The sequence below is a fragment of the Chrysemys picta genome, chromosome 8 (assembly GCF_011386835.1).
Source record: "Chrysemys picta bellii isolate R12L10 chromosome 8, ASM1138683v2, whole genome shotgun sequence".
Lineage (NCBI taxonomy): Eukaryota > Metazoa > Chordata > Testudines > Emydidae > Chrysemys > Chrysemys picta.
In genome coordinates, this window is record NC_088798.1 from 110,191,420 (window position 1) to 110,316,365 (window position 124,946).

Consider the following 124,946-nt stretch of genomic DNA (forward strand, 5'->3'; position numbering starts at 1 on the left):
ATGCACTGCCCATGTGTGTGGCACAGCTGTGATGCCAAGTCAGGCGAGGCTCCGGGGGGGGGGGGGGGGGTGTCGGGAGCTAGCACTGGGCTGCCCCCCACTAGTGAGATGCCTCTCTCAGCAGCTACTTGGCTGCCTGGGCAAGGCTGGCCAGGGCTGGTGGGGGGCATGGGGCAGAGCCTGCTGCCCCCCCCCCCCCCATGTGCTCGCTGCAGACTGCCAGCTGCCAATCCCGACTGCCGCGCTGCCCGTGGGGCCCATGGCAGGAACAATGCACCTGACAGCCACTCTGCGCTGCTGTCATGGTGACAGCGCTGGGGGAAACACACAAAGCTGCCACTTAATTGAATGTGTCGTTCTTCTCTGGCAGGGCCCCGGGAGTGAGCAGGGACAGGCCACAGAGCCAGCTCACGGTCATTTAAACAGACACTGGCCCACGTGGGACTCAAATTCCAGAGGCGTTACCCCAGGCAAGAGAGAAGGGCAGAGATGCTCTCACCCCCTCCCCCTCCAGGGCAAGGAGGCAGAGATGGCCCGGCCTGGATGGTGGTAGAGGGGGCTCGGGGAGTCAGGGGGCAGAGACGTGGGAAGGGGGCTCTCCCCAAAGAGCCAGCGAGGTCCCACTGCCCAGCCTGTGGCCACACAGGCACAGGGGCTGGCACGCACATGCAAACAGGCCAAGCGACTTGGGAATGCCTGACACATGCCCAGCACCTGTCAGCCTAAGCCTGCGTGCTGGGGCACTAGCACTGGCCCAGGGACTGAGTGGGGCCAGCTTGGTCTCCCGGTGCTGGGGCTGGTTAGAGCAGCCCCACCTTGTGCCCTTGCTGCCTGTGTGTGACCCTCTCGGTCCAGCCCCACTGGGGACCAGCTGTGGTGCAGGGCTGCCCTGCAGCAGGGGTATTCTCCAGGAGGCCTCACCTCTCTGCCAGCTGCCCCCAGTGCCCCTGCCTCACTGGTGTCAGACATGGAGACTGGCCCACAAGTCCCCCCTAAATCACAGTCAGCTGGCCAAGGCTCCCATCCCCAGGCTCCACCACTCCCTTGGACTCAGGCCAGAGCTTTTAAACACCCCAGTGGCAGAGCCCTCCTGCCCCAAGCCATTACAGCTGCCTGGCTGTTCCCTTCCAACGTCAGCCCCTTGCTCCCCTCATGTCGGCTGGCCTGTCAGTAAGCTCCCAAGCCCCTCTCCCTCCGCCAGGCCAGGGCGTCTGGCCCCAAGTCAGCCCAGGAGCTGTAGTGTAAGTTCCATGGTTGCTCAGGAAGTGCCAAGAACTGACCCCATCCTCCCAGGGTGACTGTCCGTCCCCTCCATCCTGTTCCCTCCAGGACCTTCTGCTCCAGATTGCACTGGCCTGGTCTGCTGCCGTGTGGCACTGCAGGTGCTTGTCTCACTTGCGGCCGCCCTCTCTGCTCGCAGGCCAGGGGGAGCTGCCTGGGGTCAGACCCCAGCAGTCACTGCGGTGTCTCTCCAGGCGGACTCTCGGGCTGGTTCTGTGACTTACAGGAACCATTCGAATATTTCTGAGGACGGGCACGGGACAGGTCGTGCAGGTCAAGAGGCTGGAGGCGCTTGGGACAACGGTGAGTGCCTGGCTGTCTCTTCTTCAGGCCAGAGGGGAGGTGCAGCTCCCATGGATGGGTATTGGTAGATGCATTATTGCAGGGGAGGGGGCAGGAAATCCCTTCCTCTGACTCAGCCCCTTTGTGAACCAGGCCTTGCCCCCTGGAACTGGGAATCAGGGCTGGGCAGTGGGAGAGCAGCACATTGGATTGGCACATGCTGGATTTCCCCTTCCCCCGAAGAGAGCCTGGCTCACGTCAGGGGGACACGGAGCCCATTGCCAGCAGCAGCTCCTGCTGCCTTTGTTCCTAGGCTCAGTCTGACTGCCTAGACAGCTCTCCCTGCAACAGCCCCTACACCGCTCTCAAACCCACCAGCCCAAGCAGGGCTCCATCAGCCTGCAGGCTGCCCTGGGCAGGGCCCTCCTCCCACCGCACTCGCCTGGCTCTCCCTCACTAGAATGGGGAATTTGGCTGCTGAGATGGAATCTCAGAGCGGTCTCCCATGCTGGAGCCCAGCCTGGCCCAGCGGCAAGGCTGCCAGCGAGCGCAGCTTTCCTGGAGCTGCGGCATGGCCCGGCCAGCAGTGATGCAAGGTGGGAGATGCTCACTGCCTCTGTTCCAGGCAGGGTTATTCACCTACTCCAAGGCCGCTCTGGGCTGGTGAGGAAGAGACCAGGGCTACAGCTGGCCAGACCCCTCCAGGCCCAGGCCAAGAACACGTCCATTATCGCAAGGCAGAGCAGCAGCACAGAATCCAACTCCCCCAAATAAGCCCAGAAAGTGGAGGGTGGAAAGAGTCAAAAAGCTGCTGCCAGCCACACAGTTGGTTGGGGGAGGAGCTGTTATCCTAGCAACAGCTGAGAGCGTCACTCATCCCTGAAAATTGCTTTGCCGTATTGCCTCCCTGGCTTATGGAAGGGAAAGGGGGGTGCAGGGGGTATGTGACGGCAGAACCACTCTGGGGGCCCAGGTCAGCCTTGGAGGAGTCACATGCTCACTGTTCTAGCTGAACTGGCCAGAGCCCCCCCCCACTGTTATCTCAGCCCAGGCTCTGGCCCCTGGAGGTGAGGAAAACCCTGCCCTCCCTCTGCTGCTGCAGCTTAGAGCCTGCGAGCGCGGATACGTGCCCCAAGCCAGCAGGCTCCTGGTTCTACAGGGGTGGCTGGCCTGGGATTCTGCAGCTGTAGGAGCCTGGGTTCCCCCAGCACCACCCCCCTGGGACTAGCTCATGTACAGGCCTGCAGTCCAATAGCCCAGGCTCCTGCCCGCTGCTCAGCCTAGCCATGAACACCCGGCTGCCCAAACCCAGCGGCCTGCGGGGGGCTGATACCGGGGCAGCCCTGCTCCCAGAGCGGACCCACTTGGCCTTGCCCAAGGAGCCAGAGAGAGTGGGTGCCCAGCCATGGCTGCCAGGCACAAGGGGGCACGTAGCCGCTGTGCTGCCGTGGGCACGCCGAGAACCCATTGGGGCTAGACAGCTGGCGGGGAAGGTGGCCACGAGGGGGCAGGGCCCGTCCTGCAGGCCTGGGGGATTTGGTTCTTCAGGCTGCAGCAGAGACCATTCCTGGGAGTTTAGCCGAAGATGCTCCTTTTCCTGGCGAGAAAGCACTCCCTTTGCCTGTTCCCATGGCAACGGTTCCCAAGCTTGCCGTTCTCAGGCATGTGCAGCTGTGAAGACAGGGACCGAGCCGGGCGGCCAGCGGCTCTGAAGGGACAGGACCCTGGAGAGCTGCCAGCACCAGCCCAGTTCAACTCCTAGCAGCCGGCAGAGGGTCCATCCCCTCCCCAGCCGGACCCAGCACCAGCTAAAGCAAGCAAGACCCATCAGGCTGCAAGCAGCACCATCTCCCTGAGCCTTCCCGTGGGTGGCCCGTTTCCCCCACACCCAGCCCAGGCCAAGGGAATGGGGCCAGCCCAGCGCAAGCGCTGCCAGGATACCTGCCAGGCAGGTGCTGCTCTTGCAAACTTTGGAAAGAGAAGAAATTCCAGCTTAGAACCCTGTGACGGAGCAGGGAGCAGGGCAGATTTGACCTGGGAATGTTGCAGGGGGGTTGCAGTGGGGATGTGGGACTTCCCTTGAAGGAAGCTACCTGAGCTGTAACCTGAGCCAGGAACGGGGGTGGGGAGAATTAACACCTTCTGCCCGGGAGACTGAACAAAGGAGAGGAGCAGCGGGAGGGGCTGGGAGTTTAGTTTTCGGTTGGGGCTGGGTGGTGCAACGCAGGGAACCCCAAGCTGGGGTCTAATCTCCCTGAACCTCCCAGAGGGACCTAATTGAGGGGGTCTGGTCGTACCTACACGCTCTGCTTGAGACTGTGTTCCTGTCCTTAAATAAACCTTCTGCTTTACTGGCTGGTTGAGAGTCGCAGTGAATCTCGGGAAGAGGGGTGCAGGGCCCTGACTCCCCCACAATCCGCAACAAACCCACATGCGCAAGGGTCAGAGCACATCTCCCCTGACCCCACAGCGCTGTAGCAAGATACAGCCACACCAGGCTGGGGGCTGCAGGCGTCTTTACGGGCAGAAGCAATGCCCCCTGCCGCAGAGACCCACGTCTCCCCTGCCACAGCAGGTCTGACTAAGGGAAGTGGTGTGAAGTATTACAGCCACGGTGCACGCCAAGGAGGTAGCGTGGGCTGCCCAGTTCTGAATACATTAAAGACAGCCTTGTTCCCAGAATGCATAAAGAAGAAATGGACTCCTAGGCTTTGCCAGCTGTCTAAAGCAGGGTCTCGCGCACCGGGGCATCCAGGTGCCAACAAGTGAGTAGTAGGTCTGGCTTTATAAGAGGGAAAGGGAGGCAATTGAGAGGTGTCCTCCTGGGGCTGCAAGAGTTTGACAGTAATGAGTTCCACAGTAAAATACAAAGGGAAGGGTCCATGTCAACCAGCATATTTCACAAAAGGGGCTTGGTTAAAAAAAGCCCCTCCCCAGTGGTTGAAAGCAAATCAGCCAGGGGTGGGTGGGGGGACACTCTAAGCAGATTTGGATGGGATTAGATTTCACTAGATACCGAAAAACCAAAAAAGTCTCAGCTGAAAAAGGGAAAAAAAATCTGGCTTATAGGGGAAGTGAAAGCAGCTATAAAAACAACCCCCAATCTCCAACAACAAGGAGAAAGGGGAAGTGGAGGGTAATGAATACAAATCAGAAGCTAGGAACTGCAGGAAGTTGAGAAGAGAATCAAAAGGACACAAGGCAAAAATCTAAGGCCAGCAGAGTTATGGTCAATAAGGTGTTTGTAAAGTATATTAGGAACAAAATGACGGAAATTCTAACACTGGGATTGGTCCATGGTGGAATTGTCAATAATGATGCAGTAAAGATGTGTTCAATACATACTGCTGGTCTATATTGGAGGGGGAAGCAGATGATATAGTCATCTAACTGAAAGGTCTCAACATGTAATTGTAAACCAGGAATCATCATCATTAAATGCACAACTGCCACCAATTGCGATGCAAAGGAAACATAGGGAGAATAGTAAGAGGCCAACATAGCACTCCCAGGAGCTCTTTGATGGCCTGAAAAGCAGAAAGAAATCCTACAAAAGGTGGAAACATGGGCAAATTGCTAAGGAGGAGTACCAAAGAATAGCAGAAGCATATAGGGAAAAAATCAGAAAGGCTGAGGTACAAAATGAATTACACCTAGCCAAGAACATCAAAGGCGATAAGAGGTTCTTTACATACATTAGGAGCAAGAGAAAGACAAAGCATAGGTCCTTTGCTTAGTGGGGAAGAACTATAACATAACTTTAGGAAGGCTGCAGCGTTTAATGCCTATTTTGATTCAGTCTTCACTAAAAAGGTTAATTGTCCCGAGTACCTGGTCACCATAAAAGATGACAAGGGGAGCATGCAAGCCAAAGGAGGGAAAGAACACCTTACAGACTAGCCAGGCCCAGACTCTAGGCTGGGATGAGGTGCTCAGCCCACATCTTGAGAGAAGATGAGGGAAGCATGGAAGATTGACTGCTGGACAAGGAGACAATCAAAACACGTCAGGATACAGGCTTCCCTCAGCCGTGCAGGGACTATCAGGCCAACCCTGGCTTTGTCTTGCCTGATCTTGTTCCTCACTTTTAGAATCAGAGCTATTGGGGGAATGTGTAATATAGGCCCTTCGTCCAAGGAAGGAGAAACGCATCTTCCAAAGACTGAAGGCCTAGGCCCCCCGGAACAGAACAGATGACACTTCCATTTGGGCTGAGTCAAACATATCCCCCTCTGGCCATTCCCACATTCAAATGAGTCGTCTAGGGTCGGGGGGGTGGGGTGGGGGGGTTCCAGCTCCCATTCTCTGTCCTGGGAGAAGTGTCTGCTGTGAACATGGGTGTGGTGGTGTGTGCTCCAGGAATGCACATTGCTGAAACGTGAATACAATGGTCTATGCACCCATTCCATAACTGTATTGCTTCAGCTCCCAGAGGGGGATCCCGTGCCACCCTGCCAGTTGATGTGAAACATACATGCCACGTTGGCAAGATCTTGCCGGACTTCCCTCTGGTGAGAGGGAGAAAGTGGAGACAGGCATTTCTGACTGCAGGTTGATGTGGAGACTGATCCCTTGAGGTGATGGATGTTATGGGTTTGGTTAAATGTGTTTAAAAGCAGGGGGTGTAACCAGCACCCTTCATTACAGATAGCTGAGACAGCAGGCGAATAGCATTTACTGGACTAGCTTCTGATGGTGGAGGGGACAAGCTTTCAAACTTCACGGCACTCTTCCTCAGGTCTGGAGAAAGGCCTGAGAAGAGCTCTGTGCGGCTCAAAAGCATGTCCCTTCCCCCCAAAGTTGGTCCAATTAAAGGTATTACCTCACCCACCTTCTCTCTCTCTCTCAGCCTGGGACTAACACTTTAAGATAGTTGTAAAAAGCATTAAACTCCTTTATGTAACCCAGGATCTGAACCAATGGGCAGAGGAAATTTCACAGGCTATTGTTTGGTGAAGGTCTGTGTCTCTGTGATAGAAGCAGCAAGAAAGCCCAGAGAAGGCAGAAAAGAAGCATGGCCATGTAAGAGCAAGAGCTTTCGGGCCAAGTGCTCGTTAAAAGAGGCTGTGAGCTGTGAGCAAAGAAACTAACACCCGACTGATTCCTCCTGTACTGGGGAAACAGGACATTGTAAACAAACACCTGGCGCCATCATCAATCGCTCCTGGTCATCGGAAACGACCTGCAGCGCAGAACGGGCTAACCACTTGGGTCGACCCAGGAGGAGGGAGCCTGCTGTCACCAGCGGGGAAGTGCTCGCTGGCAGGTAGGCACCACCACGGGGCGAGTCAGCCACTGGTCCCTCCGTGAAGCATTTCCAAGAGTTTTCAATGGTTTTAATTTTTTTGTTTTTAAATGTAACTGCAACTTGGAAGCCCAGGGCTTTTAGGGGTAACTAAGGACAAGGAGTTCTTGGGAAAGGGCAATTTGCAACAGTGTTTCAAAGTTTTTATTGGGGAATTTCCTTAAAAAAAAAAAACCCACACATTTGCCAAGAAAACCAGTGCTGCTCTCAGCAGATAGCAAGTCATTTCCTGTATGGAAAGGGGCTCCGCCTTCCCTCCCCTCCCCCCCCCCAGCAGGTCCCCATGTGCCCAGGCAGCTCTCCGAGCCACTTCATCACCGCCTGGAGTGGGGCTGGGACTCACCCACTGTGCCCATTTCTCAAAAGGAATAGAGGGTTTGATCTCCAGCAAACAGAGGGGAGAGATGCAGCTCCCACCAGCAGAGTGCCCTGTAGTGGGAGGGCAGCGGTTGCTGGGGCTTGTCAGCACATAGGAACAGTCCTTTTAGTCAGTGGTTCCAAGGAGGAGCCCGGTAACACCCTGAGAGTGCACATGCTGGAGCAGTGGCTAGCAGAATATGCTTGTGGCTCATTCTAGTAGGGTGACCAGACAGCAAATGTGAAAAATCGGGACGGGGCTGGGGGGTAATAGGAGCCTATATAAGAAAAAGACCCAAAAATCAGGACTGTCCCTATAAAATCAGGACATCTGGTCACCCTACATTCTAGGTGTCCGGACTCCAACTAGGAAAGGGACAAAAGCAGCCCACTCCAGCTGGCAGTGCAAAACTGATTTAACTTACCCCCCACACACCCGCTTAAACACACCCAACAAGCCCCAGCCCCCTGCTGTCCCACCAGCCTGCAGCCCCCAGCCCCCTGCTGTCCCACCAGCCTGCAGCATGTGCAGCCCAAACATGCCAGGGAGGAAAGCAACACTAGAACGGCTCCAGCTATTGCTAAAGTGCTGCAACAAACCCTGGCCTTCGTACACAACCCCCCGTCCCCCACAGGTCACAGCTTGGCAGAGCAGATGCCACGGCAGGCAAGTGGCTCCTGCTAGGAGCCATTAAAGGGGCACCAAGTACATGGCTGACAAGCCCCAAAGCCTGCACCAGCCCAACTGGAGTTAAACACCATTGTTCACAGCCTCAATGTTTCCTTGGTGTACCCGACAGCACTTTGGTCGAGCCGGGTCTGCACATCCCCCTGCACGTGGGGCTGCCACAGCAATGGGACATGGACAACCAGCTTCTAAATGTAGGAAAATGCAACGGTAAAACCACAGACTTCAACAGTTGTGGAGGGAGGGGATGCACTGAGGGCAGGAGGGATTAAAGAGCAAGTGAATGTGGGGAGTATAAAGGCTGGTGGGAGGCAGAGGGGGCCTTGCACAGAGCGCAGAATGAAGGCACCCTGCACAGGCCCTGGAATTGCTTTTCGAACTCCTTTGCTGATCCTGACTAGCAGGATCACTGCAGCTGATGGAGGCCTAGCCTGTGCAATCCCAGCTCCAGCACCTGGCAGCACATCGAGAGGGGCTGGAGCAAATCAGATAGCAGAGGGGGGTGTTACAGCTGAGCATCCACAAGGGCACTGATTCAGAGCAAACCCTGGTACGCAGCGTCCCTCCCAGCAGGAGGCTGCAGGGCACGGGGTAGATTCCCTTTTCTAGGGTCTCAGCAGGAGCGTGCCTGCGGTTTCCAGCATGGGGCGAGTTCCCCTTCAGCCAGGCAGTACTAGCACCCGGCCATCCCCATTGTCCAGATGGAGCCGGTCCAGCAGCTGGGGTTATTGGAGGGGGTTCCCAGGGAGAAACTTTCTCTGCCTGGGTGCCAGTGTGCAAGACTCTTCTCTGCCCCAGGGATAGGAGAGTATCTGCCCAGCCAGTCTCCCTGTGGTTTTGGGCTGGAGCAGGCCCCTGTGCTGAGGGTCAGCCAGCCGCTGTGTTCTCCCTCCACAACCCCAGGGAAGCCAGTCCCCCATACCCTCTGGCGATCAAGCCGCTACCCCTTTTCCGTAGAGTGGCCAATGCTCCCTGCTGGTTGGACGGGCTAAGCACCCAAGAGCCCCGCAGGCAGCTCAGACAAGCTGGCTGGGAGCACCCAAAACCAAGTTGCAGATGAGCTGCTAGAGACTGGCTCAGACGGAAGCAGCAGGGATCCTGCTGTTTGGGATGGGCCCCACCCAATGCCCAGAGCTTGGGCAGTGTGGGAGCCAGGCCCCACCCAGGAGTCCTGGGGAGCCCGGGTGCAGCAGGGAGACGAATGTGACTGGCAGATGGACGCCCAGGGGAGGGCTCTCACTGTTCACAGCAGACACCTGATCCAGGCCTGTGGAAGGGCAGAATTTAGAGGAGCCACCCTGGCCCAGGAGAGACGAGTACCTTTCACTCCTCTGCATGCCCATGGCTCAGCTGGCAGCCTAGAACCTAGTGGCTGGGCTGATCCTAGGCTCCTGGGTAGACATGGCAAACCCATGAAAAAAATGCAGCAGTTGGGCTTGGTTTTGGCTTAATTGGCTCATGATTTGCTTGTTGGCTAGTTTTTGTCTTGTAGCAGCTTGGTGCTTCTTTATGGTAATTGGCTCCTGGCAAGCATAAGAACATAAGAAAGGCTGTACCGGGTCAGACCAAAGGTCCATCCAGCCCAGTATCCTGTCTGCCAACAGTAGCCAATGCCAGGTGCCCCAGAGGGAGTGAACCTAACAGGCAATGATCAAGTGATCTCTCTCCTGCCTTATGCATCCGAAGAAGTGGGCTGTAGTCCACAAAACCTTATGCTCTAATAAATTTGTTAGTCTCTAAGGTGCCACAAGTCCTCCTGTTCTTCTCTCTCCTGCCATCCATCTCCACCCTCTGACAGACAGAGGCGAGGGACACCATTCCTTACCCCTCCTGGCTAATAGCCATTAATGGACTTAACCACCATGAATTTATCCAGTTCTCTTTTAAACTCTGTTATAGTCCTAACCTTCACAACCTCCTCAGGCAAGGAGTTCCACAGGTTGACTGTGCGCTGTGTGAAGAACTTCCTTTTATTTGTTTTAAACTTGCTGCCTATTAATTTCATTTGATGACCCCTAGTTCTTGTATTATGGGAATAAGTAAATAACTTTTCCTTATCCACTTTCTCCACATCACTCATGATTTTATATACCTCTATCATATCCCCCCTTAGTCTCCTCTTTTCCAAGCAGGGGAGAGTCGGGGTGCACAGCCCCAGACTGCACGCCGGGGGATCTAGTCACATACAGTGTTGGGGTTCTTAGGGACTGGCTTTTTTGGCCTTGTTTTGAAATGGGATTCGCTTGATTTTTGGCTTATTGTGGAAGTCGGGGTGTTTATTTACCGCGTGAAAGTTGGCACCTGTGCTCCTGGGCAGAGCAGCACAGGTCTCCCTGAGCAGGTTTGTGTCCCAGGCTGCGAGGCAGAGACGGCGGGAGAAGGAGGAGGCAGCGGGCAGTGTGTTGTGCTCACTGTATTCACCTCTGCACAGCAGCAACAGACATGACAGAACGTACATTAAACAAAAAGGTTAAAAATTCTTTAAATATTCCCACCATCAGTGCAATGCAAGCAAATGATACCACAGGTCTGAGCGGGGAGCAGCCAGCCCAGTGCACGGGGAAGAGTCCCGCTATCGCTAGGAACAAGTGTGCACTGTACAGGACGCGAGCAAATGGATGGACCCGAGCGCATGGCCGAGGGCTGAAGCAGCCACATAGGGCCATGCAAGGCTCCAGCTGGGACTGAGCCCCTCTCCTTTGATTCCCCTGAAGGCACAAGATTTCCAGATGCTGCCGGCTGCTGAATGGAAGAGATTCCCCTGGAGACAGTGTGAGGTGCACAGGGCCTTGGGGCTCAGCAGCCCAGCTGGGCCCAGCCTGGAGGTGGTGTGCCGGAGCGGGGCCGTTCCACTGAAAGCAGCTCAGTGCCTCCGAGCAGGGCAGAGCTGCAGCCCCACAGCTGGACACAGGCAGCAGGCTCGGCCCCACTGCCACATTCCTATGGAGGCTGCACAAAGCCAAAGCTCTGAGGGTAACAGACACGCTGGGCACCGCTGGCCTGCGGCAGCCAGCTGGACTCCTGCTGCAGCTCCTCCAGGGGACTCCCCAGGCTGTCCGCGATGGCTCTTAGCAGCAGCCAGGGCAGCTGGTCAGTTACTCCACACCACCTGCAGACTCCAGAAGCCAGCCTGGCTTGCAGCTCTATTTGGGAAAGGCCACATCCCGCCTCGCTGCAGAGAGCGGCGGATGCTGAACCGCAGCCCCAAACCGCCAGGGTGATCCTGGCTGCCAGCAGAGGGGCCAGAGGCAGTGAGTGCCAGGGTGGGCAAGGAGGAAAGGTGCCCAGCAGGGCAAAGGGGGTGAGGCGAAGCATTGACTGGTCCCACAGCTGGGCTTTATAGTGGTAAATGCTTTGGCATGGTGCTTTCCTGTGCCCAAAGGGCTGCGGAATGTGTGCACAATGGACCTCCCCTCTAGCCTGTGCTGCAAGAGACAGCAGCTGCACGCCCCAGGGTGACGAGCTGCCTGGGGAGCAGTCCCAGAGGTCCTAGGGAAGATGCTTTAGACACGTTAAGGCGCCAGAAGTGGCCAAGGGGCCCCTGACCAAGACTTCCAGGGCAGAGCAGGCACATGGGCTCCCCCACTGTGCCCAGAGTCCATGGGAGGGGGAGGAGTAATGCAGACGGACCCCCTCCCCCAAGAAATTACAAACCTATGCATGATATATACATACATACAGACCTATATAAATATAGCAAACCTGGGGCTTGCGAGACTGGCCAGCTACTGGAATGTGTCACTGGACCTGCTCTGCCAGCTCCCGCCCTGGCAGCCCCACCATGCGCTGGGGGATCCCTCCCTTCCCGGTGGAGGGGAGCAGCGGGGCTGAGAAGGGGAGCAGCAGCAGCAGAAGAGCAATCCCAAGCAGCAGATTCGGAAGCATCCAGGTCTTCCCAGCCATGTGCTTTCCCCAAGCACAGCGAGGCCCTGCTGCAGTGTTCCCTGGTGCGGGGCTTGCTGCTCACAGCCCAGAGCATCTTTCGGGGGCTGTACATCGAGTGTCTCAATATAGAAATGTGCAAAACTGTAAACAAATCCCATGTGGCAGGGCAGCTGCTACCTTGTCCATCAGGCTGGGTGCTGCACGGCTGGGTGCCTGGGAGAGGCAAGAGGGTCCAGGCCCGGAGAACAGGCTGGGCTCTACAGCCGGCTGGGCTCTTCCTCACTGTCGCTGCAGTTTCCACAACAGTCCTGAAGTCAGAAGGGCAACAAGAGGGAGGAGAGGGAGAGAGGAGCACAGCAAGCAGAGGGTGAGCATGGTACAAAACAACACCCCCCAGCTGCCCTGAGCAGGGCGGGAACCCCGCCTGTGAGAGAAGGGACTCGGAGCCAGGGGAAGAGAGCCAGCACCCTCGGGAGGGGAACAGACAGGGGAGTCCTTCCAGCAGGGCCTTCTCCCAGGGGACATGCCCTTGAGTGGAGGAACAATCCTATACTGGCCAGCTCAGCGGCTTGAGGTGGGACCTCACGGGCCTTGCCCAGACTGAAAACCATTGAGGTGCAGAAGACACACAGCAGCCAGCTCACGTCTGACCCAATGTCTGCACCCCACACAGCACAGGGCCCCGCCCCTGGATCACTGGGGCCCACAAGCAGCCGGCTCCCTCAGCAGGGAGAGGACAGGGATCTGGACAAGGTAGCTCTCGGAGCCCATCACAATCAATCCTCGTGCCCTCAGTACAGACAGACTTATACAAATATACCAAACCCTACAGGCGAGACTCAGAGCCCAGGATGGTGGTCAAGGGTCGGCAGGAGCCTTTGGCTTCCTGGAGCCCCTCTCTGGGAGCAGGGCCCACAGCAGTGTAATGCAGGGAAGCTCTGACTGAGCGGACAGCAGTGGCAAAGCCCCTCACACAGAGGTGAGGCAGCGAGAGTGCAGGGAAGCAGGGTTAGTGGTTCACGGGGCGATTCACACACACAAGCAGCATCTGCTCTGCTGGGGTGGGGAGAGTGGGGGTTAGGCACTGAAGGACAAGACTCCTCTTCCCCAGGTCTTGCCATGTCCGCAGGTGAGTCTAGGCCACCAGGTATTCCCTGAGCAGAGCAGCCGGGAGAGGGGCTGCTCACCTCTGGAAAGAGAAAAGATGTGGCATGAGAGGCCCGTGAGTCACAACTGGGCAGGGCCCCATGTTTGCTGCAGCTCCCGCCCCCCTGCCAGGGACAGGGAGCTGCAGGCACTGCCAGGCCCCAGAGCTGGCTCAGAGCACTCCTGTGCCAGGACAGTGGGGTAAGTGGCTCTGGCCGAAGGCTCTCGAGGAACAGCACCAAGAGGGACAGCCATGCTGAGAGCCGCCGAGGGGAAAGCAGGAACCAGCGGAGGAGGTGGCTCTGACGTGCACGTGTGTTCGGGTCACACAGCTGCTAGGCAGGGGCTCAGAGGCAGCAGCAGGGCTATGCCCGTCCCTGGATAAAAACCGAGGCTACTCCAGGCCCGAGAACACGCATAGAGGCATGAGTCTGCAGTGGTTCTGCCCCCACTGTCACCTGCGAGCTGTGCGCCAAGCAGCATCTCTTCCTGCTCCAGGCTGAGCCATGCTGGGAGCCCCATTAACGCTGGGGACTCGGCCTGGCAGGATGACACTCAGGAGTCTGCGCACTGAGTCCTTCTTCCTGGGATGGGGGCACACACCTCAGCTCCCCCCCCACCCCTCCCAAACTACACAGATCGATCTAACCCAGCCATTTCTTCCTCCCCCCCGGCTCCCAAAGCCAGCTGCTGCAGTCCCTGGGCACCTCCGTCAGTGACGCTCCCTTCGCAGCCCCTCCAACCCATTCAAGATCAGCTCCTTGACCTGGGGCTTTGACTGTGCCACACCCTGGCCCTGCACAACACCCACTTCAAGTTTCTTGTCCTCACCTGTCCAGACCCTGTCTACCTCCGCTCCTCCATGTCCATCTGGCCTTCTCTCGTGTCATCCCCCTTGTCAGGTTTGCTACCTTGCCCCCTTCTACTTACTCCTCTCCACCTTCTCCACTGCCCCCTTCTGCATGGGACACCCTCCCTGAGCTGGTCTGCAAGGCCCCCCCTCCTGCTGCAATGCCAGCACAGGCAGGAGAGGGGACTGGGCATTCCAGTGCAGTTAGAAACACCCACCGTCCCTAGGTCTGCAGGGTGCCATGCCCCAGCCCACCACCCCTCGGCGTGTGTTCCAGACCAGACTGAGCTCTTCAGGGCAGCATCCTTGTCTCCCTGGCAGCACCCAGCACAATGGGGCCATGCGCAGCCTTTGGGCACTACTGCCACATGCAGGGTAAGAGCTAACAAAGGGGGTGGTGGAGAGGGAGTTCGTCATCCTCCAGCACAGCACAGGTAGCATCCTGCAAACAGGCTGGAGCTGCACAGGGAGGGCATGTGCAGCTGCAGCAGGAGCCCGACAATCGCCCACCCTCTGGAGGGATGCAGGCGCTTGTTGATCTACTCGGAGCAGAGCTGCATGCAGGGGCCTGAGTCCTGCTGCTCCAGTTCCCCCCACCCTTTCAGATCAGAAGGGGTGTGTCCAAGAGCCTGGAGAGGCCCTGCAGGAAGCCCGAGAGGAGCCAGGCTTGGGGAAAAGCCTGTGTTTATTCAAGTTCCCAATAAAGACAAAGCCCAGGAAGTGGCAGTCAATGACTCGTGTAGACTCCCTAGAGAGCACGGGAGAGCCACAGGCTTTCACTAGCATCCAGGGCTGGGTTGGGCAAACTATTGCCCGGGGGCCACATCTGGCCTTGAGCTCCTGCTGGGGAGCGGGGTGCATGACTTTCCCCGCGCCCTGTGTGTGGTGGCTCCAGATGGCTCCCGGAAGCAGTGGCATGTCCCTCCTCCAGCTCCTATGGATAGGGGCAGCCAGGGGGCTTCGCACGCTGCCCCCGGCCCAAGCGCCACCCCCGCAGCTCCCTTTGGCTGGGAACCACGGCCAATGGGAGCTGCAGGGGCAGCGCCTGAGGACAGGGCAGCACACTGAGTCACCTGGCTGCGCCTCTGCATAGGCGCTGGAGGGGGGACATGCCGCTGCTTCCAGGAGCTGCTTGAGTAAACGCAGCCTAGAGCCTGTGCCCCTGCCCCCCACCCAACCCCCTGCCCCAGCTGTGATCCCTCTCCCGTCCTCCCAACTCCTTGGTCCAAGCCCAGAGCACATCCTGCATCCCCAACCCCTCATCCCTTGCCCCACCCAAGAGCCCTCATCCCCCCCTCCCCGCAACCCCAACCCCCTCCCGCACCCTGAACTCATTTCTGGCCACACCCCAGAGCCTGCACCCCCAGCTGGAGCCCTCACCCCAACCCCCAATTTCATGAGCATTCATGGCCCACCATACAATTTCCATACCCAGATGTGGCCCTCAGGCCAAAAAGTTTGCTCACCCCTGATCCAGGGGTTCGAGTGGTTGTGTCCGCGCGAGCAGATCTGAACTAGGGCTCACATGAGCTGAACTGCCCTAACCTAGGACCTAGGGCTTGGAGATTACTTGGCTGCAACTGGCATTCCCTTTTCAGCTGTCAGAGGGCTAGGTGCCCAGGATCGTGCGAGGACTGGAGGTACAGAGCCACCTCTTGCAGAGAGAAGCGACAAGTCTCTGCGATACAGACACATATTGTTCTCAGACCAAGGAGCGTGGATCAAGTGGGAAACATGGGAAGAATGGGGCTCAGGAGAAGAAATGGGGCTGGACCCCTGCCAGACCAGTTCACCATTTCCTGGGAGCTCCCCTAGCGAGATGCAAGCCCAATCAGCCCAGCAGGAGCTGACATGATCAGGAAGTCTGCAGGAGTACAATTCCCCCCCCCCCATCAGGCCATGTGCGCTACAGGGATGTCTGTGCAGGGCAGCAGCTTGCTTGGAGATGTCAGGGCTGGTAACTCCTGAGGAGGACAAAGCAGGCCTGAAAGTCCAGGGAAAGGAGTGGGCACTGCAGGCACCGGCAGACGACTCCAGCCCGTAGGGACCGGGGCAGGGAGGCCAGAGGCCCTGCCAGGCTCTGAATGCCCAGGAGAAGCTCTCGGCTGCCCTGGAAACCGGCCCACTCATGCTGGTGCCCACGTGTGAGACAGTGCTCCTCTGGTGCCCCCTAGTGTCTGGCTCCTGCCATTGATTCTGCTGGCGGGGGAGGGGGTGGGTGTGCTGGCAGTCGCAGTGCAGAGGGGAGGTGGGTGCCATCCCCGGAGGGCCCGCTCCCCACCAGGGGGTTTACCTGTCTGCTGAAGAGGCGCTGTAGCAAGCCCTTTTTGGGCTGTGGAGAAGGCTGTCCTTTCCAGTCCAGGTCAGGGGGCACTGCGCCATCCAGGCTAAAGACATTCAGCTCCTTGAAACACTCGCTCTCAATCATCTAGGAGAGAAAGGCGATGACTGCAGCCTGAGACACTCACCCACCTGCCCCAGCCGACAGGACCCTGGGCGCTGGACCCGGCTGACTGGAAAAGCCCAGAAAAGCCTCTATCCACCCCCCTCAAGGCTGATCACGCAGGGCACAAGACACTGCCAAGAACCCTTCACTCAGTCACTGCACGGAGGAGCAGGGCCACTGGGCTCCGGGGCCCCTTCTCCAAGGCCCAGACCTAGTCAAGTGCTATGCTATGAAAGGCAGCCCCCCCTGCAGTGCAGAGCCCCCCCCCTACCTCATTCTGCCACGGGATGGGTACACTCCCTGTAGCGAACTTCTGGTAGAAGTCATTGTCTGTGGGCTCCAGCTCCACTCCCTTCACCGTGGAGAACTGCTCAATGTCCAGCACGTCCTTGCAGTAGATGGCCTGGGGCTGGGAGAGAAGCGGAGGCAGCAGTCACAAAACAGCAGAGCCCAGTCCCATGGGCTCTGCCAGAACTCCCACCATTTGCCAGGCAGTTCCCTTCCCACCTATCCCACTCATTCCAACAGCTTCCCTCACGTTGGGGAGGCCGGGGCAGCTGCTCCAGAAACACCCCAACCACCGTGGGGAGCAGGGGGACCACCCCATTAGTAGGTAGCTACAGGGCCCCTGCTCACCTGGGATAAGATCCTCACAAATGGGATAGAGAGGTAATGGGGAGCAGAGCTCCACACAGGGCCACGGCCTCTGATCTGCCCAGGAATGACACTTACATCTGGTTTGAAGGGGGGGTCCAGCATGCCGGCTTCCAGCCTCTTGAAGTTCAGGTGTCTGAAGAGAGGATGCTCCTTCACTTCCTGGGCGCCAGCTCCTCGACACCCCAGCCGCTCCCCGGGGTCTTTGCACAGCAGCTGCAACACAGCGCAGCAGGGTGAGAACTGCAGGCAGGGGCCTGAGGAGGAAGACACCTGGAACAGCAGCACTTAGCGGGCTAGGCTGGGCTTTTGAATGACCTCCCGGAGGGCAGGCTCTCCAGCCAAGCAGGTGCTAGGGCGAGTCAGTGCACCCTGCAGCCACCCCACATGCCTTGTTTTTGGATGCCAGGGTGCAACTCCCCCGCCCCCCGCCAAGTTCAGGCAGCAGGCTGTGCCTGCAGCCTCATCCCCAGCCGACTCAGCTGGAACCAAAGGTACGTGAGAGTGTTAGCAGAGCCTGACACTGCGGCTCTGCCTTCTGCAGGGGCAAGGGGGGACTCCATTTTCCCCAGGGGTGCTCCACCCAAGACCCCGCTCCCACCCCCCCCACTCCACCTCTTCCTGCACCTGCTCTGCCCCCTCCTCAAGGCCCCTGCCCACTTGCTGCTCTTCGCCCTCCTCCAAAACCTTCTCCGAGCTGCCAAACTGCTGTGGCCAGTGGGTGCTCAGCACCCACTATTTTTTTCTGTGGGTGCTCCAGCCCTGGAAAACCCATGGAGTTGGCAGCTATGGACTCAGGCATTGGTACCATGGAGCAGAGGGAGCGAGCGCCAGGCGAGAACTTCTCCGAGTATTCCTCCTGTACATCCTTCACCAGCCGCTCCACCTCCTCCCGCTTGATCTTCTTCTTCCTTTGCTGGAAGGGAGATTGGCCCTCGATCATCTCATAGACAAGGCAGCCCAGAGCCCACCAGTCGGGACTGAACGTGTAGCGCTCGTTCTTCACTACTTCGGGAGCTGCAAGGGGGCGAGCAAACGAGTGGAACATGAGGCTGGAATGCAGCACAATGACCCACGAGGGCAGCGGGCGAGTCTAGGCTAGTCAGAGACAGGCTGGGAATGGCTCAGGCAGGAGAGCAGGGCAAGGTGCCTTTCAGGCTGTCAACTTCTAGCCTCCTCCACCTCTTAGCAATTCCCCAGCTCTTCTCCCTGGAAGTAGGGCTGCTGCACTCCTTGGCTTGAAGGGGTTTCCACCATATCCAGGGTTCAGTTTGGTTCAATGGCTCTCAGCGCCCCCACTATACAAATTGTTCCAACCCCCCTGGGTAAGTCCTGGGGCACAGCTAGGGAGCTGGCTGGCTGGCTCTGCAGCACTGGCAGAGTCTGAGAATGAGCGGCGTGGTCAGGGTATGTGGGCACAGCCCCAGCCCTGCCTGTGTCTGGGGGGAATCTTGGAAAAGATGAATAGCCACTATATGAAAAGCATGAGTTTGTGACCAGTCAAAAATGACAGGAGACCTGTCCGGCCCTGAGGCTATGCAACCACAAGTACCCGGGCATGGTTTTGCTAGGGGACACCGGTGATGGGGGGTGCTCGGCATACTGGGCTGCACGCATGGGCAGCAGGTAGAATAGGCCAGGGGAGGCTCTGCCTCTCCCAGCACTGCTACCGGACATTGGTGGCGGGGTTTGGCGACAAAGTTTTTGCTTTATTATGCCCCATGCAGGTTCTGGGGCGGCTGAGGAGGCACATACTGCCTGCTCAGCCACCCCGGAACCTGCATGGGGCAGATCAAAAGCATCTACTAACAGACACAGCGAGTTGGGTCCAGGAAGGGGAGGCACGGCACGGCTTCAGCCAGCGCGGGGCTCCTCCAGCCGAGGCGGGGGAGAGCTCAGGGCTTCTCCGGGTGGGGGAGGGGCTTGTGACTCTGGCCACTGGTGTTGGGGGGGAAGCAGGGGGTCTCGGGGCTCTGGCCATGGGGAGGGCGTGGGCTAGCCTCCCCAAAGGGGGGCTCCACCTGCCGGCCATGGCTGCGTGCCACTGCTCAACTGCTATGTTACAATCATCTTCAGTAGGTGGGACGCGGTATGGAATATTCTAACTGGGTTTGTTTAGTTTGGAAAAGAGAAGACTGAGAGGGGACATGATAGCAGTTTTCAGGTATCTAAAAGGGTGTCATAAGGAGGAGGGAGAAAACTTGTTCACCTTAGCCTCTAAGGATAGAACAAGAAGCAATGGGCTTAAACTGCAGCAAGGGAGGTTTAGGTTGGACAGTAGGAAAAAGTTCCTAACTGTCAGGGTGGTTAAACCCTGGAATAAACTGCCTAGGGAAGTTGTGGATGGTCTAAACAGTATTTGGTCCTGCCATGGGGATAGGGGACTGGACTTGATGACCTCTCGAGGTCCCTTCCAGTCCTAGAATCTATGAATCTATGAATATGGATGACCACTTATATTAGAAGATACCAATATAATAATATTGCAATGAATCTTGCCAGATAGCCATGGAAGGTCTCAGTGGAAAAGTTATGATTTGCTAAGTCTGATAATCGTGTTTGTATGTCTGTATCTTTGTATCATGAGTTATAAGTGTGTGTGACGTACATGCAACTCAAACCTGTGCTGTGTGTCTGGGGGACCCCCCTAGAGCACTTGGCATCAGCACTGTCCAGCCTGTTGGATGGGCCCTCAAGGCCAATCAGCTGTACATGACTCCACTGAGAGAAGCCAGGGGCTACACCTATGAGTCAGCAGGACATGTAGAGACAAGGACGTGCCTATGGACAGGGGACTCCCAGCGCTTTTCCAGGCCCATGTGCTGGGAGCTTGTGTCTGGGACAAAGAATGCACAAGCCACATGGCAAAGGATCTAAAAAGGCAGCTGCCTCTTCTCCATTTTGTCTTCAATCGTGCTTCTCACCACTGGACTCACTTCTCTACAAACTGAAGCTTTGAACAAAGGACTGACAGACCCATCCAAGCTTTGGGTGTGTTCCAGAGGGACTTTACAAGCCAGCAAACTCACTAAGAACCCGATATATGGACTCTGAAGTCATATGTATGTATGTGATCGCTTCAACCATTTAACAACTCTTCTCTTTCCTTTCTTTTATTAAAAACCTTTAGTTTTAGATACTAAGGGATTGGCTGGCAGCGTGGTATTTTGGGTCAGATCCAAACTAGTATTGATCTGGGAATGTGGCAGGACCTTTGGGGATCAGAAGAACATTTTGTATAGCAAATAGAGTTTTAAATAACTTCTCACTTTACTGGACCTATTTGCTGATTAAGAGACAGAGACTGGAATGCAATAAAGGGGGCTGTGTGATTTTTTTTTTTGGCTTCTTGATAACCAGTGTGGGGGATCAGGAGCAGAGTTTGTGACTGGTTGGTGAATCTAACTACGGTGTTAACTACTGGTTTGGGGAGAATCTGCTCTCCTTGCAGCCTGCGCTGACGTTGGCATTTTCAGCATGGGCTACCCTAGGCACCTCAGGTCACAGGCGGGATGTAGAACAAGTGCCTACAGTGTTCTGCTCTAAGGTCTCCAGTCTAATTTTCAGGAAGCACGCACACCATCCCCTCACTTGAACCCTGCTGAGGATACCAGAGCTGTTAAGATCTGTCAGAAGACTCCTAGTTTTGGGCACCCCTGCTTCCGTCTCCTGTTTTCATTGGGAGTGTAGGGGAGCTGTGTGCGTGAAGCACCATGTCCCTATGGTTACGCAATCCTCAAGGACTGCTAAGATTCTAAATCAGAGATTCCAAGGGTCTTCCAGGGCTCTGTCCATAGACACCTAGCTCAAAAGCACAGCCCCTAGTCCACCCCCAGACATGGAGCTCTGGCTAGAATGCAGCCCAGGGTGATGGAGAGTGGCATTGTATAGGCCAGTGGTTCTCAACCAGGGGTACATGTTCCCTGGGGGTACGCAGAGGTCTTCCAGGAGGTACACCAACTCATCTAGAGATTTGCCTAGTTTTACAACACGCTACATAAAAAGCAGTAGTGAAGTCAGTGCAAACTAACATTTCATACAATGACTTGTTTATACTGCTCTATACACAGAAATGTAAGTAGAATGTTTATATTCCAGTTGGTTTATTGTAGAATGATATGGTAATGAGAAAGTCAGACATTCTTCAGCACTAGTGTGGCTGTGACACTTCTGTATTTCTATGTCTGATTTTGTAAGCCAGTAGTTTTTAAGTGAGATGTAACTTGGGGGTGTGCAAGACAAATCAGCCTCCTGAAAGGGGACAGTAGTCTGGAAAGGTTGAGAGCCACTGGTCTAGGCAGTCACTCTAGCCATCTCTCCATGGCCACAGGCAGGTTGATGGAGGCCATACTCTAGGCAGGGTCTCTATGGTCAGGAAGGACATTGTGGGGGACAGGGCAAACTTTGGAAGAGGGAGGTATTATGCAAATTGAACACGTTTCAAATCAGGGACAAAGCTTCCAGATTTCCTGTCGCAGGAGATACTCACCCATGTAGCCAACGGTCCCCACCCGGCCTTTGATCGTCTGGCCCTCAGGCACGTGCACAGCCAGCCCCAGATCTGAGATACGAATGTGACCTGAATACGGGAATAACAGCATTAGGAGCTCAGGAGTCGACGGGCTAGGCCACGGCTGCTGGTGAGCACAACGTAGCCCCAATTCACACAAGGAAATGAGAGAGGCACCCACAGTCCAGGCACAGGGCCAGAGCACCGCCACACACTCCTGGCTCCTCTCCCACCTGCGGCCCTCGACTCACCATGGTCATCCAGCAAGATGTTCTCTGGCTTCAAGTCCCTAGAGTGGGAGAGAGCAGATTCCATTAGACATACCCTGGAGCAGCAAAACCCTCAGCTCAGCCTGGGACAGTCCTGCAGGCGACATCCCACCAGGGCCCTGCCTGTTACTTCAGTCTGACTGTCTGTATAAGCTGTGACGTTATTGACATAAACTGTAACTGTATAGATCATTGTTGCAACAACTGTTCTATATTTGTGGCAAATATTGTACAAAGGTTGTTATGTGAGGTGTTTATAAAAAGGTTATGATTTGCTGGTTATGATTATGCTAGCTAAATGCATGTATCATTTTGTATTTAAAGTTATAAGTATTGGCTCTATACTTTCTGTATTTCAAACTTCTGGGTGACACCCCAGACAAGTTGGTGTTAGCTCTGCCTAGCCTGCTTGATGGCCCATTAAGGACCATCAGCTATACAAGTGACCCATTGAGAGAAGGCAGATACACCTTCAATATTTACTCTCCTCAATATTTATTCCACTCTATAAGCATCCGAAGAAGTGGGCTGTAGTCCACGAAAGCTTATGCTCTAATAAATGTGTTAGTCTCTAAGGTGCCACAAGTACTCCTGTTCTTTTTGCGGATACAGATTAACATGGCTGCTACTCTGAAAACAGATACACCTTGTGACTCAGCGAGGTATGCAGGGACATGGCTATGGACAGAACTCTAAGGTCTTTCCATGCCATGTGCTGGGTAGCTTGTGCTTGGAACAAAAAAAGCACAAGCCACATGGCAAAAGGACTATAAAAGGCAGCAGCATCATCTCCATTTTGTCTTCAATCCTGCTTCTGACCTCTGGAGGAACTTTGCTACAAACTGAAGCTCTGAACAAAGGACTGAATGACCCATCCCAGCTGTGGATGTTCCAGAGACTTGATTTGAACCTGCAGTTTATTCCATCACTGCTACAAGCCTGAACCAAGAACTTCGCCGTTACTGTATGTAATTGATTCCATTTAACCAATTTTAACTCTTCTATATTTCTTTCTTTTATGAATAAACCTTTAGATTTTAGATTCTAAAGGATTGGCAATAGCGTGATTTGTGGATAAGATCTGACTTGTATATTGACCTGGGTCTGGGGCTTAGTCCTTTGGGATTGGGAGAACCTTTTTTCTTTTACTGGGGTATTGGTTTTCATAACCATTCGTCCCCATAACGAGTGGCACTGGTGGTGATACTGGGAAACTGGAGTGTCTAAAGGAATTGCTTGTGTGACTTATGGTTAGCCAGTGGGGTGAGACTGAAGTCCTCTCTCTTTGGCTGGTTCGGTGCCTTAATAGTAAGGGAACTCCAGTTTTGGGCTGTAACTGCCCTGAATTGATACTCTCACTTGTGTTCCACCAGAAGCCAGCATCGTTATACAAGCCCAGTGCAAAGGGCCGATATTGCATCTTATGAGCAGATAGGCTGCAGCTCCCACCCCACAGGCAAGGAGCGCAGCCTTCCTACGGTCACATCCCCATCCCCAGGCAAGCCCAGCACCGCTCCTGTTCACCCTGTGGCTGACAGCTCAGACTCCAAGCCTCATGAAAAGAGGGAAGTGAAAACCCACTGGGCTGCTTCCCTCTTCTCTTGTAGAGAAGTCATCCAAACCTATCCAGAGCAGGCTTACAGCAAGGCTTTCCTCTAAGGCCTTCCCCACTCCCACTCACCTGGGCTCCAGGGTGACCCTCATGGAGGATGGGGAGGGGACTAGCTGGGAGAGGCAGAGCTCCCCAGAGCTCTCTTGCCTTTGCAGCTAGTTAAAGAACCAGCCCCGCTAAAGGACATATTGTGTCTAAACGTGAGCCTCTACTCCCACCACCATCATGGGGTACAAATCCCGAGCCCTGCCAGTGTAAGGGAGGCCCATACCCCTGCCTGGGAGCACAGAGAACGGTCACTCACCTGTACGCTATCCTCTCCCGGTGCAGGTCCCCCAGGCCGCAGCAAATCTCAGCTGCATAGAACACCGCCCGAGGCTCCTCAAAGCCAGCCTCACCCATGTGGTAGATGTGAAACTTGAGATCCCCTCCATTCATGAGGGTCAGTATCAGGCAGAGGGCATCTTTAGTCTCGTATGCATAGGCTAAGCTCACCTGCAAGACAGGGCAGAAAAGCTGTTAGAAGACAACAGAGCTGCTGCAGATAGAGGCCCGGACAGGCACCATGCCCACCCAGGCAGCCAGCCTTGGACACCGCTGCCTGGATGGCAAGGTTAGAGCTGTTTCATATCCCCATCTCCTATCAGACACATTGGGGATTATCTCTTGGGAGGGGGCTTTTGCACCCCACCTATTTTTCTGGCTTCACCTGCCTTCCAGCTGTGAAGCCCTCAGCCAGCCAGGGCAGACACTGCAGAGAGGAAAACCATTTAAATACAAGTCTCCCCTGGGGCAGTAGCTAGTGGGCCCAGCCAGGCAGATCCCCAGCTCACAGGAGACTCCCTCTTCACTGCACACTGAAAGGGAACTGGCTGCATTGTCTGTGCAAGGAGCTGGGACGCCTCCAGGGAAGAACCAAAGCTGCTACCCAGCTGGGACAACAAGACAGCTGGACAGGAAGCAGCTGGGTGGAAGCATTTCATGCAGGGCCCTCACCCCAAAGCTCAACCTGATGGGAACTGTCACGCTGCTCAGTGCCACAGGGCCAACACCTCCCTACAACTGGAAGCAGCAGCCCCCCACACCACGCATTGCCCACTCCACTGAGCACAGGAACGTGTACCACAATTGCTCAGTAGATCTCTGCCGCACACCCCCACCGAGCTGCAGCAGTCCAGAGGTGGGGCTGGCTGCAGCTTGCCTCCTGCATAGGCCAAGCTTTCCCTGATAGCTAAGAACACTTTAGCCCTTTGGGTTATGAAGAAAGCCTTAAAAAGAAGTGAGCGGAGTGTAACCAGACTGATGCTGTGACACCATCCAGCCTGTGGGGGAAGCTCCATCGCTGTGCCTTGGTCAGCAAACAGCAAGGGCAGCCCTGCTGAATCCTGTTATCCTGCCCCACAGCAGGGGAGTGAAGATCAGCAGGTTCTGGGTTCTCTCAGGTTGCCAAGTTCCTAACCCAGCCCTCGCCCCTCCCCCTGTCCCGCCCCTTCTCTGAGCCCCCTCCTCCCGCCCCTCCATAACTCTCTCTCCCCCACCCTCACTCACTTTCACCGGGCTGGGGCAGGGGGTTGGGGTACAGGAGGGGTGAGGGCTCTGGCTGGGGGTGCAGGGGCTGGGCTGGGGCAGAGGATGAGGGTTTTGGGGTGCAGGAGGGGGCTCTGGGCAGGAGCCGAGGGGTTCGGAGTGCGGGAGTGGGCTCCGGCTGGGGGTGGGGCCGGGAATGGGGGGTTGTGACGAACTGGGAATGTTCTTAATGTGTTCTTTGAATACATCCGAAGAAGTGGGCTATAGTCCACGAAAGCTTATGCTCTAATAAATTTGTTAGTCTCTAAGGTGCCACAAGTCCTCCTGTTCTTCTTTTTTTGAATACTATGTGCTTGCCTGTGATGCAGCAGGGAGAGGGGAGTGTTGCTGGGACTGTCTCCATTGGGGATGGAGACTTTCCTTGAGGGAGGAGACCTGAGCATGTGACATGAGAACCCAGGAGGGGGGCTGGAAGCCAGGTGACATCTCTGCCCAGGGAAATGGACAAAGGCTGGGGGAGGAGCCAAGGGGAGGCTGAATGAACAGCTGGAGGGAGTTTCAGTTTGGAGCTGGCTGGGAAATGGAGGGGAGCCCAGACACGGCTCTGGCCTCCCTGCCCGCCCCCCCCCCCCCCCCCCCAAGATGGACCTGACTGAGGGGGTCCTGTTGTCTGTACCTGCAAGACCTGTTTGGGACTGTGTTCCTGTCGTCTAAATAAACCTTCTGTTTTACTGGCTGGCTGAGAGTCGTGGTGAATCGCAGGAAGGGGGGTGCAGGGCCCTGACTCCCCCACACTCCGTGACAGGGGTTTGGGTGCAGGAGAGGGTTCCGACCTGGGGCACGGGGTTGGGGTGCAGGAGGGGGTTCAGGGTGCAGGCGGGGGTTCCGACCTGGGACACGGGGTTGGGGTGCAGGCGGGGGTTCAGGGTGCAGGCGGGGGTTCCGACCTGGGGCACGGGGTTGGGGTGCAGGCGGGGGTTTGGGGTGCAGGCGGGGGTTCCGACCTGGGGCACGGGGTTGGGGTGCAGGCGGGGGTTTGGGGTGCAGGCGGGGGTTCCGACCTGGGGCACGGGGTAGGGGTGCAGGAGGGGGTTCCGACCTGGGGCACGGGGTAGGGGTGCAGGCGGGGGTTCAGGGTGCAGGCAGGGGTTCGGGGTGCAGGCAGGGGTTCGGGGTGCAGGCTCCAGCTGGGCGGCGGTGCTTACCTCAGGCATCTCCCCGTCGGCAGCACAGCGGGGCTAAGGCAGGCTCCCTGCCTTCCCTGACTCTGCGCCACTCTTCGAAGCAGCCGACATTTCCGCCCCTTAGGCGCAGGGGGCTCTGTGCGATGCCTCTGCCCCCACAGCTCCCATTGGCCATGGTTCCTGGCCAATGGGAGCTGCGGAGCTGGCGCTGGGGGTGGGGGCAGCACGTGGAGCTTCCTTGATGGTCCCTGAGCCTCAGGGCCAGACATGTGGCCACTTCCAGGAGCCATGCAGAGCCAGGGCAGGCAGGGAGCCTGCCTCAGTCCCACTGCGCCACTGACCAGACTTCTAGCAGCCGGGCACCGGTGCTGACCGCAGCCGCCAGGGTCCCTTTTCAACCAGGCGTTCCGTGCGAAAACCGGACGCCTGGCAACCCTAGGGTTCTCCCGGGCAAGGCCTGCTCCCTCCTCAGAGCACGGCTGCCATGCCTTCTCATGCCCAGCCAGGGGGGTGGCACATTTACAGTCCAGCCATTCGGGAAACGCAGCACTAGGATCCACACAGGCTCCTTGTGCAGCCCCACTGCAGCGCAGAGCGTGGGCCGCCGGTGGGTCAGCTGCCTCTCAGCCCCTTGATGCAAAGTGAAAGCAGTTCCTATGTACTTACTACAAACCTACTGTTCACTTTTTCCAGGATCTGCTTCTCGTTCAGGGCCATGGACTCCCCCTTCCGCTTTTTGATCCGCTTCTTCTCCAGCTTCTTGCAGGCATACATCTTCCCAGTGGCTCGCACCTGGCATGCGCACACCTGGAGGAAGCCAGCAGGTTCAGCATGCAGGCCAAACCCTGCCCCAGAACCCAGCTGGTGCAGGCCGAGGGATTAGACTCCACCCCTATCCAAACTGCTAATATTAGTGGCATGCACTTCTGGGTCTGCCAGCCAAGCAAGCCACCAGATCAACTCCTTTCCTGATGGGCTTTCATGGTTCTCCCTTGCCTGCTGGTCTCTGATCATTGCCCCAGTGTGGCCTGTGCATCTGACTCTTCTGGTTACCTACTTCTCCCAACTTTGAGCTGTCCCCCTGTGAGCACATGGCAGTGAAACCTGGACACCTGTCACCAAGTCGTGACAAGGCCTGCAACCCATTGGCCACCATGGAGGGGATGCTCGAGGCAGTTACAGCCCGAGAAAGAGGTGTAACCCAACGGCATAAGCAAGGGGCTGGGAGTCAGAAGTCCTGGCTCTGCCACCGACTCAGGAGAATCCCAGCTGTGTGCCTCAGTTTTCCCATCTGTAAGATGGGAGAGAATGATATTGGCCCTCTGCCCAAGCAGTGGCAGGTGTGACAAGTGCTCCCCCAGCACTGCCTGTCCTGAACACACGCCATGCCAGCCCCTCTCTCCCCACCAGACGCAGCTCTAGTGTCCAACATGAGGTGCTCTCCCCGCTCCGGAAAAGGGGAGCAAGAACAAGAGCAGAGAGCACCCAGCAAGGGAGGCTTTCCTGGGGACTGGGTCAGAAAGCAAGGCCCAGTCCCATCCTCAGCGGCGGGTGGGGCCCTTTGGCAGGACAAAGCTTTGGCCCCTGAATCTCCTGCATACTCGAAGGCGGGAGAGCGTGCAGGCCACTCACCTCACCAAAGCCTCCCTTTCCCAGCACGCGATACTGGCGGAAAGTGTTTTTAGTCACCGGCTGCCTGTGAACAAAGCAGAAGAGGCTGGCTTGAGAGGAGAGGCGGAGCAGTGAGGTACCAGGCTTGAGAGGAGAGGCGGAGCAGTGAGGTACCAGGCTTGAGAGGAGAGGCGGAGCAGTGAGCTACCAGGCTGCGTGGCACAAGTCCCCCACCCACCCAGGCGCAACAGGTACACCTGGCCTGACCTAGCCGACAGAGTCAGGAACTCAGAGGGCTAACCCTGGGCTCTGCAGCCACAGGGAAAGCAGGGCCTATTGCTGCTTTAATTAAAGCCTGGAAAGGGCTCTGTGGGTGCTGAGGAGAACAGCACCCTGCGCCGATGGGAGGGATCAGAACATCTGCTCCCACTTGACTGGCTTTGGCCAGAAAGCAAGGAGGGGCTGTGGGTCCCCTTCGAGCAGCACTCCCCAGCCCTGAGCCTGCAGGGCCCCCCGAGAGAAGCAGGGACAGACTTACCTTTCCATCCATTTCCACTGCAGGAAGCGGTTGAAGTAGATGCTGTCAAGGTAATCGGCAAAGGGAGCCACGCTCAGATAGTCATGGATGAGCCTGGGAGAGAGGGACAGCCAGTCAGTGATGGCAGGAGGATGCTGTAAATGTTTTCCAAAGGATCCGCTGCTCGCCAGCCCAGACTTGGGCCTAAGACCCCTCTGATCCAAGCAGCAGCTGGCCTTCCCCGCAGCTGCACCCAAGACGAAGGAGACCCTTGCACCCTCCTAGCAGGGCAGCCAGGCATTGCCCCAAGCACCCATCACCACCCCTGGAGAGCCCTTTGGTCCTGACATTCAGTGATCTGCAGCCGCTGCAGGAAGAGGAAGGTGACCATCGCCTGTGGGGAAAGCCGCTTATGGAGCTGGGCTGGCACTGCTCAGATCCAAGCATGGCCCCTGTGACCAGGCGCTGGCTGGGCTATGCACACGAGGAGGATGTGGTGCTGTCTGCCCCTTGGGAGAGCGTCCTTAGCAGCGGTGCCCCCTGCAGAAGGCCACGCCCAGACATCGTAATCAGCTGCTGAGGCACCGTTGCTGTGTGCAGGCACGGAGATCGGAGCAGGTCCACAACGGGCCACCCGGGGACCAGTCTGAACCATTCCCGGCTCCTGAGGCTGGTGCCAAGGCCAGGCTGCAGAGCGATGAGCCCTGCAGAAAGCGTCTGGACTGCAGAGTACATCAAGAGCAGCAGATGGGCTCTTCCCTTTCCAGGGGCTGCCAAGAGACGGCAGGGCCCAGGCTGGAGACTCCTTGTTCATACAACACCATTGGTTACGTTCCATAAAGGCAGCGGGCACACCTGCTGCTAGGCCCAATATTCAGTTAGGCAACGTCTGGGCTGGAGAGCACGGGGGAGAAGGAGGATCGGCTTGCTTAACGGTTTCCTTTACATACTTACACGGTACAGAACTCCAGGCACCATCACTGTGGTTCCCCCCCAACCAAGCAGGCCTCAGGCCCTGCACGTCCCACCTCCTGGAGTCCCCCGGACTCACAGCTGCTACCATGTGTTCACAACAGCCACATCCAGATGCAGACAGCATTAGGGCAGGTAGAGCATTTGACTCTTGGTCTGTCCCAGTCTCAGCCCAAAGAGACAGGCTGGAGAGCCCAGCGAGAGCCACAAGCAGGAGGTCAGCAAGTCCAGGGCTGACCATAGGAGATAGGACAGGATCCATTCAGGATGGTGACTCGAACACCAGGAAAGAGAGAGAACACATAAGAACAGAGATTCCTGCACCACCTTGTGGCCTTCAGGGACCCCTGAAATGCAGGAAACGCAGAAGCTGGCCTGCACTCACACTTCCTTCCCCCATCAGTGCTGGCTAGATTCAGCCTGCTCAGTGCAAATGCAAATCCCGTTAGCTATCAATGCTAGGGAGCAAGTCTCAAATCCCAGGAGCAACCCAAATTGCTCCTTCAGGGGCCACACTGGACTCAGCCAATGACCTGTAATGTCCATTCCCCTGGGAATATTTACACTATCCAATGTAACCTCGAGCCAGGCCCTGGGGCCCCTCCCCAACTTACTTGGTTGCTTCCTTGAAGAGCTCCTTGGATGGCTCCTGCTCCAGCCTCTCAGAACAAGCACTCACCAGCGGCGAGGGAACTTCGGGCACATGATCCACATTCTGGGAGAGGAGGGACTGAATCAGACACAGGGAGCTGAGCCCCAGGGGCCTCCATGGGCTGCCGCTAGGGGAACGGAATCCGCAGGAACCCAGCACAGGTCTTGGCCTGCCCCCAGGATCTCTGTTACTGGGGGAGTGGAGGGACTCTTTGCTCCCCTCTGCCCTGCATTGGGGGTGGCTGGTGCTCTTTCCCGAGCACGCTGTGAGCGTCTGGGTGCTAATGCTTCCCAAGCGTCTCTTACACATGCTGGCACGGAGCCAGCAGTTCAAGCAGCCTGCTCGGGTCGATTACCTTGGGGTTTAGGTAGCTGTCAATCAGGTGCTGCCCACACTCTTTCCGCTTCTCATCTGGAGTCACTTCATACTCTGCCTGTACAGAGAAACCGAGGCTGGTAAGGACTACCCCTGCTGGGCATGGAGATATGCAGGAAGTGCGTGCAGAGGGAGTGCCACAGAACAGCATGAATTAGCTGCCTGCCATCAATAATACCCCTCTCCCCATTACTGGCACAATGGGGCTCCTGCAAACTGCCCCCCAACCTCAGGGCACAGCCCCAATCTTTACAGAACAGCAGGTAACAGACTCTTTCTGCAGGGAAACGCTGCAGCATAAAGCGGAGGGTCAAGAGTTCAGGTCTCCCCACACACTCAGCCCTACATTTAGCAACAGACTGAGGGCTCTACGCCAACTGGGCCTTGGCCCCTGACTCTCCAGACATGGGTCACAGCGTCCTGGAGGAATTTCTCACACAGCTCTGTGCTTACCACAGCATCCAAGAACTTGACACAGCGTGACAACTCAGGCCGCGTCTCGCAGAACAGCCGGAAGAGCAGGCGCCCAATCGGCTGCTTCTCACACAGGCTGCGATAGTCCCGCTCTGCAAATGCAAAGGAGGAAGTGAGCCGCTTGCCTCAAATGTAGGTATAAGCAAAGCCCATCATAGCCACAGCCAATGAGAATTCACAGACCAGGCCAGTAGGGGGCGCTGCAACAATCTACTCTTATACAGGCCAAAGAATCATGCCCCGTGATTCCTCTATGGAGCCCATAACTTGCAGCTGAACTAAAGTGTAGCATTTAGGAAAAGGCATCCAGTCCTGGTTAGAGACGCCACCTGACACGAGCCTAGGTAAAGCTGTTCCAACAAGCAAGTCCCTTCACTGCTAGAACTTTGTGCCTTATTTCCTCCATTAATCTAATCTGGATAGCTTCAATATCCAGCCATAGGATCTTGGTCTGCCTCTGTCTTCTACATTAGAGCCCTCCTTTCCAAAATATTTTCCCCATGGAGATATTTACTGCCCATGGTACAGTCACCACAGCTTTCTCTCTGATAAGTTTAATCTATTTAACTTCTTAACCCTTTCCCTGTATAGCAGGTTTTCCAGACCTCAAATCGCTCTTGTAGCTAGTCTATAAACCTTTCATCATTTTTCAACATGCTTCTTAAGGTGCAGACACCAGAACCGGACTCTTCCCGTAACGGTCTCACTAATGCTGTATACAATGGTAATGTCACCTCTCCACATCTGCTTGATATTCCCCTGCTTGTACATCCAAGCATCACGTTAGCTCTCTTAGCCATCGCATTCAACTGGGAATAATGTTCAGCTGGTTATCTACCATACTGCCTCCCCCGCCCCAGGCAAGTCCTTTTCAGAGCCACTGCATTTCAGGATAAAATATGGTCTATGTTCTTTATCCCTAGATGTATGCCTTTGCATTTGACCATAACAAAACACATTTGTTCATGCCCCACTTACCAAGCAATCCAGATCACTCAGTATCAGTGACCTGTCCTCATCTTTATTTACCACCCCGATCAATCTTTGGGCCATCTGCAATTTTTTTCTTTATTTCTTTTTAAGTCTGCAATGCCTTTATATTTTATTTCAGCTCATTGGTAAAAATATGTAAAAACATTACTGAGGGGTGGACTGAGAACTGATTCCTGCAAGACTCATTGCTTATTCCCCATTAATCAGTAATGTTTAAAGCCCTCACTCAGCCAGCAGGGACCGGGACACCTGGCCATCCCAGCCTTCAGGGGGGCTCCATTTGCCCTTGGGGTCTATGCCTGCTCCAGGCAGAGCAGAAGGACCTCGCTCTGCTCACACTACGGGGTGAGCAGGGTGGCACTGCAAGGGTAGCACTGGGGGGAGGGGGAGAATGCATCTCACTGTGTTCAGCACCTACCCCGTGCCCCTCCCCAGGACAGAAGTCCCCACACTGCTCCATAGGATGCCAGGGCCCCGCCCTCCTACATGGCAGGCATATTGTAGGCGTTCCCCTCCCCTATGCAGCAGTTTCTCCTGAGGAAGCTGCGGCTTCCTGAGTGGTGCAGAGCTCAGCGACAACAGCTCCAGCCCAGGGGAGGGGGTCACACTGCTGCCTCACTAGCTGCACTATTTCCTTCTCTGTGGGGAAATGAGCTCACTCCAATGAGGAAGGTGAAAGGTTTGCAGCCTGGCAAGGTCAGAGACTCCCTCGGTGCCATCACTGGCCCCAGAGCGGCACAGGCCTCACTGCTTGCAGGACTTGGCACTGCCAGTGCATGCACAGAGGCTGGATTTCTGCAGTGGGTTTTTTAGCTCAGTGATGTAGCGGGGCCTGTCCACCCCCTCAGGTTATGTGGGGAGGGAAATAAGAATGCCCACACCTGGCCTTGAAGCCATTAGTGAGAGAGGAAAATACGGGAACCCCTGCTGGAAACAAACATGCAGACCCATCCTGAACATGGACTACCATCCCCCTCACCTCTCCCCAGAGGGGCAGCACTTCAGTCCTTTACCTGTAAATGAGAAGGAGTCTCTACCTGGAACAGATCTACAGCCAGTAAAGCACAAAGCTGGAGCCCACCAAAGGGAGTAGAGGGGGCACGGGGAGCAACCCAGCAGGGAGGACAGGAACCAGGTCTTCCAAAGCAACCCAAGGGCAACGCCTTGGCCAGATGTGCCAGAGGACAGTGGAAAGGACATTTAAACTTTGACAGCCAGCCTGAGTGAACAGGCAGCACAACAGCAGATGAAATGCCTTGTAATGCCCACTGAATAGAGGTCTGAGCACCAGAGACCAGCTGAAGAAAAAGCTCTGCTTAGTGAGCACAACAGTCAGAACATTGGGATGGCTATGGAACAGGCTAGAGACGAAGGCAGCTCCCATCCTCAGCAATGGGGGGCAGAACTGTTCCAAAATCTCAGCTTTTGTTTAAAAAGGTAAACAGGAGAATTTGGTCCTAAGTTCAGCAGTGGCACCCTCCACCCCCAGCAAAAGGGAGTTGTGGGGAAGGGTGGGGGTGTGGCAGACAGGGCCGGGCGAGACGGGGTGCGATGGAACTGAGCTAGAAGCTTGGAGCTCACACACGGGATGGAAGTTAGAGTAGGCCCCCTGTTGCTCTAACTTCCAGTGGGGCCTCACACTCAGGATGAGGGAGCCACACCCAGCTCCCTGTGGCCACCACCATCCAGTGTGCTCAGAATCACGGCCCAAGTTCACAATGTGACCTGAATGCACCTGATGCAGTGACATCTGCCCTAGTCTGCAGACGGCCTGAAACAATAGCTCAGGGGGGGAACTACATAATTCATCTCAATTGGCTGTTAACTCTGAAATTTAACGGTGACAACTTAAAATGTGACGTCACTATTTCACTAATATTCAGCTGTAAGGCGTTTATCCCACAGCGTCAAACAACCCCAGGGGCCCAACGCTCCAGCTGCCCCCTACTCAACTGCCAAAACCTCCAGCTCCCTCCATGGCTTTGATGATGCAGTTATGCAATGGCAGGACCAAAACCTGAGCACCTCACGCACCGAAAACACGGGGACAGCATCCAACAAACTGCACTGAGTATCAGAACCACCAACCCAGCGCTACTAAATCAGCCGTGACGGTCTCAGCTGCAGTTCACTGAAAAGCTCCACTGGTAACCAGAATGATGCTGCTGCATCAGATCCCCAGGGACCGCGGTGAAGAATTTAGGCCCAGCTTGCCAGGGAATATACGGGACCTTGGCCATAGGAATCCGCTGGCTACTCCATCTATGTAAGGGGAAGCCCTGAAATGTGATTTGGGGCTCAGCTACACCCTTTGGGCTGTTTAATGAAAGAAAGTTCCTGTCTCTGGGGAAACCTGTCATGGTTTAGAGCAGTGGCTCAACCAGGGGTACACAGAGCTCTTCCGGGGGTACATCAACCCATCTAGGTGTTTGCCTAGTTTTACAACAGGTTACATAACAAGCACTAGTGAAGTCAGGACACAATAAAATTTCATACAATTACTTGTTTCTACTGCTCTATACACTATGCACTGAAATGTAAGTACAATATTTATATTCCAGTTGGTTTATTTTATAATGATATGGTAAAAATGAGAATGTCAGCATTATTCAGCACTAGTGTGGCTGTGACACTTTTGTATTTCTATGTCTGATTTTGTAAGCAAGTCATTTTTCAGTGAGATGTAACTTGGGGGTGTGCAAGACAAATCAGCCTCCGGAAAGGGGGACAGTAGTCTGGAAAGGTCAAGAGCCACTGGTCTAGAGGACCCTGGAGGACCTTGCTGGATATGTCCAGCGGGCTTGGAGAAAGCATGACTTACCAGCATTCCCCCTTTCTCTGCACCCAAACTCTTACCCCGTCTGGCAGGTCTGTGCCCTCTGTACACACCACAGTGACCCTAGTTTTTCCCATGACACACTGAGTCTCTCAAATGCAGTTAGGCAGAGCTTACAGGACAAGGGATGAACTCCCCGCCAGGCAACTAAGAGTCACCCCAAGGAAGCCAACCATGTATCTCCGCCAGCCCCACGTGCAAACAGGGCAGGGGACAGCACTCGACATCCAACAAACAGCTATTCCTCACCGAGTGCTTGCCGGAGATCTTCACACAGGCTGATGTGCGGGAACTGCAGCATCTGGCGCCATTTCTTACTCTTGCCCTTCCTGTTCCCTCCGCCGCCTGCAGGGGCACAGAACAGACATCACAATGAGGCAGCCACAAACGAGACCCAGCTAGAATGTCTGACCTGGCAGCGGAGACAGCTGGGAAGGAGACACCCCCCTGCTGAGCCACACCTAGCCAGCAGGAATCAGGGAACGGACTGCCTGGACCCGAGCCCCATGCTGTGGATCTAGACAGCAGTGGTGCCTTTCTCCCTGCATGACAGGACCCCGCCTTGCTGCTAAAGGAAAGATAAATCACTCCAGCTCCTTAGAGAAGAGCAGGAAGTCACTGAATCAACAACAATGAGCTCTTCTATCCAAGCATTTCAAAGGAGTTATCTGCTATTACAGATGGGGAAACTAAGGCATAGACTGGAGAAGGCCTAAGAGCATCTGTATCAGCTGAAGTTCTAGCTCCCAAGCCTGTATTCAGATCCCATCTCTGAAAGTAAGCTGAAGAGTAACATTTACCTAGTGCTGCAAAGGTATGAAGTCCCCAGCTGCAGAATTTCCTGCCTAGCACAATTAGAGATGTTCATGCTACCTAGTCTTCCAAGGCTAAATATATTCACTACAGGGAGGCAACATGCTATCGAAAAATGCACCTGGGACCGGAAGACAAGAATTTCTGCTCTAATCCCAGCTCTGCAGCCAACTCACTGGGTAGCCTTGGGCAAGTCGCTTCAGCCTCCCTGCCTACAAATGGAACGAACTCCTCCCTCCCTCCCAGGTAGGGAGCGAGAGTTAGTTCCTGTCTGGAAAGCAGGATCCAAGTGCCAGGTATCATTATAGCATCAATACTGTTAAAAGCAGATTGGTCTCTTAGGGTTAATTGCCCAGCGCCATGGGACAGGATTGGGAAGCTCTCTAAATACTCTGTAAATGGCAAGTATTAAAATGCTGCACTCTGGAAACTAGCCCACAGCACACCTGTCTCTCCTCCAGGCCAGCCAAGGTGCACTTGAGCTGTGTTCAACCCCTCAGCCACACCCAGCTGATTCAGGCCCAGAAATGGGACTCTTCAAAAGAAAAAACGGGGAGGAAGATGTTTCTTTCTGATTGATCGATCAGCTAGTGAAAAAGCAGTTGGCGGCAGCATACCAACAACTGCTGAACACATGAGCCAACCCCTAGTGTTGATCCTGGCCAGTTTGCACATCAGCCAGATTTCCTGCAGCCACCACTGGGGGGCCTATAAGAGACCATCTGGACAGGGACAGGATGGGGGCACTTACTAAATACACAGACAAAAGCCTTGGCAGAGGGGTGGAGGGAGGGACTGTACCCAGCAGAAAATCCCCAGGTACAGCGCAGGACCGAGTGCCTCCAGCTCTGGCCAGCCCGTGGTATTGCTGCCTTCAACAAGAGCTTCCCCCAGGCTCACTTCTCACAGTCCAAACGCACAACACTGAAAGCTTCAGAGAGGCAAACATCCGGAGGAGACACTGCTGCCTCCGGTACTAGGCACGAGCCACCAGCTCCATACACTACTTGGGCTCTGGATAGAGCGAAATTCCAGCCCAGAGTGTCTCATGCAGCCACGCAGGCTACAGCAGGCTGGAGCCCAAGGAGCTGAGCACCTGGTGCACATGCCAGAGTTTGCTGCATGTTCTGTGGGCAGCAGCATTGCATCTGCCCAACATCAGCAGCTCCGCTGTGCAACTCTACAAACCCAGGAAGGAAGTGACTCAATGCCCCGGGCAAGTGGAGGGGGAGAAGGAGCCAGCAGCACAGACACCTTCTTCTCAGCTCCAGCCTGCAGTGACAGAACGTGAAGGACGAAGGCTGGGGGGGGGGGGGGGGGGCACAGAGCCAGGGAGAGCCCACCTGACATGCAGAGGGTTTGATGAAGGGCAGACCCAGAGCCCCATTTCATGCTCGGGGGAGGCAGGAGGAGAAGAGAAGAGCTGCAGAACTCATGTTTCCTTTGACTTGTTTGTTTAGAAAAGGAACCGTGGCATTCACCCCCCCAAGCTCTCCCCTCGGTTACAGCAAGCATCTGGGTGCCCAGCTGAGCTCTAGCTGCCCTCCCTGCACAACTGCCTCACAGCAGCCAGCAGTGGGGGCACTTCAGCTAATAGCCCCTGCCTTCAGGGGGAAGCCCATTCTCCAGGAGGAGCTCTTCCCCACCCAAAGCCTGAAGGAGCTGGGCTCCAGGGCACACTGCCAAGTTGGCCTATTTTCAGAGGCATAGGGGCAAGAGTGGGTGAGTGGTGGGGAGTTAATTTGGGGGAGGGGTTGATATTGTAGGGAACAGCTTTACATTCAGTGGGCCAGATCCTCAACCCCTCTTGGCTCCTGGCCCCCAGCTGCAGTGCAACGGAAACTTGCAGTGCTCTTCGGGCAGCAGCTGAGGACTCCCTGAGCACACGTTCCATGGGGTAGGGCAGCGCCATCCCACCCCACCTGCATCAGTGTAAGTGGTGTTCCAGGGAGGCTGGACTGACGAGCAATCCTGGCCAGCAAAGCGGTTCTGTCCACCAGCACAGGCTGCTCTCACTTGCAAGGGGGGCTTTGCAACTTGACCCCCAGGATAGGGGGATGCAGAAGGGTGGTAGAGCCACCTACTGCTCCGGCACATCCAAGCAGCTAGGCCAGCACATGTATTGCAAACTCTGGATTGGTGCTTTCCATGGTTCTAATAAAAGACTGTACGGCACATTAACTCGGTGGGTGTGCTTAACTGCACCCAGACGCCCAGGGAAAGTGACCGTTAATAGCAGAGCAGAAAGCCCGGCTGAGCTCCTTGCTGGATAGTTGCCCAGAACCGAGGCTGTGGGTCCCCCATGTGCGAGTAACTGACTCCAGTCTCTGGAAGACAGCTGTTTATGGCAGGGTTCCTTTCACGTCTCTTGAGTCTGGGTGCAAGATAATTGCTGCCACCTAGTTTCTCTGGAGCAGTGGTGGGCAACCTGCGGCCCATCAGGGTAATGCGCTGGCGGGCCATGAGACACTGTTTACATTGGCCGCCCGCAGCGGTTCGCCGTTCCCAGCCAATGGGAGCTGCCGGCGGCCAATGTAAACAGTGTCTCGCAGCCCACCAGTGTGTTACGCTGACAGGCGCGGGGTGCCCAGCCCTGCTCTGGAGGCTTTGATAGCATCTCCCTTCAGACACTGGACCCTTCCATATCGAAGTCTGACACTGAAGGGATTTCAGTTCCCCACCTCATCGGCACATAGCTCTGGGATTACCTGGCCTGAGTCTTCTAACTTGCCTGGGGTTTCTACCCCAAACCTGATTTTCAAGTCGCTTTGAGAAGTTTCTCTGCCCATGTCCCTATTCAGCTTTTGTTTTTCCCCAAAAACCCTCATCTTCAAAACCTTTTCCTAGACTTTAAATCCAGCAGGGGCCACTCTCTGTTCACTTAATCTGACCTCCTCCATAACAGAGGCCAGAGTCTTTCACCCCCATTCCTGCAGTGAAGGGAATTCTTCTTCACTCGATAAGTGACACTACTGAGCTCAGTAGTGTGTGGTTGAACTGGATCTCTTTTAGAAAGACAAGCAGCCTTGATTCAACGGCTTCATGTGATAACAAAGTCACCACTTCCAATGGTGAGCTGTTCCATTGGCTAATCACCCTCACAGTCAACTTGCACCTCCACCGAGCGCCACGTTGCTACTAGCCTGCCACCCAACCAGAAGTCCTGGAATTCAGTCTCAGCACCTGGCAGAGCCTGCTCCATTTTCCAGAGGGCTGAGGCCCATGGTCACTATAGGAATCAGCAAAGGAGTGGGACCTGCACCTATAAAGTTTTGGGGTCAGCCCTGGGGTGGGGAGAGCCACTACAGAGGCAGTTGGATTGTCAGGCTGAATTCTACCATTTTGCCCAAGAGACTGCAGTCAGGCTTTGCTCCTTTGCCTTTACGACAGCAGCAGCCTCTGGGACAAGTATCAGAGGGGTAGCCGTGTTAGTCTGAATCTGTAAAAAGCAACAGAGGGTCCTGTGGCACCTTTGAGACTAACAGAAGTACTGGGAGTATGCAAGTCTTGCATCTGAAAAAGTGAGGTTCTTACCCACGAAAAGCTTATGCTCCCAGTACTTCTGTTAGTCTCAAAGGTGCCACAGGACCCTCTGTTGCCTCTGGGACAGGCTCTGGAACCACTGAGATCCACAGTGTGGTGTGTAAATGGCTTTGCTGGCAGAGGAACGGCTGCGCAGAGATGCAGAAACCCTAAAGGGGCTTGTGTTCCTGGTGCAACACCAGCAGTAATGAACAGTGGCAAGTAGACAGGTGTGCCAGTCTCACAGCCACTTGAGTGCAGGCCTGGACACCAAGTTCTGGGGCTTCATTTAGGGACAAATTTATCCCACCAGCCCTGCAGAGTTCACCAGCCTCCTAATCAGTAAAGTCCACAATCCTCGGGGTTCAGAATGACATCAAGAAGTCTAGACCTCAAATTCCAGGGTCCAGGCTGATCTTTGGCAACAAAGGCATTACCAGGCCAGATCACACCTGCAGTCCATCTAGTCCAGTATCCTGCCTCTGACAGGCCAACATCAGATGCCTCAGGGAAGTTAAAAGAAACCCAGCAGTAGCAGATGTGAGGTAAACTACCTACCATGTAGGTCTCAGCCTAGTCCCTAAGAGGTTTAACCCTCAAAGCCATGAGTTTTTATCCCTTCCAAACTCTGCTGGCATTAACTGTTATAACTGCATATTCTTGTAACCCATATGCATGGCTAGCCATGTCTGCCTCTTGCTTTTCTCTGCATCAACAGATACAACGCCCGGTCTGCACCTCTCCTTCGGTAACCGTGTCAGGGCAGCACTCCAGAATCAGAGCACCCAGCAACATATGATATTCAGACTCTCTAGTATCTCACACTGTGATGAAGAAACCAAAAGCCAGCTGGCCTCCAGGACTGAAAATACATCAGAGGAAATCTAATAATGCCCAGCCCGCAGCAAACCCTGAGTGAGTAATTCTGCCCCTGTAGCGCACCTAGCGGATGAAGAGAAAGTTTCCACAGTTACCACAGAACCAGGTTGAGATCTGGATCCATACGAAATAAGGATAAGGCCAACAAGGTTGAGGGTGACTGCCCAGCACCAGAATTGCACTGTGTAGCTGGTTTGTGCATCCATCAAGATACAAGTGGTGAAGGGCAAGAGTGACCACTAGGCACTAAGTGCAAGTTTCTCCTATTGAGAGAAGCACTATTGCTTCTCCTTGGCAGCTGAGTGCATGCTTGGTCGCAGTGGCACTGTAAGTCAGGAAGCTTTGACCTGCATACTTGTGCTCACCGACATCCCAGCCATCCTCAGACCATGCAGCAAGGCCTGTGAAGAGTGGCTTCGGGCAGAAAACCAACTGGAAGAGCGAGGGGAGGGGGAGGATCCTCACACCTCAGGTTAGAAAGGGGTCTCCTGATAATGCAATCATGAGCTCAGTGAGGGAGAAAGAGCGGGAGGTTTGCAATGCTGACTGAGCAGACGCATGCTTCCAGTGGGCTGCCGGTGACACAGGCCTCCCTGCTTGGAAGACTAAAAGCTCAAACTGGAGAGAGCACTGCCAAGAGTGCTGCAACTCTTGCTCCCTCTTCCACCTCATACAGCCTCTTCTCCACATTCATCTGACCAGGAAAAAGTAGGGTAAGGAGTTGGCTTCCTTCTCTGAAACTGACAAATCCAATTCATGTCGGTATTTCCTCTACTGGAGCATCCCTAATACCTTCCCCTTCCTTACTCACCCCAGACATTCGAGGCATTTAGTTATAACCTTTTTAGGACACGCACAAAAACTAAAGACAACATGATAAACTAGGCACAGCAGCACCTTAAAGCCTCCCCAATGGCAATCCTGGGCTGAACAGAGACAGGCTCTCCAATCCAGGACGTGGCAGACCATGGAGAGGGAAGTCAAGAGTCAAGGACTTTTCACCAGAAGTGCCCCGCCCTAGGCTTCTGTTGCTTAAGCCATGGCCTGTGAGCTTGTGCACTCCTGGTGAACACAGCTGCTGTGGAATCATACAAGGAGAAAGGTAATCTCCAAAGGAGGCAAGACCCAAACTGTCCAGGGCTTCATAAGTCAAAGCCAACTTCATAAACATCCCATGAAAATGGGCTGCTAGCCAGTGCAGGCCACAGAAAACCAGTGAGAGATGCTTCCCCTGGGAAAGCCCACGTTCTGGATAAATTGCAATCTCCAGATGGTCTCAGATAAGGTACTGTCAACCAAAAATCATACGACTGAAATAAACCTCTCCTTGTGTTACTAACAGCACTCAGAGTTATCAGAAGGGAGAGAGTCTCTAGAAATCAGTTCACATCTGGACATTGTTTATGCATCTTGCTCAGTTGGTACGATGATAGTCAGTCCCACTCTGGAGTTCAGTGCTCCAGTATTTGGGTGGCACACGCTGCTGGAGAAGGGTTATTTGTTTAAAAACAACTTGTTCCATTGGACTTTTAAGATGTCAAACATTCCCACTTGTCTGAGGCTTAATAAAACCTTGTTCACCCACCCACTGGAGAGTTTGGGCTGAACATAACGTAACCGGCTCCTTTGAAGATGTAGCCCATGTACAGCTCACTGCAGTGACCCAACTCCGAGATGACAGCCCTAGATACCTGCTGCTAAGTCCCTTACCCAGACTCCAGGCAAAAGTGATGAAAGGTTCTCTTAACCGGCACCTGGATATCCAGCAGCAAAGGATCCAACAAGATGCTAGGTTGTGAACCCAGGTAACAAGTGCGAGGCTGACACCCACACTCGGGGGCTTCACACAAATGTCTCCATAAATCTCACCCAGTTTATCCATTTACACTCTATTCAACATGCTCAGCCACACCCAACATAATCCATTCTCCAAACTCCCTTCCCTCTTCTGTCATTTAAACACAGCTCCCTCTCCCTACAGTGTCTCCACGCTCAACAATTCCTTTGCCTTTGGAACCTTCTCTGGCTCTCTAAAATGTGCCACTATCCACCTTCTATCCCAGCATGACCACCACCCTCTCACCAACCCTTGGGAATGGGTTTTCCCCTCAACGTCCCTGACTGGTTTTGGGTCTAGGACCCAGATCCCTCAGCATAATTACCCTCTTTTTGCTAGTGAAGATGCTTAATTCAAGGCACATCCTTGACCCCAGCACAGCCCTACAGCCCCCAACAACTCCCTTAGCTAACTCCCCCTGATTCTCTTCAGACACCTCGAATGCCCCCTCTCTGCCTGCCCCAACCATATCAGCTTGTGGCTACAGCTCAGTTCCTGCATAGCATCTCACAGGCAGAAGCTTGTGCAACAAGAGCTTCCCCCAGACCAGCCACTCTGCCTTCCTCCCGCACTCCGGCCTCCCAACCGTCACCACCATCAGTAACCCTGTCACTGACCCCAAGTCCTCCCAATACATCTCCTGCAGCAGAAACACGACTTCTCCCCAGCCCCACCGCATCGTCCACGCATGCCCGGGCCTTAGCGGTGCCTTGCTGATTGCTGCTCCTGGATATGCTCTGGGGCTTGGCCAAACCCCAGCATTCATGTGATCAGGGCGTTAACGATGCCTACCCCTAACCATCCCCAACCATATCCTCTACCTACCACCCCCTCTACCCACTGCCGCCCATCCCTCCGTCCCACCCTGTCCCCCACCGGGTCCCCTCCCCACCACCCCCTCTACCTGCTGCCCCCCATCCCTCCTTCCCACCCTGCCCCCCACTGGGTCCCCTACCCAACACCCCCTCTATCCACTGCCCCCATCCCCTTTCCCACCCTGCACCCCCAGATCCCCTACCCAACACCCCTTCTACCCACTGCCCCCATCCCCCTTCCCACCCTGCACCCCCAGGTCCCCTACCCACCACCCCCTCTACTCACTGCCCCCCATCCCCCTACCCACCCTGCCCCCCACCAGATCCCCTACCCAACACCCCTTCTGGGGGGTGGGATAGCTCAGTGGTTTGAGCATTGGCCTACTAAACCCAGGGTTGTGAGTTCAATCACTGAGAGGGCCACCTAGGGATCTGGGGCAAAATCAGTACTTGGTCCTGCTAGTGAAGGCAGGGGGCTGGACTCGATGACCTTTCAAGGTCCCTTCCAGTTCTAGGAGATAGGATATCTCCATTAATTTAATTTTTAATTTCTACCCACTGCCCCCCACCGGGTCCCCCTATCCAACACCCCCACTGCCCCCCATCCCCCTTCCCACCCTGCCCCCCACCGGGTCCCTTACCCCCATCCCCCTACTCACCCTGCCCCCCCCCAGGTACCCTACCCACCACCCCCTCTACCCACTGCCCCCCATCCCCCTTCCCACCCTGCACCCCCAGGTCCCCTGCCCCCATCCCCCTCTACTCACTGCCCCCCATCCCCCTTCCCACCCTGCACCCCCAGGTCCCCTACCCCCATCCCCCTCTACTCACTGCCCCCCATCCCCCTTCCCACCCTGCACCCCCAGGTCCCCTGCCCCCATCCCCCTCTACTCACTGCCCCCCATCCCCCTTCCCACCCTGCACCCCCAGGTCCCCTGCCCCCATCCCCCTCTACTCACTGCCCCCCATCCCCCTTCCCACCCTGCACCCCCAGGTCCCCTGCCCCCATCCCCCCCTACTCACTGCCCCCCATCCCCCTTCCCACCCTGCACCCCCAGGTCCCCCCACTCACCCTGCGCTCCCGATCCTTCCTACCCCCAGCCGCCACACACGGTCCGGGCCCCGAACCCACTGCCCCCACGCGCCCCCTCCCCGGGCCGTCCCGGTAGCCGCCCCGCAGGCTGCGCGGCCGGGCCCGGGGGGGGCGGCCCGGGGGCCCCAAGGCGGGGGCGGGGCCCGGCCTCACCTTCGCGCGCCTTGAGCAGGACGGTGTTGGCGACGATGTTCTCCAGCTCCATGGGGCCCGGGGCGGCGCCGCCTCCTCCCCGGCCGGGCTCGCGCTGCCTCCGGCTCCGGCTCGGCGCCCGCCTCCTCCCCTGGCCCCGCCCCTGCCGCGCGCCCCGCCCACTGGTTACCTGAGCTCTGCAATCGCCGCGCGCTCCCCTCCCGCGCCGGCCCCTCATTGGGCCGCACGGCGCATGAGCTCCGCCCCCTCCGCGCCGCTCCACTCCTATTGGCCCATAGGTGAGGGAGGTGTGGGGGGCGGGGATCGAGAGCTCTGTGTTCGCGTACGGTGATTGGCTAAGCCTGGCACCTGAAGTGTCAGAGGAGTCTGATAGGCCAAGGAGCTGCCCATCAGCAAAACGCAATCTCAGCGCTATAGCGGATTGGATAGTCATGAACTACGTCCAAGAGGGCACGGACCCCGCCTACCGGGCGGAGCAGACACCTGATTGGAGGACTAGCTGCCACTCTGCCGTGATCCTGGTTGTGTTAGAAAGGGGCGGCCAGGAGTGTCCCCCCCCCCCCCCATAGCGCTTTTTGTTAGCGCGTCTGGCAGGGTCGGGCTGGGGCCCGCGGGGGGCGGTAGCTGTGGGGCTGGGGCAGGTGGTAGCTGGGATGCGGGGGCAGGGCGGGGGCTGTGGGGCTGGGGTGTGGGGAGGGGCAGGTGGTGGTTGGGGTTTGGGGAGGGGCTGGGTAGTAGGTGTGGGGCTGTGCTGGGGCGGTAGCTGTGGGGCTGAGGTGTGGGGAGGGGCAGGTGGTAGCTGGGGTGTGGGGAGGGGGGCAGTAGGTGGGGTGTGGGGAGGGGCAGGGTAGTAGGTGTGGGGCTGGACTGTGGTGGTAGCTGTGGGGCTGGGGTGTGGGGAGGGGCAGGGCGGTAGCTGGGGTGTGGGGAGGGGCAGGGTAGTAGGTGTGGGGCTGGACTGTGGTGGTAGCTGTGGGACTGGGGTGTGGGGAGGGGCAGGGCGGTAGCTGGGGTGTGGGGAGGGGCAGGGCGGTAGCTGGGGTGTGCGGAGGGGGGCGGTAGCTGTGGGACTGGGGCGTGGGGAGGGGCAGGGCGCTAGCTGGGGCGTGGGGAGGGGTGGGGCTGGGGCGTGGGGAGGGGTGGGGCCAGGGCCATCCTTAGGGAGGTGCAGGCCCTGGGATAACTCCCCCTTCCCCTAAGGCTTAGTTTCACTATAAACGGAAGTTAACAAAGAGAACAGATTCAAGAAGTAGCAAGTAAAAGTTTTGGGAACAAATGGTTACATGTAAAATAAAATCATAATACATTTGAGAGACTAGGTTGAATTAATACGATATTTTCTTGTCTAATGAAGTTTAGCTTGCCTGCAGTCTTTGTAGCAGAGTAACAGCCGTGTTAGTCTGTATCCGCAAAAAGAAGAACAGGAGTACTTGTGGCACCTTAAAGACTAACAAAGCTTATGCTCTAATAAATTTGTTAGTCTCTAAGGTGCCACAAGTACTCCTGTTAGTCTTTGTAGCGTTTTCCAGCCTTTCATAAGCTGGAACACGCTGGCAGTTTGTCTCCTCAGTGAGGGATCAAGGGTATACCTCAATACCCCCCTTTTGCTCCTAGATTCCATTGTCTTTTTTTGTAAACAGAATATGCTCCCTGCTGTTTGTGTTTTGCTGCAGGATGCCTCTCTTATTTCACAATCTCTTCATTAGCATCAGGCTAATTGATGCTACCAAAGCTCGGCACTTTTCAATCAGCAGGCCTAGGTAACTTGCATCCAAGAGTTTTAAAAGAGCTGGTTGAAGAACTCACCGCGCAGTTAGCATTTCTTTGCAATAAGCCTCGGAGCACTGGGGAAGCGCCAGATGACTGGAAGAACAGCAATGTGCCAATTTTTTTAAAGGTAAATGGTATCTTGCTAATTATAGGCCTGTCAGCCTGAGCTCAATCCTGTGCAAGATAATGGAGCAGCTGACATAGGTGGATGCTCCAGGACTGAAGCACCCATGGAAAAATAATAATGGGTGCTCAGCACCCACTGGCAGGCCCCCCTCCCTCCCTCCCAGCACCTCCTGCCAGCTGCAGATCAGCTGTTCAGGGGTGGGCAGAAGACAATAGAGGGAGGGGAGCAGAGGGAGGGTGGGGTGCACTCAGGGGAGGAGGTGGGAAGAGGCGGGATGGGGGCCTTGGGGCAAGGGGTATAGTTGAGGCAGAGCATGGGTCGAGCACCTCCAGGAAAATGAGAAAGTAGGCACCTGTGACAGCTGATACGGGACTCGATTAATAACGAATTAGAGGAGGGAATGTAAATGCAAATCAACATGGCTTTGGAAAATAGATCCTTGTAGATAAATCTCTGATACTTTTCAGATGACTTTACATTGTGCCTCTTCATATAACCTTGTAGTGGGTCTACCCACGTGGGACCTTTGTTTTCATGAAAGTTTGTATCAAAGCCTCATATAGAAACCTTGTACTGGTATTTCACTGTACAGACTAGACTCCTGTCCAGGGCCGCCCAGAGGATTCAGGGGGCCTGGGGCAAAGCGGGGGAGCGGACATAAAAAAAGGCGCCACCCACTGCGGCGCTTGTACTCACCGGGCGGCGCTCCGAGTCTGCGGCGGCTGCGGGTCCTTCACTCACTCCGCGTCTTCAGCAGCACTGAAGGACCCATCGCCGATATGCCACTGAAAAGCCGGAGCGACTGAAGGGCCCGCCGCCTAAAACCCGGAGCGCCGCCGGGTGAGTAAAAATTAAAAAGGCGCCTCTAGCCAGGGAAGGGATCCTCGACCAGAGCTCGCGGGGCCCGGGGCAAATTGCCCCACTTGCCTCCCCCTCTGGGCGGCCCTGCTCCTGTCTTAGTTTGGACTCAGCCCTTGCCTTTTCCTCAGCTCAGTTCCTCTGTCTCATCAGGTACTTGCAGCAGTCTTTCTTCTTGGGCAGGAAGGCAATGGAGAAGAGTCCTGTTTGCCTTACTCCCCAGCCTTACGCAGAATTTACATAAGGCGGGAAGCCTTTGTTTCCAGTGGAAAAGTACCAGGAGTGTCCAAGGTGGTGTTTAGTACCAGGTGACAGGACCACCTGACCTAGTAGTGTCACAGCTACCTCCTAGGACCCCTCTCTGGAAGAAGAGAGATTAGTATCTTCACAGTCTTATTGTTTCTTCCTAATGGCCCATCAAGGCTGATGGCCGGTTGTCTGGTGGGTGTCTCCCAAATACACACACACTTGTAATTGTTACATAGTCAATATTCCTAACTTCAGATACAGAAATGATACATGCATACAAATAGGATAATCACATTCGGTAAATCATCACCTTTCCAATGATACCTCACGTGACCCATCTTGCATAAAATACATCTGTTATGCCATATTCGTATCGTACACATATTTCCATACAGAAAATGGGGTGTAAGGTCACTTCGGGTCAGGCACTTTTCCACCATGAGTTATAGTCTGTGGCACTGCCCCACACTCACGGCGTGGGGAGGAGACCAGGCCAAGCTGTCCATGGCTGCGGCAATTCTGGTTGAGCCAGAGAGTGGCCTGTTGAGCTTGATCCAGCATCTACCATCAAGTGGACAAGGAGGCAGGTGCAGCGATGGACTCCTGAATTGACACTGGTGCTTCCACTTTGTAGGGACTTGATTTTCGGCTCATTCGTGGCACTGACCATCCAAGCCTGGGAAAGGGCTGAGAGTGTGTGAGCACCTGTACCAAAGGAGTGTCAAGAGATCAGCCTTGACAGCCCGCCTGGACCACAAGACTGGATGCCTCTCCTGAATACAAGCAGCCCTTGGAGCGGGCACAGTGGGTTGTTCCCTGTCTGAGAATGGGGTGGAGATAGCCATAGCCTTTGTAGCGCAATGGAGATGTAATTGTGTGCTTGGAGAGCAGTGACAGATGAAAAGAGACTTAACAGCTGGCAGAACTGTGTGCCAGCATATACAGACTGGAATTGGTGTATAGTTCAAACAGCCACTAGCAATGCAAGGCACTAAATTCATCTTCTCTGTCTTGAATCAGATGAAATACCTGATCTTGGGTGCATCATCTCCTTCTGAATCCAGCTGGATCAACCATCTCATTAATCTGCATCAGGATTAGTCCTTCCCTCAATTTATGGGTAAACAGACAGCAGATAAATCGGTCGGTAGCTCATTGGGTCTGTCAATGGTTTCCCTGGCTTGGGAACAGTTATGACCTTTGCTCTATGCCAGGCTTTTGGGATGCTGCGGTCCTGGGTATAACCAGCTTTTGGTGACAGGCCCCAAATGAGAGAGAAACTCATCGTGGATGTTATCTAGCACAGGAGCTTTGTTCGGCTGCAGTTGATGTATAACTAGGTCGAACTCTTGATCAGTGAAAGAAGCCATGAGGGTTGTGTCTACACTTGAAGCCTGCCATCTCTCATCAACCACCATGTTAACTGCCAAGTATCAGAGGGGTAGCCGTGTTAGTCTGAATCTGTAAAAAGTAACAGAGGGTCCTGTGGCACCTTTAAGACTAACAGAAGTATTGGGAGCATAAGCTTTCATGGGTAAGATGCATCTGAAGAAGTAAGGTTCTTACCCACGAAAGCTTATGCTCCCAATACTTCTGTTAGTCTTAAAGGTGCCCCAGGACCCTCTGTTACTTTTTACATGTTAACTGCATGGCTGAAAGCTTTGTCTTGATTAGGAGCTCTGCCATTGGCTAGCTGGGATGGGATGGAGTTTGCAAGTTGGGTATTCCCTCTTGCCCAGACTAGAATCTCTGCACAGTCTCTTAATTGTTTCCCAGGTGGTGCAGCTGGAATGTGTGACATTCAATTTGGACATAGTTTCTATCCTGCACTCTTGCCTGGTTTGATCTAGAAGGTCTCTACTTTTGTCAAAAACCTCCCGTTGAGTCTTGGTGGATTTAAATGGTTGATATAGTTTGGTTGCAGCAACCGGTTGGGTGTTGGTAGATCAACTATCAGGGCTGTTGTCATGGAGGTTTGCGATGCTATGAGGAAGGTGCTATTGTGTTGGGTCAAAGCTTGACAATGCACAGGAAGCTATTGCTGGTTCCGCAAGGATAGGGTTCCCAAACTATCTGGGGCTACTGAGGGGACACATACCCCTATTCTTTGTCCCCCACACCAGGCCAAAGACAATTAACAGGAAGGGGTATTTTTCCATGGTGTTGTAATGTTGATCACCATGGAAGATTCACCTGTGTTAATGTGGAGTGTCTAGAAAGATCCATGATACCAGGATCTATAGAAACTTGGGCTTGCTTGCTGCATAGACCATTATGGACATTAGTGGAGTTATGATTCCTCCTGTCATTCTGGAAGACACAACTTACCCTTTGCTTCCTTGGCTCCTGAAGCCTTTTAATGGCTGCTTTGCCAAGAGAAAGTGGCTTAATTTTACCTAGAGTAGCTGCAGAATGACAGTGGCGTGTGCGTTTGAAGGCTGAAGGGAAGATGGTGCTGCGTCATGACAAGGCTGGATGTTTCTCCTTATGGGTCTCATGTGATAAGTGCCTTCTGTATTTTGCATAACATCTGTGAGATTCATAGATTCTAAGGCCAGAAGGGGCCATTGTGATCATCTAGTCGGAGCCCCTGCATAGCGCAGGCCACAGAACCTCCCCAAATAATTGCAGATCTTTTAGAAAAACATCCCATCTCCATTTGAAAATTGCCAGTTATGGAGAATCCACCACTACCCTTGCTAAATTGTTCCAATGGTTAATTCCTCTCACTGTTAAACATGTATATCTTATTTCCAGTCTGAATTTATCTAGCTTCCACTTCCCGCCATTGTGTTATCCCTTTCTCTGCTAGACTGAAGAGCCCATGATTAAATATTTGTTCCCCCTGTTGTTACTTATCGACTGCAATCAAGTCACCCTTTAACCTTCTCTTTGTTAGGCTAAATCTAGCAGAACCCCGTTTATCCGACCCTCCATGATCCAGCTCTCTATGTGAACTGAACAACCAGCACACACAGGCCCAGAAGCAGATCTCTTCTGTGGCCACTAGATGGCGCTGCAACCTCACTTTTTCCTATTTTCTGGATTGTCCATTTTTTCGATGATCCGATCTGGCGCAATTAGATCAGATAAATGGGGCTCTGCTATAGACTGAGCTCCTTGAATCTATCATTACAAGACATCTTTTCTAATCCTTGACCATTCTTGCAGCTCTTCACTAAATCTCGCCAATTTAGCCACATCCTTCTCAGATTGTAGACACCAGAACTGGGCACAGGGTTCCAGCCGTGGTCGCACCAGGGCCAAATCCAGAGGTAAAAACACCTCTCTGCTCCTACTCAAGATTCCCCTGTTTATGCACCCCAGGATCACATTAGCCCTTTTGGCCACAGCATGACACCAGGCGCTCCTGTTCAGCTGATTGGCCACCACTACCCCCAAATCTTTTTCAGAGTCGCTGCTTCCCTGGCTAGAGGCCCCCCCGCACCCAGTAAGTATGGCTGACGTTCTTTGCTCCTAGGAGTACACATTTACAAGTAGTCAAATTAAAATGCCTATTGTTTGATTGCACCCAACTTACCACGTGGGCCATACCTCTCTGAATCAGTGACCTGTCCTCTTGGTTATTTACCACTCCCCCAGTTTGTGTGTCATCTGCAAACTTTATGCAACCCAGCTTTGCTGTGTGGCTGCAGCCCTCTCCCTTTTCTCCTCTGGGGTTTGGGCTCACCTATAAGAGTGCCTGGTGCCTCCACCCAAGGAAACCCGCCCCAGTGCAGAGAACACAAAGGGCTTGTCCCTGGGGAAAATATCCAACATGCAATCTCATCCAGAGGTGTGTCAGTCAGAGCACAACAAACTAAAATAGCTATCCCAAGGCCCAGAGTAACAGAGCAGTAACTGGGAACTCTGGGCAGGGGACAATGGGCAAAGGGATCAGGACAATAAGAGACCAAATGAACAATACATAAACTCTGCCCCTCCCAACATTTACAGCCAGTGCCCCCTCCTAGCCCCTGGCTGGGGAAACAGTGAGCTCGGGCTCTGAGGGATGGTGCAGTGCTGCAATTGGTCTGCTTAAAACAAAACCAAACTAAACAACCAGGGGTGTTCTTACAGAGTGTCCGCCCCGACGGTCAGACTGTCCTTGCAGCTCTGGGTTCCAATGGGCAGCTAGCCATGGCCATAACTCGCTCCACAGCCTACTGGGTGTCTGCTCTCAACTGTGATGACACTAGGGTGACCAGATGTCCCTATTTTATAGGGACAGTCCCGATATTTGGGGCTTTTTCTTCTATAGGTGCCTATTAACCCTGACCCCCTATCCCGATTTTTCACACTTGCTGTCTGGTTACCCTAGACAACACTGTTCAAACTCCCACAGGGCTCAAAGTCTTCCCCTGATGGTATGGCTGATGTGATTAGGTCCTATGATGATGTCACTTGAATAGATATGTGGACAGGGCATCGGGCTTTTGATCTCACAGATCTTGGGAGACAGACCTATCCTCGCTTACAGACAGCCCCCCAACCTAAAGCAAATACTCACCAGCAACCACACATCACTGAACAAAACCACTGACCCAGGAACCTATCCTTGTAACAAAGCCCGATGCCAACTCTGTCCACATATCTATTCAAGTGACATCATCATAGGACCTAATCACATCAGCCATACCATCAGGGGCTCATTCACCTGCACATCTACCAATGTGATATATGCCATCATGTGCCAGCAATGCCCCTCTGCCATGTACATTGGCCAAACCGGACAGTCTCTCCGCAAAAGAATTAATGACACAAATCTGACATCAGGAATCATAATACTCAAAAACCAGTGGGAGAACACTTTAACCTGTCTGGTCATTCAATGACAGACCTGTGGGTGGCTATCTTACAACAGAAAAACTTCAAAAACAGACTCCAATGAGAGACTGCTGAGCTGGAATTGATATGCAAACTAGATACAATCAATTTAGGATTGAATAAGGACTGGGAATGGCTGAGCCATTACAAACATTGACTCTATCTCCCCTTGTAAGTATTCTCACACTTCTTATCAAACTGCCTGTACTGGGCTAGCTTGATTATCACTTCAAAATTTTTTTTTCACTTACTTAATTGGCCTCTCAGAGTTGGTAAGACAACTCCCACCTGTTCATGCTCTCTGTATGTGTGTATATATATCTCCTCAATATTTATTCCACTCTATATGCATCCGAAGAAGTGGGCAGTAGCCCACGAAAGCTTATGCTCTAATAAATTTGTTAGTCTCTAAGGTGCCACAAGTACTCCTGTTCTTTTTGCGGATACAGACTAACACGGCTGCTACTCTGAAACCTGGCTGTGACACTTCTCTCCTGTTCCACTCCGAACACAGCCCACACAGAGCACAAAACCAAACCCTTGTCTCTAAGGTCTGGCATATCTGATTCTGGTGGTGCTGCCAGCCAGTTCTAGCTCTGCTCTAGGCCTGAGGCCTCTGGGAAACGGAGTCCTGAGCCTCTGCCACTATTACCGCTGTCGTCCAGGGGCTCAGAGCACCCCTGCCAGAGTCGTTACATTGAACAGTGCTGATTTTATGGTTTCTTTCAGGTCGTTAATAAACATGTTCTATAGTGCAGGGCCAAGAACTGATCCCTGTGGGACCCCACTAGCACACACTTGCTCTATGCTGATGCCCCAGTCACAATTACATTTTGAGACCTCGCAGCTAGACAGCTTTTAGTCCATTGACTGTGGGCCCCGTTAACGTAATATCTTTCCAGTTTTTAAATCAAATGTCATGTGATACCAAGTGAAATGCCTTGCAAATGTCCAAGTCTATTACATCAACTATTACCTTTATTAACCAAACTAGTAATCTAAAAAAAGATACCAAATTAGTTTGACAGCATCTATTTTCCATAAACCCACATTGATTGGGATTAATTATTCACCCTCCTTTAATTCTTTATTCATCCAGTCCTGGCTCAGCTGCTCCATTCTCTTGCCCAGGATCAATGTCAGGCTGACAGGCCTATAATTATGGAGGTGATACCATTTATCCTTTTTAAATATTGGCACAACATTCGCTTTCTTCCAGTCCTTTGGAACTTCCACGGTGCGCCAAGACTTCTTGAAAATCAACATTAACAGTCCAGCCAGCTCCTCAGCCAGCTCTTTTAAAACTCTTGGATGCAAGTTATCTGGACCTGCCAACTGAAAAATGTCAGGGATGCTGTTTAACATCCTCCTGAGATAATAATGGAATGGAAAGAATGTTATCATATGATATGACTACACCATCTGTTTCCCCCCCGTCAAATACTGAACAGAAATATTTATTGAACACTTCTGCCTTTTCTGCCTTATTATTGCTAATTGTACCATTTCCATCTAGTAACGGACTAATACCAGTGTTTGGATTCTTTTTGTTCCTAGTTTATTTTTAAAAATTCCTTCTTATTGTCCTTAACTCGGATGGCCATAGAGTTCTCCCTGTGTCCCTTTGCTTCCCTTATCATTTTGCTACAATTCCTGTCTTCCGAGTTATATTACTATCAACTTCTCTTTTCTTCCATTTGTTTTATATACATGTTTTTGCTTTTTATAGCAGCCGGCACTTCCCCACTAAACCAGATTGGTTTTTAACCAATATGGCCTTCTTCCTCAATTGTGGGATTGTGGCTTTTGGGGCACCTAATGAAGTGTTCTTAAACAACTGCCAATCGCCATTCACATTTTTCTGATTAAATTCTTCCTCCCGGCTGATTTGGCTCAGAAGCTCTGTGAAACTGGCCGTTTTAAAGCACAAAGTCTATGTATATATAAATAAATAACGGATCTGGACTTTATTCTGTTTGCACATTATAAATGTGATCAGGTCCTGATCATGTGTAGCTAAGTTACCATTAATTTTTAGTTCTTTGATCAGTCCCTCTTTATCTGTCACAACAAGATCTAATATAGCATTCCCCCCCTGCTCCCCACCCCCAACCCCCCGTTGGATGCAACACTTTTTCAGTCAGGAAATTGTCATCATGTTAGTCCTGGCAGAATGAAACCTCCAGCATGTGTCACTCAGATTGAAGTACTGATCCGGCAGCTTTTCCCCCCACACATTATAGTTAGTGCTTAAGGAGCCGCCCATCCTGTCCCTAGTGTGGTTCGGGGTCTGGAGCAGACACCACCCAATGCCCCAGTCTGTGCGTTATCTGTTAGACACTGAGCCACAAGCACTTCCTTTTCTTCTGCGTTACCAGTGGCAATGCCATTTTTGACAGAGTTCCTCTTCCTCCCTGTAGCAGGCCACGGACTCACCCGGGGCCGCCTCCTCCTGCTGCTTGCCTCAGGAATTAGCTCAATTCCAGCTCCCAGAGCACCCTCTGCTGGCCGGTGTCTCGCCTGCCTCAGGGCCCCATGTCCATCCCGGACCCTGGTGCCCTTTTTCTCAGGGTTCTGCCCCCCAGCAGTCTCCCCACACTCTGGGTCTCCCCTCCCAGGGGAACTCACAACCCTCTAAACCCCCTTGCCTCAGTGGCTACTGCCAGTCATCATCTAGCCCCCGTTCACTGGGGCAGACTGCGGTCTGTCATGGCCACTCATCACTGGCAAGGGGGTTGGACCTGCTGCCTCTGCCTATCCCTCTTCAGATCTTCCCTCTTTTTACCCTTCCCTTTTGCTATCAGTTGAACGCCCTCCTGCCTACTCCGGCCAGCCTGTCCTCAGCGATATTGGTCCCCTTCTACTGAGGTGGAGGCCAGCCACTCTATACAGCCCCATAGAATGGGAACCAATGTTCCACCAAATCACATCCCTCCACCCTTTTCTAGCCAGAGGCTCATTTCCAGACTCTTCTGCCTTCTGTCACCCATTGCTCATGGGACAGGGAGTCTCAGAGAAGACTGCTTGGATATTCTTCTTCAGCATACTTCCAAGTTCTCTGTCTGCGAGAGATCCTGGGACACAGGGTCATTAGTGCAGACATGAACCGTCACCAGTGGATCCTTTCCCATCGATTTTGAAAGCCTGTCCAATCTTAGAGTGATGTCTCATATCTTGGCCTCAGGAAGGCAGTGCACCGTCCTGTTTTCAGCCTGTCCTCTTTCAGTTCTGAGGACTGAATCCCCAAGAAGGACGTTTGCAGAGCTCCTTGTGAGCAAGCTCGAGAACAAGGAGAGTGCGCGAGGATGGGTAGAGCAGCAGGTGGAGAGATTTTCTGAATGTCTGGAAAGGGCACCTCTGAAGAATGCACCAAATGGTCAGGGACACCTGGCCAGAGATGCATTGTGCTCCTCCTTTGAGGTCTGGAGGTCATGGTGGGCAATGAATGCGTTGTAACCATGGAACTGTGGCGGGGGGGGGGGGGGGTTTCTGACACAACCCCACACTCCAGGTGCCCCAAAACCTCTGACTGCCAGAAGCTGGGACTGGACAACAGGGGATGGATCACTCCAAAATGCCCTGCTCTTGTTCATTCCTCTGAAGCATCTGGTCCTGGCCGCTGTCAGCAGACAGGATACTGGGCTATATGGCCCATTGGTCTGACCCAGTGTCAGAGGATCAGTGCTATGGCCCCAGCTTAACAGTCTCTAGGAGAAACCCCTTCTGTGAGCCAGACCCGCTAAGGTAAGTCACCCAGCTTCATCACCTCCTTGAGTGGACCTCTGGGCCTGCAGCCCCCCTGCTCCACCCCGTGAGCTCCTGGCAGCGAGTTCTACTGAGACAGACCCTGCTAGAGACTGGTCCACGCGCGTCCACAAGCATTTTCAGTGACATTCACACAGCATTGTCAGACCAGCAGGGGTTAGCAACCAACTGGTGCAGAGCACAGGCAGCCTTGGGTAGCCCAGAGGAATGAAGGGTAAAGCATTGTCCATTCTGGCCAGCCCAGAGCCCAGCCAAGCTGCACTGAACCCCTCAGTTCAAGCTCCATCTCTCTGTCTGTCTGACCTGTGCCCTGACTGCTTCCTGTAGCCCACTCTTCACCTCCTCGTGCCCCCAGTCCTTCGTTCTGGGCTGGGGGGATGCCGTTCATCCCCATGCTGAGAAGTGGGGCAGGACACATCCCTCTGGGGCCTTGGTTGCTAGGTGTCAGAGTCCAGGCCAGTGGATCTGCCATTGTCTTCTCAGATGCTCCCCTGACTAAGGCCCATTCACACTTGTGTCTTAGCCTGAAAGCAAACAGACCCCGTCCCTCCACTGGGTCAACTGAGGTATGCACTGGCTCCATAGAGATATTACAAAAGCTTCCCACTTGGTCACATCCAGTATGGCCATCTTATCTCCGTATGCAATGTGATCCTCCTCCCCACACCCGCCTCGCCACCTGTCCCCCTTCCCGACTCACCCCTGTGCAAGCCAGCACAGCTCGCAGGGCAGCTCACCCCACCCCTCGCTGGGCAGTTCCCCCGGCGCTGCGGGTGCTGCAGCATCAGGCGCATCCATCCAGGAGTCAGATTGCTGCCCCCCACCTCTGAGCACTCTGCTCCGTCCCTCCCTGGCTGCCGGCTCGCCCCCGGCACTGCTCCACAGGGGCCTCTGGCCTCGGGTCCGAAGCCCCATGGCCACATGGACCAGCCGGCATCCTTCCAGCGCGCGCCAGGCTCCTGCACCCCCCTGGCAGGCCTGTTTCAATTAGCACAAACTCAGCAGGCTGAGAGACGTAGTTCTTTCTAATAATACAAATGAAATCCGGGGTCTGTTCTGGATCGTACTTTCCGGCAAAGCATCAATGTATTAATTACTTTTAATCCAACCGGCCCCTGGAGTCTGCTTCTATGGCTGCATATTCCAGCTGGGCAAGAACAGGAGCCAGGCAGATGCGGGCCCTGGCCAGGGCAGGGCAATGCCCCTTCCCCACACCACAGCCCTAGCACCCCGACAGCAGAACACCGGTCTCAGCCGCCAAGGGGCATCTCCCAGGAGCTGCTGGCCCCAGGGCGAGGGGAACGCCGGCCTGGCCCTGCCAATTGCCTCGCAGCCCCTCGCTGTTCTGGTGGGGCGAGTCCTTGTTTGGCTGCAGGGCAGTGGGCAAAGGCGGGTCACAGTCCCCCAGGCCCAGCACTCTCATTTTACAGGTGGGGAAACTGAGGAAGCAAAAGGGGAAGGGACTGGTGCAGAGGACTGGGGGCAATGGGATTGTGGCTAAGGACTTCCTGGCTCTCAGGCCCCTGCGGTCACCCTGGAGCACACCCAGACACAGCCCCCACCATCCCTGCCCCCCCCAGCAGCCCTGGTTAAATCCCACCCCAAAGACCTTTGCCTTGGGGTGGATCGATTGGGGACTGTTTGCTCTGCCTGGGAGCGGGCGCAGTCCCTGCCCTGCACAGCGCCATGATGTCCCTGCTGCTGCTGCTGGTTCTGCTGCTCAGCCCGGGGGCAACCGTCCCGGTAAGTTCCCCCCCCCCCCCGAGTATCAAGCAGTTCACTCTGGCTTCAACCCTCCCTCATGCCCAGCCCCCTCCGACCGTGACCCCCAGTCCCTCCCTGCCCCATGCACCCGGAATCCCCAAAGTGCCCCACCAGCCCCTGGCTAGCCCTGACTCACAGTGCCCAGGCCAGGCCAGCTGAGTGTAGGGCTAGGAGCCAGGCACAGGTTCTAGTCCCCACATCGCCCCAGACTCACTGGGGCCTGGGGCAATTCACATCAACTCTGGGTAGCACATTGAGTGTGTGAGCCCACGTGACCCTCCCTTCCCCCGCTAAGTGTGAGCCCACGTGACCCTCCCTTCCCCCGCTAAGTGTGAGCTCACGGAACCCTCCCCCGCTAAGTGTGAGCCCACGGGACTCTCCCCTCCCCTGCTAAGTGTGAGCCCACGTGACCCTCCCCTCCCCCGCTAAATGTGTGACCATGGGACCCTCCCCTCCCCCGCTAAGTGTGAGCCCACGTGACCCTCCTCTCCCCCTCTAAGTGTGAGCCCACGGGAACCTCCCCACCCCTGCTAAGTGTGAGCCCACGGGACTCTCCCCTCCCCTGCTAAGTGTGAGCCCACGTGACCCTCCCCTCCCCCGCTAAATGTGAGCCCATGTGACCTCCCCTCCCCAGCTAAGTGTGAGCCCCTGGGACCCTTCCCTGCTAAGTGTGAGCCCACGTGACCCTCCCCTCCCCCTCTAAGTGTGAGCCCCTGGGACCCTCCCCAGCTAAGTGTGAGCCCACGGGAAGCTCCCCTCCCCCGCTAAGCATGAGCCCATGGGACCCTCCCCCACTAAGTGTGAGCCCACGTGACCCTCCCCTCCCCCACTAAGTGTGAGCCCACGGAACCTCCCCCGCTAAGTGTGAGCCCACGTGACACTGCCCCCTGGCTAAGTGTGGGCCCATGGGACCCTTCCCCGCTAAGTGTGACCCCATGTGACCCTCCCCTCCCCTGCTAAGTCTGAGCCCATGTGACCCTCCCCTCCCCCGCTAAGTGTGAGCCCATGGGACCCTCCCCTCCCCCGCTAAGTGTGGACCCACGGGGAACCACCCCTCCCCTCCCCTGCTAAGTGTGAGACCATGGGAACCTCCCCTTCCCCTCTGAGCCAAGGCACTGCCCTACATAATGCGCCCCCAGCGATGGCAGGAGGCTGCTCTCCTGGGCCTGCCCTTCCCAGCACAGATGCACCCCAGAGCCTGCTGCCCACTTAAGCTCTCCCTGCTGGGCCCCCCCAGGGCTGTCCCCGCATGCCGACCCCGGCTTCCTTCCTTCTCAGCACCCACACCTGTGAGACTGGGGGCCCCGGGGCGACCCTGCACTACGGATGCTCTCACCTGGCTCCAGCTGGAGAGGGACAGTCCCTGCAGCCGCTGGCCCTGGGTCCTGCTCTCAACTCCTCTCTGGCCAGGGACGGCCCCTGCTTCGCCCCGGAAGGGGGGCATGAGGCCCCCAGAGGGGAAGGGCTGAACGGCCTCAGAGCCAGGCATGTGCTAGGCCCTGTCCCCAGGGGCACACAGGACAGGGACCCCCACGGCTGTCCCCCTGCGGCCAAGGCGGGGGCCAGCGTGGGGCTCGCTGCACATGCTCACTGGGTTCTGTCCCGCAGGACCGGCATGCCAAGCCCCCGCCGAGGAGGAAGGGCCAGGGTGAGTGTCTGTCATGGGAGAGAGCAGCTCCATGGGGCCGGGGGTCCTGGATGGCAGAGCACGTGCCTGCTGCTGCCTGGGCCTGCCGGCACGGGGGGCACCCTGCTTGGACTAGAGGGGCTGGTCACTGGCACGAGCCCAGCTCTCAGCCCGGCTGAGCAGCACATGGCCACAGAGACAGTCCCTGGGAGCAGTTCCCCCGGGGTAGGGGCTGGGAACTGGTGTCCGCTAGATGAGATGGGGGCAGGGGGAGACTGTCCATCCCTCCCTCCTGCCAGGGGTGGGGGAGAGAAGGGGCCTGAAGCCCCCCAGGAAGGGACTGTTTCAGGGCAGCTCCCCTTCTGCCTTTGCCTTGCAGAGACGGCAGCAGCCAGTGGGGAGCCCTGCCACTTCCCCTTCCGCTACAAGCGCAAGATGCAATATTCCTGCCTCCGGGGCGGCCCGCATGGCCACCGGTCCTGGTAAGAGCCTTGTGCCCCAAACACCAAGGAAGGGCCCTCCTTCGGCCCCCGTCTGCAGGGAGGGTGGCAGCCCGACAGAGCACTCTCAGGCAGAGGTGAGGGGGCAGGCAGGACGGCTGCCCTCTCCATGCCCACGACCAGCCCCATGCGGGAGACGCAGGGAGACCAGAGCCCTCTGGGGAGCCGGGATTCACCCCCTTGGGGTAGGGCTTTGTCCCCAGGGTGAGGGCACAGCGCCTGGCGCCACCACAGGCCCCTTGGGCAGCACGTTCCACGCAATGCCCAGGGACCGGGCCAAGCACCCGTGACTGCCCCCTCGCCCCCCTGGTCTCCGGGGCTGCACCATCGCTCCCCCCTCACTGTCACCTCCCGCGGCAGGTGCGCCACCACCGAGAACTACGACCGGGACCACAAGTGGACTCTCTGTGGGGAGGACAAGAGAGTGACAGGTGCGGCAGCCAATGGGAACCCAAGTGACACCTGCGGGGGGTGAGGGGATAAGATTTCCCTGCTCCAGCCCCACATGCGGGGGGTCTGCACCCCATGTCCCAGTGCCCTTCGCTAACCCACCCAGGGCCAGCCTTAGGGAAAATGGCATCCTGGGTGAACTTGTATTTTGGCCCCTGCCCCATGTGGGCATGATGCCCCCCACTGCGCCTCTGGCCCCCAAGGGCTTGGTGCCCCCATTGCTCTGGCCCCTGTGGGCGTGATATGCCCCTGGCCCCCGGGGGTGCCCCACCCCCCTGGACTCCAAACCCCTGCGCCCATGTGGGGAAAGTGACCTGGATGCACAGACGGAGCTGTTGGCACTGCTGCTCGCTCCGCCCCGAACGCTGCCCCTCCGCCCCGCGCACCCCTCTAGGGGGCTGTGAGGAGGACGTCAGGGCTCCCTGCAGCCGGTCCTTGTCCCTGCCGGCTGCGCAAGGGCAGGGCAGAGAGCAGCAGCTCCTGATGCCGCAGCACAGCCCAGGTGGGGAAAGTGAACTGGATGCCCAGAGCGTTTGGTATTGCTCCTCCCCACCCCCAGTCCCCTGGGGGGGCCGTCACCGCTCACACAGACCCCCCCACGTTCCTGGGCACTCCCCCCACGCGCGCTCCCCTGCCAGCTGGGAGCAGTTTCTGTCTTTACTCTAATAGCGCGCACCTCTGCGGTGCTGCACCGCGCCCCTTTGCCTATGGTGCCCCTGGGCGGTCCCCTGGGGTCGCCCAACCCTAAGGCAGCCCTGGACTCACAACAGGCTCCACCAGCCCCTCCCAGGTGCTCGTCCAGGCCACAGGGCTAGGTCCCGGCAGGGCCTGGTGATCCTGGCGCCGCTGCCCCCCAGCCTAGAGCCTTTGCCCCTGACTCCGCTCTCTGTCTGCAGATCCCTGCAAGCCGAACCCCTGTGAGAACGGGGGTGCCTGCAAGAGCAGACAGGATGGCTACCGCTGTGTCTGCCCTGCCCGGTTCCATGGCAGGCACTGCCAGAAAGGTGACTGGGCCCAGCACCCACCCCACCCTCTTGGGCCACACAGCCCCAGTAGGGAGCAAAGGAGTGGGGACCTCCCTGCCTGCCCCTGCTGCCCCCACATTGCCCTGGGACCCTGCCCCTGGACTGCCAGCCACTGGCTGTGTCAGACTGGGGGATGACACACTCACCTCCAAGGGAGGACTGCTCCAGAACCACCTCGCCAGGGGCAGCCGCTTGCACCAGGACCCAGCTCGGGGGCTGAGCCCCCCACAGATCAGAGCCACCCACACACAGCCCCACTACTGAGCCCAGCTGGCTTCATGATGTTGCTCACACCCCACCCCACCCGGCCGGGCCAGCAGCAGCCCCTGGGAATAGGCACTGGGTTCGCAGCGGGCAGGGACTCGACTGGCCGCAGCTGGGGCATGGGCAGATACCGAGGTGGGATCGGGCTCTGTCTGGGCTGGGGGAAGGGGGACCCAGGCTCATTCCCTACTGGCCCCACTCGGCTTTTGCAGAGAGCTGTTTTGAAGAGCACCTGCTGGTGTATTTCCTTGAGGGAGAGAAGTGGCTGAGGTACCGGCCCCCCAGCGTGGAGGAGTGCCACTGTGCCGCCGGGAAGACTGTCTGCCGGCCAGCCCATGGCAAGGGTGAGAGTGGGGGGCAGAGAGCACTATTCCACAGTGGGAGGGTCCACCCTGTGACCAACTGGGACTGTTCTTAATGTTTCCTCTGAATACTGTGTGGCTGCCTCAGTTTCCCCTATGCATTTCTTAAGTCTCTAGGGGGTGAGATTGTTGCAGAGCAAAGGGCCAGTGCACATAAATGGCCGACACTCTATCTCCTGGCAACTAATGGCCAGGGCCCTTCCCCCCTGCAAGGTGATAGCTAAAGGTGCTGGAAACCAAAGGAATCAGGTAACCTTCTGGCCCGGGAAAGGAACAAAGCAGAGGAGGAGGGGCTGGAGGGGGAGTCAGTTTGGAGCTGGCTGGGGAAATGGAGGGGAGCCCAGACGGGGCTCGGGCTTCCCAATGGGGCTGTGGTGTCCCTGGGGCCCCCAAGATGGGCCTAACTACGGGGCATCTTGTCTGTACCTGCAAGGCCTGTCTTGGACTGTGTTCCTGTCGTCTAAATAAACCTTCTGTTTTACTGGCTGGCTGAGAGTCATGGTGAGGTGGAGGAAGCCGGGGGTGCAGGGCCTGGTCTCCCCCACACTCCATGACACACCCCAAAGGAGGCTGGGGCTACCCTGCAGAGGGCAGGGCCTGGGCAGACAGAGGGGCCGAACGGGGGCTGGGGGCAAGGGCAGGCAGGGCAGCGGGAGGTGCTGGACTGGGCAGTGGTGATGCGCTGCTTGCTCAGGGGCGGCTGAGCTCAGCTGGGCACCGTATGCCGGACTGGCCCCAAACAGCTGGTCAGTGCCAGCCCCCTGGCAGCAGCTAGCCCCATGGAGGCAGCCCTGACACCTGTCTCTGCTCTGCAGCTTGTCCCACAAACCCCTGTCTGAACGGAGGGCACTGCATGGAAGTGAAGCGGGAGTGGGTCTGCAGCTGCCAGAGCGGCTACGTTGGGCCGTTCTGTGACATAGGTACTGCCACCCAGGGCAGGGACGCGGGGCTGGGCCTAGAACGGTACTACACAGGCTGGGTCAGGATCCCTGGGCCCCCGGCGGGACTGGGCCTGGTCGAGGTCATGGAGCTGGGATCAGAGCTCTGGGCATCCAGCCTCCCAGAGCCCACGGGGGAGCAGGGCAGCCCAGAGCAGAGCTGGAGGTGCCCATGTGCTCTGGGTGGCCCAAGGGCTGGGGCCTGAGGGGTTGCAGGGAGGGAGCCGTGGAGAGACATCCAGTGACTGGCTCTTTACTCACCAGACCGGAGGCAGGCCTGTTACACCGGGAGCGGGCTCCTGTACAGGGGCATGGCCCACACCACCCTCTCGGGGGCACAGTGCCTGCCCTGGGACTCTGACCTGCTGTCCCACGAGTTCTCCACCCGCTCCTTGCGCGACGCACTCAGCCTGGGCTTGGGCGGCCACGCCTTCTGCAGGTGAGCAACGGGCCCCAGCCCCAGAGAGGGGAGCTGGCAGGCAGGAGATGCGAGACGCCAGGGCAAGGGCTGGGTGAGTTGGGGCAAGGTGCTGAGAGCTGGGGGTTGGGCTCCTGGCTGCTCTGTGCTGGAGCCCGTTGACGGAGTGGGGGGTTCTCCATTGCAGGAACCCTGATAACGACAGCCGGCCCTGGTGCTACACGCTGAGGGAGGAGCAGCTCAGCTGGGAGTTCTGCAGCATCCCCCCATGCGAGCTGCACGCAGCGGGTAGGCCCCGAGGAGCTCTCAGAGGGCGGGGGGGGGGGGTAGCGGAGCCTCGCATGACCGGCTCTCTCCCCACAGGTGCTGTGGACACAGTGGCATCAGGGGGCCGGCCGGAGGCCAAGCCCACGACCACAAGCCCCAGGGACAGCTCTGCTCAGACTCAGAGCTGTGGGCAGCGGTACAAGAAGAGCCTGTCCCTGCGGAGCCGGGTTGTTGGTGGCATGCTGGCACTGCCCGGCTCCCATCCCTACCTGGCAGCCCTCTCCCTGGGGGAGCACTTCTGCGGGGGGACCCTCATTGCCTCCTGCTGGGTGCTGACAGCTGCGCACTGTCTGCGGCACAGGCAAGTCACCGAGCACAGACAGGCGGGGCAGGGCACACCGGGGAGGGAGCAGGGCTGTGGTGGGCGGCCAGCGGCACTTTCCTAGCTGATGACTGGTCACATCCTGCAGGCCGAGCGTCTCCCACATCTCTGTCAGGCTGGGGCAGACCCACTATAACAGGAGCACACAGGGCTCCGCCGAGCTCCGTGTGCAGGACTACGTGCTCCATGAGAACTACTCCCAAGCCACCCAGAGCCACGACATCGGTGAGCGCCCATCCCCCCTCCCAGAGCCACGACATCGGTGAGCGCCCATCCCCCCTCCCAGAGCCACGACACTGGGGAGAGCCCATCCCCCACAGCACCCATCCCCCCACCCAGAGCCACGACATCGGTGAGCGCCCATCCCCCCTCCCAGAGCCACGACACTGGGGAGAGCCCATCCCCCACAGCACCCCTCCCCTCCCCCAGAGCCACGACACTGGGAAGAGCCCATCCCCCGCAGCACCCATCCCCCCACCCAGAGCCATGACACCAGGGAGAGCCCATCCCCCACAGCACCCATCCCCCCCACCAAAGCCACAACACTGGGGAGAGCCCATCCCCCACAGCACCCATTCCCCCCCCCCCCCGAGTCACTACATCGTGAGTGCCCACCTCTCCCGGTCCCACTGCCCCAGTCCTGCCCCCTTGGTTGCCTGTAGTGAGGATGGGCCCAGACTCTCACTCACCGGCTTCTTCCCTGGTGTCCCAGCGTTGGTGCATTTGAAGGCAAATGCCACAGGCCGCTGTGCTGAGTTCTCCCACTCCATCTCGCCCGCCTGCCTGCCCAGCGCCTTGGAGCCTCTCAATGCCAGCAGGCCCTGCGAGCTCGCCGGCTGGGGGCACCTGTACGAAGGTGAGTGGGGGCCCAGCTGGGATGGATTAACCTTTTGTGGGCCGGCACCAGACATATTTGTGGGCCCCCAGGGAGGCAATGGAGCATGGGGGGGGTCGGTCCCTGGAGCGAGGGGCCGGCCGGGGCAATGAGGCATGGCATGGTGGAGGCAGCCCAGCCCAGGGCACGGGCACTGTACACAAACTGGCAGTTGCCAGACACACACTGGGCCACCCAGCCCTGTGCTGCCAGCCTGCCCCTTCTCCTCAGGGGTGGGCCCAGGCCGTGCCACACAGCCCCCGACTCCCCAGGCCCAGCGTCCCCCAGAACTGCTATGCCCAGCAGCCCCCCCACAGACCCTCCATCACAAATGCAGACTGGCCTGCACACACACCCCCGCCCAATACCCCTCCCACAGCCCCACTACTACTGCCCAATGCACTTCCCCACAGCCCACCACAACTACACAGCACCCCACTGCCCAGCATCCCAACACACAGACCTCCCGCACTGCCCCTCAAGAGACCTCATAGTGCCTCGCACCCAAAACACACAAACTTCCCCCACTGCCTCACAGCCCAGCACCCCCCCCACAAATCCCCAGAGACCCACTCCCTCACACCCTGCCCCCCCGGCCACACTCACCAGCCCTGCTGGGAGACGATGGCGTCTGCCAGGCTGCGCTGACAGCGCGGCCGGGGCCGGTCCAGTGCCAGGGCGGGGAATCACTCTGGTCCGATTAGCCAGGCCAGGGTCTGTCCCCACCCCAGGCTGGCTCCCTCAAGGCCCACTTGCCTGGAGGTAGGGTGAGCGTACATCCCCTTTTGGCCAGGACAGTCCCCTTTTTAAGCTCTGTCCCCCCTGTCCTGACTTTTTTGACAAAAACAGGCATTTGTCCTGTTTGCTCATCAGAGCAAATGGACAAATGCCCAGTTTACCTAGGGTGACCAGACAGCAAGTGTGAAAAATCAGGACGGGGGTGGGGGGTAATAGGTGCCCAAATATCGGGACTGTCCCTATAAAGTCAGGACATCTGGTCACCCTAAGTTTACAAAAAAAGTTGGGTGCGCCCCCCTAGCGGGGAGTGAGGGAATGTGTGTGGGGGGGTGGCGACATGAGGTGTCAGGCAGTGAGGCTTGGGGGGCTCAGCCCCAGCCCCAGGCAGAATGGAGCTTGGGGGGGTTGGGGGCTAGCCCTTGGCCGCAGCATGGGGAGCTGGGGGGAGGGGTCAGTCCCAGCCCCTGGCCACGGCATGCAGAGCTCAGGGAGGAGAGGAGGGGTCAGCCCCCGGCGGTGCGGAGCTGGAGAGTCGGGTCAGTAGCACCAGCCAGGCAGCACCGGGCTCCAGCTCTCTCAGCCCCAGCTGTGGCCAGGGGGCAGAGAGGAGCCCGTAGCTGGCCTGTGACCCAGCAGGGGTGAGCAGGGGGCAGTGGCCGGGGGTGGAGAAGAGCTGGTGGGGCCTGGGAGCAAAGCACAAGCAGCGTGGGCTGGGCTTGGCTGGAGCCCCTTTAGGGGCTGGGCCCTGCCCCACCCGCTCTGCCGGGAAAAGTGTGGGGCTTTCCCACGCTCCGCCCACACACCAAGCTCCACCCACATGGCCCCGCCCACTCGGAGCAGATGCTCCCTACTGGCCATGCTGGCCCACTGGCTTCGGAATAAGCCCAGCGCTGCGCTGAGCCGCTCTCTCCATCAGGCTGCCTGACACGGTCACATCTTCCCCGAGGGCGGGCGCTTCCTCACTGGTTACACGGACACTGCGTTTGCCCCCGCAAACCCAAAGCCTCCTAACCACTGCCAGCCCAAGAGGGGCCGGGCGCATCCCTGGCACCAGCTGGGGTGTCCCTGTGCCAGGTGTCTGGGCCCGGGCTGCGTGGCACAGCAGGGTCCCCTCTCTTCTCCCGGGCAGGGGCTGAGGAGCTCTCTGAGTCCCTGCAGGAAGCTGTGCTCCCCGTTATCCCTCACGAGCAGTGCCGTTCCCCCGAGCTGCACGGGGCCAGGATCACCGCAGACATGCTGTGTGCCGGCTACCTGGAGGGGGGCACCGACGCCTGCCAGGTGAGACAGCTGGGCACGAGGTGCCGGGGGCGGGTCAGCTCCAATCTGGCTGCAGTTCAGGAAGGAACAGCCTCTCCAGCAGCCCCTTTGTGAGCTGAGACCCCGCTTTGCCACGCTACCCTGGGCACCCCCATGAGCCAGACCACACTCTGCCCCTGATTCACACAAGTGGGCCTTGCTCTCCGGCTCCCTGCCGGTGGCTGGTGCTGGCTCATCCCTGGGTAATCCATCCCAAAGGGGAGAGACAGGGGCTGATTTATCAAGGGCACTGATGTGTCCTCTCTCTCCCTGCTATTCCCACCTTAAAGCCAGCAGGGGCTCCCGACCGCCGACCCCACCCCCAGTGCCATTAGCCCCCTTCGACTGCACTGCAGGGTTCCCCAATGCCACGGTGCCCATGGGGAGGGGCCAGCCCCAGGCCTGCCAGCTGCTCTGAGTGATGGAGCGGGGCCTGCCTCCTCTGACCAGTCCCCTCGTGCTACAGGGAGACTCTGGTGGGCCGTTGGTGTGTGAGGAGCAGGGCCGGGCCACGCTGCGCGGGATCGTCAGCTGGGGTGTGGGATGCGGAGAGCAGGACAAGCCCGGCGTCTACACCAACGTGGCCCGCTACCTCGCCTGGATACAGGGCCACACGGGCTAGTGGGGCCCAGAGCACGATCTGCCCCCTTGCCCGCCCAATAAACCCCCCGCCTGGGGCCTGTCACACCCTCGCTTCGCCTCTGCGTCTCTGGGGGAGCATCCCATCAGCTGCCCCGGTGCCAGAGCCTGGTGACGACTCGCTCCCTGCTCAGGGCCCGGGCCCTGGAGCAGCTCATGCTGGGAGCTGGAGCTCAGGGAGGGACTGAGCAACCTGAGGGAGCCACCCCTGCCCTTCCAGAGCAGCAGGGGCTGCGGGACCAACAGATGTTGGTCTTCACCTTGGGGGGCTGCCAGGCCCATCGGGGCAGGATGCTCTTGGGGAGCGGAAGGGGGAGGCGCTGGGCACGCGGGTGCAAAGTTCCCCAAGCTCCAGCCAGGATCGAGACTCGGCCCCTCCACGCTCGTCCAGCCTGGGAGGTCTCTGGCCCAGCCCTGTGCCCTTGGGGGGTTCTGTGCCCCACCCAGCACCACCCCCCTGGCTGCTGTGGGGCTGGCTGCACCTGGCCAGGAGGGCAGCGTGGGGGGACGCTGGAGGCTGTGGAGGAAGCTGATCCTGCTCCCCGTGGGACGAGGGATTGTTCCCTGGCGCCGAGCCCACCCTGCCGCACCACAGAGCCTGGGAGCCGGAGCGGCCGGGAGCTTGGAGCTGGGCCTGGTTCCCTGGGATCCAAACTCTCAGGCGCCTGCAGCTGTTTTTAGCCAGGGGAAGGTTTGATGCTCGGGGATTTTCTATTTTGAGGCACGAAGCAGAAGAAGCTGGATGGTGACTGACCCCTGCATGTCTGAGCTGAGCGGCCCGGCCCAGCCCCGATGGCAGCCCAGCCCCCACTGGCCTGGCCTGGCCCCGATGGCAGCCCAGCCCCCAATCTGCCTGGCCCGGCCCCAATCACAGCCCAGCCCCACACCGGCCCGGTCCAGCCCAGATCACAGACCAGCCCCCAACCTGCCCAGCCCGGATCGCAGACCAGCCCCCACCTAGCCCGGCCCAGCCCCGATCACAGCCCAGCCCCACACCGGCCCAGTCCAGCCCGGATCGCAGCCCAGCCCCCAACCTGCCCGGCCCAGCCCCGATCGCAGCCCAGCCCCCAACCTGCCCGGCCCAGCCCCGATCGCAGCCAGCCCCCAACCTGCCCGGCCCAGCCCCGATCGCAGCCAGCCCCCAACTGGCCTGGCCTGGCCCTGATCACAGCCCAGCCCTACCGGCCCAGTCCAGCCCAGATCACAGCCCAGCCCCCAACTGGCCCAGCCCGGCCCAGACCCGCCCCCAACCTGCCCGGCCCAGCCCCCAGCCGGCCTGGCCCTACCAGCCAGGTCCAGCCCAGATCACAGACCAGCCCCCAACTGGCCCAGCCCAGCCCCCAACCAGCCCGGCTCGGCCCCAATCACAGCCCAGCTTCAATCCCAGCCATGGGTTCAGCCCTGGCTTGCACAGTGTAGCTTTAGTGCAGACCCAGTCCTGGCCCAGTTCAGACCCGGGGGTAGGAAATGGGGCTTGGCATGTGGGAGGTGGGGGCAGGGAAGTCCTACAGAGCAATCTCCTGAGCAAACCTTGCACTGTCACATGCTGCCCCCAGCGGTCACAGCCCTTGGCCCCGCTCCCCTGACCTGCCTGGGCTGACCCCCCCCTGCACCCTACCCCTGCTGCCTCGGGCAATGGCACCTGCTCAGAGCCTTTCCCTTTGGGATGTTTACAGAACACAGGTTTCAGCTCTTGCCAGAACCCCTCCAGAGAGGGGACTTGGGGGCATGGTTATCTGCCCCCCTCTCCCCCACACACTTTGGGGAAGCAGAACTCCCCAGGAAGCTACCCTGCTGAGCTATGGGAAACAGCCCAGGCGGGCGAGCCCTGGAGCCAGAGTGGCTGGCCCCTATCCACTTGGGGGCTGGGGAGGGGGGTCACCTGGCCTTCTGCTGCTCAGAGATGGGGGAGGGGGGGTGTCCCAGCCGCATGCTGCTATTTAGGGTCTCAGGAGAGCCCCAGGTGCTTTGTTGTTCCTCAGGCCCCAGCAGTGGCACTGTCACCCCAGCTCAGCTCCCTCTCTGGAGGCACTTGTGGTGTGGGCCCCGTTCCAGGCCCTGTTCTCTGTCCAGAGCCTAAAAATTGCTGGGTGGGACTGGCTGAGCCGGACCCAACACCAAACACAGGGCCATGTATCTGTGAGCTGCTGCCCCTGGCCCCCCAGGCCTGAGGGATTTCTCCTGCAGCCCCCCTTCTGCCCCACCATGCCTCAGCTGCTCCTGTGCCCCCCATCTCAGCCCCCCACTCTCAGCTCTGAAGTCCTGCAGAGAGGCTGCAGCACAGCAAGCTGGGCCCTGGGGTTCCCGTATTTCGGATTCCCCAAAGAGGACACTGCCTTGGGGAGGGGGGGAGCTGGGGGTACAGCTGGGGGGGCTCGGTGGTGGGGTTACTCGCTGGAGACGGGGGCCAGTGTCACTCCCTGTCACGGTGGCTGGTGCAAGCCCAGGATGCAGCACCAGCTGTCAGTCAGCCCCTCATTGCGGGGACCCCCCTCCCCTGGGCTGCGAGCGGGGCCTGGGTGGGCAGGAGCTGGCAGCTGCAGTGGCAGGGGACTGGACCAATCAGACACAGAGGCAGGGGTGGGACCAATCGGCGCTCTGCTCTGTAGAAAGCCCGGACATTGCCCGTTATTTGATGAACCCACCAGCCAGAGAAAAGAGGCTCAGAAAAGGGGCAGTGTCCGGGAGCCCGGATGTGGGGTAACCCTGCCTCTGGGCAGCTGGATTATTTGGGCTAAGCTCTGCCCAAGCCCATGAGATGGGCAGGGAATAGCTCTTGAGGCCCTGTTCCCGCCTGGGGGCAGCACGGTTTATACCACACACCATTAGCCTGTGGAACTCCCTGCCACAAGAGAGCATTGGGGCCAAGAGAAAACTAGGCTTCAGGGCAGGCTCAGCTGTTGCCCTGGCCAGTGAGAACAGCCATTAACATTAGAGAGTAAAAACAGAAGGGCCGTAGCCCTCCGGCTCCAGGGCAAGAGCCAACTGCTAACTCTGTGGGCAGGTTCCCCCTCCCTGCCAGCTGCAGGGGTCTGGCACCTTCGTCTGCAGCAGCTGGCACTGGTCTCTGTCAGTGACAGGACCCGGGACCGGGGGTTCCTGTGTCCCCCTGGAACAGCCCGCAGGAATCCCTAGGGCCCCCTCCTGCTCCTGTGGGAGGGGCTGGCCAGGGGGGCTCAGACCTGGCTCCAACCTGCCGAGCTAATTGCCCCAGACTGGAGGGGCTGGACACGCCAGAGCCCAAGAGCCAGACGGTGGAGTCCCGGCCCGGCCCAGCAGCCGGACGCAGGGGCCCGGCCCAGGAACCAGAAACGGAGCCCCAGCCCAGCCCAAGAGCCAGACGGTGGAGTCCCGCTCCAGCCCAGCAGCCGGACACAGGGGCCCGACCCAGGAGTCGGACGCTGGGACCTGGCCTGTGATTCAGTCTCTTTTATTCAAATACCCAAAATCTACATTTTTAAAAACACCTGTAAACTAAAGTTGGCAGCTAGAGTTTCCAGCCCCCCTCTGCTCACAGCCTGGGCCATCCAACCCGTAATCCCAGGTCTCCTAAACCCCAGGCCAGGACACCAGCCCCACACCCAGGCTTGTCTCCTGTGTCATATAGCCCAGCACGGGGGCTGGAGGCCAAGAGCAGTTTGAAATGATCTCAGCCCAGCAGGGAACAGTGGCGCAGGGGCCTTGCTGGGGTCTGGCCTAGTGGGGGAGCGGTGCCAGGGTCCAGCCCAGGGCGGTGGCAGCGCGGGGCCTTGGAGAGGAGCCTGCGGAAGGCTCTGCGGAAGTCCCTGTTGAAGACGGTGTAGATGACTGGGTTGAGGCAGCTGTTGCAGTAGCCAATCCAGAAGAAGACACTGAAGAGGAGCTTGGAGATGTGGCAGCGGTCCCCGCACAGCGACTCCAGGCTGTAGGTGAAGAAGAAGGGGAACCAGCACAGGACAAAGGCACTGATCACCACGGCCAGGACAAAGGTGAACCTGTGCTCCCGCGCCTGCACCAGCCGTCTCCTGGAGATGGACATGCTCTGCTGCTCACTCCACCGCTGGGGGCCTCGAGCCAGTGCCCAGGAAGGCCTCCTGAGCCTTCTCGGGCTGGCAGTGGCGCCGTTGTTCTCCTCCTCTGGCCACTGCCTGCAGAGAAGAGCTGACCCCAGCTTGTGGGCACACTGGCTGCCCTGCTCTGTGCTTGTGTCCTGCTCTGCAGAGCTCCAGGTGGCAGTGGGCAAGCAGGAGCTGGCGCGGGAGGGGCGCTGGGCCATGCCAGGCCTGGCGGAGACGGTGCCGGAGCACCTGTGCTTGGTGATGCGATAAATCCTGCAGTACACCACGAGCATGATGAGGCAGGGGGCGAAGAAGGAGGCGGTGCAGGAGGCCAGCACGTACCAGGTATTGTTGTTCAGCAGGCATTCCCTGGCCTGCGGCTGGGCCGTGAACAGGGCCGGCACGGAGACAAGGCCAGCGATGGCCCACACGGCACCGATCGTGACCTTGACTCTCCCGGGGCTCCTCTGGAGGTTGAACCTGGTGGCCCTGGTGACGGCCCAGTAGCGGTCCAGGCTGATGGCACACAGGTGCAGGATGGAGGAGGTGCAGAAGAGCACGTCCAGCGCCAGGTAGAGGCTGCACCAGAGGCTGCCGAAGCCCCAGGAGCCCAGCAGCTCATTGGCCAAGGAGAAGGGGATGATGAGGGTGGCCACGAGGATGTCGGCTGAAGCCAGGGACACCAGGAAGAGGTTCTGCGGGGCCTTGAGGGCCCGGCTGGTGAAGACAGCCACCACCACCAGCGCGTTGCCCAGCAGCGTGGCCAGGATGATGGAGAGCACAGCCAGCAGGATGAGTGCCGAGGCCAGGGGGGAGTGTGGGGCCGCCCCTGGCTGCCCTCTGCTGTCGTTTCCAGACGCGTTGAGGGGAGCAGCGGGGGCGCTGACCTTCTCCATCCCAGCTACATTCCCAGGCCAGGCCGGACCCTCCATGCAGGGAGCTGCCCGTGGGAGGGGGCAGCACCGCCCATGCCCGCCTGGCAGGCCCCAGCGTCCTCACCTGCCGACAGCCCTTTGTACGCCAGAGGAGCGGGGCCAGCCCAGCGCTGCCTGGGTGCCCAGACGGCACGGTGCCGCGGTCAGATGTCTCCAGTGCCCCAGGGGGAGGGGACGGTCCCAGCACGCAGCAGAGCCGGAGGGGGTCTCACCCAGGCACTGGAAAGGTCTGTCCTCCCAGGGGCTGCTGCCCCCTTCCTTCCCGTCCCCGCCCGCTGGGGGAGCCGGCGTGCAGCGGGCCAGGGGCGTGCGGAGCCTGGCAGCACTGCTCCAGCACTCAGCAGCCTGGGCTCTGCCCCAGGACGGGAGGGAGGGGCTGACGTGACTGGCTGGAGCCCAAGCAGCTGCCGGCAATGGGGGAGGAAGTTTGCTGCCAACGTTTAAAGGGTCCGGGAGTTCCTGCCATGCCCCCTGCCCCCAGGGCACTGGGCCCATACTTGGGGGGAGGGACAGAGCAGGAGGATGATACAGGGGCCTGGGCACAGTGGATGGGGGGGAACAATACTCGAAGAGAGGGACTGGGGGGCTTCAGAGGGGGGATGATCCTGGGGGGCTAATACCTGAGGTGTGGGGGAGGGACTCAGGGAATGATACCAGGGAGGAGGGGCCCAGTGGGGGGATGATACTGGGGGAGTGCAGTGGGGGGACAATACCCGAGGGCGAGGGGCCAGTGGGGGGTGCAGCACAGCTGAAAAGGGCCCCAAGGTGGGATTCTGCCTGGCTGACCCCCCATCTCCACACAGTGGAGGAGGGTTGCCCAAATGGGGGGCTGGGAGCAGCTGGTCTGGGCTAGGATGAGCGCACACTACCAGGCCTCTGGGGGGAGAGCTGGGGGGGCACCGGGAGCTGGGGAGGGGGCACGGGGAGCTGGGGAGTGGGTATCGGGAGCTGGGAGCTGGAGAGGGGGCATGGGGAGCCGGGGGGGTCGCGGGGAGCTGGGGTGGGGCCCTTTCCCTGACACTGCGGCACGGGGAGGGCTCGAACTGTTTCCAGGGCAGCTCTCTGCCCGGCACGGGGCTGCTAAGGACCCTGGTCCAGCTGAGGTGCCGGTGTGCGCAGGGCAGGGTAGACCAGGCTCTGTGGCAGCCATACAGCGAGTGGGCGGGAGGGCGAAAGGGTTGAATAGCAGAGGAGAAAGCCCCACCCCCCAGTGGCCGAGGGGGCAGCACCCCCGGCGCCCGGCCCTGCACCGATCGCCCCGGCAGGGAGCGAATAGCGAGGGGAAAACACTGCCAGGCGGCGCCTTTATTTACCCACATTTCACTCCAGACAGGATGGACAGACAGACAGACATCGCCATGGCAACACATGCACCGCGGGCGCTGGTGAGCTACGGGACAGCCAGGGCTCTAGCTCCGGTTAGGTACCACGTCCTGCCACCAGCATGCGGCATCTCCTGCCCCTCAGGTCTGCTCCGGCTGGGCAGCGCGAGGCGCCGACATGTCCTAGGGGTGCAGAGGAAACAGGCTCAGGGCTGACACAGCCACCTCCATGGGGCAGGCACCCCGGCCACTGCCCACCGCTGGGCCACCCTCAGCCCCCGCCTGCCACCCTCCAGCCAGGTCACCCGGGCACTGCCCTGCCACCCTCAGCCCCCGCCTGGGCACTGCCACCCTCGGCCCCTGCCTGGACCCTGCCCTGCCACCCTCAGCCCCCGCCTGGACCCTGCCCTGCCACCCTCCAGCCAGGCTACCCGGGCCCTGCCATCTTCAGCCCAGGCCCCTCTAGAAGCTCCTGGGCCCTTTCCGGGCTCGGGGTCCTTGAGAGTGCATCCAGACCCATATGAGGTTTGCCAGGCACATGGCCCGGGAGCAGGGCCTGAGCTGGGCCTGCCTGGTTCCTGGCCAGGGCAGGCTCCTCAAGGCTAACAGGCAGCAAAGGAGACGGCAGGTACCTGGGAGCCGCTGGTGTCCTCCTGGCTGGGGAGAGACTTCTGGGGTGTGTGGAACGCCTGGGAAGAGAGCACAGTGCACACAGCACAGGCCTCAGAGCCAGCGCCAGCCCGCGGGCAGGGAGAACCATCCTGACCTGGTGTGGGTCCTCAAAGCCCCCCCCCCCCCCCACCATGGAGAACCAGCCCGACCCAGTGTGGGTCCTCAGAGCTCCCCCCGGAGAACCAGCCCGACTCGGTGTGGGTCCTCAGAGCTCCCGCCCCACCATGGAGAACCAGCCCGACCCAGTGTGGGTCCTCAGAGCTCCCGCCCCGGGAGAACCAGCCCGTCCCGGTGTGGGTCCTCAGAGCTCCCCCCCGGAGAACCAGCCCAACTCGGTGTGGGTCCTCAAAGCCCCCCCCCCCATGGAGAACCATCCTGACCGGGTGTGGGTCCTCAAAGCCCCCCCCCCCCCACCATGGAGAACCAGCCCGACCCAGTGTGGGTCCTCAGAGCTCCCCCCGCCCCCGGAGAACCAGCCCGACTCGGTGTGGGTCCTCAAAGACCCCCACCCACACCATGGAGAACCAGCCCAACTCCCATGGAGAACCAGCCCGTCCCAGTGTGGGTCCTCAGAGTCTCCCCCACCCCCCCGGAGAACCAGCCCGTCCCGGTGTGGGTCCTCAGAGCCTCCCCCACCCCCCCCGGAGAACCATCCCGTCCCGGTGTGGGTCCTCAGAGCCTCCCCCACCCCCCCGGAGAACCAGCCTGACTCGGTGTGGGTCCTCAGAGGCCCCCCCCACCTTGGAGAACCAGCCCGTCCCGGTGTGGGTCCTCAGAGCCTCCCCCACCCCCCCGGAGAACCAGCCCGACCCAGTGTGGATCCTCACTCAGAGCCCCCCCGACCCGTTCAGAGCCCCCCTCCCCCTCCGAGAACAAGCCCTGCCTGGGCATGGGGTCCCTGCTCAGAACCCCTCCCACCCCTCAGCATCCCATCAGGGCTGGTTACCTTCTTGGCGGCCTGGATCTCCTCCGTGGACTTGGACCGGCCTTTCCCGGCCTGCTTCTGGGGGGAGCTGGACGGCTGCTGGGGACACAGGAAGGTCCCGTGTCTTACAGGGGGGAACACTCATCCCACAGGACCCTCAGCCGGCCCTGGCTGGCCTGGCCCAAGCGTCGCTGCACAGGGAGGCCTGGCCACATGGCGGAATCGGCAACTGGCTCCAGGTGCAGGTGGCTCAGGCGGGCACCGGCTGTCAGGGCCCCTTTCAGCCAGCACTGCTGCTCCTGCAGTCACACTGGGCTGGGTGCCTTGTACAGAGCATTGTGGAGCACTCAGCAGCCATCCCATAATTCGCCCGCAGCAGCTGGCAGCACCAGGGACAAGCAGTGTGCACCTTAGGGCACTGGGGTCAGCGCTGACCTTGGGGGGCCCTGCTCCCTCCACTGGAGCCCTCTGTGACGTTACACCCCATATTCTTCATAGAAATATTCTCATGATACGAATCTGGCATAACTAAGATATGTTTTATACTAGATAGGTCATGTGAGGTATCATTGGAAAGTTATGATTGACTGTATACGTTTATCCAGTGTGTCTGCATGTCTAATTTCTGTATCTAAAGTTAGGAATATTGTCTATGTAACAATTAAAACGGTGTGCTCGGGAAACTGTCACCGGACAGTAAGCAATCAGCCTTAATGGACCATTAGGAAAAGACAATGAGTCTTCGAAGATGTGGATCCCCCATCTTCCCAGGAGATCCTTCCCTGCAAATAAACCTTGTCTCATGGTTGCTCTGACACCTTGGACACTACTGGTACTTTTCCACTGGAAAAAAAGGCTTCCCGCCTTATGTACATTCTATTTAAAGCTGGGAAGCAAGGCATTCAGGGCTCTCCATTTGCCTCCCCTCCCGAGAAGAAAGATTGCTGAAGGCTCCTGCAGAAACCAAGGGACTAAGCTATGCTATGGGAAGGCAAGGGATGAGTCCAGGGATCTCTAGCCTGTAAAGAGACATAACTGGAATTCTGAGCTGCAGAAACTCTACAACCTTCCTAAACAACACTTAGGGTGAGATGTTACTATGTGTGACCTGTTTCTGTAGCGTATTAAGATTAGTTTGTGTGTTTTGTTTTATTTACTCAGTAATCTGCTTTGTTCTGTTTGCCTTCCCTTATAATCACTTAAAATGTACCTTTTGTAGTTAATAAACTTATTTCTTGTGCATTTCAAAACCCAGTTTGTGCCATTCATACCTGAGGAGGGAAAAAGCGAGGGGGAGATTTTTATGAGCTTGCATTGTGCAGATCTCTCTGTACAGCACAAGACAATATTATTCTGGGTTTACATCCCAGAGGAGGTGTGCACATGAGTGCTGGATAAATCCCTGAGCTGAATCTTCCCTCACAGAGTTGATTTCAGTCTGTGTCTGCAGCTGGCCGTGGCCTTACCGGTGTGTGTCTTGGCACAGCAAGGACAGGGTGAGGAAACCCAGGCTGGTGGAACAGGCGGACGCAGTGGGACCCCAGCACATCAGGTGGCATCCCAGACACAGGGTCCAACCCGTCACCCCCCCCACACACTGCAGCTGGGCTGCGCTGCCGCTAGAACCCCATGCTCCTTCTCCCGCAAAAGCCCAGCCTGGGTCCAGGGCCTGATGGGTGCTGCGGCGACCTCTGCCAGGCTCCCCCCCGCCTGTGGTACCTTTGTGCCGGGCTCCATGGCTCCCTGCTCCCCAGCTGCACTGAGGACTCACTCTGGTGCAGCAGAAGGCGCTGTCCTGGGGTCCTGCAGGAGAAAGGCCTGTCATGGGACTAGCAGAGACTGCCGGCTCTCCCTGCTCCCAGCTGTCTGCCCGTCTGGCCTTGTGGGCGAGGGACCGAGTTGGGCTCAGGGACCCAGTTCAGTTCCCAGCTCCACCACAGATTGCGCGACCTTGGGCCAGTCCCTGGACGTGTCTGGGCTCAGCTCCTGTCCTGTGACAGCTAGATGATAACCAGCTCCTGTGTGTCAACTGCAGGGCAGTGCTGCCAGGGCAGGGCCTGCCTCCCTGCACCCAGGCACCGCCATATTCCAAGCAAGGACAGCCCAGCCGCTGAAGGGTTCCAGGGAATGCACCTGGCCTGGAGGCCAGCAGCACAGAGGGAGCCCAGCTGTGGGGCCGGACAGAGCTGCTCGGACCACAGGGCGGGGACAGGGTGTTTCTGATCAGCAAGTGGGCCCCCGTGCCTCGGGGGGAGGGGGAGGGCAGGAACTCCCAGCCAGCCCTGCCCCCCGTTCCACCCGCCTGACAGGATGGCCTGGCGCTCCTAGCGCACAGCAATCTGGCGAGCAGCGCAGCCGGGAGTAACCTGCACTGTCCTTGGTCCTACCCGGCCCCCATGTCCCTGGCTCCCAGCCGAGGCTGTTCGCTGCAGGTGAGCCTGGCCCAGGGACAGCTGCCGCATGGTACCGTGGAGGCCATCGCCATGGGGATAAGGAGAGCTTGCCAGGGCGACTCTGCCTGGTACCTAGGCCCAGGAGGGCACAGCAGGATGGGGCGAGCCCAGATCCCACCGTGGGGGAACCAGAGCCCGTCAGGCCCGGCAGCCTGCAGAGCTAGTGGGATACCCAGGGTGAGTTAATCCCTCCCTCCCCCATTTCCCCAACCTTTGGCACTAGGCCATGGCATGCCCGGGGCACTGCCGCGCTACCCTGACTGGCTCGTGGGGAGGTGCCCTGGGGAGGTGGGCGGATCAGATGCCCCCCAGGATCCCAGGAATGTCACTATGCAGATTGGCAGCAACACCCCACAAAGTGCCCCCCCTCCCGCCAGCTCCACGGGGAGAACTGAGCTGCCCCAGGACCTGCCCAGTCCAGGCGGGTGCCAGGCTGAGGGGCCCTTGCACAGAGCAAGGGGGAGGCAGCCTCGGGACCAGAGCGCCTGGTCAGTGAGAAAACAGGTTCATTGCCCATGTCCCAGCCATGGCGTCCTCCCCACTCACTCACCCCTGCCTGGTGCCTGTTCCAAGCTGCTCTAGGCTGGCAGGGCAGCCCTGTCCCCCATGCCTGCACACCTCACCGGCCAGCAGCGCCAGCCTCTCCAATGCTCCGGTGCAGCCTGGTGCCCGCTGCGCGGCATGGGGCACATTGGCTGGGGGGCTCAGCACAGAGCAGCGCCATTGCTGTGAATATAGGACCCACCCAGACTCTCTCTCCTGCTTCTCGGGGGCAGAGCAAAGGGTCAATATGCAGTCCCTGCCCCAGGAATGAGGCTGCAGCTGCCTCTGGGCTGGAACACAGCGGTTCCTGGTCAGCACATGGGACTGTGCTCAGCCGCTTAGGCCGGAAGTGAAGTTGAAATCTACAGGGAGAACGGACGGTAGAATAAGCCCCCACCTCCTGCAAACTCCTTCCCCACCCCGGCCAGGCACCACAGAACCCCCTAGCACCGCCCTGGGGCCCTGGGACAGACCCCACCCCACTCCCTGCAGCAGAGCGCCCCCTAGCACCGCCCTGGGGAACAGGGACAGACCCCGCCCCGCTCCCTGCACCGCAGCACCCCCTAGCACTGCCCTGGGGAACAGGGACAGACCCCGCCCCGCTCCCTGGCCCTGCTCCCTGCAGCAGAGCACCCCCTAGCACTGCCCTGGGACAGACCCCACCCCGCTCCCTGCAGCACAGCATCCCCTAGCACCGCCCTGGGACAGACCCCACCCCGCTCCCTGCAGCACAGCATCCCCTAGCACCGCCCTGGGACAGACCCCACCCCGCTCCCTGCAGCACAGCGCCCCCTAGCACTGCCCTGGGACAGACCCCACCCCGCTCCCTGCAGCACAGCGTCCCCTAGCACCGCCCTGGGACAGACCCCACCCCGCTCCCTGCAGCACAGCGCCCCCTAGCACCGCCCTGGGGAACAGGGACAGACCCCGCCCCGCTCCCTGCAGCACAGCGCCCCCTAGCACCGCCCTGGGGCCCTGGGACAGACCCCGCCCCGCTCCCTGCAGCACAGCGCCCCCTAGCACCGCCCTGGGGAACAGGGACAGACCCCGCCCCGCTCCCTGCAGCACAGCGCCCCCTAGCACCGCCCTGGGGAACAGGGACAGACCCCACCCCGCTCCCTGCAGCACAGCGCCCCCTAGCACCGCCCTGGGGAACAGGGACAGACCCCGCCCCGCTCCCTGCACCGCAGCACGCCCTAGCACCGCCCTGGGTCACTGGAGATGCGCTGATGAGGGGAACGTGCCCTCTCGTGAAACTCCCAACAGCCCAGCTCTTTGCAGTATCACCTGCGTGTTCTCTGCTGCCCCTTGCCCCTCTGCATGGCCAGTCACGCCCCCACCCCTGCCTACCGGACTGGCCGTAATCCCTGGGCTGTGCAGCGGGCTGCAGGCGGCTGGTTGCCTCTCCCACTCCCCATTCACACCAGCCCGATGAGGTGCTGTCACATGCAGACGAGGGCAGCCAATGCGGAGCAGCCACCTCCTCAGCCGTCCTTCGCATGCAAAGCAGCACCACAGCCAGCAAGCTGGCCTGGCCTGGGGGACTCTGGGCTCCCCTCGCAGCCCCACACCAGGGCCGGCTCCCGGCACCAGCCTGGCAAGCAGGTGCTTGGGGCGTCTGCTCCGGGGAGGGGCGGCACGTCCAGGTATTCGGCGGCAATTCAGGGGATGGTCCCTCACTCCCGCTGGGAGCAAAGGACCTCCCGCCGAATTGCCGCTGCAGATCGCGAGCGCAGCTTTTTTTTTTTTTTTTTTTGTCTGCTTGGGGTGGCCAAAACCCTGGAGCCGGCCCTGCCCATATCTGCCCTCAGCCCCCCATTGGGCATGGGGTCCAGCTCCCAGGAGATGCCGCCCGTCCAGCCAGACTGGGCACTGGGGACTCCTGGAGCCTGGGGCTAGCGCACAGGCTCTCACTTGCTGCAGCCCTGGAGCAGCTGAGGGTTTGGGGTTTGCTTACCCGCACTTCTGCAGCTAAACGGGGGCAGCTGTCTGGCAGAGACCCCAGTGAGGCGCATCTAAGGGCCACCCTAGGGATGCTGCTCCTGCCCTAACCCTCCCCATCCTCCTCGTCCTGACGCGCCACCAGCCACCATCTCCCTCCTCACTGGCAGGTTACCCCAGGGAGCCTCCTCCCGCAGGGAGCTGCCAACTCTCCACAGCCCCCTGTGCACAGACATAGGCAGTGCTGGTCTGGGGGTGCAGGCTTCCATCCCCCCGTTGTCCCCATGGCGAGGACTGGTGACAGAAGCAGAGGTGCTGGGCCACGCAAGTTGTTAATCAGGCATATTTTACATCCCAAAGTGCTTTACAAATAACTGACATACAAACTATATACAGGCTCACTTCACTTGCCACTGAGATGCAGCCACCTCTAGGGTGGAATGAGGCAGCTGTTTAACAACTCACAGCAACACTACACAACAGTTTAGGACAGGAAGTGGAGAATACTGTAGTTTCCTGAAACCGCCGGGGCAGTTTAAGGAGGCAGGATTTGGCCAGGGCACTGGGGCTGACCCCAACTCAAGGCCAGACATCCTCAAGGCTGGCTCTGAAGAAAGTGCAGCGTGGGCCTCAGTGCAGTTCAGAGTGGACAGGTGGCTGCGCCAGTCTGGGATCCCGGGGGCAAGGGGCACCAGCCCCCTTTGGGGTGAGGCTGGGATCACAGGGGCCATGCTGCCGCTCAGAGCTCTCGCTGGGGCCAGCATCCTGCCCTGGCAGCTGCAGGAAGTCGGGCAGGACCAGGACCTCTTTAGAGAGCAGCCCACGCTGGTCGTTGGCCCTGCAGCTCTGGGCCCGGTTCAGCAGCTCCACCAGCCCTGGGGGAACGAGGGGAGAGTGGAGTCATTGGGCAGAGCTAGACTTCCGCAGAACACCCCCAGACCCCTCCCCCCGAACCCCCATCCTGTGCTCAGACTCCCCTCCCCCACCCCAGAGCCCCATCCCGCACTCAGACGCCCCCTCCCCTGCCACTAGAGTTCTCATCCCGCACTCAGACGCCCCCTCCCCCACCCCAGAGCCCCCATCCCGCACTGACGCCCTCTCCCCCACCCCAGAGCCCCCATCCCGCACTCAGACGCCCCCTCCCCTGCCACTAGAGTTCTCATCCCGCACTCAGACGCCCCCTCCCCGACCCCAGAGCCCCCATCCCGCACTGACGCCCTCTCCCCCACCCCAGAGCCCCCATCCCGCACTTAGACGCCCCCTCCCCTGCCCCTAGAGTTCCCATCCCGCACTCAGACGCCCCCCCACCCCAGAGCCCCATCCCGCACTCAGACGCCCCCTCCCCCACCCCAGAGCCCCCATCCCGCACTCAGACACCCCCTCCCCCACCCCAGAGCCCTCATCCCGCACTCAGATGCCCCCTCCCCCACCCCAGAGACCCCATCCCGCACTCAGATGCCCCCTCCCCCACCCCAGAGCCCCCATCCCGCACTCAGACGCCCCCTCCCCCACCCCAGAGCACCCATCCCGCACTCAGACGCCCCCTCCCCCACCCCAGAGCACCCATCCCGCACTCAGACGCCCCCTCCCCCACCCCAGAGCCCCGATCCCACACTCAGGCGCCCCCTCCCCCACCCCAGAGCACTCATCCCGCACTCAGATGCCCCCTCCCCTGCCCCTAGAGTTCCCATCCCGCACTCAGACGCCCCCTCCCCCACCCCAGAGCACCCATCCCGCACTCAGACGCCCCCTCCCAGTCCCCATTTGCCCCTGCGCTTCCTCACCCCCCATGTTTCCTTCTGACACTGAATATACCACAGACGCCCTCTGCCCCCAGCACCCCAGATATGCCTCCTGTGCCCCTGTCCCCCACACATACGGCTGGTTTAAGAGCATGCCAGATGCCAGGGCCGCCCACCTTCCAGGTCATACGTGCACCGGTTCATGCCCCTCAGGGCTGCTGGCCTGGACCTGGTGATGGAGGGGGGCACCTCTGACAGCATGTCTGCTTCCACCTCTGTGCCTGTGGGGGCGGCCTCCTGGGAGTGGGGGAAAGAGCATGTGAGGAGCAGGAAGATGAGCTGGCAGCCCCAGCCCAGCCCAGCAGGGAGACCTGCCTCCTCTTCAGGGCACAGAGATGCCCCAAAGCTGGCCTGGCTCAGACCCGCTGTAACCACTGTGCCCCGACCCTGCTCCGTGCTGCAGAGCTCCCCCAACGCGCCCAGAGCTGCACCCTGGCCACAAGGCTCACCGCTCACCCCCCCCGCCCCCAAGTGAGCCAGCGAGCTGCACTCCCGGGGACTCCCAGTTCAGCCCAGCCCCAGCGACAGCCCAGGCCTACCCTAGTGCTGCCCCCCTTCGCTGGGGCACCCCCTCAGCCCCCCTGACTGGGCCCCTCTTGGTGCCCAGGACTCACCTTGCACCGAAGGGGGGAAGTGGCCACAACAGTGTCACCAGCGCCTGTCGCTTTCACTTCTGCAACACAAGCACCGCAGCGAGTCAGGCTCCAGCCTCCTGCCGTGGGACGGGGCGGGGCAGACCACCTGCCATCACAGGAGCCCGGGCCCACCAGGGAAGGACTCAGCACCACGATAACTGTGGAACTCACTGCTGTGGGATTTCATGGTGGCCAACAGCTGAGGCACATGGCACCTTACAGGTGCAGTGTCTGGGGCCGACTGAGGAGGAGGAAGATACCCGACTGGCCGGGCCCATACAGTGCTGTGTGGGGCCCACGGGACCCTGGGCTGGACACAGACTTAGTGCTGGCCTGGGCAGGCGGCAGGACCACGGGGGTGCTCCAGCCTGGCCACTCCACCCTGCGGACCATACCTGTCGCAGCTTCCAGGATGAGCTTCTGCGCAGCCACGGTGCTGACCAGCTTCTCCAGGTCCAGGGCTCCCGGCTCCCCATGCTACAGCAGAACAGAGTTGGGGGGTTGCATGGGATGGTGCATCGTGGGGAGCAAGAGCAGGCTCTGGCCACAGTGTGAGGGGCAATGAGGGTACAGGCCACACACTGGCTGGAAGTGTGGTCCCCTGGGGTAGGAGCTCTGCCCACGGGCGGGCGGGCAGCCCCATCCCCGGGGTAGGAGCTCTGCCCACGGGCGGGCGGGCAGCCCAATCCCCGGGGTAGGAGCTCTGCCCACGGGCGGGCGGGCAGCCCAATCCCCAGGGTAGGAGCTGTGCCCACGGGCGGGCGGGCAGCCCCAGCCCCGGGGTAGGAGCTGTGCCCATGGGCGGGCGGGCAGCCCCAGCCCCGGGGTAGGAGCTCTGCCCACGGGCAGGCGGGCAGCCCCAGCCCCGGGGTAGGAGCTCTGCCCACGGGCGGGCGGGCAGCCCAATCCCCAGGGTAGGAGCTGTGCCCACGGGCAGGCGGGCAGCCCCATCCCCGGGGTAGGAGCTCTGCCCACGGGCAGGCGGGCAGCCCCATCCCCGGGGTAGGAGCTCTGCCCACGGGCAGGCGGGCAGCCCCATCCCCGGGGTAGGAGCTCTGCCCACGGGCGGGCGGGCAGCCCCGTCCCCGGGGTAGGAGCTCTGCCCATGGGCGGGCAGCCTCTGGGGAAAGCCATGTAGCCAGCCCCAGGCCCAGGCTCCATGGGCGGGGCACTGCCTGCAGGACAAGCCACAGTCTGGCCTCTCCTACCTGAGCAGGGCTGAGTTCTGCATGGGGGCAAAGGACTCCCTAAGCTCTGCCCCTGCAGCCCGAGGCGGGTGCTTATGCCCAGCATTGAAAGACAGCAGCCCCCTTTCTGCAGGTTCCTAGGACTCCGCCAGAGGGGGCAAGGCAGCCCCCTGCCCAGGCTGCGGGCCAGCTCTCACCCGCCGCAGCAGTGCCCGTTCCACATCCACGCCGTACTTCCCCAGCACAGGCTGCAGCGCCTCCCGCAGGCACTTGGTCGACTTTGCGGTGATTCGCACTGTTTTACTGAGGGGGGAAATTTCCAACCTAGGAAGACAGAGATGAAGGAAACACATGGGGCAGGATGGGCCATGCAGCAGGGAAGGATGTGGCAAGACCTGGTGGGGTGAGACAGCAGCTGGAACGATGGGGCAGGCAGGAGCTGAGGAGGTGGGGCTGTGCGGGGCAGAGCCGAGCAGGGTGGGGCAGGGCAGAGTGAGCCGGGTGGAGCTGCACTGGGCACTCATGAGCCCAGGCTGCTAGATGTCCACTCCAGGGGTGTTCATCTTGGGCGAAGCCGACTTCACTGGCCAGTCCGGGCAAGCGCTGCCAGCGCCCTGCGGCGCCCAGGCCAGTGTGTGCAGGGGCGGGACAGAGCCATGCTCCCATCTGCTCTTCTGAGGGCCCACCCCAGCTGGCTTGCGGCCTGAGCCCCACTGCACTTAGCACTAGAGCCACTGTCTCCTTCCCACGGGCACGGTGCTGCTGCCATGGGGAGCCAGGGCGTGGAGCACAGGGGAAGGTTTGGGAGAGGCAGGGACATTGCAGAGCCAGTCCTGCAGGCGCTGGCCCCATGCTCACAGGGTGCAGCAGCAGCTCCCACTCACTCGAAGCTGACTCTGTTCTCTAGCTTCACCTCCTGGTCCATCAGAACCATGCTGTCCTGGTCCAGCACCAGCGCCTTCTGGGAAGAGTCAGCCAAGAGGAGACACGTCAGAACCAGGAACACGGCTCCACCCGAGACACAGACCCTCCCACGGCCCTGGCACAGCATGGAATTCCTGTCTGCAGGCAGGTGCCTCAGGTGGGCAGCGCCTGTCAGTGCGGGGCCCTGGGGTCCCTCGGGCGAGGTGGCTCCAGGGCCGGCTTTTGATGGAGCCCCCAGGCCATCCCTGGCCTGCCCAGCTCTCTCCTCCCCACCCCAGGACCGTCCCTACCTGTTCATTGCCAACCAGGTAGACCTTGATGTCAGGGAGGCTGAAGCCGCGCTTCTCACAGAGGCCTGCCAGCATGTTGCGGATGGAGACGCCAGCCCGCACCGAGGCCAGCGAGGCCGTGCCGTCCGGCAGGTACACACAGCAGTACTTGCTGGGCCTGGCCTGCGGGTCGGACTCCGTGCCTCCCAGGCTCTTCCTGCGGCTCTGCAGAGGAAGAGGCGGTGTCACCCGGCGGGCAGTGTGGCTACGCAGCAGGCCCCGCGGTCGGGCACTTACCTCTGCCCGGGAGCTGCTGGCCATGCTGCTGCTGCTGCAGGAAGACGAGAGGAAGCCCAGGTCCAGGCTCGCAGAGGAATTCAAGGAGCCCTGGGACTCACGCCACAGGGACGAGCCCCCATTGCCATCTTCCACCTCTAGGACAGACAGACGGATGGACGTCAGGACAAGAGGCCGGCTCTGGGGCTCCGGGCCCTTTGCGAAGGGACGGCCACAGGCCTGTGGGGCTAGTGAAATGGCAGGCAGGTGGAGCCTGGCGTGGGACTTACCTGTCCACGAGGGCTCTCTCCGCTCCTCTCTCCTGAAGGACATCTGGGGGCTCCTGCCAGCACTGCTGCCGGCCACCTCCACCCCCAGTGGCAGGGACTTCCCCAGCTTCAGCTTCGCCTTCTAGGGGACAAGAGAGGCAGATCTCGGCTCAGGGAGCTTCTGGGGCGCCCGCCCCCCCCCCCCGAGAAAGGGAATCTCCCCTGAGGAGAGGGCATTGCCTCCCCACTTTTCAGCCCCCTCCCCCCGGGCTCCTGAGCAGAGCTGGGTGGTGAATGGTGGAGCCCTTCCCTCCTGGCATGCTGGAGGAGCAGCCAGGTGTCATGACTCTAGGTGCCAGGTCATGACACCAGGTGCCGGGTCACACTGCCACTCAAATTTGGTTTGAGTCGTGCCCACGATTGCAGTCCTTCCAGCAGCCCCACCCCTGGACCACACCCCCTGGGCTGGGGAGCTGGGCCTGGTACCTTGCCGAGGTCGGGTGGGGGGCTGCTGTTCCGGGAGTGAGCCCGCAGGTCAGGGAGCGGCTGCCCCTCATTCTCAGCCCTCACACACGCCTGGAACAGTGGGGACTTCACGAAGCGCGCGTAGCTGTCGAACTTCATCAGGTTAAAGATCTGAGCCAGGAGAGGGACCCGGTTAGTGCCGTGCCTGACCCGTGACCAGAGCCCGGCACGGCCCCCGGACACACACCTGGGTAGCGCCTCCCCCCGCCCAGAGCTCGGCACGGCCCCCGGACACACACCTGGGTAGCGCCTCCCCCCGCCCAGAGCCCGACACGGCCCCCGGACACACACCTGGGTAGCGCCTCCCCCAGCCCAGAGACCGACATGGCCCCCGGACACACACCTGGGTAGCGCCTCCCCCGGCCCAGAGCCCGGCAAGGCCCCCGGACACACCTGGGTAGCGCCTCCCCTGGCCCAGAGCCCGGCAAGGCCCCCGGACACACACCTGGGTAGCGCCTCCCCCCGCCCAGAGCCCGACACGGCCCCCGGACACACACCTGGGTAGCGCCTCCCCCAGCCCAGAGACCGACATGGCCCCCGGACACACACCTGGGTAGCGCCTCCCCCGGCCCAGAGCCCGGCAAGGCCCCCGGACACACACCTGGGTAGCGCCTCCCCCCGCCCAGAGCCCGACACGGCCCCCGGACACACACCTGGGTAGCGCCTCCCCCCGCCCAGAGCCCGACACGGCCCCCGGACACACACCTGGGTAGCGCCTCCCCCCGCCCAGAGCCCGACACGGCCCCCGGACACACACCTGGGTAGCGCCTCCCCCGGCCCAGAGCCCGGCACGGCCCCCGGACACACACCTGGGTAGCGCCTCCGCCCGCCCAGAGCCCGACACGGCCCCCGGACACACACCTGGGTAGCGCCTCCCCCCGCCCAGAGCCCGACACGGCCCCCGGACACACACCTGGGTAGCGCCTCCCCCCGCCCAGAGCTCGGCACGGCCCCCGGACACACACCTGGGTAGCGCCTCCCCCCGCCCAGAGCCCGACACGGCCCCCGGACACACACCTGGGTAGCGCCTCCCCCAGCCCAGAGACCGACATGGCCCCCGGACACACACCTGGGTAGCGCCTCCCCCGGCCCAGAGCCCGGCAAGGCCCCCGGACACACCTGGGTAGCGCCTCCCCTGGCCCAGAGCCCGGCAAGGCCCCCGGACACACACCTGGGTAGCGCCTCCCCCCGCCCAGAGCCCGACACGGCCCCCGGACACACACCTGGGTAGCGCCTCCCCCAGCCCAGAGACCGACATGGCCCCCGGACACACACCTGGGTAGCGCCTCCCCCGGCCCAGAGCCCGGCAAGGCCCCCGGACACACACCTGGGTAGCGCCTCCCCCCGCCCAGAGCCCGACACGGCCCCCGGACACACACCTGGGTAGCGCCTCCCCCCGCCCAGAGCCCGACACGGCCCCCGGACACACACCTGGGTAGCGCCTCCCCCCGCCCAGAGCCCGACACGGCCCCCGGACACACACCTGGGTAGCGCCTCCCCCGGCCCAGAGCCCGGCACGGCCCCCGGACACACACCTGGGTAGCGCCTCCGCCCGCCCAGAGCCCGACACGGCCCCCGGACACACACCTGGGTAGCGCCTCCCCCCGCCCAGAGCCCGACACGGCCCCCGGACACACACCTGGGTAGCGCCTCCCCCCGCCCAGAGCCCGACACGGCCCCCGGACACACACCTGGGTAGCGCCTCCCCCCGCCCAGAGCCCGACACGGCCCCCGGACACAGACCTGACTCAGAGGCAGAGGGACAAGTCCCAGAATCAGGAGCTCTGGATTCCTGTCCCCTACTCCCAGCTGAGAGTTGGGGGAGGGAATATGTCCCCAGCTCCTCCGTCCTGAGCCTTGGGGGATGGCTCCATGGCCCCTCTCCCTTGGCCGGGGGGTTGGGCAGGGGCAATGCTCACCTGGAGCTGTTGCACTCGGAACATGTCGGGGGTGGGCGTGGCCAGCATTTCCTCCCCGATCCAGGCCTGCCGGTCGATGTTAACGGGGCTGACCGCCTGGCTGGACAGGAACTCGTCATAGATCTGCCGGGCCTCCTTCGCCAGCTGGGGAGACAGAGTTATCACAGGGGAGGCCGAGCCCCCTTGCCTGTGTGCATGGGAGCACACGCAGAGTAGGGTCACCAGCCACGCTCCAAGTGCAGGCACCACCTTGCGCCGACCCCTTGGGAACCCAGGAACGGCCAGGCTGGGCCAGTCCCGGGGGCCCTCCAGCCCAGCAGCCCTTGCCTGCAGTGCCCAGCACCAGATGTTCAGAGGAAGGTGTAGGAGCCCTGCTCCTGACCCATAACAATCAGAGACTGGCCGAAGACCCAAGGCAGGAGGTTTTAGCCCTTCCAAATGCCATCTGCACTGTTATAGCTCTGCATCCCCCTGTTCTCCATTCACAAGGCCAGCTCCTCTCAGGCTCTCACTAGGTGCTGGCCTCACTGACATCCTGTGGCAATGAGTTCCACTGCTTATTTACACTGGGGCGGAGGATTACCTTCGATCAGTTTGAACTTCCCCTCGTTCTTGTGTGCCAGACAGACGGTCCCAAGGTTCCATCTCGAGACCATGCCCCATTTCCTCATCTTGCTAAGGGAACAATCCCCGTCTGCTCTGTCTCTCTCCAGCCCCTGATCATTGGCATTGTCCTTCTCTTAGAGCCTGTCAGTTCAGCACGGCCCCCAGGGGTGACCGGTGCAGCACACAATGGCCAAGGGAGCTCCATGCTATTCTCCATCCCCTCACCCATTAGCTATTGGCTGCAGCTCCCCTCTGAGCAGGGTCTCCACTGAGCTTCCTACTGACGCCCAGGTCCCTTTGGCTGCCCTGGCATGTGCTTCCCTGCGGGGGGCAGCCCAGGTCTAAGCCTCAGTGTGGGCCGGGCTAGCTAGGCTCCCACTGTCAGGAGTGGGGCATGGGCAGGCTGGGCCAAGCCGCTAGCCCTCCCCTGGGCCCAGTACCTGCTGTGTGTTCCTGGCTGGGATCTGCTGGAATCGCTCACACGCCTGCCAGAAGTAAACGTTCTCAGCGCTGAACTCCTTCTTCAGGAACTCCTGGGGAGCAGGAGAGGAACACGGTGGCATCAGCCTCACCAGTGCCACTACCCCCGCCCGGGGGGGCCAGCCCTACCCACGCCCGGGGGGGCCAGCCCAGCCTCCATCCAGGGGTACCAGCGCAACCCCCACCCTCTGCCCCCCGGCCTCACGCTGCCTGGAGTCCCTGCACAGCGAGCAGCTGGAGAATGGGGGGAACTGAGGGCAGTGAGGGGGGTGGGCTGGACCCGGCAGGGTCTGACACGCCCTGGCACTCACAGTGAAGTAGGTGACGGCCACCCGGTCCTGCAGCAGTGTCTCGAAGGACTCGGCCCAGCTGGCCACGGGCAGCTGCGCAGTGTAGCCTGCGTTCTGGGCACCAGGCAGGCTGTGCACACTGTGGCTACTGCCCCGGGCCCTGGAGCTGTTTAACTCTGAGATGCAGAAAGAGAGGTTAGGCCCTGCCCCACTCCCTGGAGCCAGTCCTGATCCCCGCCCAGCTGGAGGGAAGGTGTGGGGAGGCGCTGTCCAAGCAGGGCAGGGCCGGGAGCCCTAAAGCCAGGCACTCCAGAGCAGGGCCGCCAGATCTAGGGCCCATGGGCCACACAGGATCCCTCTGACATGTCAGAACCGGCACGGCGCCGGCAGACAGGGCGAAGGACTCTTCCAAACGTGACCTAAGCAGGAGCACTGCAGTTGCAGAGAGCCTAGGACAGCTCGGAGAGGGGTACACAACCTGCAGTGGGCCTGGGCCCTTGGGCTCAGGAACGGGCGAGTCTCCCTGTCAGGAGAGGGGCACCAGCCTTTGCCAACAGCCCAGGGGTCCAGAAGGAGCCAGGCTGGCACCGGGCATCAGCCAGGCTAGTGCCTGTGCATCCAGCCCTCTCCTGGGGGATGCGGGTGGTAGGGTAACCAGATGTGCCGATTTTATAGGGACAGTCCCGATATTTGGGGCTTTTTCTCATACAGGTGCCAATTACCCCCCCACCCCATCCCGATTTTTCACACTTGCTGTCTGGTCACCCTAGGGGGTGGGGAAGGATAGGAAGGAGCTCTGTCCCCCCCAGCAGGGAGTCCCATGGCCCCAGGTGCTGTGTGTGGGCCAGGCAGGGGCTCTGTACCGTCCAGCAGAGCAGCCCTAAGGGCTCCTGGTCCCGTCCCACTGGGGCTGGGAACTGAGCCAAGCTGGTTACAGCTCTCGGGCTCCTCCCAACGCCACCCCCGCATATCCCAGGCAGCGTCTGACTCACCTCCATCTGACACAGCCAGGCCCTGCAAAGACAGGAGGAGGAGAGGTCAGCCAGGATCCCAGGCCCCGCACCCTGCAGCTATGGGGAGCAGGGAGGCCAGCCCAGGCAGCCCCTTGGGCGAGGGATGAGTCAGCCAAGCAGAGTACAAGGGACACCGGCTGCCAGGTGTCTCCCCGCCAGGGTGCTTGGTCTGTGCAGGAGCCATTCAGCGCTCGCATGGGACCGGGCTCCTGCAGGGCTGGGGCGTGAGTCAGCTGGCAGCTGGGCACTCTCTGGCCTGCCCTCCTCCCTCAGCTCAGCTCAGCGATTGAGAAAGGGCTGATGCTATCAGCTGTGACAATGCCGCTGCCTGGGGAGAAGTGTAGCAGCCCCAGGGCACAGGAAGGGGAGGGAGGGCAGGAAAAGGGAGAGGAAGCCACAGCCTCCAGCACACCAACAACTGCAGCCCATTTCCCAGCTCTGGGGCTGGGGGAGACCACAGACCCCTTAGTGTGGGTGTTTCTGTGGGGCAGCACCCAGCCACCGAGCTAGGCAGACCCCCCGCCAAAGAGCTCCCAGCTGGGGCTCATGGCACAGAGCAGGGGGCGTGCAGTGCGCTCTCTCCTGGCTAATGTCTGGGGATGCTGCCCCCAGCAGGCCAGGCCCAGGCCCAGTCCTGCCAGCCCACGGGCATCCCTGGGCTCCCAGCTCTGGGGAAACGGCTGCCAGTCAACCCGCCTAAGCAGGGCTCACGTCCCAGCAGCGACAGAGAACTGCTCCCCTCCTGGGTGCTGAGGAACAGGGACACCACCCAGCTCTGCCATCGCCCGCCTGCTACCCCCGCCCCGGGCTCCCCACCCAGCACTGCCACTGCCCGCCTGCTACCCCCGCCCCGGGCTCCCCACCCAGCTCTGCCACCACCCGCCTGCTACCCCCGCCCCGGGCTCCCCGCCCCAGCACTGCCACTGCCCGTCTGATACCCCCGCCCCGGGCTCCCCACCCCAGCTCTGCCACCGCCCGCCTGCTACCCCCGCCCCGGGCTCCCCACCCAGCTCTGCCACCACCCGCCTGCTACCCCCGCCCCGGGCTCCCCGCCCCAGCACTGCCACTGCCCGTCTGCTACCCCCGCCCCAGGCTCCCCACCCCAGCACTGCCACCGCCCGTCTGCTACCCCCGCCCCGGGCTCCCCACCCAGCTCTGCCACCACCCGCCTGCTACCCCCGCCCCGGGCTCCCCGCCCCAGCTCTGCCACCGCCCGCCTGCTACCCCCGCCCCGGGCTCCCCACCCCAGCACTGCCACCGCCCGTCTGATACCCCCGCCCCGGGCTCCCCACCCCAGCTCTGCCACCGCCCGCCTGCTACCCCCGCCCCGGGCTCCCCGCCCCAGCTCTGCCACCACCCGCCTGCTACCCCCGCCCCGGGCTCCCCGCCCCAGCACTGCCACCGCCCGTCTGCTACCCCCACCCCGGGCTCCCCACCCCAGCACTGCCACCGCCCGTCTGCTACCCCCGCCCCGGGCTCCCCACCCAGCTCTGCCACCACCCGCCTGCTACCCCCGCCCCGGGCTCCCCGCCCCAGCTCTGCCACCGCCCGCCTGCTACCCCCGCCCCGGGCTCCCCACCCCAGCACTGCCACCGCCCGTCTGCTACCCCCGCCCCGGGCTCCCCACCCAGCTCTGCCACCACCCGCCTGCTACCCCCGCCCCGGGCTCCCCGCCCCAGCTCTGCCACCGCCCGCCTGCTACCCCCGCCCCGGGCTCCCCACCCCAGCACTGCCACCGCCCGCCTGCTACCCCCGCCCCGGGCTCCCCACCCCAGCTCTGCCACCGCCCGCCTGCTACCCGCGCCCCGGGCTCCCCACCCAGCACTGCCACTGACTGCCTGCCTGCTACCCCCGCCCCGGGCTCCCCACCCCAGCTCTGCCACTGCCCGCCTGCTACCCCCGCCCCGGGCTCCCCACCCCAGCACTGCCACCGCCCGTCTGATACCCCCGCCCTGGGCTCCCCACCCCAGCACTACCACTGCCCGTCTGATACCCCCGCCCCGGGCTCCCCATCCAGCACTGCCACCGCCCATCTGATACCCCCGCCCTGGGCTCCCCACCCCAGCACTGCCACCGCCCGCCTGCTACCCCCTGTGACGAACTGGGCCTGTTCTCACTGTGGTCTGTGAATGCTGACAGGGGAGTGGGGCTGGAATAGTCTGCATTGGGGGATGGGAGTCTGAGTCTGCCCGAGGGCGCATACCTGAGTGTGTAACAGGAGAACCCAGGAAGGGGTTGAAGGCCAGGTGACTCCTTAGCCCGGGAAAATGAACAAAGGCTGTGGGAGGGGTCGCTGAAGCCAGAGTGCTGGAAGCGAGCTGGAGAGATGGCTGGGAGGCAGAGATGGCTCTGACCTCCCAAGGGGGGCTGGGCTGGGATGCCCTGGGACCCCAAGATGGACCTAACTGAGGGGGTCCCTGTGGTCTGTGCCTGCAAGACCTGTCTTGGACTGTATTCCTGTCATCCAAATAAACCTTCTGCTTTACTGGCTGGCTGAGAGTCGCAGTGAATCGCAGGAAGCCGGGGGTGCAGGGCCCTGAGTTCCCCAATACTCCGTGACACCCCCGCCCCGGGCTCCCCACCCCAGCTCTGCCACCACCCGCCTGCTACCCCCGCCCCGGGCTCCCCACCCCAGCACTGCCACCGCCCGTCTGATACCCCCCGCCCCGGGCTCCCCACCCAGCTCTGCCACCGCCCGCCTGCTACCCCCGCCCCGGGCTCCCCACCCAGCACTGCCACTGCCCGCCTTCTACCCCCGCCCCGGGCTCCCCGCCCAGCTCTGCCACCGCCCGCCTGCTACCCCCGCCCCGGGCTCCCCACCCAGCACTGCCACCACCCGCCTGCTACCCCCGCCCCGGGCTCCCCACCCAGCACTGCCACCGCCCGCCTTCTACCCCCGCCCCGGGCTCCCCGCCCAGCTCTGCCACCGCCCGCCTGCTACCCCCGCCCCGGGCTCCCCGCCCAGCTCTGCCACCGCCCGCCTGCTACCCCCGCCCCGGGCTCCCCGCCCAGCTCTGCCACTGCCCGTCTGATACCCCCGCCCCGGGCTCCCCACCCCAGCACTGCCACTGCCCGCCTGCTACCCCCGCCCCGGGCTCCCCACCCCAGCACTGCCACTGCCCGCCTGCTACCCCCGCCCCGGGCTCCCCACCCCAGCACTGCCACTGCCCGCCTGCTACCCCCGCCCCGGGCTCCCCACCCCAGCACTGCCACTGCCCGCCTGCTACCCCCGCCCCGGGCTCCCCACCCAGCTCTGCCACTGCCCGCCTGCTACCCCCGCCCCGGGCTCCCCACCCAGCACTGCCACTGCCCGCCTGCTACCCCTCCTGGGCTCCCCACCCAGCACTGCCACTGCCCGCCTGCTACCCCCGCCCCGGGCTCCCCACCCAGCACTGCCACTGCCCGCCTGCTACCCCCGCCCCGGGCTCCCCACCCCAGCTCTGCCACTGCCCGCCTGCTACCCCCGCCCCGGGCTGCCCACCCAGCTCTGCCACTGCCCGCTACCCCTACTCCGGGCAGACTCTGCTGGTGCACTGTGATCCCAATCCAGCCACCCCACCCCTATTAGTCCATGCCCCCCAGCTGTGCTAATGCCCCTCAATCCCAACCCACAGACTCCTCCCACCTCTCCACAATTTCAGACCTGGGTTCCGCACAACCCGGCGTTGCCAGGGCATGGCCCCAGCCCTCCTGGCCTAGTCCCTACCCAGCATGCCTAACTGTGCAACAGGCTGGTCGGCACCTGTCTCAGACTGACAATGCTGCGCCCGCCCAGAGCGGGCGGCTCTGAGCTTCTGGTGTCTCTGGAAGGCCCCCTTCACCTGGCACAGACCCCACAGGTCTCAGCAGCCTCAGGCCGAGGACCTGACTGTCTCTGGGCCCATCGCTCAATGCAGAGCGATGTGGGGGAGGGAGGATGGGCTGCACCGAGCCATCCTGGGGGTAGGGGAGCCTGAGACAGCATCTCCCCATGGGGCAGGGTCCCTCCCTCTGGAGCAGAGCAGCCAAGGGTGGGGGCAGAACCCTGGGGCTGGAGCCTCCCAGTAACCCAGCACCAGCAGCCTCCAGCCAGGAGCAGATCCGCCGGTAGAGGGGGTGCAGCCCCCGTGTCACTGGGGGAGCCTTGCCGGCTGGGCGAGCCAAAAAGCACAAGGACTGGGTGTGGCTCGGTCGCACCTCCAGAGCCGCCGAACTCCGCTCCCGCCCACGCGCCCCCAGCAGGCCGGGCACTCACCATGTGGTCGCTTTGAACGCCCAGGGGCTTTGCTTTCCCAGGCATGCCTCAGCGGGGGGCTGTGCGGGCAGGGAGCATGGGGCTCGGCGGGCAGGCCCCGCGCAGGCCAGCAGGCTGCGGGCGGCCCCAGCGGGAGGAGCAGCACAGCACACTCACTGCCAGGCTCACAGGGCTGCTCACTACCTCTTTTCGCTACTGCAGGAAGTGTCACTATGGAAACCAAACCGCAGCTAGAACTGGGGTTTTCAGAGGAGTCTCCCTCCCTACAGGAAACACCCCCCCCAGCGAGGCCAGCCCCCCACCCTAGGGCCGCGTGCCCCAGGGCCCGGCTCTGAACCCCAGCACCGCCGCTCCCCCAGCAGACGGGGCCTGGGCGCTCAGAGGTGGCAGCTGACCCTGGCCAAGGCCCCTGCACTCGAGGAAAGGAGAACCACAAACGCAGGACAAAGCCGCGGAGCTCACGGGAACAGCCTGCTGATGGGCACGGGGGCTATTCAAGTGATGAGAACCTGGAGAGACCAGATCCCTCTAAGGTACGTCACTGTCAGAGCCCCTCCCTGCAGCGCCCGAGCCCCTCACAGCCAGTACCGCATCGGTCCCCCGACGCCCGGGCAGCAAGGCCAGGCCCTCGTCCCCGTCGCTCCCCCAACACCCGGTAGCAGGGCTGGGCCCTCGTCCCATCACTCCCCCGATGCCCGATAGCAGGGCTGGGCCCTCGTCCCCTTCCCGTCGCTTCCCCAACACCTGGGCAGCAGGGCTGGGCCCTCGTCCCCGTCACTCCCCTGGTGCCCGAGCAGCAGGGCTGGGCCCTCGTCCCCATCCCCTGCACTGTGTGCACCGTCTGGATCGCCAGTGGTGTGGCCCCGCCCACTATGACAAGTGGGGGATTTTTTCAATGGTCTGCGTGAACACAGTGTGTGCCTCAGTTTCCCTGTTCTGCGTGTGTAACACAGTGGGGGATGGGGTTTGTTGTTGCAGAGGACCAGGTGTGACCTCGCTTACCAGCCAGGACCCCGGACGATGGCCTGGAGATTGGGTGCCCTAGCAACAGGTGACCGGGAGGCTCAGCCCAGCTTGGACATCAGCCAGTTCAAGGCTGGTGGGGAAGGTGACCTAGGATGATCAGCTGGAAGGAGGGGGCTGCTGGACTGGGGACAAAAGGCAGCCCGAGCCACCTGGGGTGCGGGACAGGCCAAGATGGATGGTGCTGAGACTGGCCCAGCCCAGGGGCTCTGAGAACAGCCTGGGCTGGGTTCAGCCATTCAAAAACCTCCTGTTTTCTGCTGGCTGAGAGTCACTTCAGGCTAGAGATCGGGGGGGGGGGGAGGGCATTATTCCCTCTGGGTGTGGAGGCCTCAGGGGCCCAGAGCAAGGGGACTCCCTGCGGGGCCCACAGCAGAGCCAGGCATGGTGGAGACTCGGAGAGGTGCAGGCCTGGGAGGTAGAGGAGCCTACGGCTTAACCCCCGAGAGAGAGGGGACCCCTGAGAAGGGCTGTCGCACTGAAGGGGGTTCCTCCCAAGGGCCCTGCGGAGCCAAGAGCCCGGGCAGCCACGACAACCCGCACTCAGGAACAGCAGGGAGAGGGAATTGTGGCACTGGGTGAGCCTGTCCTGGAAGGTCGTTCCTGCCCCGGCTGGACCTGGCACCAGCTCAGCCCACGTCAGTCCAGTAAAGTTGCAGGCTCCCTGAATGCACTGAGACGGGGGGTGGGGGGGTAATCACCCGGGCGGGCCGCAGGGCTCGTAGGTGCTGGTGGGGTGGTACCGGCGGGGGCGAAGGCAGCCGGGTGGGCATGTGGAAGCCCTGGCCATGTTGGAAAAGCACGCCCAGCAGCGCAGGCGCAGCACCACCCCGACCGCACGGGTTGGGGCCCATTGCCTGTTCTGCCCTGGGGCCCGGAACTGCTGTCGGCAGGCCTGAGATGGATGCCGTATCTGCCCCTCCTGAGACCTGGTCTAGGGGCGGGTGACCGCCAGGGACGGCTATACCACTGTGCTGCCTGGCTGGTTTTATCTGGCCCCCAGGACGAGCACCGAAACTTTTTCTGCCCTGGCCAGCAAAACATCAAGGGCCGTCCCTAGTCCCAGACAGCACTTCTGACCCTATGGCTCCATCCTGGATTGGCAGGCTGCTCTATGCCCCCCCTCCTGCAGTCTGGCAGTGCCCCTTTACTGGGCCAGGTCTGGTGCCCCTACTTTTTGCAAGGAAAGCCCTGCGGCGGTGCTGCTCCGAGGCGGGGCCCCCTGGTGACCCAGTGATGAGTCTGGATGAGTTCACATCCTGGAACAGACTTGACCCCTTTGGGATCGATGCAGCCAGCAGGGCTTGGAAGTCCTGGGAGAACTGGGGGGCTGCGCCCTGTAGGGGAAGAGGGAACACCCACATCAGAATGAGCTGCAGCTCCAGCCCCAGGGAGCAGGTGACTGGTAATGGGTCAATGCTGGGGATGTACCAGAGGGGGCAGGGCTCCCACTGATCCATCTCCTTCTGCTGCTGGGCCCCCGGCCTGCACTTGGGCCCAGGAGCCACAGCGGTGGCAGGACACCGAGCGGGGTGGGTTTGTAGGGAGGCTGGGGCTGGAGCTGGCTTTTCCCAGTTACCCATGTTGGGAAAAGTTCTGCCCCACCAGTTTCTCAGCGCCGGGTAACATCACCACCCTCCCTTTGCTGCTACAGGAGCCAGGCATTTCCCCTCGCCTGCCCCCAGGGCTGCTGCTTGGAGCTGTCCCTCTCCAGCCTCCCCTGAACTCTCTGCTGCCCCCGCCCCGCCCCCAGCTCTTCCCCTGATACTGGGCTCCTGCTTGCAGCATGACACAGCCTCCTCCATCTTCCAGCCCCCACTGCCTTCCAGGGCTCTGCCACCCCAGCCCTGTACCCAGTGCACCTGCTCCCTGCTGCTCTCACCTCTGTCCCATAGGGCAGGGCAGATGGGCTTGGATGACTGGCCTGGAAGCTGGTCTGGGGGGAGTACACCTGCCATGGGTCTGGGCTGGCTCCTCCCCACAAGTGGGACAGCGTTATCACCAGGGGCGCTCTGAGCCCCACGACCCTGCAAGGTGGGAAAGGGGCTTTGCTTCCCCTGGGGCTTAGGGCTGGGCCTGTGGGAGGGGCTGGCAGGCTGGCGACAGCTGGCTGGGGGATTTACCTAGGGAGGTATTTAATGCTGGGGGTAAATGGAGGAACTACAGCTAATTCTGGCGCTTTAATCCTCTTGCCCACACAGGCGAAGGGACGGGTGTCAGGACGCAGCCGCGGGCCGGGACCTGGCCCCGAGCCCAGAGGAGCTCCCAGCGCCCTGCACCCTACGGAGGATGTAGAGTCTCCCAGACCATGGGTGAAGTACAGAAGGTAAGTGGGGCGGGTTCCCAGCTTGGTCCCTGTGGGGCCACCTCACAGGATGGGGGTGCTCAGTGCGACTATCCCAGCACTGGGACCGGGAGTCCCAAACCCTCCCCCTGAGATGGCAGAGCCGGGGCCTGGCACTCCCAAGAGCAGGACCTGTCCATGTGGGGGGGGGGGGGGGGGCGCTGGAAAGCTGCACCAATGTAATCTCTCCAGAGCAAAGCAGCAGCTGGAGGGCAGGGCCTAGGCAAAAGGGGGCAGACCCTGGCTCACCGGCAGCAAGGGGGACAGTGCTGGGAGGCCAGGAACTGGAATTGCCCTGGGGGGCCAGGATGGAGTCAAAATGCACCATGGGGCCAGAGGCTGAGAACTGGGATGGGGCCAGGTGGTTGGGGGTCCGCCCAGGGCTCTCATGGGGCCTGGCTTGAAATGCAGCTGAACCAAGAGGTGGGGGCAGCAGCAGCCCTTGGCCTGGTCCCATGAGGTTCTGGGGCCAGCCCCAATTCTCTCCACAATTCCCTACAAGCCTCCTCCTCCATTACTGCCACGCTTCTGTGCCACCTATGGACTGGCTCCAGAGCTTCCCTCTTAGCACAACACGTCTGCTGTGCTAGTCATGAGCCCCTCTAACGCGCTGCCCTGTCGGCCTGAGGGCAGCTTGAGAAAGGTGCATTACAGCTGAACAGTAAGGGACAGTACCTCTCCCCATTTCAGTTCTGCATTCCTACCATGCCCAGGATTGACAGGGGTGCTGTGTGTGAAGTGCTGTATCACTCTGTTAAGTGTCCGGGTAGCGTACTGGTTTTTTCATTACATGACCTGAACGTGTAACAACTTGGTCATCTGCCTGTCAGTTTCGCCGACTGGCTGTAGTAGGTTTGGAATTTCTGAGTCTTCTTGTTCTGCACCTGTTATCTGTAGAGTTTGCTCCATTAATGGCTCTTTCAAAAGGAACAAACTGTAGATGTTGATGGTTTCTGTTGAACTCTCCCCAGTCAGTCTGGATCACACGTGATCTGGGCGATTAATTCTTTTTCTTTACAAGAGCTGGAGTTGTCAATGTTTTTTCCTCCATCAAGTTTGCCAAGAATGTGGTCTCCAGGTGCTAGACCCGGCAGTTCTGAGTGATGTCTGCTGTAAAGCTGTCCATAAGCTCTTTAGCTTTTTGATCCAGTTGGGCTGCTCTCTTCACGTCTGGCCATGCTGGGGATTGTTCCAACTTTGGAAAGGAACCTGTTGCTCTGAGTTGTCTTCCCATCAGGAGTTGTGTGGGCCTGTCTGCAGGAGCTGCTACTGGTGTTGATCTGTGTAAACAGGCTGCGGACTCACCACTGCGGCGCCTCCTGCTGGTCATCTCCGGGAATTAGCTCTTCCAGCATCCTGGAGCGCCCCCTGCAGGCCAGTGATCCACCTGTCCTCTGGCCCCTGTGTCCCTCCCGGACCCCGGTGCCCCTTTATCTGGGGTGCTGCCCCCTGGCAGTACACCCCTCAGTATTAGGGTCTCCCCTCCCCAGGGAACCCCCACCCACTATCCCTACCTCACCTCAGAATAAGGCCACTGCCAGTCACCAACTAGCCCCCGCTCCCTGGGGCAGACTGCAGTATAGGCCACTCATCACTGGCAAGGGGGGTTTGGACCTGCTGCCTTGGCCTACCTCTGGGCTGCCCTCTGCAACCCCCAGTACCGTTGGCCCAATACTAGGCCGCAGCCTGGGGCTTTCCAGGTTGGAGCTCCCCAGCTCCTCAGCCTTTCCCCAGCCCTGCTCCACTCAGGTACCCTGTGTCTAGCTCGCTGCAGCCAGGCCCTTCTCCCTCTGAAGGCAGAGAGAGACTATTTGGGCTTCTGGCTCCCAGCCTCTTATATAGGCCAGCTGGGGTCTGATTGGGGCGTGGCCCAGATGTGGCTACTTCCCCAATCAGCCCAGTAGCTTTTCCCTTTGCCCCAGCCCTCTGCCTGGGCTGTTTTAAACCCCTCAGGCAGGAGCGGGGTAACCATGCCGCCATGCCGCTACAATCTAACTCAGAAGAGCAAGGAATGGATCTTCCTCCTGCAGGATTTTCTTGGCTGCCTGTACAGCTCTCTCAGCCTCTCCGTGTGCTTGGGAGTAATGTGGGCTGCTAGTAATAAGATCAAAGTCATATTTCCTACAGAACGACTTAAATTCTGCTGCAGTGAGATGGGGTCCGTCGTCCGTCACTAGTTGTTCTGGAATACGGAAATGAGCAAAAGTTCACTTCCAGTTTCTCGATAACGCTGCAACATGTTATGTCTTTCAAGTACATTATTTCTGTATACCTGGAAAAACTGTCCATGACAATAAGATAATGCTGTCCTTTGGCATAAATCTGCAGCTAGTCTCTTCCAAGATCTGTCTGGCAGGGGTGTTGTTGTGTCGGTCTGTTAGTTCTGCAGTGTTCACATGCCAATACTCCATGTCCTTGCTGATGCCCGGAGCCCATAGTGACTGGATGGCCCATTCGTGGTGTTTAGTTAGTCCTTGATGTCCTTCCTGGGTGAGGTTTAGGATTTCTCCTCATTTCGTTGGAATTACAATGCAGTTGCTTTTAATCATGAGTCCATTTGACTCACTTTAACTGTCCATGTCCCACAAAGTAGCGTTTTGTCATTTCCTTGGTGTCCTTTAGATACTTGGGCCAGTTGGCCCTAATGGAACGTGGAACTGCCGGAAATTGCATGTCTGCTGAGGTTGCTTTTTTGTAGCAGGTGTAGCCTCTTTTCTGATGCTGGTCTAGATGTGCACACAGCATCCACATATGCCTTTACAGGATCTGTAAGCTCGGGTAGGGAGTGCAATGCTGGCTCTGTCAGAGTGTCTGCAACTAACCGATTTTTCCCAGGAACAATTGGGTTACATCGTATTAACCTTAGCAAGAGACGTTGGCATCTCAGCAGTGCTTGATCCAGGTCTTTTCCATTGATGAGGGTGAGGCAGAGTTCACTCACCACTGCGGCGCCTCCTGCTGGCTCTCCCGGGGATTAGCTCTGCTAGCCGGTGCGTCCTCTTCTGGTGGTGTCTCGCTGCTGTCACTTCTGCTTCAGGACCCACATCACTCCCAGGAGCATGGCATCCTCTTCATGACACAGCTCTCTGGCCGTGTCACGCTCTGTTCTCCCCCCTTCCGGGGGAACTGCTGAAGTCCAGCCAGTTCCCTCAGTGGCTACTGCAGCCAATTGTCTGGCCACTTCCTCAGTGGCAATCTGCAGTTGGGGGGACCCGGGCCCACCCACTACTCCGAGTCTCAGCCCAGGAACCCTCTAGATGGCAGCTACGTGCTACGTCCCCTCCAACCTCTCAGTACCTTTCCCTGGGCCATTTCCCCACAGCCCCCAGCACCCTCTTTGCCCTTCCCTCAGGGTTGCCCAACCCAGAGCCATCTTTAGCTCTCCCTGGTCACTGCTAGTAGCACTGCTCTGTCCAGGGTGCTGGCGCTCCTTCCTCTGCTAGGAGCCTGGCCTGACCTTCCCTCCTCAAGCTCCAGGCAGCTACGGAAGCTGCTCTGCCCTGCAGCTGTTCTTATATGGCCTGCCAGGCCCTGATTGGCTGCTCCTCACAGCCCCTCTCTAATTGGCTGCCTCCTGCATAGACTCCCTAAGGCTCTATTAACCCCTTATGGGCCAATGTGGGGCAGTCGCCCCATCACAGAGAGTTACAAGTGGTTTATGGTCTGTTATCAGTGTAAGTGAATCCAATCCACACAGATCTCTGTAAAGTTCTTACGTGCCCCTAAGCTTGCCAGCCTCCTTTTCAATCTGTGCAGATCGTTTTTCCACTTTGTGTATGTGCAAGAGCAAAATGCAGCTGGCTTCTACTCAGAGCCATGTTGTTGCAACAATTCACCACCTAGGCCAGAGCTGCTTGTGTCTCCACTGACCCCCATTGTGGGTTTATTCACATAGAACTTGAGAGGTAGAGCTATTGAGGTCATTTCTTTTATCTTTTTGAAGACAATTTCTTGATTTGGCCCCATAGTCAAGGTGTGTTGGACTTCAATAGTTTATTCAGTGGTTTTGTCACTGCAGAAAGGTCATGTGGGTACCAACCAAGGTAATTCACCATCACCAGTAGGCGTCTCAGTTCTGGTACATTCAATTCTTAAATTACTTCTCTCTCAGGTCTAGGACTGATTCCATCTTTGTTTATTGTCTCAGTTTGGGGTAGGCAGAAAACAAACTTCTCCTCGTTTAGCTTTAGTCCAGACTAAATGATTAGCCTTGGGACCTCGTTGAGAGTTTTGGTGTGTTCTTCCCTCAAAGAGGCATGCATTATATATTTATTTTAGTCCATGCAAATGACAACTCCATTTGTGTTCGTTAACAGTTCTGCCATCTTTCTTTGGAAAATTTCAAGCACACTGGTAATTCCAAAGGTAATCTTTGAAAGTAAAGTCTACCAAAGGGTGTGATAAATGTAGTCAGTTTAACACTATCTTTGGCTACCGGAATTTGCCAGAGTCTCCTTGAGGCATCCAGCTTGGAGAATCCTGTACTTCCTTTCACTTTGGGGAGGAAGTCAGCCAGTGCTGGGAGAACATATTTTTTTCTCTTGCAATGGCTTCACTGAGTCTTAAGATCCACACAGATTCATATTTTCCTATTTTTCTTTATAGCTGGTACCATTGGGGCACACCGTGCTGTCAGCTCGGAGATTTTTCTCGGTTATGCCAATCCATTTAATTCTGTTTAACTCCGTTTCCACTCTATGAAGTAAGTGGGTAGGAGTCCGGCGCGGGGTATGTATGCTCTATGGTGCAGCAGTGTGTTTTAGGACTATCTGTACTGGACCTCCTGTCAGAAATCCAATCTCATGAAATATTCCATCGAGTTCTTCCACCTTCCTCACTAGGCCCATCATGGCTGTCATGCTGGGTCTGAGGAGGCTGTTGGTCTGTGGTCCTTTCATCACATACACGCTGAGTGCTCAGCTGTTTCTGTGGTGAACTGGCCCATGCAGCTCAGAGTACCTCCAGGGCTAGTCAGAGTGGGTTGGGGGACTTCAGCTCTGGGAGGGGTTGAAGGTGATCGTAAATTACTTCTGAGATGGCTGATGTCAGCTCTTCAGTCAATTTTCAAGTCCAACTGTATTGTCATAAATGTTCAGTTTCACTCTTCAGGCAGGTTCTGTGGCATCACATGTGATAAATCCCAGAAACAATGGCTCTTGGTTGTATCACTCAACTCCCTGACTGCACCCCCAGCAAGTCTTCGGAACCAGCTCAAACCCACCCAGCCAGGGATTCTGCAGCCCCCCAGGCATGCCTGGGGGGCTCCGGGATGCAGCCCCGGCCACTCAGGATCCCCTTGTCCTTGCAGGGGTTGCTCGCTGTCATCCAAAAGCTCAAGGGCTCCGTGGAGCAGGAACTGCGGATCGTCCTGCTGGGGCTGGACAATGCCGGAAAAACCACGCTGCTGAAGTGCCTGGCATCGGAGGAGGTCAGCACCATCACCCCCACGCAGGTAGGTGCAGAACCCCGGATCCAGCGCATAGTGGGTGAGGTGGGCTCTCCTCCCCTGCCTGGACTTACAGCCCGGTTTGCTTCCCTGTGCAGGGGTTCAACATAAAAAGTGTGCACTCACACGGCTTCAAGCTGAATGTCTGGGACATCGGTGGGCAGCGTGCCATCCGCCCCTACTGGAAGAAGTACCTGGGCAACACAGACACGCTGGTGAGCATGGGGCCAGCCCCCAGGTGGGCAGGGAGGAGGCAGTGTTGGAAGCTGGACCGGCTGGGGTCCAATACTGGGGTTCCACAGCAGGAGCCTTTGTCCTACCTGCAAAGGGAGACCTGGTGGGTGCCCACCCAGGGGTGCCTGGGGGGCAGGGTGCCTATAAAGGTGGGACTGGCAGGGTGCCATGGGGAGCAAGAAGTGAATGGGTGACTTCCCCTTTTGTTCCTGTGGCAGATTTATGTCATTGACAGCGCTGACAAGAAACGCTTTGAGGAGACCGGGCAGGTATGATGCGGCCCCCCTGGAAATACACTGGCTTGTGGGCAGATTGCTCTCGACATTACATGTGCTGGGACAGGTCACAGATGTGCGTGCTTCTGGGGGTCTTTGGGACCAAGTCTTGGCTGTGCTGCTGGAGCAGCTACTTTTCCCAGTATAACAGTGTCTACTGGCCATTCCAGACTTTTTTTTTTGGGGGGGGGGGCAATATCTATGGGATGCAGCGAGAACCAGGGTTGTTAACTACCCAATTCTGTGAGTAAGCTGGGCTTGACACCCCAGCCCCTGATGAACCTCCCCCATCAAGGGATTGGTGAGAAATGTAGTTCCCCAGCAGCCGGTTGTATCCTGAACTGAAGGAAGGCACGTGTAATCAGGCACAGACTCACCCCTGCGGCGCCTCCTGCTGGTCATCTTGGGAATTAGCTCACCAGTCATCAGAGGGCCCTCTGCAGGCCAGGTGTCCCATCTGTCATTGGCCCTCCTGGACCCCAGTGCCCTTGGCTTGGGTGCTGCCCCCCTAGCAGTACCCTACTCTCTCTCAGTCTTCCCCCCTCCCCAGGGAACCCCCACATCACCTCAGTCATGGTTACTGCCAGTCACCATCTAGCCCCCACGCCCTGGGGCAGACTGCCATCTATCAGCCAATCATCACAGGCAACAAGGGGTCTAGACTGACTGCCTTCACCCACCCCAGCTGCCCCTCTGCAACCCCAATACCTACATGGGCCTAGGACCAGGCCCTGCAGCCTGGGGAGTTGCTGGCCTAGGGCTTCCCTGCCCCCAAGGCCTTTCCCCATCCCTGACTCACTCTAGGTCCCCAGTGAGCTCCCTACAGCCAGGCCTGTCACTCTCGCCTGTCAGAGGGAGACTCCTCATCTTCTAGCTGCCCTGGCCTTCTTATAAGGCTGAGTGGCTCCGTTTGGGGCGTGGCCCCAGCTGCAGCCACTTCCCCCAATCAGCCGGGGTTTGCCCCTTTCCACAGTCCCAGCCCCAGCCCTCGGCAGGGCTTTTCCCACCCCTTCAGGGCTGGAGCAGGTGTTTACCCCGCTACAGCACGGCAGGCAGCAAAGGGGTTCATGGTGAGGAACGTTTCCTCCCCAGCTCGTGAGCCCCATGACACTGATGGGACCTGAGGCCCAGAGCAGAACACACCTGAGGTCACAGAGTCCAGGGCGGAGCCAGGAGATTAACCCACATCCCAGGCCATAGTCAGAGGCTGGGGTCAAGGCTACCCACTGGTTACACATGCTGGGCTTTCCCTTTGGAAGGGGACTGATGCCAGGAAGGGCTGTGCCAATTCCAGACAGCCTCAGGGAGGGTGAAACTCCCTGCCTTCTGGGGTTTGGCCTCTGACCCCCTGCTGGGTTGGCAGTGTCCCAGGGACCCTTGCAGAGAATTGCCAGCTCAGTGACACTTGGTGAGGGATGTCCCCCAACCCATCATCCAGATCCCACTCGCGTGACAAGGCGGGTGCAAGCTCCTGGAACGATGCCCTGGCAGCGGAGCCCTGCAGCTGTCTGCGCTCAAGGCCTACTGCTTGCTCTGTCTCTCGGCAGGAGCTGGCGGAGCTGATCGAGGATGAGAGTCTCACCGGTGTCCCTTTGCTGGTGTTTGCCAACAAGCAGGATCTGGCAAGTGCAGCACCAGCTGCAGAGATCGCAGAGGGACTGAAGCTACCTACGTACCGGGACCGCCAATGGCAAATCCAGGCCTGCTCAGCCCTGTCTGGAGAAGGAGTCCAGGTATGGGGGTGAAGCCCGGAGGAGCAGAGGTTGGGGAGGTCAGCGAAGAAGCCCAGGGGCCAGTGATCTGGCAAAGAGACCCCCACAAGGAATCAAGCCAGGGGACGCTGGGAAGGGCCAGTGCTCACACTGGTTTCTTGTTTTTAATAGGATGGGATGAACTGGATTTGCAGCCAGATCACAAGCCGGAAGAAGTGACTGAATGGAGCTGCAGTTCGCACAGCCAGCTCACCCGCTCCCAGAGATTCCCAGCAGTAGGCCCTCCCTGGACCCCCGGGCACAGGCTGCTGAGCTCAAAGGGCCTTTGTCGGCCAAGCTCTCCTTGCTCATCAGCTTCTCTGGAATTCCTCACCCTCATGGGTTTCATTTGGTCACTGGTGTATCTGCAGTTCCTGAATTGTGGAGGGAGGGCAGCATCAAGGGCTCCAGTGGAGCCAGGAGCAAGCCTCTAGACCAGCCTTTTTCAAAATTCGGGTCGCGACCCAGTACTGGGTTGCTCTGGTCAGCACTGCCGACTGCTTCGTTAAAAGTCCTGTCGGCGGTGCTGCCCAGCCAAGGCACACTAGTGCCTACCTGTTCCGACACCACACTGCGCCCCGGAAGCGGCCAGCAGCAGGTCCGGCTTCTAGGCGGGGGGCCATGGAGCTCCACGCGCTGCCCCAGCCCTGAGCAGCGGTTCTGTACTCCCATTGGCCAGTTCCCGGGGTGGGCAGTGCCTGCAGGTGAGAGCCACGCGGAACTGCTTGCGCGCCTCCACCTAGGAGCCAGACCTGCTGCTGGCCGCTTCAGGTGGGAAGCCTGCCTCTGCACCCCCGCTGTGCCACTGAATGGAAGCCGCCGGAGGTAAGCCTGTGCCCCAACCCTGTGCCCCAATCCCCTGCCCAGCCCTGAGCCCCCCCCAACCCAGAACCCCCTTCTGCACCCCGAACCCCTCATCCCCAGCCCCACCCCAGAGCCTGCACCCCAACCCTTGGCCCCAGCCCTGAGCCCCTCCCACACCCTAAATCCCTCATCCCCAGCTCCGTTGAGTCGCCGGCATCAACAATTTTCTTCAACTGGGTCTCCAGAAAAAAAGTTTGAAAACCACTGCTCTAGACCAGCAGTTCTCAAATTGTGGGTCAGGACCCCAAAGCGGGTCGCGACCCTGTTCATGGGGTCGCCAGGGCTGGCATTAGGCTTGCTGGGGCCAAAGCCAAAGCCTGAGTACCACCGCCTCGGGCCAAAGCTGAAGCCCATGGGTCTCAGGCTTCAGCTTCATCCCTGGGCGGCAGGGCTCATGTTACAGGCCCCCCTGCCCAGGGTTGATGTCCCTTGGCTTTGGCCCCCCCACCTAGGGCAGTGGAGCTTGGGTGGGCTGAAGCTTCAGTCCCCCCTCTTGGGTTCATGTAGTAATTTTTGTTGTCAGAAGGGGGTTGCGGTGCAATGAAGTTTGAGAACCGCTGATCTAGACCTAAAGTCCAGCCAGGCTCTCAGTGGTGTGCTGTGCAATTGTTAGGAAGGCTGCAATTTTACGCATGCATGCACAGCGCAACCTTGCACATACGGTGCATGCAAAGTCACACAGGGCAGAGGATGTCATTTTGTAGAACAAGATGCCATCCTCCATGCATTTCTGGGGCGGCCGGAATCATCCCATGCGCACAGACAGTCAGGAAGTCAGAGTCAGCACATAGACGGCACACTACTGCAGTATCTTAACCCACAGGCTACATTCTTTATCCGTATCCCCGCAGCACCACTGCAAGCCAGTCCCCTAAGCGTCTGATCCGCACGTTAACGCTGCTTGAGAGTAGTTATTGCAAAACTGGTAATTTCAGAGCAGCCCAAGGAGCTGTGCTTTTGAAAATCGAGCCCCAAACGGCAGCCTGAAACTGAACTGTCACATGCTGTACCCACTGGGCCTGTACATTGACACTACACCCGCTGTGCATGAGCATGCTGACCCTGCAGCCTACACCCATGTGCATTGTACATGGAATCCACTGGTGAGCGTGTTACATGTTCCCCACCGTAGCTAGAGGATGTTAGTCTGATACATTCCCCAGCCCCAGACTCTTTAGTTCAAGTTGCAGAGATGTGTATGTTCAGCTTTTGAAGTTGTTGCTTCACTCCATAGGGTCAGTGAAGCCTGTAGCTGGCATGCACAGAGTGACCATGCAGGAATGCCCCTGACAGTGTTGTACGATGCCAGCCCAGCAGTGCTGCTGTGAGAATCTCATAACCACCAGAGACACAGGCATGCTGACGCACCCAAATCTGCCCACAGCTGTGACAATCCCCCAAGCCTAATGGGGGGCGGGCGGGTTCCTCCTGCCCTTTTGCACGTCCCTGTCTCCAACCCTGGCCCCATCCCAGGAGCTGAGCAGAGACACTGCCTGTATCTGAGCAGGGACATTTGGCAGAAAAGCAGTAATAGGGCAGGCCCCAGTGATCCAGCCTGCTCAGGACCCAGGCTGGGTCTGGCATCTCCAATAAAGCTGGCTGGGCTCTGGCTGCTGCTTTGGCTGAGTTATTGGTGCGCGGAGGGGGGCGCGGGGGTCGTGGCCACAAGGCTTGGGGTTCCTGGGAGCGGGATGGCGCATGCCTGAGGGTCCGTGGGGGCGGCGCGATGTCAATGGCTGGTTGCAGAGTGACAAGGAGGGAGGGATAGCTCAGTGGTTTGAGCACTGGCCTGCTAAACCCAGGGTTGTGAGTTCAATCCTTGAGGGGGCCATTTAGGGATCTGGGGATTTAGTTGGGGTTGGTCCTGCTCTGAGCAGGGGGTGGGACTAGAACCTCCTGAGGTCCCTTCGGAATCTGTGCTGCGGTCCGACAGACCTAGCCCAAGTGCATGCTGGGAGTCGTAGTCCTCCGGGCTAGGGCATGCGAGGAGAAGCTATTCACGCCCCACCACCCCATTGCATGCTGGGAGCGGTATGAGCTCCGTTAGCCCCGCCTCTCGGCTGCCATGGATACGAGGAATGACGTGTAGCGCTCGCACTAGCTGCTCTGTGTGGGGGCGGGGCCTCCTCCGGAAGCCCCCTCAGGCCGGGTTCTAATTGGAGGGCTGGCGCGGCCCTAGGCAGGAGTTTCCGGGGAGGCTGGTGTGTTCTGGTTCCGGTTCCGGTCGGAAGCAGTGGGAGCGGGATGGCGGCGGGTCCGGGAGGGGGCGGCTGTGCGCGCCGCGGGCGGTGGGGTCGGGGCTGCCCCGTGCGTGGCCTCTTGTCCGGGGCGCTGCTGCTGCTGGCGTCCGGGCTGCGGCGCGGGGCCGCCGAGCTCACCGACGGGAACAACGAGCACCTGAAGCGGGAGCACTCGCTGACCAAGCCCTACCAGGGTGAGGGGGCGAGCGGGGCTGGGGACACCCCTCCGAGACGGGCCCTGCCACGGTCTGGCCGCTTCTCCCCCTCGCTGGCCCCACGTTCCCAATGGGTCCCCCCAGGCCTGTCCGGCTCAGCCTGCCCCCAGCATGGTCATTCTCTGCAGCTCCCAGAGCCCTCGCAGCCCTTCCCGTCCGCTTGGCTTGTGATCTCAGCTGTGCCCCTTCTCTCTGCTCTAGGGGTTGGTTCCACTTCGATGCCGCTCTGGGACTTCCAGGGGAGCACGATGCTCACCAGCCAGTATGTCCGCCTGACTCCTGATGAGCGCAGCAAAGAGGGCTCCATCTGGAACCGCGTGGTGAGTGCCGCCTTGTGATGGAGGAGATCCCATTCGGTTTGCTCGGGAGCTGGAGTTCCAAGCCCTGGTTCTGAAGCCCTGAATGAGGGTGAATACTGCAGCTTCTGTGGGGGCTATAGCTGTTGTCCCTGAGAGGAAAGAGAGAGGGTGCAGTGGCTAAGAAGTTCTGTCTGTGGGAGTCCCCATGGGTGGGGGAGGTGTCCATGGAATGCTGTCCATGGTACTGAGTGTGACTCCCTCTCTCTCAGCCCTGTTTCCTCAAGGACTGGGAGCTCCATGTCCACTTCAAGATCCATGGAGCAGGCAAGAAGAACCTGCACGGGGATGGCTTTGCCCTGTGGTACACCCGGGAGCGCCTCATGCCAGGTACATAGTAGGGGATGGTGCATGCACTCAGAGAAGGAGAGATCTCCCTCCCACTGTGGGGGCAAGGTGGGGCAAAGTTCCTGTCATTATGACTTCTACACTTCATCCTTTCAGTAACTGCCAGCAGCAGCTCAGGAGGGGGAAATGTAACTAGTGTGCCCCATAGCACTGGGGTGCCCCCTTTTGAGCCCGCTTCTAGAGAGCAGGAGTGGGGGTTGCCAGTCCACTCTGCTGAGTATCTCTATCCAAAGTCAGAGAGACAAGGTGGGTGAGGCAATATCTTGTATTGGATCAACTTCTGTTGGTGAGAGACACAAGCTTTCAGGCTACACACAGCCCTTGTTCAGGTCTGGGAAACTAACTCCAAAGTGTGTGTTGAGATTCGCCTCCATTTGCTGTCTATGGCAGGCTAGGGTTCTGAGCCTTGAGTGTGCCTCGCTTCATGACTTGCCCTGACAGAAGCTGGGCTGGTTTGTCCCTGTCGTGTAACACATGACTCTCACCGCATCTTCTTGGTATCGGGGTCTCACTAGTCTCTAGCACCTACGCTCTCCATTAGTGCTTTCCTCTGTAGAAGTTATTTGTAACAATGAATTAAAGACTACTTATTCATGTTGCTTGAGTAGAAGTGGCTTGAAAGGTGTGTGATTTTTTTTTTTTTTTTTTTTTTTTTTCCTGTGGGGAAGCATTTCATAAACCCCCCTGGCTGATTTGATAGCAGCCTTAGTCTGTTCATTAAAAGTGTAGCCAAATGTTTTACTATACTTGCTGATTGTTCTTAAAAATGTTCAAGAGCCCAAATAACAAACTTAACCAAATTTATTGTCTACAGACAAAGCATTACAGTACAAAAAGTAAACATTTCCCTCCTTTTGGGAAGCAGTTCTTGTCTTGCAGCATGTTCACCTTACGTCAGGGATACACCCCCAAAACCATTTCTACATATAGAACAGCTGCTGACAAGTTACAAAGCATTTTATACGACACCTAAGATCCAACCCACCAATTTGTACTAGTTCCTGAATTTGTTGTTCTGTACCTTTATTTTATCTTTGTTTTGGATATTAACGTTCCAGCTATTGATCCATGAAGTTAGCTGCCCAGCTTATACCAGGGCAGAATATTAATGGATTTTGCCTTTGACAGTGTTCCTATCCACTTAGGCTAAATGTTGAGTTGTTCTGTTCAAAGGTATTATACCAGTGAACAAGAAGGAACAGCATTGTGGGGAAAATTACAGGGCCTTGGAGCTGTGCTCAGGTTCCGCTCCAGTTCCAGGCAAAAACCTGCGGCTCCGGGCTCCGGCCCAAAGCCCTGGGGAAAAACAACACAAGTCAGTTAGCATAAATAGCCAACACTTATACATACAATATTCATGCCATGCACTTCATACATCAGGGGTAGGCAGCCTATGGCACGTGTGCCAAAGGTGGCACGTGAGCTGATTTTCAGTGGCACTCACACTGCCCGGGTCCTGGCCACCGGTCTGGGGGGCTCTGCATTTTAATTTAATTTTAAATGAAGCTTCTTAAAAATTTTAAAAACCTTATTTTACATACAATAATTTAGTTATATATTATAGACTTATAGAAAGACCTTCTAAAAAACATTAAAATGTATTACTGGCACGCGAAACCTTAAATTAGAGTGAATAAATGAAGACTCGGCACATCTCTTCTGAAAGGTTGCCGACCCCTGTCATACATAATGAGGTGGCGACAGTAATATGTATAACACACACTTTGGCTAACAATGGGATGAGACGTTCACCAGAGACTGGTCACTGCAATGCAGAGTTGGAGGGTCCTTAGTGCCCTTTCTCCTCCATCTCCTGTTGAGTTGGAAAAGTGAATCTGCCTTGCGTATCGTGGGGGGGTAGGTGTGATTTGAAGTTCTGTGTAGCCCCTTTGTCAGAGCACTATTAACCCCGTGCTGCTTTGGTTTTCTAGGCCCTGTCTTTGGCAGCAAGGATAACTTCCATGGCTTGGCCATTTTCCTGGACACATACCCCAATGATGAAGCAACAGAGGTAAGTGGTGACGCCTCAGGCTCCTGGCAGCATGGACAGGGCTCATTGTGACTAGCACCAAGGAGCTGTCTTTTCGTGCTATGTGGTCCCGGCATATCACTTGTTGTGTGGGCAAGGGGCTGGGGCTGGCCTGACTGTACTGGGGGGTAGTGGAAGGGAGAGGAAGAGATGGATGTAGTAGGAAAAAGGGGAGGGTTAGGACATGTTGAGTCACTAGCACAGGCCTGTTTTCCTAGCTAGAAAGAACCTATTTTCAGGGTCTCTGATTCCTGCTAACCTAGGGGAGAGATGCAAGGAAGAAACACGACCCTCATGCCACAAAGGAAAAACTGAAAATTGCAGCTCAAAGAAAACCTGCCCTGAGAGTCCCCTCACTTCATCCAGGTCTCTTGGGGAGCTTTCAGCCCATATGACGATGAGTTAGTAAATGTCCGTTGCTAGATCATAGGTTAATCCTGCCAGATTCGTCCTGCCCTTGGTTGCAAACACACGATGGAAATGGAGAAGAGTAGGAAAAGAAAAACTTCGGTCTATCGGTCTAATCATTCCTGTACTAACTCTTAAGCCCACAGCTCAGTTTGGCAGAAATCCATCCAAAATGTGCTCTCCAGGGGGTATATCTTTGTAGTTGATTCTCCTCCTTTCTCCCATGTGTGCGCAAGTCTCGTTACATCTTCTAGCTGCCATGCTAACTTTCATCTATCAAGATCCACTGGCTCCGTCTTCTGTCTCATCAAACACAAGCTGCTTGTCTTCACTTTCAAGGCCCTTCGTGGTCTCTCCCCACTACCTGTCATCTCTCACTCACTATTGATCTTTGGATGCTTGCATCTGATTGATTTTATGATGCCAGCTTCCACTGCTCGTTTGTCTACATTTTCAAGTGAACGCCTTTGTGCTTTCTCCCATGCTGCCCGTCCTACTTGGGAGGAGCTCTCCCTGAGCATCTGCAAAGCTCCTTCAGCATTCTCCCGAAGGCTCTCCTTTGCTGTGATACCTGCAAAAAAAGATTGACAATGGTTAAGCCACTGGTGTGCAGAGACTGCTGCCTTTCATGCCAACCAGTATTGTCTTACTGTTTGCTTGTACTTTCACATCTGTCTATGTCCGTCTAGTGTCTCTCGTTTCATACTTCAATTGTTAGCTCTTTGGAACTCTGCTTGTACAGTGCCTAGCACAACGTGATCCTGGTCTCCTAGGTGCTACTGGAATACAAATAATAAAAACGATCGAGATCTGAGGTGGCCCATCCTGTATCAAAGGGGTCAGAAGCATGTCAGGGAGGAAGAAAAGGCTAGCAGGAAGGTTTTTCTCACTACAAACCTGATGGAGCTGGTCCTTGTCTGTGCTGAGGATGGGCAGGCAGAGAGATCTGCCTGACTGGCCCTTGCTTGGTGCCTTCCTAATTCCGTGCTCATCTGATCGTTTTGTGTGCTCCGGCTGAGATGCGTTTCCCGAGTGTGGCCCAAGGACTGGATAGCAGGGTCTGTCTATGTCAGCTTCCCTCCACAAAACACATCCTGAGGCCAACCTAGAAAAGAACCTTTGACTTATTTGCTGCTCTTCTTCATTGGCACTCCATAGCTTCAGTGCCACAGGGGATGGTGGGTCTGCACATGGGTCCTGTCAGGTGGAGGCTCAGGCTTGTGGGATATATCTCCCTCATGCAGAATGCAGATCTCTCCCAGCTGTAGAAGGCTCAGAGTAATGTTCTCCTTCCCTGCCCCTCCAGCGTGTGTTCCCGTACATTTCTGCCATGGTGAACAACGGCTCCCTGGCCTATGATCACAGTAAGGATGGGCGCTGGACAGAGCTAGCAGGCTGCACAGCTGATCTTCGAAATCAGAACCATGATACTTTCCTGGCAGTTCGTTATTCCAGGGGCCGGCTGACGGTGAGATGGATTTGGGAGATGGCACTGAGCTTCGTGCCTGTTGCAGGCTCTGAGCTGTGCAGTTGGGTTTGTGCTGGGCGGGACAGTGGTGGGAATGGCAGCACTGCCAAGGCCAAGGGGTGATGTTGGGAGGACAGCTCTTTCTCAGCACACCTGGATCAGCCAACCTGCCCTCTTGCCACTGTGGCTCTAGAGAGAGTGATGGTGGGCTGGGCAGAACTCGGCGCCAGAACAGAGGGGGCCAGGGCCCTTCCACTCTCTCAAAGTGGACTTTTGCTGGGGCAGACCCCCTCCTCTTCCCCCTGAGGCTCTCCCTGTTGCCAGGTTGGCATGGAGTCCCCCTGGGGAGGGGAGCCTGGGCAGTTGTGGGAGCTGTGCATGTGGACTCTCCACCTGCCTGCATGGGGAAGGGGGGGGCTGACAGTAGCCCCTGGCCTGTGTCTTGGGCTCCCGGCCCGGTGGAGGTACGTTGTCCACGACTCTGTGCCGGCTTACCACAGCTGCTCGTGTGGCTCTCCCTGACCTGCCTGTGCAGGGCGGGGCAGGCCTCGGAGCCAATACAGACCCTCCATCTCTGCCTGCCCTGGACCAGACATGGAGCCTGGACAGGGGCAGGGGGCTGCTTTTGGCCTTGGGTGTGGTGGGCTCGTGGCCCCACTCCTGCTTCCAGCTTGGCTGGGGGTGGGGGCCCCTGGCACCCCCACTTTTGAGAAGGCTCTGATGCCCTTGCTTCTGTGCCCTGAAGTGACTTTGTCTTTTCCTGGCAGGTGATGACCGATGTGGAGGACAAGAATGAGTGGAAGAACTGCATTGACATTGCAGGAGTCCGACTGCCCACTGGCTACTTCTTTGGGGCTTCTGCTGGCACAGGGGACCTGTCTGGTGAGAGCTCCTTTTGAACTGGAATATGTTCTCAACCCAAGCCAGCTCTGGGGGCTGGGGCATGGTGGTGTGGGTGGAGTGGCGTTCCAGTGCTGCCTTGCAGTGGGCTGAGCACTTGGAATTCTTAACCATGCAGGAGAGGCGACAGGCAGCCTGGGAAAGAGAGCAGGCTCTTTGGCTAGGCACCTGGGGAAAGCCTCCCACATGGAAGCCAGGTTTCTGAGTCAGGGAGGGTGGGCCTGAGGGAGACTAGGGCATGGAAGAGCACAAGAGGAATCTTTTCATGTGCCTTTGAGGGCATGCAGCTTGGAAAGGGCTGTGCTATCATCTAATAATTGATTCTTGTTTCCTAGACAATCATGACATCATCTCAATTAAGCTATTTCAGCTAATGGTAGAGCATCCACCAGAGGAAGAGAACATCGACTGGACAAAGATTGAGCCCAGCGTCAGCCTCCTTAAGTCACCAAAAGGTGAATCTTCTGGGCTCTGGGGACCCATGATAGAGGGTTCCTGTGTCATCCCTTCAGGCCTGCTGAGTGGTCAGCTCCCAGAAGGGTGGTGGCCTGGCAAGGACCTAGATAAATCTATGCTGGGCACTCAGCCACGCTGCATGAGATCCAACACTCCATAGCATCTCTGGTGGGAGGGCATTTCTCACATGCAGCCTGGGGTGTATGGGGATTTTGCTACCCCAGCCTGAGCAATGGAATCTCCCTGCCTGCTCTTAACACAGTAATGGTAGATGTGGGACATTGACTTGTCCAAAAGCCACTCTCTTGGGAGGGGGATTTGGCAGGTCAGCATTAGCCCATTTGTTAACCATGGGAGATCCCAAGCTCAAGGTGGAATAGGAGATGGGGGTGTGTGTGTAAATCTCTGCTCTAAGCCTCCTTCTTTCCTGCCCACAGACAATGTGGATGACCCGACAGGGAATTTCCGAAGTGGGCCCCTGACTGGCTGGAAGGTGTTCCTGCTGCTGCTCTGCGCCTTGCTGGGCATCATTGTGTGTGCTGTGGTGGGGGCTGTGGTCTTCCAGAGACGGCAGGAGAGGAACAAGCGTTTTTACTAGTGGAGGAGCTGGCCTGGGCCCGGCCCCGGCCCCAAATGTGATCTTTTCTATGGGGGATTGTACAAAACTTTGGTTTCTAAAAAGCTGTTTTTGGAGAAATAACAGGAGTATTTTGGTATCTTGTTTCTGCCTTAGCTCCTCCTGGGTCGCTTGTGTCAGACAAGCAGGAAGTGGTGAGCAGGCCCTGCAGCCGGCTCTCCTGGGGGCGCTAGCGCTGGCTCCAGGGGTGGGGCAGGGCCGAGGGATTGGCGGGGGGAGGGTGCCGCCCCCAGACAGACCCGGGCGGGGGATGACGATCCGTTGCCAGCCGGGCCTGGCCGGGGGCCGCGCGGGGAGTGTTAAAGGGCTCGCACCGCCTGTCTGCCTCTGCGAGGGGGGCTGCCGGGAGTTGTAGTCCCGTCCCCTGCGGCTGCGCGCGGCGCTGAGTGCGCAGGGGCTGCCGGGAGTTGTAGTCCCGTCCCGTGAGCTGCGCGCGGCCTTATATGGCGTTTGGGGGGCACGCGGCGCTGAGTGCGCAGGGGCTGCCGGGAGTTGTAGTCCTGTCCCCTGCGGCTGCGCGCAGCCTTACGTGGCGTTCGGCGGGTAAGATGGCGGCTCGCGGCGGACTGCTGGGCCTGGTCCTGCTGCTGCTCGTTGGCGCCGTTTCCCGCGGCTTCGGCCTCTACTTCCACCTGGGCGAGACCGAGCGCCGCTGCTTCATTGAGGAGATCCCGGACGAGACCATGGTGATAGGTGCGGGGGGCGCCCCGGCGGGGCGAGCGGGGAGGGGCGGGGAGACTATGGAGAGAGGTGCGGGGGGGGGAACTACTGGGGACCCTGTAGCGGGGATAGGAGGAAAGTCTGTGGCGCGGGCGGGCGGGGGGTAGACGGGCATGACGGGTGCTGGGGGCTGTTCTGTGTTTGATGACCAGGGTGGTTCTCAAAGTGTTGCCCTCCCCTGCAGGGAATTACCGTACCCAGCTATACGATAAGCAGCGGGAGGATTACATGCCTGCCACACCTGGGCTTGGCATGTTCGTGGAGGTGAAGGACCCTGATGATAAGGTACCTGGGTTGGGAGGAGAAGATACTGGCCCATTTCAGACCTGGGTCAGCATAGGTGCTCTGGTTCCCCAACCTGAATCTGCCCTCATACCCATCCCATTGGGGCCTGGAAGCTACAGTAGCCGGGTAATAGGACTGAGCAGCCCAGAGCCAATGCCCATGGTGAGGGGCACCCCTTCAGCATCTGCTTGCAGTTCCACTGAGGTGTCTTATCTGGGCTCTAGCTCTGGTTGCTCTGTTTCATAGAATCATAGGACTGGAAGGGACGTCAAGAGATCATCTAGTCCAGTCCCCTGCACTCCTGGCAGGACTAAGTATTATCTAGAGCATCCCTGACAGGTTTTTGTCCAACCTGATCTTAAAAATCTCCAATGATGGAGATTCCACAACCTCCCTAGGCAGGTGCCACACACAGACCACGTTGACTCGTGAGACACCAGATTTCCCTGGTATTAATCACCATAGATAATGGGGGTTCTGCTGTGGAACAGGCTGTCTTTGTGGCATGGGGGCAAGCTCTGGGTTTAGGTGGATCTGCCTGATTTTTCTGTTGCTGCCTGGTTCTGAGAGGTTCTTGATTCACCACCATGTTGCTTAGTTCTAGAAATTCCATTTGAACTATGAAATTAGAAAAATGTCTTTTTTTAAGCTGCTTCTCTGCAGTGTCAGCTACTTTAATCAGTGCAGTGACTGCTGATCCCTGTGGTACATGGTGCCCACTCACTTCCAGTCATAAGAACGGCCATACTGGGTCAGACCAACGGTCCATCTAGCCCAGTATCCTGTCTTCCGACAGTGGACAGTGCCAGGTGCCCCAGAGGGAATGAACAGAATGGAATCATGAAGTGATCCATCCCCTGTCACCCGTTCCCAGCTTCTGGCAAACAGAGGCTAGGGATACCATCCCTGCCCAGTCTAGTTAAACTCCATGATCTAAGACTCTAGACTTATGGATGGTCTGGTCCTGAACTTAGAGCTCCATCTAGGCCCAACCTTCCTTCTCTGGCAGTTTCCATCCCCTCCTCCCCAGTGCATTTGGTTGGAGCCCTGCTTGTTTTGAAATTGCTTATGAACAGATTCTAAGGTTCAGCAGAATGGTATCTCAGGAGAGCAACTAACTGAAATGCTGATCTGGCCCTGTGTTCTTGGCCCGATGTGATGCTTTAACTGTCACCTGGGCAGATAGCACAGGGGACTTGAAGAGGGTCTCTAGCCCCTGTAAATCTGCCTTGCTACCTAGATCTCACCACTAAACAATTTGCATCGGGCAGACAGACCCTTTAGCTATAGTACCAAGTATTCTGCCAGAAACCTTGATGCACTCTGCTGTCAGAGCCATGGATGTACTGGATTGGCTGTGCTCTGGAGGTTGCCATTACTGCCCTGTCCTTCTCTTCCAGGTCATCTTGTCGAGGCAGTATGGCTCTGAGGGCAGATTCACCTTCACCTCACACACTCCTGGAGAGCATCAGATCTGCCTGCATTCTAACTCCACCAAATTCTCCCTCTTTGCAGGGGGTATGCTGGTAAGGTGGGCCGATGCGGGACAGAGAGGAGAGGGATGGTCCAGGCCATGTAGCATTGTGCTGGGGCAGAACACCTGACTGTGTTCTCTTGTCTTGCTGCAGAGGGTACATCTGGATATCCAGGTGGGGGAACATGCCAATGACTATGCTGAGATTGCTGCCAAGGACAAGTTGAGTGAGCTGCAGCTCCGGGTGCGGCAGCTCATTGAGCAGGTGGAGCAAATCCAGAAGGAGCAGAACTACCAGCGGGTGAGGAACCTCAAGCAGCCTGGCCAGCCCTGCACTCTACACTGGAGATCCAGCAGGGGCTGTGTTCATGGTTTGAGAAGGAGGTTCCTGGGTGGGAGGGTGGGGGGAGCCTACCCAGCTGGACAGTGACTATTAGAGAGTTCTGAGGGCCATGGGAAGCCACTGGTCTCTGGGGCCTGGGAGGATCAGTCTGTATTTGCTTCTGACCTGTTGTTTCCTTGCTGCAGTGGCGAGAGGAGCGGTTCCGCCAGACCAGTGAGAGCACCAACCAGCGGGTTCTCTGGTGGTCCATTGTCCAGACCCTCATTCTTGTTGCCATTGGTGTATGGCAGATGAGGCACCTCAAGAGTTTCTTTGAAGCCAAGAAACTGGTATAAAGAGGGCACACAGCATGAGCAAACAGCCCTCTCTTAACAGAGGCAACTCCATGAGTTTCAGCAGCCTGGACTGGTCATGCCTACCTTCCCCTAACCCTCCAGCTGCCTGGGCTAAGTGTCACCTGCCTCCACCACTTCCCTCTCTCCCTCCCTCCCAGTCTGGGTGGGATTTCCTTGTGTTGGTTTGTTATGGCGTTTCAGTCACTCATTCAATCTGTGACGCTTACATGGCCTCAACAGTGTACTATCTGAGTGCCTCACCGTCTTTGATACATTTATCCTCAGCACCCCTGGAAGGCAGGCAGGGCTATTCTTGTCATGTTAAAGAGGGGAACTGAGCCCCAGATACTAAGTGACTTGGCTTAGGTTCTGTACAAAGTCTGGGGGCAGGAACTTGAATCCAGGTCTCAGACCAGCACCCTAACCACTGGACCATCTTCCCTGGGAATAAGGGGTAGAGTGTTATCCTGCATGGATTCCTCTGAGGTACACTGACCTTCCCCAGGAGTTGCATTTGAACTCTCTGGCAGTGTGGGTGGAGTCTGTCTGTGCCTGTGGATTTCCTCCTCTCCCAAGGCTCACCCCCGTACAATGAGCTGTGCTCCCCTTTCCAAGAAGGCTGGAATCCTCATCCCTTCAACTAGAACCACAAGTATTTTCTTCATGCCAAGAAGCTGGTATAAACGGAGAAGGAAGCTTGAGCACACAGCTCCCTTGTGCACAGAACCTTCAGCCAGGTGCTGAAATCTGCATGACTGTGTCCTGTACTGGCTGCTCTGTGCTGCCCTTGGATCACCCCAGAAAGGACAGAACTGATTGTGATGGTGCAGGGGCCTCTGCACTACCACACCCCCCTGAGGCTCCTGGTCTGACCCAGCATTGAGTGTGTGTATTAAGTGGTGTAAAATGCATAATGTGAAGAGACTGCACAGGGGTTGGAACTAGCTGCCTTGAGGCTGAGGCAACAGGCTTGTGTATCTGCCATTGGTATTTCCAAGGTGCTGATCACTGTGGCATAGGAGTACTGTGGGATTAGAACCCCACAAGTTTCTGTGTAGGGATGGCTGCATATTTTAGCATAGCATTTGTTTTCCTAGTGCGTTAAAAGGGATCTGGGCACAAGGCAAAGCTGTCCTATCCTCCAACTTCAGCAGTCATTCCTTTTCTAGGTGGTATAATAGTATGCCACTTACCACCCTTCTCTGCTGCTCAGAGGGGCATGGTGAGGGGTCACACTCAGCTTCCTCTTCCACAGTGCTGCAGACAGCTTTTCCCTTCCATGGGGCTGCAGGGCATCCCTGGCCTCCGTGGGGCGCATGTGCAGCAGTGAAGTAGATTGGTTGATGTGTCCTTTCCCTGTACAGCGGGGAGGCAAAGGGGGTGTTGGGTCACTTGGTTACTAACTTTTGGATACTTTGTTCTGTCACGTGGATTCCTAATAAAGAGTGCTCTGAGGACGGGCTTGTGTGTGTCCCCGGATTCTTGCTTTCTGAGCCTGCTCCGTGGACAAGGGACTGCAGCTGGGATGAAAACCCGTTGCGGGAGAGGGAAGTCTTTCCGCCAGGGGCCTGGCAAGCTACCCGTGCATGCGGTGGCAGCTGGTGACCCGTCCCCTGGAGGGGGAGGTAGCGGTGACTGGGGTACGGCGGGCAGCCCTCGAGCGTCCTTGTAACTCCATGTGCCCCTTCCGGCTGAGAGCTCGGGGCTGCCCGGGACCGCCCGATGCTGTTTGGGGGATGCTCGGCCCGGGACCGCTTACGTGGCTTTAGGCCGCCGCACCTCCCCCGGCTGCGTGGGCCGAGGATGGGGGGAGCGGCTGGTGCTCGCGGGAGCCGCTCGCCCCGGAACCCCCGTGTAGGCGGAACGGCGGGACCGGGCCGTGTTTCCGGGGGACCCCGCTCGGCGCCGGACCTGGTGTCTGAGCCAGCGTGTCCGGGCAGCCCCGGGCCCGGGGGGACGGAGCCAGGAGCCGCCCCCGGCGCCGCCTGGGAGCATGTTCCCGTCCCGGAGGAAGCCGGCGGTGTATGTCTGGGAGGAAGCCGGGGATATCGGGGCAGGGAGGGGTCTATGGGGGTGTTGGGGGAGCGGGACGGGGTCTGGGGGAGTGTTGGGGCAGGCTCTGGGGGGCAGGGACGGGTCTGGGGGGGTGTTGGGGGAGCGGGATGGGACAGGCTCTGGGGGGCAGGACGGGCTCTGGGGGGGATTGGGGCAGGGACGGGTCTGGGGGGGTGTTGGGGGAGCGGGATGGGACAGGCTCTGGGGGCAGGACGGGCTCGGGGGGGATTGGGGCAGGGATGGGTCTGGGGGGGGTTGGGGGGGCGGGACGGGGCAGGACGGGCTCGGGGGGCGGGGATGGGGAGGATTGGGGCAGGCGCCGGGGGGCAGGGACGGGTCTGGGGGGATGTTGGGGGAGCGGGATGGGACAGGGTCTGGGGGGCAGGATGGGCTCGGGGGGGGGGATTGGGGCAGGGACGGGTTGGGGCAGGGACGGGTTGGGGGGGTGTTGGGGGAACAGGATGGGGTCTGTGGGGGTAGCGGGGACGGGGGTCTGGGGGAGCGGACGGGGTCTTTGGGCGGAGGAGCGGGATGAGGCCGGCTCTGGGGGGGCGACTGTGTGGGGGGCCGGGAGCGGTAGGAGGCAGCGCACACTGGGCCCGAGCCCTGACTCTCTCTCTCTTCCCCCACACCCCGGCCGCAGGTCCCGCCGGCTGCTGGCTCTCCTGCCGCGGAAATGCTCCGTCTTCCAGCTCTTCTTCGCGGCGCTGCTCCTGGGCTTTGCCTCACTGCTGTGGCTGCAGCTCAGTTGCTCAGGCGATGTGGCCCGTCAGGGCCGCGGGGCAGCGGCCCCCAGCCCCCTGAAGCCCTGCCCCCCGGAGTCCCGGGCCTCATGGGCTGAGGACCCGTCATGGGGCCCCCACCGCCTGGCGCTGCTGGTCCCCTTCCGGGAACGCTTCGAGGAGCTGTTGGCTTTCGTGCCCCACATGCATCGCTTCCTCAGCAGGAAGAGGATCCGCCACCACATCTTCGTGCTCAACCAGGTGGATCATTACAGGTATGGTCCTTTGCCACCCACAGAGCTAAGCTTTGCCCCAGGTGCCATCCCTGTGCCGCCAGGGCACTTTGGGGGCCCAAGGTACCAGGCTTGGAGCAGCCCCTTCCCCAGGGCATTCTTTGTGCTACGGAGGTTCTAGACTTGCTCTGTGACCCTGAGTAACTCACTTTGCACCCATGCCCCAGTTTTCTCAGCTATAAAATGGGAATCACACTCTCCTCCTCTCCTGGGATGGGGGAGTTTGACCTTCAGGGCTTAGTGAGGTCCATTTCTTTTCTCTTTGCTGGGCTGAGCGTGTCGGGACTGGGGAGAGCTGGGCTGTGAGCAGCTGGAATTTCAGATACTCTGAGCCTGGAGGTGTCGTGTTGGGCTCAGTTTTGTAGACGGTGAGGGGCTATGAGAGTCTCTGTGTAAGAGTCTGTAGAAAGGTAAAGGGCTATTTTCCTTCTCCCTCCTCCTTTCCCAGGGCCGGACCTGAGCAGGAGAGGAAAATTTAACTGTAGGCCACTAGACTTTCTTCCCGACTATGAACGCTGTGAGGCTAGAGCTCTGAGAGCCAGGGGAAAGCTGCAAGACACAATATTTGCTTGTGTCCTCAGAACAGCCTTAATGCTCCCCCGTATGCCCACCCATCTGGGTCACCTCTTCCAAGAGCCCACTTTACCTGGATGGTGGTACCAGTGTTTAGCCCCTCCCTGCTGGCCACACCATGTTGGCCTTGCCTGGCCTCCAGGTGGCCCTCCCAACATGCCAGCCCACCAATGCTTTGTCTCTTACATGTCATCTTCTTGACGAACATCTGTCCAGCCTCCAGCCCACTTTCCCAAAGGGCTTCCCTTAGGACAGGCACTGTCAATGTTAGCCCCTTACTAGCCACAGTGGTCGGGTGCCACTGTTCCCCCTGCATGGGTGTGGTTTCAGTGTTGAGTTGCAGCACCTGGGGCCTGAGATCCCAGCTGTGAAGCCAGGAGAGACTGCTGGTGCATAGGGTGGGCTGGGGAATGATGGAAATGTGACTAAGCCTGTCTGGAGGACGACTGATGCTGATGCGTCTACGGGAAGCTTGATGCTCCTGGTGCTGGGACAAGATTTTCCTGGTGTCTTGAGCAGGTTTAACAGAGCATCTCTGATCAACGTCGGCTTCCTGGAGAGCGGCAACGACACCGATTACATTGCCATGCACGACGTTGATCTCCTGCCCCGCAACGAGGAGCTGGACTACGGCTTCCCGGAGGCAGGGCCCTTCCATGTGGCATCCCCAGAGCTGCACCCGCTGTACCACTACAAAACCTATGTGGGCGGCATCCTCCTGCTCACCAAGCAGCACTACGAGATGGTAAGTCCCAGCACAGAGTGGGGTTAGGTCCTCGTCTGTTTGGGGGAGGATTCCTTGTTCGTCACTTTTCTCCACCCTGGAAATGTGAAAGGGGCGACACGATGGGGAGGGAGCTACAGGGGTGCATCAGGAATGGGGGCTCATGGGCTGAGCTGGTTGGGGTCTGGCCTTGTGTCCCAGGGTCTAGCCATGGCTCTCCCCCATGGGGCTGCTCTCCATCTGCCTGGCTGCAGAGGTTACTCTGGTTGCATGCATCAGGCAGATGCTGAGGGAGGGGGATATCACAAGCTTCTACCCCTGTGACACCCTCTCATTTCAGTGCAACGGGATGTCCAACCGCTTCTGGGGCTGGGGGCGAGAGGATGATGAGTTCTATCGCCGGATCAAAGGAGCTGGCCTCCAGGTAGGGATACTCTCCAGGCTCCTGGACAGAGAAAACACCGTTCCCCAGGCATGGCCACCAGGATCTTTGCCAAGGCCTGGGAGAGGACAGCCTAGCTGGCCCCTCTGCCTAGCCTCCTAAAGGTCCTGCTGAGCCCAGGGGAGCGGGTGATGGGGTTCAGGAAGCTTTGGGACAGGGCACTTGGCTTCGGGCAGGGACTCCAGTGACTAATGCACGCTCCGCTCTCCCCCCAGCTTTTCCGCCCCTCGGGAATAAAGACTGGATACAAGACCTTCCAGCACCTGCACGACCCAGCCTGGAGGAAGCGAGACCAGAAGCGCATTGCTACCCAGAAGCAGGTGTGAGCTGCTCCCTTGGGGCGGGGCAGGGGCCCTGCTGCCCTCTGCACAGGAGGGGAGGGGAGAAGAGAAGGGGCTCCCATGGAAATGGTGTCTCTCTGTGAGCTGCAGGCGGCTGCATGGGTCTGAGCCGGCCCAGCCTGTTGCTCTAGCCCTGTCCCTGCTGGCTCTGCCCTGTCCCCTGCTCTGGTCCCATCTCGGCTAGCTCTGCGCACTGTCCTTTCTGCTGCGTGGGAACTGAATGCCGTGTTGTCTTCCTCAGGAGCAGTTCAAGGTGGATCGGGAGGGGGGCCTGAACAACGTGAGGTATCGGATTGAGTCCCAGACGGCGCTGAGTGTGGCTGGAGCTCCCTGCACTGTCCTCAATATCTTGCTGGACTGTGATGCCAGCAAGACCCCCTGGTGCACATTCAGCTGAGCAGCCTGCCACGCTGAGATGCCCAGGGACTGCAGCGGGGCCATTCGGAGCAGGGCAGGTTCGCTGCGGCAGCTGAGCGCGAGGGCTGGAGCATGGAGGCGACAGACTGGAAGAGGGCTGAGGAGCCAGCCCAGCTCCTCGGTCGGTGCAGCTGGAAGGGCAGAACTGAGACCGAGACACTGTGGCCCCCAGCACAGATGCCGCTCCCTCCTTGCGCTGGCCATGGCAGAGCCACCTCCGTGCTCCAAGGGGACAATAAAGACCCATCAGGACCATGTGATATCAATGCACTGAGCCTCGCCCTGCTTTCCATGCCAGTGCCCATCTGCCAGCCTTGGTCAGGCACCATTTCTGCTCCTCGCTCCCTTGCTCTCCTACTGCTCTGTGATTCCAAGAGGAAGCAGGGACGGAAGCCAGGCTGTGAGTGTCTGCAGGAGGCCAGTCACTCGGGAGGCTCACAAGAGAGGTTTGGTTGATGCAGTGGGGCCCAGAACCCCATTAACACGGGCTGGGATTTCAACAGAGAATGGGACGTATTGGCTACAATACTGCCCAGAACTTCCCATTCCCCTTCATGTGGCTTCTAGGTCCCGCTGCCCACCCCTGCTTTCTGTGGAGTAAGGTCATGTTTCTGTTGAACCCCAGCTCGTGAGCATGTCACTGCTCACCGGCTGCATCCCCCCAGAGCACCAGCAGTGCCAGTGCCACTTCCCACAGTACACACCATACCCCAGCCTTCTCCATGGGGCTTGAGTGAATATCTGGTGCCTTGGCCTCTAGTGCCCCCTTCTCTCCTGGCCCTGCCCTCTCCCAGCTCTAGTCAGGAAATCCTGCACCGTGTTTCCCTGGAATGTAATGGCTGCTCATTTGCTGCAGTGGTGGCATTAAAGCCAGTGGAGCCATGGATGGTGTCCGTGCAAGAATCCAGCCCCGGGCTCCTCCCCAGCAGCCAGAGATGGAGCTTCCTGTACTGCAGGGGGCAGGGTTCTGAGACTCCCTACCCCAGGGAACAGCACAGGCCTGTGAATGTTTCTGGTTAGAGAAGGACCAGAGGGGTGTCTGTTTGTGTGTAATTAACCACAGGAACAACTGCCCCGGGGGACTCTCCACCGCTGACCATTTCTAAATCCCAACGGGCTGTTTTTCTAATCGCTCTGCTCCAGGAATGGTTTGGGGGGAGGTCTCTGCCTGTGCTGTACAGGAGCTCAGACTAGACAATCACTAAGGTCCCACCTGACCTTGGAATCTCTGAACTGAGCTTCCTTCCTGGACCGAGAGGCTGGCCACCCCCTCCAGCTGCGGCCAACAGCAGC

At 58.7% G+C, this 124,946-nt stretch overlaps 8 protein-coding genes across 13 annotated transcripts; 5 read left to right on the forward strand and 3 right to left on the reverse strand.

Annotated features, from left to right (window-relative positions):
- Window positions 1-10,308: 10,308 nt before the first annotated feature.
- On the reverse strand, window positions 10,309-43,698 carry GRK6 (G protein-coupled receptor kinase 6). Of its 3 annotated transcripts, none has more exons than XM_065555218.1 (16): window positions 43,539-43,698; window positions 34,676-34,771; window positions 30,577-30,689; window positions 30,104-30,181; window positions 29,711-29,811; window positions 28,146-28,238; window positions 27,629-27,692; window positions 26,663-26,803; window positions 23,590-23,780; window positions 21,656-21,693; window positions 21,384-21,473; window positions 17,703-17,911; window positions 16,973-17,110; window positions 16,512-16,649; window positions 16,088-16,222; window positions 10,309-12,106 (listed from the first exon to the last, which is right to left on the reverse strand). In XM_065555218.1, exons 1-16 carry the CDS (start codon window positions 43,588-43,590, stop codon window positions 12,056-12,058), a joined length of 1,728 nt encoding a protein of 575 aa, XP_065411290.1. In that variant the 5' UTR covers window positions 43,591-43,698; the 3' UTR covers window positions 10,309-12,055. The 3 variants fall into 3 exon arrangements, with proteins under 3 accessions (XP_065411290.1, XP_065411291.1, XP_065411292.1); XM_065555219.1 differs by having other exon boundaries at window positions 10,309-12,987; XM_065555220.1 differs by lacking the exon at window positions 34,676-34,771 and having other exon boundaries at window positions 43,539-43,696.
- A 13,044-nt stretch (window positions 43,699-56,742) lies between these two features.
- Window positions 56,743-66,731, forward strand: F12 (coagulation factor XII). 2 transcript variants are annotated; one of them, XM_005282286.4, is made up of 14 exons: window positions 56,743-56,877; window positions 58,507-58,546; window positions 58,905-59,007; window positions 59,386-59,456; window positions 60,372-60,479; window positions 60,977-61,108; window positions 61,942-62,046; window positions 62,329-62,503; window positions 62,670-62,770; window positions 62,846-63,110; window positions 63,220-63,356; window positions 63,844-63,987; window positions 65,873-66,021; window positions 66,506-66,731. In XM_005282286.4, the coding sequence occupies exons 1-14, from the start codon at window positions 56,821-56,823 to the stop codon at window positions 66,659-66,661; spliced, it is 1,743 nt and encodes a 580-aa protein (XP_005282343.2). In that variant the 5' UTR covers window positions 56,743-56,820; the 3' UTR covers window positions 66,662-66,731. The 2 variants fall into 2 exon arrangements, with proteins under 2 accessions (XP_005282343.2, XP_023966556.1); XM_024110788.3 differs by lacking the exon at window positions 61,942-62,046.
- Window positions 66,732-66,873: 142 nt separating this feature from the next.
- LOC101952800 (alpha-2Db adrenergic receptor-like) lies at window positions 66,874-72,673 on the reverse strand. Its single transcript, XM_005282285.4, has one exon. The coding sequence runs from the start codon at window positions 71,645-71,647 to the stop codon at window positions 70,328-70,330; it is 1,320 nt and encodes a 439-aa protein (XP_005282342.2). The 5' UTR covers window positions 71,648-72,673; the 3' UTR covers window positions 66,874-70,327.
- Window positions 72,674-79,835: 7,162 nt separating this feature from the next.
- RGS14 (regulator of G protein signaling 14) lies at window positions 79,836-94,141 on the reverse strand. 2 transcript variants are annotated; one of them, XM_005282252.5, is made up of 15 exons: window positions 93,936-94,141; window positions 89,681-89,702; window positions 88,710-88,864; window positions 88,359-88,451; window positions 87,313-87,456; window positions 85,355-85,504; window positions 84,890-85,010; window positions 84,621-84,757; window positions 84,345-84,548; window positions 84,015-84,091; window positions 83,328-83,454; window positions 82,339-82,420; window positions 81,923-81,981; window positions 81,425-81,545; window positions 79,836-80,381 (listed from the first exon to the last, which is right to left on the reverse strand). In XM_005282252.5, the coding sequence occupies exons 1-15, from the start codon at window positions 93,978-93,980 to the stop codon at window positions 80,137-80,139; spliced, it is 1,782 nt and encodes a 593-aa protein (XP_005282309.2). In that variant the 5' UTR covers window positions 93,981-94,141; the 3' UTR covers window positions 79,836-80,136. The 2 variants fall into 2 exon arrangements, with proteins under 2 accessions (XP_005282309.2, XP_005282310.2); XM_005282253.5 differs by having other exon boundaries at window positions 84,015-84,088; window positions 93,936-94,123.
- A 62-nt stretch (window positions 94,142-94,203) lies between these two features.
- LOC101943972 (ADP-ribosylation factor-like protein 3) lies at window positions 94,204-107,500 on the forward strand. 2 transcript variants are annotated; one of them, XM_005282250.4, is made up of 8 exons: window positions 94,204-94,468; window positions 94,914-94,986; window positions 97,160-97,284; window positions 102,611-102,754; window positions 102,847-102,963; window positions 103,201-103,251; window positions 104,805-104,990; window positions 105,141-107,500. In XM_005282250.4, exons 2-8 carry the CDS (start codon window positions 94,956-94,958, stop codon window positions 105,186-105,188), a joined length of 702 nt encoding a protein of 233 aa, XP_005282307.1. In that variant the 5' UTR covers window positions 94,204-94,468; window positions 94,914-94,955; the 3' UTR covers window positions 105,189-107,500. The 2 variants fall into 2 exon arrangements, with proteins under 2 accessions (XP_005282307.1, XP_065411312.1); XM_065555240.1 differs by lacking the exon at window positions 94,914-94,986 and having other exon boundaries at window positions 94,205-94,468; window positions 97,166-97,284.
- A 580-nt stretch (window positions 107,501-108,080) lies between these two features.
- LMAN2 (lectin, mannose binding 2) lies at window positions 108,081-114,992 on the forward strand. Its single transcript, XM_005282249.4, has 8 exons — window positions 108,081-108,306; window positions 108,529-108,647; window positions 108,896-109,013; window positions 110,963-111,042; window positions 112,775-112,936; window positions 113,704-113,818; window positions 114,172-114,291; window positions 114,730-114,992. The coding sequence occupies exons 1-8, from the start codon at window positions 108,117-108,119 to the stop codon at window positions 114,888-114,890; spliced, it is 1,065 nt and encodes a 354-aa protein (XP_005282306.2). The 5' UTR covers window positions 108,081-108,116; the 3' UTR covers window positions 114,891-114,992.
- Window positions 114,993-115,227: 235 nt separating this feature from the next.
- TMED9 (transmembrane p24 trafficking protein 9) lies at window positions 115,228-119,547 on the forward strand. Its single transcript, XM_005282248.5, has 5 exons — window positions 115,228-115,622; window positions 115,834-115,934; window positions 117,335-117,460; window positions 117,563-117,709; window positions 117,937-119,547. Exons 1-5 carry the CDS (start codon window positions 115,373-115,375, stop codon window positions 118,084-118,086), a joined length of 774 nt encoding a protein of 257 aa, XP_005282305.1. The 5' UTR covers window positions 115,228-115,372; the 3' UTR covers window positions 118,087-119,547.
- A 348-nt stretch (window positions 119,548-119,895) lies between these two features.
- B4GALT7 (beta-1,4-galactosyltransferase 7) lies at window positions 119,896-124,537 on the forward strand. The gene is made up of 6 exons (XM_005282247.5): window positions 119,896-120,108; window positions 120,785-121,138; window positions 122,249-122,474; window positions 122,794-122,877; window positions 123,111-123,215; window positions 123,478-124,537. The coding sequence occupies exons 1-6, from the start codon at window positions 120,080-120,082 to the stop codon at window positions 123,631-123,633; spliced, it is 954 nt and encodes a 317-aa protein (XP_005282304.1). The 5' UTR covers window positions 119,896-120,079; the 3' UTR covers window positions 123,634-124,537.
- Window positions 124,538-124,946: the final 409 nt, after the last annotated feature.

Excerpts from the sequence above, each read along its gene's own strand:
- GRK6 (XM_065555218.1), bottom strand. The coding sequence starts at position 43,590 with ATGGAGCTGGAGAACATCGTCGCCAACACCGTCCTGCTCAAGGCGCGC. Across the intron at positions 23,781-26,662 it reads AAGTGAACAGTAGGTTTGTA|GTGAGCTTAGCCTATGCATA; the intron begins GTAAGTACATAG and ends CCTGTCTTGCAG. Across the intron at positions 17,111-17,702 it reads CTCGCTCCCTCTGCTCCATG|CTGCTGTGCAAAGACCCCGG; the intron begins GTACCAATGCCT and ends GCTGTGTTGCAG.
- F12 (XM_005282286.4), top strand. The coding sequence starts at position 56,821 with ATGATGTCCCTGCTGCTGCTGCTGGTTCTGCTGCTCAGCCCGGGGGCA. Across the intron at positions 56,878-58,506 it reads GCCCGGGGGCAACCGTCCCG|GACCGGCATGCCAAGCCCCC; the intron begins GTAAGTTCCCCC and ends TCTGTCCCGCAG. Across the intron at positions 59,457-60,371 it reads GGAGGACAAGAGAGTGACAG|ATCCCTGCAAGCCGAACCCC; the intron begins GTGCGGCAGCCA and ends CTCTGTCTGCAG.
- LOC101952800 (XM_005282285.4), bottom strand. The coding sequence starts at position 71,647 with ATGGAGGGTCCGGCCTGGCCTGGGAATGTAGCTGGGATGGAGAAGGTC.
- RGS14 (XM_005282252.5), bottom strand. The coding sequence starts at position 93,980 with ATGCCTGGGAAAGCAAAGCCCCTGGGCGTTCAAAGCGACCACATG. Across the intron at positions 88,865-89,680 it reads CCTGGCTGTGTCAGATGGAG|AGTTAAACAGCTCCAGGGCC; the intron begins GTGAGTCAGACG and ends TCTGCATCTCAG. Across the intron at positions 83,455-84,014 it reads GAGAACAGAGTCAGCTTCGA|GTTGGAAATTTCCCCCCTCA; the intron begins GTGAGTGGGAGC and ends CTGTCTTCCTAG.
- LOC101943972 (XM_005282250.4), top strand. The coding sequence starts at position 94,956 with ATGGCCTGGAGATTGGGTGCCCTAGCAACAG. Across the intron at positions 94,987-97,159 it reads ATTGGGTGCCCTAGCAACAG|GCGAAGGGACGGGTGTCAGG; the intron begins GTGACCGGGAGG and ends TTGCCCACACAG. Across the intron at positions 102,964-103,200 it reads TGGGCAACACAGACACGCTG|ATTTATGTCATTGACAGCGC; the intron begins GTGAGCATGGGG and ends TTCCTGTGGCAG.
- LMAN2 (XM_005282249.4), top strand. The coding sequence starts at position 108,117 with ATGGCGGCGGGTCCGGGAGGGGGCGGCTGTGCGCGCCGCGGGCGGTGG. Across the intron at positions 108,307-108,528 it reads GCTGACCAAGCCCTACCAGG|GGGTTGGTTCCACTTCGATG; the intron begins GTGAGGGGGCGA and ends TCTCTGCTCTAG. Across the intron at positions 112,937-113,703 it reads ATTCCAGGGGCCGGCTGACG|GTGATGACCGATGTGGAGGA; the intron begins GTGAGATGGATT and ends TTTTCCTGGCAG.
- TMED9 (XM_005282248.5), top strand. The coding sequence starts at position 115,373 with ATGGCGTTTGGGGGGCACGCGGCGCTGAGTGCGCAGGGGCTGCCGGGA. Across the intron at positions 115,623-115,833 it reads GGACGAGACCATGGTGATAG|GGAATTACCGTACCCAGCTA; the intron begins GTGCGGGGGGCG and ends CCTCCCCTGCAG. Across the intron at positions 117,461-117,562 it reads TCTTTGCAGGGGGTATGCTG|AGGGTACATCTGGATATCCA; the intron begins GTAAGGTGGGCC and ends GTCTTGCTGCAG.
- B4GALT7 (XM_005282247.5), top strand. The coding sequence starts at position 120,080 with ATGTTCCCGTCCCGGAGGAAGCCGGCGGT. Across the intron at positions 120,109-120,784 it reads TCCCGGAGGAAGCCGGCGGT|GTCCCGCCGGCTGCTGGCTC; the intron begins GTATGTCTGGGA and ends CCCCGGCCGCAG. Across the intron at positions 123,216-123,477 it reads GCATTGCTACCCAGAAGCAG|GAGCAGTTCAAGGTGGATCG; the intron begins GTGTGAGCTGCT and ends TGTCTTCCTCAG.